Source organism: Polypterus senegalus, chromosome 4, assembly GCF_016835505.1.
Source record: "Polypterus senegalus isolate Bchr_013 chromosome 4, ASM1683550v1, whole genome shotgun sequence".
Taxonomy (NCBI): Eukaryota; Metazoa; Chordata; class Cladistia; order Polypteriformes; family Polypteridae; genus Polypterus; species Polypterus senegalus.
Window position 1 is genome coordinate 32,954,087 of NC_053157.1, and position 141,263 is coordinate 33,095,349.

Below are 141,263 nucleotides of genomic sequence, written 5' to 3' on the forward strand. Positions count from 1 at the left end.
CCTAATTTAATTATTTGCAAGGTAATATCTGTCCTGATACCTTGAACCACAAGTGTCAAACTCCAGGCCTGGACGGCCACAGTGGCTGCAGGTTTTCTTTCTAACCCTTTTCCTAATCAGTGACCAGTTTTCACTGCTAATTAACTTCTTTTTCCTCTATTTTAATAGCCCTGTTTTTAAGGATTAAGTCTTCTGAATTGATTCTTTTCTTCATTAAATGACAGCCAAACAGAAACGAGCCAACAGATGACCAGCTAAATTGTGGCTTCAAACAAACTTCAACCAGTTCCTTAATGAGAAGCTGATTCTTGCTGTTAATTAAGCCTGTTATTCAATTCCATGGCTTGTTGCTGCTCTCTTTCTGCCACAGCAGACATTTCCAGAACTGTTGATATTCTGTTTTTTCTAAGAACTCCTAAAATGTTTTGGTAACCTGAGGGATCAACCTTACTGAGACCTTCATCTTTATTTTCAGATTTTGTTTGATGGGTACAGGTGAGTTGGTCATGTCCTGCTTGTTTTATGTCTCATTGCTGTCCAGCTGCTAATTAAGGAATAAACAACCTTGGGGCCAGAGTCAAGCTAATTAAAACCAAAGCTAAAGAAGTTAATTAGCATTACAAACTGGTCCCTAATTAAGAAGATGGTTAGAATGAAAACCTGCAGCCACTGCGGCCCTCCAGGACTGGAGTTTGAAACCCCTGCGGGCTTGGACGAAACAGATAGCACATGAGTGGTAGGTATGGAAAACCATATCATCTGTTTGTTAAATGCTCTACTCAAAAGAGCACTGAATGGTTCAACTCTCTGTAATCAATTTACAAGCAGCGTAAATGTCCCTCTACTTCCACTGACCACATGTTTTGGTGATGTGTAATGCTGAAATCCTTATGGACTACAATTTTTATTGAAACATCCTTAGGACAGATTCCCCCATCATAAACATCAAATGGTGCTCCACAGCTTAAAGACCATTTATTATAACTTGTCATGTTTCCTTTCACAACAAAAGGAATCATAATCCTTCTAGTACAGTACAATTTAAAAATGATCTTCTGTACTACACCAAAATGACAGAATTTATCCTATTCCATTTTTGAGTACATGACATTAATGTTATTCACAGCTACTGTGATAATAAAGGTGACCTGACCTTTTTAATTTTCTCATGAAACTCAAATACTAAAATGTTCCTGTGCATTGATTTGTATTTACATAAGCAAATTAAATTACAAATTTTATTAGGTTAATTTTCTTAGAAAAGGGAGCCAGATAATTTTGAAGTCTATGTTTTTGAAAAAAAAAATCCACCCACTAATTCTGAAAGCTGTAAATGTAAAAAAAATATTTAGAAATAACTATTCTAATTAAAAAAACTGGAGTTTCTTACTTTTTGGTCATAAAGTATTGCACATTATCTTCGCTATTCTTTTTATGAAGTTGTTCATTTTTATCAAAAATGCCAGTCGTTTTTGAGCCCATATATATTACCACTCAAGTAGCTGTACATCACCTACGACATTAATAAATACAGTATTTTAAATATATAGTACCACATTTTCTGCACAAAATACTTAAATACATATAACATTGACTCTAATGATAGCATCTAGCATAAACTTACTTTTTTTTTTGAGAAAGGCCACAAATATGACCATGCAGACCTGCTTTTCTGATGGACTGCCACAGAGTGTGCAGGCCACATATTGACATTATTCTGATAGTTGGCAATTTTTGAAGGGTGTTTGGTGCACATGATTTTTTTTTTTAGTTTAAGAGCATCTGCTGTATATGGTATGTTACGCTACTGAATTTTAAAATATAGCTTTTTACTATTGCCAAGAGGCTTTACAACACTTTATTTCCCATTGGAAAGGTTTTTTTTTTTGCTGTTTTTCATTTGCACAGAAGTAATATGTGAGAAGTGGCTGTAACAGCTGAATAGTAGAATAGCGCCTACAGAAGAAAACACAGGAGGGAAACAGCACACATGGCCACTGAGGCCTTAAATTAATTACTGTATCTTCTGTCTTGGATGCAAAAGAACCTTCTTCTAAATGGAAGTGGGACAAAAGACCTAGGAGGTGTGGGAGCAGTCCTCCAAGATGCAACATTTCATAAAGATATCTTTAATGAAGGGCACAGAGTTCCCAATGATTTTTTTTCTGCAGTGTGCACTATTATCATTTAAATTATTTATTATAGATTTAATAATAATCTATTTACATTATTGTTGATCAGCAAACCCCACTAAATTCGGTTCATATCGATTTCAATGAAGTTTCAGAAATTTTCAGGATCTTCGCAACCCCAGCAAAATCCATTGAGTCAATGGGGAAAGAGAGAGTGGAACTGGCTTTGAGTGGATTATAATGGTGCTATTGTGTTTTAAGTGTCTCTGACAGCTACAGAAATGTTTGTCAACTATTCTGGATTGATTATTGTGGCCAAAACTATGACCTGATCTTTGAGGCAGCAGTGCTAACCACTGCACCACTGTACCTCCCTGAGGGAAAATTAATAGAATTAAATATCAGAACACAACAATTTCTTGCAGAGACTGGCAGACAGAAAGCCTGAATTCACTGTGGGTTGCCCTCCACAGATTCAATAGCAGAAACATCTCTTTTGAGCTGAAAAAAGAGTTTGGTTTTTTTTCCCCTGATGCTTTTGTGTGGATTCTTCACTCCTTTCTGTTTGCATTAACTGCACAGAACTCTGGGTGATACTGTTAAAGGTGAAGGTTCACATATTTTGAAAAGGTTACATACAGGTACACACAAAAAGACATTACCTTTAAGACACAAATGTACCAATACATTTTCAGTTTCCTTCTGCATGTGCATTTTGTGTTTAAATGTATTTGTAATTTTCCTCAAATTTTTAGCCCACTACTAGTAGTATGTACTTGAGGGGAAGGTCCCATCCAACACTGGCTGCTATATCTCTGTGATGTCATGCTGGTTTCACAAAGCATCATGGAACATAAGGAAAAACGTTTGTCTAAGCAGGATACACTATGAATTTTCAGGAAGATATTCAGCAAACAAAGCCACCAGTATGCTGATCAACACTGAGATGGTTGGCCTAAGCTGCAATAGGGTATTAGAAGGACTTATTCATTTTTATTGTTGAGTGTATGTAAATAAAGTGCATTTAAAGGAGGAAGAGCCAGGCTGGTGTAAAATGGTACAGTAAGTATAGAGAGATGCAAAAGACAAACATTGTTAAGATGGTATCATACCACAGGTACGTAGGGATATTTCTGTCACTTGCACAAAGCATAATGAAATTCTTACTTGCATGTGTTCATCAACATGCAATATGTCATCACTCTCCAGCAGCCATGATCAATGAGTATAAGAAGCTTAGGTCTTCCTTATCTGAAATAACCACCATATCTTAAAGTTATAATAGAATGTGAAGTTAAAGTGAAAATATTCACCCTTGTTAATTTTTTCCCACGTTTTACTATTACAGCATGGATGCATATTGTATTAATTAAACAATCCTATCGGGGTTTGTTTTGAGTAAAAATTTGGTTGTTGTTTGGATGGCTTGGATGGTTCTTATACAGTGTATCAATGGCTTACAACCTTTCACAAGCCTTGCTGGGCTGGATAGTGACACTGACTTGTCTAGCATGCCAGCCAGAACTAAGGAGTCAAGCAGGGCTCATCTCTATCTACCCACAGAAAGAGGGAAGTGGTGATTGTAAAGATCTCAGCAGTGATAGTTAAGAGCGCAGTGATTAGAAGTGAAGGCACACACATTTGCAGCAGAGACAGGGAGCCTCATGTGATGAAAAGTGAGGAGACTTTGCTGGACATATGGATTCGCTCTTGAAGAAAGCTGGGGCCTTGCCAGACTGCCAGTTTGGAAAAGCACATCTAAAAAAGTATTGTATTGTGTTAAAGACTGAGGGCATACTAGGCTAGTTTAATGTGTGGCTGGGGTTTTGGGGTAGCACAAATTTATGGAGAAGATAAGCCCTGAAATTCTGAGATTAAATATAAATTAACCAAAGTGAAACTTGTACTTTGGAAATGTAAGTGTGGCTAGTTAAGAATCATTAAAATTAGGAGGATATGTGTGTTATTGTTTAGGATAGGCCAGACTAGGTTTACCTGCTGGTCAAAAAGTATGCAGAGAGTTTTAATATTCTAGTTTGCAATTGGACACAAATAATTTATCACTTTCTACCTACAAAAACGTTTGTCTGTGTTTTTAACAAATTGATAGTGTGTGTGTTTAGAGGTCTGTTAGATCCTGCAAGCCAAATAGAGTTGACAGAGCAGTCCTTAGGAGTACAATTGGTGTTATATTCATCTGAATCTGTTAAGAAAAAGTGAGATTACTAAACATTAACCTAAATCACAATGTACACCATAGGGGATCCCAAATAACTAACATTTGCCTTGTCACCTTGATGGCTGGTAATTCAACAAAAAACTTCTGTAATTCTTTACAGTATAATTCTGTATGAATATAGGCTCAAGGGAGAGTATGTTGATGTCTACACTTGGCAGTTAGGAGATGAAAGCTAAAAAATGATCTGGAGTAATGTGTTTAATCGCACATCCATGACACATGGGGCCCACCATGACAAATCTATATATATAATTCACTAAGGCAAGACACCCATGGAAAGGCAAGACAACCATGGAAAGCACGCTGGAAGGGGCGTGGATTCACTAGGCCGCCGACATGTGAGACACCTATGGCGCACGCAGGAAGGAGCTACGCCCACCAACTCCAAGACCATTGGATACGACGACAACTCACACAGCCACGCCCACCAACTCGGACGCGACGACACAGAAAAACCGGCGTCATTTATATTCGTCTGTCGTAGAGGTCACATGCAGCTCCGACCCACGTTGACTGTTAATAGAGGCATGTTTCTTGCGGAGGTGAATCGCCATATGCAGCGTGTAAAACTGTTTGCGAGGGGTATCCCATGGGATCCTTAAAACATTCCTTTACAACTGAGGTTTAAACACAATGAAGTGAGCAGTCTTTAAAAAACGAGTTTTCAATGACGACGCATGACTGCATGCACCATAGCAAACTGTTGAACACGCTACATACAATGCGTCTTCTTAGATGCTCCTGCACTTTGTACACACCCACCTCGCTGCTACACACACCCACCTCGCTGCTACCGTGGTCGAGTGTCTTGGTGGATTATATATAGAAAGGCAGCCAAAACCGCACAGAGCAATGAAAAGTCTACGTGAGTCACAGCTGCATCTGGACTGTACAAAGACGACAACGACTCGAGTGACGAGTTGGAGGTGGGCACATGAGCAGGCAGTGCATACTGGATGAGAAATCAGCAGACTAGCATGACGGAGGGACCGAGTGGACGTCCTTATCTTCTCCTCACGTTCCACCCTCCGCACCTGAGTGCCGCACGGACGATTGTGTGTTGGTTCGTTCCGTGCATTGTTTCTTGCTGATTTATTACATTACCGATTTTTCAAATGTTCATTTTCTCCCTGTGCTTAAAAATTATTAAAAAACCGGCGCGATTATGCGGCATATGGTACGCCGTGGGTTGGCTAGTACAGAATAAAGCTTTAATATCTGGAGCAAGCAGGTGTTTCACGTTTAATAAGGCCACAATCAATGAGATCTATATGTCGTATCTAGCCAAATTGGGGCTACCAGCACTGGCCCTAGTATACCAAAATCTTACCTCTAGTGAATTGTTTTCAAGTAGATTGCATCATTTATTGTAACTTTTTTTAAGTATAAGTTTAAAACAGTAATTGAATAGCAATCTTTTCCCTCAACAGAGGCTAGTCAGCATAAGTAACTCTATGTTCTGTTTACATGTATAAGCAGAGCTGAAATCAGATTCTTGTGTTACAGAATGTATAGTACATGTGCATAGCATTATAAATGACCACAAAAAATCCAGTTTGAACTTTTTAGGTATAATTACATAATGTAACTTCAAACAGAATTAACAATGCAGAGAAAAGGAATGAATGACACTGGGCTTGTACATCTTGATGCAAAAATACCCCCCTCCCAAATTACAGTACAGCCCTAAAACACAAGCATACATTTCTGATGATTTTGTGTTTATTCCACTATACTCCATTGGTCCTCTTTTATTCTTGGTTAGGAGAAGTACATAATTACAAATAATATGATTGTGTTACAAAAACAGCAAAAACATATACAGTTATTGCACCATGTTAAGTATAATTTAGCCATTTTAATAAATTAAACTAATATGGACTAATAAGACTTTCTTGTCAACATTATTAACAGTATATTGCCACAATGGCAATTGTAAAAATTAAATAAAAAATCATTACCAGATTGGTCCACAAAATATACTGAAACTGCAATACTGAAATCCTAAAATAGGAAGAACCTGTATATAAATTTCTGACTTTCAGAGAACCTGATATTTTTTTTTAAACTTAAGATACATTTAATACTAAGTTTTATGATTTCATTGTAAAAGAAAAACAAATGAAAAGGCCACTGGAAATAAAAAAGAATAATAAACAGAGAAAACACTGCATCAGTCAATACACTTATGATCATCTAAACCTTCATTATAAAAGTCTGATCTAGAATAATTGTTTACAGATGCAATGTGTATTTGTATTTAGAGACGAATGCCTGTGCTTTTTACACTGATACCATAAAAACATTTTAATGATTAATGAACTAGCCTCTTTAGTACACACTGATTTTCTTCTACCTGTATATTTCACATTTAAAAATGAAACACTATTTTCAGCAAGACTTTTGTGCTAGTAAAGTGCTCAATTTTATTTTACCATCCATGGAAGCAGTCAAGCATGTCCCGCAATCCAGTGCAGTACACCAGTCAACAGTAACAACAGGGGCTTTGTGTCCTCCGAGTGCCATGATGTTTTCCAAACCCTTTTCCTCTTCACTGAACTGAGGAAAATACAAAAGAAACATAAGCGAGTGGTATACTATGTATATGCAAATATTAGCAGGTCACCAGAGTATAAAAAGTAAGTGCATGAAGGGTATATTTTATATTTAAATAAAAACCTTAACAAGTAATATTCAGTATTACATTAATGTCTCACATACAGGTATAAGAAAACTGTTTGAAAAAGTAATCTTGTAAAGTGTAACAAGCAAGTTTTCTTCTCAGAATTAGCATTGAGATATGGTTCAACATCCTGAACTAACCCTAAAGGTGTGTATATATATATATATATATATATATATATATATATATATATATATATATATATATATATATACATACATACACATTAGAGAATTTCTGTACCTTATAGATGACACCTCCATTTGAGGAACATGTGAGGACATAGTTTCCTTCTGAGTCAAAGGCAAATAGTCGACCACGTGGGACCTGAACTTGCTTATAGCCACTGTACCCCGACAAGATAAAAGGACCTGTCGCATCAGATGGTAGCACATACTCTGACTGCTTGACTCCACTGCGATGAATATTCCACTGGATAAACTAAAAAATGAACAGTAAGCAAAGTGAATTAATAATATTGTAGCTTTAGGTAAAGTTATTTCTAAAAGAAAATTAACAAATATAAGTTCAAATTTATTGTCATATATACATAGCAAAAAAGAATTCTTACTTGCATGTCACTTACAGACTAGTGATAATAATACAATTTATATATATAACAACTGAAGATGAATACAACACTATAAATTAATTGCAAATCAGATTATGAAATGAGATACATTAATGCAGTTGTCAGTACAAGTGGCTGCAAAACAGCTTTATGATTTAAGGATGAAAACTGTCCTCTGAATCTAGTGGTGTGATTAAAGTAAAAGCATTTACTTCAACAACAAGGCAATGTCATCAAAGACTTGGGTATTTTTTTAAAGGTTTGAATAGGGATTATCTTTTTTATAACCATAGCAGTCATACCTTTCCATCTTCTCCAATACTGAAAACTGTATTTTCATCATAACTAAACTCCACCGAGTATACCTCCCCTTCATGGGCCTTCCAGCTCATTACACTTTCATACCTCTGCATGTCTGTTGGATGACATAAGAAGAAAATGTGAAGAAGTCAGCTATTTTCAAATGCTCATTAGTTATCAGTTAACTTCACAGCTTTAACCCAAATCAAGAACACTAAATAATGAACAGAGAACATTATTTTTGATTTTGATATACTTTGATAAATAACAATAAGAAGATTCACTGAAACTAAAAAAGCAACTTAAATTATCACTGTAATGCTGCATTACCTAGCCTTGCATTGGTAAGTAATTTTAAGCTCTGGTCCATTTGTTTGCTATGGGGCTTCAGTTTGTTCAAAACTGCATTAAAAAGAGAAAAAAAAAACACCCACAGGTTCCCCCAAGTTCAAAATTTTGGGTCAGGACTACGGTCTTCCACTGATCATATTAATGATGTGTGCAGATTTTGCAGGGATTGGTCCAATGGTGTGGATTTGTATATTGAACACATTTTGAGCTTCATATATTAGACACTAACAGCAAATACTGTTCCCAACAAGATAACATTTGACATTTTATTTAATGCAAAAAAAAATATATATTCTGACAATTGAACTTGCATGTTTATTTTTTTTCCCAAATGTTGCAGAAGTTACTCAAATGAAAGAAAAATTAGTACAGTACACTGAAAGTCTGGATAAAGCATCATTAAAAACAGAACATATTAATTATTGACTGCAAATTTTGTAACATGATACAACAAAGTAAAGCTAATTTATCATTTCAATATCTAAATAATGAATGCTTTGGGGGTAACAAATTTACACCAAATTACCCAAAGGTTACCTGTTCAAGAGGCAATTTAATAAAAAAAAAAAAGAGAGATGATAAAGTTGTTTTCTTCTTAATGTTTACTCATATCTATACTTATAACATCAAGTACATGTGCTTTTAAAAGTGTATGTAAGCATACCAAAGGCAAAAAACATTTCAGCAATAGAGTATTTCATGTATTAAAATATTTTGAAAATTAGATTGTTATACATTTTCTATTTTAAGTAACCTATTAATGCACCAAAACACTCACTCCCTGTCTAAGTGTAGTACAGTAGCTCATATTTTTAATTAATAATAGAATATATCAAGAAGAATTTTTCCTCCCTGCTTTGTAGGTAACAACCCTTTTAAATTAAGAGCCAAATGTGTCTATTTTACATGCAAACTTTTTAAGCATATTCATCTTGTATTTTTCTGATAAACATCTTATGAACATTTTAATAGAATTATGGCTTGTAATTTTTAATAAGTATTTTGTTTTCTTTTATGACATATGTATTATGGATAAATATTTTGTGTATATGTTTTATTTAGTAAAAAATTATGTATTTTAAGGGGACTTATTTATTGTAGTACGTTTATATTATATATATATATATATATATATATATATATATATATATATATATATATATATACACATACACATAGTCCACTATATATACCACCAACCCCAATTCCAATGAAGTTGTGTAAAACGTAAATAAAAACAGAATCTAATGATTTGCAAATCCTTTTCAACCTATATTCAATTGATTACACTACAAAGACAAGATATTGAATGTTCAAACTGATAAACTTTATTGTTGTTTTGCAAATCTTCACTCATTTTGAATTTGATGCCTGCAACACGTTCCAAAAAAGCTGGGACAGGGGGCATGTTTACCACTGTGTTATATCACCTTTCCTTTTAACAACACTCAATAAGCATTTGGGAACCGAGGACACTAATTGTTGGAGCTGTGTAGGTGGAATTCTTTCCCATTCTTGCTTGATGTACAACTTCAGTTGCTCAACAGTCCGGGGTCTCCGTTGTCGTATTTTGTGCTTCATAATGCGCCACACATTTTCAATGGAAGACAGGTCTGGACTCCAGGCAGGCCAGTCTAGTACCCACACTCTTTTACTACGAAGCTACGCTGTTGTAACACATGCACAATGTGGCTTCGCATTGTCCTGCTGAAATAAGCAAGGACGTCCCTGAAAAAGATGTCGCTTGGATGGCAGCATATGTTGCTCCAAAGCCTGTATGTACCTTTCAGCATTAATATTGAATTCACAGATATGCAAGTTACCCATGCCATGGGCACTAACACACCCCCATACCATCACAGATGCTGGCTTTTGAATTTTCCGCTGATAACAATCCGGGTGGTCCTTTTCCGCTTTGGCCCGGAGGACACGACGTCCATTATTTCCAAAAACAATTTGAAATGTGGACTCGTTAGACCACAGCACACTTTTCCAGTTTACGTCAGTCCATCTCAGATGAGCTCGGGCCCAGAGAAGCCGGCGTTTCTGGGTGTTGTTGATATATGGCTTTCGCTTTGCATGGTAGAGTTTTAACTTGCACTTGTAGATGTAGCGACGAACTGTGTTAACTGACAATGGTTTTCTGAAGTATTCCTGAGTCCACGTGGTAATATCCTTTACAGAATGATGTCGGTTTTTAACGTAGTGCCGCCTGAGGGATCGAAGGTCACGAGCATCCAGTGTTGGTATTCGGCCTTGCTGCTTATGTGCAGAGATTTCTCCAGATTCTCTGAATCTTTTGATGATATTATGGACAGTAGATGATAAAATCCCTAGATTCCTTGCAATTGTACGGTGAGAAACGTTGTTCTTAAACTGCCGTGCTATTTGCCTGGTGAACCTCGCCCCATCCTTGCTTGTGCGGAGCCTTTTGGGAATGCTCCTTTTATACCCAATCATGACAAACACCTGTTTCCGATTAACCTGTTCACCTGTGGAATGTTCAAAACAGGTGTTTTTTGGACATTCCTCAACTTTTCCTGTCTTTTGCTGCCCCTGTCCCAGCTTTTTTGGAACGTGTTCCAGGCATCAAATTCAAAATGAGTGAAGATTTGCAAAACAACAATAAAGTTTATCAGTTTGAACATTAGATATCTTGTCTTCGTTGTGTATTCAATTGAGTATAGATTGAAAAGGATTTGCAAATCATTGTATTCTGTTTTTATTTATGTTTTACACAACGTCCTAACTTCATTGGAATTGGAGTTGGTGGTATATATAGTGGACTATGGCCTGCAGCTTATCCCGGCCAATATGCCCAAGCTACCAGGTGGAGCCCTTCCTGCAGTGTGGAGATCCCCAATTCCAGCAGGGCATCATGGAACTTGGAGTTTTCCTTCACACCCCTGCTGGATACCATGGGGTCCACCAGAAGACGCTGCAGGGAGGTTCAAGGACTTATATTGTCCGTATAGCCCGGAGGTACTTCCCTGTCACGAGTACGGAAGTAATAAAGTACTTCCGGGCTGAAGAAAAAAGAGGAGTTTTCACCTGACCCGAAAGTGCTGGGTAATCCCATGGACTGAGGGACCAGAAGCACTTCCGGGTCAAGGACTATAAAGGATTGTGGGAAACCCCAGAGCGTTGAGCGGAGTTGGGAGGAAGGGTGACAACGCGTCTGGGAGTGGAGGATTATTGTATTGAGTATTGATTGTTTATGAGTATTGTGGAGTGGAGGGCACTTTGTGCACTATATTATTGTCCAAATAAATTTAATTATTGGACTTTTATCTGGCGTCTGGTCTGAGGGTTCAAGGGGACGACAGCACCCCCTATCTGTCACAATATATATAGATAGATATAGATAGATAGATAAATAAATAAAATAATGTGTCGCTTACCAAACAGTCGAATAATTCCATCAGCAGCTCCAGTTACCAGCAAGTTCCCATTATGATTAAAAGCAGTGCAGTTTATAGCAACTGGCTCTGGTACTAGTGAAAACTGTAGCTAAGGAATAATAAGAATAACATTAAATCAGTATATCTGTTTACAATATTATTTGCATGTACAAACAAATAAAATTCTAACAGTGACATAACTATTTTGATATAAAAGCACACCAAGCAAAAATGTATTCAGCATTATTAGTATCTTTTTAATTAAGGGACAAAATGCCATAACCAAACACAATCCAATGAAAAGAAAAAGTTTATTAAGGATTATAATCTCTCAGACCAATTTCTATATCCAAAACTACCCTTTGCCAGTGTGTCACTGTTATTCAAGAATTTACTATTTTTATTGATAATAACTTACTACCCCTCTATTAAATCTTGAAAATAATAATATATTGTTATCTCTGACCACGCTCCTCTTATTTAGGAGTTTAAATCATTATGCCTCACAAATACAATTCACAATTGGTAACTTAATCCATTAATGCTGTCTGATGAGGACTTTATGAAATTTATCTCAACACAAATTGATACTTTCTTAGACACCAATGTCTCCCCAGAGACCTCTGCAGGGACACTCTGGAAAACACTTAAGGCAGTTTTAAGAAAACAAATTATATTGCAACTCTCACATAAAAACAAACTGCAGACAAGAAGGGCATCAGAAATGATTAACTGATCAGGAATATACAAAATCTCCAAATCAATTATTTTATAGGAAAACATTGAATCTACAATCAGAGTTTAATCTTTTGACTCAAAAAGGAATTGAGCAAGTGGTCTTTAAGCCAAGATAATACACAATGATAATACACAAAGAAAAAAGTTCAATAAGATATATACATAATAAATAATCAGGATGTTTAGAATGCATTTAAAGTTTAACAATGTAGCAGGAAATAAAACTATACTACAAGTCCTTATAAACATTGCAATGTAAAGAAAGCAGGGTCCAAGCCAAGGACTTAATTGATAAAATACAGCTTCATATTCTCTGCATAGAATTCTTTACTTTTCAGGTGATCTGAAATTTAAGATATTATAAACTTACTGCAAACTCCAGAAAGCTCAGCACTATTAATGCTAAAAATGTTTACTTAAAAATAGAGAAACTAAAATTCTACCATAAATACTTCATCAAGTGACCATTACTGTCTCTCCAAGAAAATATAAATACTTAATGGAATGTGAATCATATAGACCAATTATGTTTCTTAATAATTATGTTAAGATCCTGGCAAGTTATTTTATTTAAAAGAACAGAGAATGAACCATCCTCTATAATATTAGACCAAATTAGATTCATTATGTTTTTTTCAAAAAAACAGACAAATACTCAGTATCCAACCTTTGCTAAAGCTCTGTATGGATAGATAATGTGTTCTGGCAATGTTCTACACTTAAACTATTTTGGGGGGAACTTTTGTATATTGGACAACCTTAGATCACTCTTAATGCTTAATTGAAAATGATACCAGTCCAGATGGGATAACATTATGCTATGAAAAATCTGCTGTAATATTCTATATAGCATACTACGTGCACAAAAACATTTTTTACTCAGATTAGGCAATCCTAACCCACCCCTATAACTCAGTCATAAAGTGAAGGTGTACATCTTAAATTGGAAAAAAATAATCTTTATAAGGATTTGTTCACAATGTTTTCAGTATTTAGCAAGAACTGTAACTGTAAAGTAATCACATTGGTGCTGTGCTGAACGTTTCTATTTTGTTGTTACACTTGTCATGTTTTTCTTTTTTGGCATTTGCAGCATCACAGCTTATATTAACCTCAAAGTTGTACTCATGCTTGTGACTAGAATATTTTGAAAATTCTAGTATATGGTAAGCAACACAGATTGTTAAGAACGTTTCACTTTGCAAAAGAATATCTTGATTGGAAATAATATACAAGATGGAAGAAATGTGCCATTTACAAAATAAATATATTGGTGACAGCATTATCAACAATTTAGAACAGAACTGGTGGTGTCACACACGTGCGAGTAGGAGGCAGCTAAAGGGCCTGAGTAATTGTAATAAAACATCCGACCGGGGGCGGCGGAGTGCGCCGACTGTCTTTCTCAGTTCCCTACAGACCTTTCCAGGGAAATGGTGCAAGGTTTCGGCACCTCAGAAGACATCACTTCTGGTGCCGGTCCCTTAGCTGACATCACTTCTGGCACCGGCCCCTTTGCCGATGTCCCTTCTGGTCCAGACGACATCACTTCTGATCCCGGCCCTTTTGATGATGTCATTTCCTATATGGGCCTTTAAAGCCTCCATCTTTGTCTCTTATGATCAGTTCTGTTTTGGACTCTGTTCTATGCAAATCGTGCTACTTATTTTGACTTTTGCAGCCAGGAACAATAATATATAGGTGGCTGCCCTAAATCTTTATGATGTCTTGGACTCTTTATTGTCATAGTGGCATAGTCAGCAGGATGAAGTCCCAGAAGAAACCGGGACACAAACTAATAAGAAACCAGGTAGGAAAGTACCGGGGCCGAGTGCGTTTGGGGTCAGGAAGGGCTCAGTACAGGCTCCACTCCCAAAATACAAACCCGGGTTGGTAACTTACCAAGTGGAGAGTGTGAAAGGAACACACAGACGTAGGCTGGGTTTCTGGGGATGAAACGAAAAGGGCTTATTATGCTCTCTCGGAGGAGAGAGCTGAGCTGCCCATTGGGACTAAGGTCCCAGTAAAATATGAGCTATCCCAGGAAGCATGAAGAATAAAGAAATGGGAGTTTGATCTGGAAAGATCGATCCAGGAGCAGGCTATGCGCCTCTGGAAGCAGGTGGCCTTATGGCTAAGGCCATTTGAATTGACCACCTGTCAAATAGTGCAGCAGGTTGCCTGCTTTATTTTTCTACAGGGCCTTCCCAAAAACTTGCCAGACTGGGGAGATTTCCATTCTATGGAAGATAGCTTATACAGCTCATAAAACCACCCATGCCAGCCTTGAAATCTGGGAGAGCAGAACAGTCTTCTAGTGGATTTCCTAGAGATTATATCCTACAAAATAAATCTCTTCCACATAAATCAGAGCCTGTTTCTGAGTTCCCGGGTCGCCATGTGTGCAACCTACCCGGGAACAAGGCGGGAAGTAGGTGGAGGGCAGGAGATGGTTTGCACACTCTGGCCAACCCCCTGACGTTATTAAATATGGGACCTATAGTCATTAATGGTTATAAACTAGAAGCTCTGTTTGATTCTGGCAGCAACATTTCCATTGTTGATTGCCGATATATCTTACCGCGACAAAGAATTAAAGAAAAGACCAGTATAAAATGCGTATGCGGAGAAATCTGTATGTACGATTCCGCCCTATGTTTCATCAGTCAAGGAGGATTGGTAAAAAAAATTTCCCATGATCCACCCTAATCCTCCTTTTCCAGTGATTCTGTGGCGGGACTGGTCTGATAACAAATGCGGTAAAATATTGACTACTCCCAATAATAACTCGTCTCAAGCTGTCTCCATACCGTGTACAAAGCCAGTGGAGAGAGATTACGGAAGCCCAAGAGGAGGACGGGGAGACTCCTGGACCGTCGCAGGTGAATACGTCATCCACCCGTGCCTCAACAAGTCGGGAGGAATCCCCGCCCCTTGAGGTCAGGCCAGACCCTCTCTCAGAGATACATTTTCAATTTAGAAAAACGCCAGCTTCTTTCAAAAGGGAGCAGTGGAATGATGACTCCCTAAAATTTACAAAGAATGCAGTGGTCCTCGTCAATGGCCAACGCACACATCAGTCCATGCCCCAGGGACCTCACTTTGTAATAGAAAATGATCTATGATATCGGGTTGCGGAACATGGAGCGGAGGTCCAGAAACTGTTGCAGGTTTATGAATTAGTACACGGCCACCTCCTTGGAGGCCATTTAGGCTCCGAAAAAAACTTTAGAGCAGATCAAGTTCCAATTTTATTGACCGGGAATTAACGAGGAGGTTCGCCGTTTTTGTATTTCTTGTCCAGAATGTTAATTACGGCAAATTCCTAGGAGGGACCATGCTCCTCTCATTCCCCTTCCCTTAGTTGATGTCCCCTTTGAAAGAATCTGGGTCGATATTGTAGGACCCTTAGAGTCCTCAGGCTGAGGACATAAATACATATTAGTCCTCATGGATTATGCGACCCGATACCCGGAAGCTGTTCCCTTGCACTCAACTACATCTAAAGCAAACGCACAGGAAGTAGTAGGGGTCTTTGCGCGATGTGGCATCCCTAAAGAAGTCCTAACGGACCAAGGGACACCTTTTACCTCAGAGACGTTCAGGGAAACTGCCAAGCTACTGAAAATAAAGCACTTAAAGACTGTGGTGTATCATCCTCAAACCAATGGTCTTGTAGAGAGGTTTAATCAGACTCTCAAGCAGATTCTACACAAGGTGGTCAGTGGGGATGGGAGGAATTGGGATCAACTCCTCCCCTCATTCTCTTTGCCTATCGGGAAGTCCCACAAGCCTCTACGGGGTTCTCACCTTTTGAATTATTATACGGACGACAACCCAGAGGTATATTGGATATTTTGAAAGAAGGCTGGGAAGAAGAGGCTCTTCCCTCTACAAATATTTTGGAGTATATTGCACAATTACACGACAGATTTGGAAAAATCAGACCTATTTTAAAGAGTAATATGGAAGAGGCACAATCAGAAAAGGCTCGCTATTATAACCGTGGCACGACACTCCGAGAATTCCATCCGGGGTACTGTGTCATGGTGTTAGTTCCCACCTCCCATTCTAAATTACTCGCCCATTGGCAAGGCCCTTATGAAATTAAGGAGAGGAAAGGACTGGTCGACTATTTGGTGAAACAACCCAATAGTAGACCAAGCCAGCAGGTTTATCATGTTAACTTGCTGAAGCCGTGGAAGGAAAGGGAACCTGATCCCTCCTCTGCTCATTCTTTGTTCACAGAGACACCCTTAATTTCTGCAAGGAATTAACTGCCAGACAAAGGCAGGAGCTGGAATCAGCTATCATGTCCGTCTCAGAGGTGGCGAGTGAAAAACCAGGAAGGACCTCTCTGATAGCGCACAATATAGTGACTGAACCGGGGGTTATAGTCCGAGAGCACCCCTATTGACTTCCTGAGGCAAAGAAAGCAGACGTGGAACTGGAAATCAAGCGAATGCTGGAGCTAGGAGTGATAGAGGAAAGTTATAGTCCCTGGTCCAGTCCAATCATATCTATACTAATAAAAGGCAAAGCCCTCACTGACTGACTGACTGACTGACTCACTCATCACTAATTCTCCAACTTCCTGTGTAGGTGGAAGACTGAAATTTGGCAGGCTCATTCCTTACAGCTTACTTACAAAAGTTAGGCAGGTTTCATTTCGAAATTCTGCTCGTAACGGTCATAACTGGAACCTACTTTCGTCCATATACTGTATACGGCCATAGCCTGCAGCTCGGTCGCCGTGTGAGGCGAAGTTGCGTCTCGCATCATCACACCTCCCACGTAATTGAGTGCCTGTCCATGTAAGGTAAATATTCGCGGGTGAAGGACTGTGCTTAGCATATTCATAAGTGCAGCTACTGTGGAAACCCTCTGACGCTGAACAAGCCTTTGTACACATATCAATAGGAAAGCAAGGTGTAAATAGACAAGCTGCCGCTAAATAGTCGCAGGCAAATCCACAACTTAATACTGGGAATGCCAATTAAACATCTTAGATTCATGAGTACCGATTTGGGTAGTGATCACTTCGATGAATGAAACCTGTTATCTTTACAACGGTTGACAAACACGGAATATACCTTCAAAACAACATGTCCTCCAAATATGAACCCGATTGAAAGAAATAATGATAATCAAATCCTTGATGACAGCAACACTCATAACAGTGACAAAACAATTGCATTGACAATCAGGTTATGTTATTTTTAAAATGTTTCCTTTTCTTTTTCATAACTTTTTCATAACAATTGAGAAGGCAGCAAAACAATATGAAGCGAGTGACGCATACAAGCATATTCATAAGTGCAGCTACTGCGGAAACAAAGCACAGTGTAAACCTTAAGTTTAAATTAAGTTCATAGACACGCTGCCACTGGCGTTTATCATGCCTACGACGAATACGATATTCACGAGATACAAGTTTACTGAGAGGACGCAGAGTATAAATGAGACTTTTGATCACTTTCTAACGGAGTTAAAATTGCTGGTGAAGGGCTGTGCTTATGCAAACGAAGATGAGATGGTCAGGGATAGAATAGTGTTTGACACAAACTCAGCGAAAGTGCGAGTGAAACTTTTAAGTGCCGGGTCTGAGCTAAAGTTAAATAAAGCCGTGGACATCGCAAGATCACATGATATATTCACGAGATACAAGTTTAAGGAGAAGACGCCGGGTATAAAGCCTTGATGCTAAAGACCTGGCGAAGTCATGGAGAACATGGAAGGACGAGTTCACATTATACACAGAACTTGCAATGCCGGTGGCAGAGGAAAACACTAAGGTCAGATTATTCCGTTATCTTATTGGAGAGAGCGGCAGAGAATTGTGTCAGATGCTGACCGGTGATGTAAGACCTGATGAGTTAACCATGAGCTTGAGTGGTGGGCCGTCAGGGCCTGCAAGGCCTTCTCTGCTGGCCTAAAAAAATATCTGAATCACAAACTGATGTTAATTATATTTTGTCCATGAATACTTATTAAATAATTCCAAATAGTCTGTCTGCTTCCTTTCATAGTTTTTCCGATGGTTGTGCTGCTTCCAGACATGTATTTTCGTATTAAAGCATTTAACCAATCACATTTCAGCCATCATTTGTTGCCAGGCAGAGAGGCCTTCACAATCCGTTCTGCAGGCCCTCTAACACAAAATAAATGTCGATTAAACTGTTGCTTCAACCAATCAAATTTTGAGTTGGTGTCAGTAGGGCAACATCACCATATTCAGACCCATTGGTTGGATAGAAGCCAATATGAGGAACTCTATGAGGCCACTGAACGCACCGCAGGCGCTCCGAGCGCAAGATCCTCGCGCGCTACCGCCAACTCCATGGCAGGATTCTGGACAATATTATTTCCCAGACACAGACCAGATTTCAAGACCATGAAAAACTGATGTTTGTCACGCTCCTCGACCCCCAGAAGTTTCGGGAATACAAGAAAAATTTCCCGCATGCAGCCTTCTCTAGTTTAACACAGAGCCACGGAGCACTTTTTGATCTGTCTCGGCTAAAAACAGAACTGACTGTAATGTATGCCATGCATGATTTTGCAGGAAAATCTCCCACTGATCTCCTTGACTTCCTTCATCAGAAAAATCTGAATGAGAGCATGGGGCAGCTGTACACATTGGTATAGTTGGTGGTGACCATTCCCATGTCCACTGCTTCTGTCGAGTGGACATTTTCAGCCCTAAAGCGAATTAAAACTTATGCCAGAAATATGACAGGGCAGGTTCGACTTTCAGCATTAGTTTCAATGGCGATAGAAAGGGACTTTTTGATGGAGCTGAAGCACACGGATAATCTGTACGACAGAGTAATTGAACTGTTTTTGAGGAAAGAGAGGAGAATGGATTTTGTTTACAAATAATCCGAATTTTTGGTGAGTAAAATGTTGCGATTTTGCTAAATACTGCAAGTTTATGAGTTATTATTGATGTTTTTTATGTATGTCGCGGCTGTAGCTGCAGTAGAAAGGAACTCGTTCACCCCTGGTTTGTCTATTCAATAAAGGCATTTATTGTGGCTACAGGAGTTATCTATCTGCGATGCAGTGGCTCATTATACTGTATTTCTGCATATTAAGATGGTTTTTATAACCATAAATTAGTTTTTGAGGGGTGGGTTGATTCAGACGGAGCACTACTGAAGGCCTAGGTGTGAAATGCACGGTCCGCCACTGGCAGATTATACGTAAATTTGATGAACATTACAACCCGAAAATAAACAAAACTGTAGAGAGGTTCAGATTATACTTCTCCTAGTGTGTCTCTCTAAACCCTCCGTGCGGGAACATTACCGTAAGGCTTAACCATCTTATTGTTACACCTTCTACGTGCACCCAACCGTCCTTATTATGAAGTCTTCCTTGCTTTACCGCTGGCTGCTTCTTTCCATTCACCTTCCTAGCTCTTTATTTAAACAGTTTTCCTTCTCACTTTTCCGCTCCTTGGCTGTCTTCTCCCTTTTCGTTCAAAATACTCGCCTCCTTGCCTTTTTACAGTCAGCTCCCTTTATGTCACACCATGGTACGTTTAGCACAAGTTAATACCGGGAATGCCTGTTAAACATCTTACATTCACGAGTAGCGATTTGCGTAGTGAACACTTCGATGAATGAAACCTGTTATCTTTACAACGGTTGACAAACACGGAATGTACCTTCAAAACAACATGTCCTCCAAATATGAACCCGATTGAAAGAAATAATGATAATCAAATCCTTGATGACAGCAACACTCATAACAGTGACAAAACAATTGCATTGACAATCAGGTTATGTTATTTTTAAAATGTTTCCTTTTCTTTTTCATAACTTCTTTAACACACTACTTCTCCGCTGCGAAGCACGGATATTTTGCTAGTTGTTAATAAGCCTGACAGCAGTCGGAGGCTTTGCAATGACTCCTGTCGGCTTAACCAGGTCTCCCTATTTAATGCATACCCCATGCCTCTCGTGGATAATCTCCTTGAAAGGCTTGGCCAAGCAAAATTTTTGACCACACTTGACATGACAAAAGGGTACTGGCAGATTCCTTTAATGGACACCACGAAGGTCAAGACAGCGTTTAGTCTAGCGGACGCTGGCAGTATTGGGTCATTCCATTGGGGTTACATGGAGCTATTGAGACTTTCCAGCGTCTGGTGGACAAAGTGCTCCGCCCCCATAATGCGTACAGTGTTGCCTACCTCGATGACGTCGTCATCTATTCCAGCACGTGGAAGGAACACGTACAGCAGGTTACAGCGGTATTGCGGGCACTGGGAGAAGCCAGGCTTCATATCAATCCAAAGAAATGTTTCTTTGGACTAAAAGAGGCTAAATATTTGGGCTACTTGATGGGTTGGGGTACCATGAAACCACAGTGTTCAAAAATAGATGCCACTTTAAAATGGTCCCATCTGGAAACCAAGCAGCAAGTCAAGGCATTTCTTGGATTGGCCGGGTACTACTGCCAGTTCGTACCTAGGTTTTCAGAGAGAGGAGCGTCCTTGACTGATCTAACAAAGAAGAGGGCTCCTAATCATGTGGTATGGACTGACAAGATGGACGCTGCATCCTGTGAATAAAAACAGGCTCTTACTTCAGCACCAATGTTAAAAGTTCCATTGTAAAATTAATTCTTTGCAGAATGTCTAAGATTGAGGGCAGAAATATATGTATTTTGGGGTGTGCCATTCTTACCATTAGGTCACTCTGCATTATTGTCATTCATGGTATTTTTTCAGGACAGATAGTTTCTTGGCTGCTGTACTATGACCAAATAAAACTCTGCACAATTACTGACAGCAATTACTAAGAGGCCACTAACACTAATAACTTTTGTGAAAAGTTGCTTGCTCTAGCTAATTCTGTTTCTGAGCTACATGAATTAAAGAATGTGAATAAAATACCATTTTTTTTAACATAAAATGTCCACCCATTTGAACATTCTCCATTTATTTGCATGGATTTTACACTTAGAAAGTTTTCTTTACACATCTCCAAAGACCTGCATGCCAGCCTAATTGTCAATTGCAAATTAGCCCTGAGTGAGCGATACAATGAACTGGCACTTGTCCAAAGAAAATTTCAGGGTTTAAGGATGTTATATTATGTTACATGATGTACAGTTAAAAGTGCAGATATGACATTGTAATCTAAATCTCAATAACTCTGAAAATGTGATTATAATAATTAAAGATGCAGAAAGATATACATTGTTAACCAAAGCAATACAAAATGTCTTGTACTGTCCCATTTGGCTGTTCTTACTGTTCAAGGGGATATGATTTCAAGACAGTATCATGGCTTCCATTTGTCTGCTCCAGATTTACTAAAATCAGGATCTTCTTAGGGACAGCTCAAACATAATTAGGATCATTTTAGTCATTGCACAAACTTTTTTTTTTTAAATAAATTCAGTCCAAGACTCATCAGATCTGAATCAAAAGCTTTTATATTTATGCTTTGTATGTGTCTGAACAAAATAAAATGCAGCCTAAATGAGCTCATGAAAATAAATTATATAGTTTCAAGCTAAAAAAAACAAAAAAACTGTTGAATATTGTTTTAAGATTAATTTACCTAGCCAATGTTGTGCTAAAAGTCAAGAATGCTTATTTATAAGACGACACATTAAAATAAAAAGTTCACAGATTTTCAAACTGCAGAAACCCATATTACAATTCATTATTACCTGCTGTTTAACAGTTTTTGTGTCCCACAACAAAAGCCGTCCTTGGGCAGGACCTAACCCACTTATGTTGTCACTCGATCTAGGACTATGAGCAGCTGCAGAACAAACAAATGATGTTCCACTAGGACTCCAAGCCAATGACAAGATTCTAAACAAATGACAAAAACACACACACAAAAAAAGTTATGATCACTGTAATAAAGAAAACGTTATGCAGAGGTCAATGTATTATTAATAAAAAAACAGCATTTATAAGAATGAAAATATTTTTCTTTTGATATGGTTTTGGAGACAGACAAAATGATAAAATACGTACAGCACCTCCAAAATTGAAATAGGATTACATTTGTCAGTTCTAATTTACACCAGATTTTTTGCTCTCAGAGCAAAGGAGATACCGCTATATTGGTGATCATTCCTACTTGGCAATAATCTCCCGTCCTTAAAATTCATAATACTGTACAAATCTTCAGGTAATCTCCTACAAGAATTGTGACTTTGCCATTTTGGGTGGAGGAGTTTGTGTGCCTCTGTGATCCTTAGAAGTATGTTGTCTGGTGATATGTGATCCTCTTAAGGTGGTGTTATGTCTAAATTCTGGGGTAAAGGCACACCAACAAAAGCAGATACAGACTTTGCTGGAAGGAAAAAATATGTACTAACAAATAGGTTCACATTGAAGGTATCATCTTGCCTTTTCTACCAGCATGGGATCCTTCAACAGATCTGCAGGCCCTACTTATCTATAAGATTCGATTTCTACAGTTAAGGTCTTCCCATGTTGATGCTTCCCATCAGCAGCTTGTATGAAGAGTTTAAGGTGACTCATGCAAGGAAGGTCCTGCAATACCAGCAGTCTTAAGACCAATAATCACCTGGGTGGCATGGAGGACAGGAAGGAAGTGGAGAGTGAAAGAGGCAGTGGAGGATGCAGAGTCCTGGCTGAGACACAGAGTGCTCCCATAGTTTAATAACTGGTATATATTCAATGACTCAGAAGCACTACTATTAGGGGAAAAATGTAATGAATAAATTGATAAAACAAATTTGTTGAGACCTTTGCTGTTAACAGAGGTAAATGTGGCTAGCACATGAAATGAATGCATGTTTGTTTTTCAGACTTTCAAATTCAGAAATTTGAGTCATTACTCCTCCTTCCTGTGGCTTATTTTCAGCTTGCCATTGCACTTCATTTATAAGTTAAGCTAAAACCCTACAGATCTGTAAACTATATCAGTAAAGGCAAAGATCTTCACAATAAAAGTTTCAAATTTGCATTTACCACAGAGACTACTCTATGAAAGTCACAGTCATAATCAAAATCAAATAGATTATGTCAATGAAATAGTGTAATATTCTGATTATTTTTTTAAAGATTTAAAGATTAACATAATTAAAATTGTTCCTTCATAGACAACATTCATGATTAAGCCAAAGCATAGCACATAGCCATATACTGAACTTATGTGATATTTATGAAAAAATATCATAAATAATTGGAGGTTTAAATTATTAACAAAAATTGTGCAATTGACACAATATTTTTACAGTCCTCCCCTGTGTCCATTACATTATCCTGTTCCTTACATTTGTAAATCTTTTCCTCACAACTTAGCTTAACACCTAATGCCTAAAGCACAAATATACAGTGGTGTGAAAAACTATTTGCCCCCTTCCTGATTTCTTATTCTTTTGCATGTTTGTCACACAAAATGTTTCTGATCATCAAACACATTTAACCATTAGTCAAATATAACACAAGTAAACACAAAATGCAGTTTTTAAATGATGGTTTTTATTATTTAGGGAGAAAAAAAATCCAAACCTACATGGCCCTGTGTGAAAAAGCAATTGCCCCCTTGTTAAAAAATAACCTAACTGTGGTGTATCACACCTGAGTTCAATTTCTGTAGCCACCCCCAGGCCTGATTACTGCCACACCTGTTTCAATCAAGAAATCACTTAAATAGGAGCTGCCTGACACAGAGAAGTAGACCAAAAGCACCTCAAAAGCTAGACATCATGCCAAGATCCAAAGAAATTCAGGAACAAATGAGAACAGAAGTAATTGAGATCTATCAGTCTGGTAAAGGTTATAAAGCCATTTCTAAAGCTTTGGGACTCCAGCAAACCACAGTGAGAGCCATTATCCACAAATGGCAAAAACATGGAACAGTGGTGAACCTTTCCAGGAGTGGCCGGCCGACCAAAATTACCCCAAGAGCACAGAGCGACTCATCCAAGAGGTCACAAAAGACCCCAGGACAACGTCTAAAGAACTGCAGGCCTCACTTGCCTCAATTAAGGTCAGTGTTCACGACTCCACCATAAGAAAGAGACTGGGCAAAAACGGCCTGCATGGCAGATTTCCAAGACGCAAACCACTGTTAAGCAAAAGAACATTAGGGCTCGTCTCAATTTTGCTAAGAAACATCTCAATGATTGCCAAGACTTTTGGGAAAATACCTTGTGGACTGATGAGACAAAAGTTGAACTTTTGGAAGGCAAATGTCCGTTACATCTGGCGTAAAAGGAACACAGCATTTTAGAAAAGAACATCATACCAACAGTAAAATATGGTGGTGGTAGTGTGATGGTCTGGGGTTGTTTTGCTGCTTCAGGACCTGGAAGGCTTGCTGTGATAGATGGAACCATGAATTCTACTGTCTACCAAAAAATCCTGAAGGAGAATGTCCAGCCATCTGTTCGTCAACTCAAGCTGAAGCGATCTTGGGTGCTGCAACAGGACAATGACCCAAAACACACCAGCAAATCCACCTCTGAATGACTGAAGAAAAACAAAATGAAGACTTTGGAGTGGCCTAGTCAAAGTCCTGACCTGAATCCAATTGAGATGCTATGCCATGACCTTAAAAAGGCGGTTCATGCTAGAAAACCCTCAAATAAAGCTGAATTACAACAATTCTGCAAAGATGAGTGGGCCAAAATTCCTCCAGAGCGCTGTAAAAGACTCATTGCAAGTTATCGTTGGGTGGCCCAACCAGTTATTAGGTTCAGGGGGCAATTACTTTTTCACACAGGGTCATGTAGGTTTGGATTTTTTTTCTCCCAAAATAATAAAAACCATCATTTAAAAACTGCATTTTGTGTTTACTTGTGTTATATTTGACTAATGGTTAAATGTGTTTGATGATCAGAAACATTTTTGTGTGACAAACATGCAAAAGAATAAGAAATCAGGAAGGGGGCAAATAGTTTTTCACGCCACTGTACCACCAGAAAAAAATTCCCAAAAGCAGAAACTTAGACTCATTTGCCAAAATCATTCTTTGCATTTCGATCTGATACAGGAATAAAATGCATAATTGGGTAAGCCAGGAGCTTATTCTAGCTGAGTAAGCAAAGCACCAAGTTGGACTTCACACCAAAACATAACATGGCACACTCATTAATACAGAGTCAATTTAGAGTTGCCAATTTACCTAACATGCTTTCATGTGCCATATGCTAGGATAATGTATCTAACTGAAATAAGCTTCAAATGTTTCAGTCTCAAGAAGCCTTTCACAGAGTATGAATTTTGCCTACATCTTATTAAAGTAAATTTTGCCACTAAGAAAGAAAAAAAAAATAACTAGATCTTTTTTTATTTCAAATTTGAATTTCAGAGATTTCTATAAATTTCAGGTATTATTAGGGTTATGGGTAGGATTAGGGTTAGTGTTACATAACAGGTTTTTCTGTCTTCCCTCATTGTATTAAAACTATTTTAGGTATTAGTACAACTCAAAGTTACATCATCTGCTTGCATAAGCTACACATATACTGTGTACTGTACTAATTTCAAAAAAACTTCTAATATACAGCACATCTCTACACTGGTGGTACAGTATGCAAGGATAGCTTAAATGACATTAATCAAATTTACAAAAAAAAGAGAACTGTGAGAAACAGTTCAACTTTCATTTTTCCCCCCACTACTGAAATATTTAAGTTCTCAGTTCCTATATTAGGGAATGTATGTAAGTCTTCTGGCAAAACATAAAAACATGCTAATTGTTGATCAGCAAAACTCCTATGTGATTGGAGAGTTTATATAAACATACTCTTTTCAGAGGCAAATGTCACAAGTTTAATACTTTTTTACAGAAGTGAGAGTGTAACATTTGTATTGCATGATTTAGTTAATATTTTGAACTCTTAGCACTTTCTATTCTGAACAGGATTTCACAATTTAATAAATTTACTATAAATGTGGAATCTTCAGGGAATTACAACCTACAGCTTTCTCTTACGTACTAGGACTTTAAAAAGACAAATTTAAATTGCTAGATTTTGTTTTAAAGCGCTTTTCACAAAACACATCCTGACAAACTGACCTTCATCTCAGCATTATCAAATGGATGCCAATGTGAATGCATATGCACGTGCAGTGTTAGCATAGTGCTTCTTTGATTGCCAGAGGGGAAAAATTATCATTTCACAATAACAACAAACAAAAAATTACTAAAAGGAAATCATTTTGACTATCAAATTACCTATTAATAAAGTAAATATCCCACAGAAATGTCTACATGTTGTTAGTATGGTATTTTGTTCCATGTTTAAGAACATGCATTATTTCTTAAATAGATGCCTTTCCATTAAAGAAAAAAAAAAAAAAAAACACCAAAACAAATCACACAAAAACAGCGGTTACAATTTTTCTGTCTTATAATCATTTATTTACTCCAAGAATCTGCAAATATGAGGTAAGTAAATATTTATACCTGGGATGTATGTCATCTATTATCATTTCACACAGGTTCTTCTTGGCTTCAGTGTCATAAAGTCTAACAGTTCCAACTCCACTTCCAAGTAGCAACTAAAACAAAAGGCAAACACTGTTGCTGTTTTATTTTAATCTTTCTCTTCTGCCTCTAAACTGCACAAAAGGTCAACATGTTACTTGCATGGTGTATAATTGACTCTTTTTCATACTATATTTAAACAAAACTACCAAAAATTGCTTCTGAAACATAATGTAAATAGAAAAAGGCACATATTTGTGAAAAACCCTTTGTAATTTTTTTTTTTTTAAATACAATCGTACAAAGAATCCGAAAAAAGTTTGTTCAAAACTGACTTTACAAGAAAAAAAAAAATTACAGTTTTAAATGAAAACACTACACTATAAATGTTTATGGACTACGTGGTAGCACAATGAGTGGTGCTGCTGTCTCACAGCTCCAGAGTGCTGGTTTAAATTCCAGTCCAAGCACCATCTGCATATGGAGTTGGTATGTTCACCCAGTACATACGGTATGTGGCTATTTCTCTAGGTACTTAGGTTTTCCTTCACAGTCCAAGTATGTGTTAGGCTGGTTAATTAGCAGGTCTAAACTGGCATGTTGTGAGTGTATGCACTGTGATAGACAGCTTCCAAATTCAGTGCTTGTCACTGCCTTGAGCTTGATGCTGCCAGTATAACCTCAGGACCCCAAAGATCCTAGAACACATGCAGAAATAAAGGCTTTTACTGTGGATGATGTGTTAAAGTACAAAAGTATAAGCAGGAATTTCAAAACAAAAAATGAAAATCAATAAAAAAAAAACAGGTTTAGCTAAAATTACACAAACATTCATAATTGAATGGGCACATCTATTTATTATGTTTTTTGAACATTCATGCTTTAAAATGTTGCTGAAAAGACTTAAAGATTTATCTTTCCTAAACATTAACTTTTTCAGTTCTTTTTTTCAGTACATTTGGTGGGCATACAGTAAGCTTGAAGAAATTCAAGCATAACTTAAAAATATTACTGATACATAATTTTTGTAGCCTATGAATTAAAAAAAAAATTAGCCAGTCAAAGTGAGAGAAAAATCAACAACAATGTAGATGTGTGACTCTGATACCTACCAGTCTGTCTGGCTTAGAAGCCCACTCTAGAGATAGAAGAGGAGATTTAGACATGATTGTTGCCTTTGTCTGCATAAGAGGGTTAAATGACCAGACTTTGATTACTCCATCCACATCTAGACTAGCCACTCTTCTACCAGAGCAATCAACTCTGGGGATAAAAGAAAACAAATTAATACTAGCACATTCATAAATTAATACTATTAGGTGCAATGTGCTTATTTCTTTTTACATGATTTGTTTGTTCATTTAAGAAAAGTTGTCTTACTTATATTTAATAGAGTGGCTGTGAAATGTTGTTTTAGTGATTGACTCTTTGTTTAGTTAAATAGGTACTCAATAATTTCAACATGAAAAAGGTATAACTTGAACTGAGGTGGAGATAATCATACTTTACATGTTCCACTATGAGTTTGGCATGATTCACAGACATCTTCAGTTGTTCCATTTGTAAATAATGTGGTACTGAACATGTGTTGGAATTTGAAATAACATTTATACAGTATAATGTACTAGGCATGCAGCAGAAAAGTGTTTTAAAGCAAGTTTCACTGTCCTTTAATTTAAGATGAGAAATGACATTATGCTCAAGCAGCACACTCTTTCAAGCATAATTATTAAACCAAAGAATTATCAAATGTCAGTGCTGCTCAAAACGTTTGAGTTGACAGTGTGGCAGTAGGGGGCGCTAGTGCTCCCTTGAACCCTCAGGTATGACTCCAGACACCGGATAAAAGTCCAAGTCTTTTTATTTTCGTTTAACAACAATGTGCACAAAGCACCCTCCACACTACTCATAAATTACTACAATAACCAATACAGTACTCCTAATAAACTCTCCTCCTCGCCCAGACACTTGCTCCTCTACCTCCCAGCTCAGCTCAGTGTCTGGACTAACCCGTAATCCTTTTATAGCCCCTGAACCGGAGGTGTTCCTGCCAAATTAAGTCCACAGTTCTTTATTACTTCCAGGTCAGGGTAAACAGTCCTTTTCTTCAACCCGGGAGCATGTCGTTTCTTCCTGTCATGTGACTGTGACGTACTCCCAGCTAATAGGGCACACAAGAGCCCATGAGCCCCCCTACAGCGACTCCCGGTGGTCCCCAAGGTATCCAGCAGGGCTGTGTAAAAACACTACATAGTCCATGAGGCCCTGCTGGAACTCGGGCACGCGATCCTGCTGTCGGGAGAGCTCCTCCTGGCGGCCTGGGGGCGAGGACCGGAGCACGAAGCCGGCAGTCCTCCACAACAGATATAAAAAAGTATGCTGTGCTGTTACAACTCAAGAGTCAAAAAGACAACCAAATATTAGCCATGTATTAGAAAAGAGAAACAAAACAGCAACCGCTGTTAATCCACAGTGAAGCTGTTAACTGCCTATGCTGAAATCAGTAGAGACCTCGAATGTGAAATATTTGGTAAACATTCTAATTTTTTACAAAACTGCTAATAAAATAGAAACCCTTAGTGTAAATTGTATTTTACTACTACATTTCAAACATAGGTGTTCCTCAGTTTTGAATTAAAAAGTTTGGCGCATAACAACTTACAAACAAAATATGCAATAAAAACTACATAAAAATATGTTTTTAACCAGGGACCTTTTTCCCTTCTGAATGAAAGGATCAGACACTATTAAGCAGGTGCATATTAAAAAATCAGTGTTATTTTAATCTTTGTTCCCTTAGGCCCTTTGCAAAATGTAGAAAGGGTCAATGAATTCATGAAACTAAATCAAGCAATGCAGTCTGTACACATACCTGCAGTGCATTATGGATGAATGATGCTCTGCATACTCCTCTTGACTCAACTTTATGAATGGCTGCTCATTTGACCCAGTGCGGACACCTCCCTCACCAGAGCCTCGTGTTTGTTTGGACATCATGTCGACCTGCTCAGAGTTTCCATCCACATGAATTTCACCATCTATGCTATCCACTCGCTTATCAGTAGTCTGATGAAGAAAATACAATTATCTACTGAAATAGCTGATTTAAGGGTAGTCATTTTGAAGTTTCTAGGATACACTTGTAAAATAACATTGTTATATTGGAATAAACATCTGACTAATAAAATAAATGTATCTTGTTACAATTAATAATACACATAAGTGGCTGTGGAAAACTTCATAAGACAATGGGCATTAGAAGTACCATTTAACTAAATTCTTTTGGGTATGCAGCATGTGTATATTTTTAGTTAGTTTAGTTGTAGCATTTAAGGGTTTAGACTTAGAACTTCAATTGTTTTGAAATCTGGTTACTGACACTGTGTGATCATGAGCAAGTCAGTTCACTTGCCTGGGCTCCAATTAGAAAAAATAAATAAATGTAACCAATTGTACCTCAAAGGTTTTAAGTCACCTTGGATAATGTCATCAGTCAAACAAGTAATAATAATAATCATAATAATATTATTAGGTCACTGGAGCTGCTTACTCTTAAACATCCAATACACAACTGTCCATGAAGAAAACATTCCTGTATTAGATCAATTCCAGCGTTTTTTTGCTGTTCCCAGTGACTTGTATTTTATTGATGGTCATTGCAAAATGCAGTTTTACAGAAAAGTGTATTCTTTTGAAATGAAATGGGTAATCTTTTGGAATAATGTTAAATTTGAGTATATATTGTTATCATTATTAGATGTATATGATTTTAATTTGTGCCATTCACTCAAAACAGTATTTCTATTCATGTTTTTCATCAGCTGTATGTTCCTCTTCAAAATAATCCTCAGATGCGACTATAAAGCGGTGAAAAGCAGTTCTTAAAGTGTGTATACACAAGTACCAGTACTGATGTCTTAAGGTAAAGAGCTAGGAGCATGGAGCACTTTCCCATTATAAATTCAAGTGCCACTATCTAAGACAGATGTTTCTCCGTTGGAGGGGGTCAGTTTTCAGCACTACGACAAACTATTATGAGATTAACAGATTAATTATTTTTTGATTCTCTGTTTATTGATATTAGTATCAAATTAAATTCTGTTCCAAGGTTTTTTGGTCCAATGAATCTATTTCTCCTAACAAAATTATGTTTACATTTTTTATTTTTGAGCTGTTTTTCCACTATTTTGTCTTTTTTAAGGGTTGCTTTTCTGTGTGCCTGTCGTTGCTGTTACTGGGAGCTCACAACAACGTATCTGAGTTCACAAATAAACCCTGCCCCAGTACACATGGTTTTTAATGAATTATTTACTAAAAGAAAGGCAATGATATTTGCTCTGTAAATCAATATAAAAGAGTTCTCCCTATAAAAGAAAGATGCATTGACCGATTACCGTGCTATGCAATGTGTGGGAAATATTAAGGCCACTGTTTTAGCATTTCAGTTTTGGTGATAATTCATCTTCTTGTTAACAACTCTTGGGAATACATTTTTTGGCTTTGCTTATGGCTTAGCTCTTAGTTTTTGGCTGCAGCTTCTCCGAGTTTTAGATATTGACTCAATACAGTTTCTCAAATGGCTCAGTTAACACAGTTTTGGCAGTTGATTCACATTCCATTTTGCCTCAGAGCAATTCAGGGAGGTTAGCTATGTATTTTATAAATGACAAAATAGAAATCTAACCCTGGCCATTTTTACAATAAAAGTTATAAAACAGTTACAGTAAATATCAGGAACTAAAGCAGTATCATCTGATAGGTAATTATTAATCCTTGGAATATGGAATACATATAGGAATATGAACCAGAACATTCTTACGATAAATGCTTTCAGATACACAATGCAATGTTAAAACTATTTGATAGATTCAATACCTGATTAGAGGGCTTAGAAAGCAGTTCTTTCCTTTCCTTCTCATGGTCTTGGAGGCGTCTCTGTCGCAAAGGTGCTGCAATTGGTTCATTTGTACCTGGGCTGCTTAAAACACTTTTAGATTCTTTGCTTGATGGCACAGGATCTTTCAGCTTTGATGTCTAAACAAAACAAACAAAACTGTTTACGTATACATTAAAAAGGAAGTACTGCGGACTAGAATACCCTGCCTCATCATATAAAGATATCCAAGATCTCACTAAAGTCAGTCTTATTTCTAACGTAATTTAGAAATTTACCTGAACAAAAAATGATAGTGATTGACTAGAAATGCGGAGATATTCTTTAACTCCATCAATGTTTTAAAAGTAGAAATCTGTTTCTGCATTTATATATGATATATGATTTCATCCATTCATTTGCTTTCTGTATCAATTAACTCCAGCATCCAGTGCAAATCTGGAGATGGCACAGGCCAGGCCCACTGACTTCTCTCCCATAGACGACCAACTTGCAGAAACAAATTGACCTATCACAAATGTCTGAAATGTTGATGGAAAAACAGAGTATGCATAGAAAACTCCAGATAGGCAAAGTGAAAACCTATGTGAAGAAACAGTCGTTTGAAGCTATAGTTCAGCAGTACTTAGCACTACACAATCATGCCTGTGTCTTCAAACTATTTATAATTCAGAAACCACAGATTTAGGTCTATCATATTCTGCCGTGACTAAAGATGTGCAATCAGTCACAGACTATATACAGTATAAGGGCTAAAAACATTTGTTACCAAACAACCAAGGAGCATAATATACCAGGGCTGTGAACAAAATGAGCACCATAGATGAATTGGAATAAAGAACACTTAATCTTGAAAAGTGAAAGACATATACTGTAGTATGTGAAACAATAAATAAAAACACACTAACTTAATGGGCTTTGCCATGTTATATTCACACAATAGTAGTAGATGATATTCAATAAAAGTGAAGTGAAAAATGTAACTAACAGATAAGAGCCAAAGATTTCTTCTCATATCATATCATTCAGTTCACTTTTTACAGTCCATTCCAAGACATGCAGTAAAAATCCACCTTAAAGATCTACAGTAGAAAGTGTTTTTTTTTTTAACAAGACACTAGTGTATATGAAATTAAAATTCTGTAATATACAGAAATTCTTTAATATATTTTAAGTACTGTATAGCTACACACCAGAAAAAATAAATACTGCTGAATTTAGTTTATTTTCCAGTTGGTTTACTGCTGTAGGCAACATCCTGATTTAATCCTGTTAATCATGTAGGCAACAGGATTCTTTTAGTGGGTGCTTTAGAAAACATTGTATGAAAGCACAAAATAATACTCATAAATAATACACAAAAAGAAGTAGAACATATAAATACATTGCAGGTTAGAATAATGAGAATGTGAATATGCTCCAAGCACACACTACATAAATTTTGTACATTATTAACAATTTGATATCTATTTACCAAACTAATGTGATAAAGCAAAATTTGCATTGCAAATAACAATTTGTAATTGCAACACTGAAGACTAATTACAGATTGTGAACTGGATAAGTGTAGATATAAATATTTAAAACTGAACATCCCAAATCTTTTCCACTGGGGCAATAGAAATCAGAGATTGCTTAATTATTCTAAAATTTTGCACACCTGAGTAACATTTGCTTAACATAATTTATTAAAACAACTTTAAACTGTCAAAATATGTAGGATGGAGGCCCAAATACTCCCAGAATTGGTCAGTACCACAGGAGTGTAGATATCGACTATGCCGCTAGGCATTACATGCCTACAGTCTTGTTAATCAGTCTGCAGATTGGCATCATGCTGATTTGTTCGAGTGAGTATTTCTGACATTTATCCTACAATCATGTGTGTTACTTTGGTTATTTTTTTTCCCAAGCTAAAAATGTGGGCACGTCAGATCATACAAAACATTAAGATAACCATGGCCATGTTTTTTGATACTGACAAACTTACTAATAAAGAGTTGTTTTCTGTGGACAGACTGTTAGTCAGCAACATTACACTGAACTGCTGAGGTGTCTGCATGAAAGAATTGTGGAAAATATGCCTGGAGCATTTTGTACCATGACAGTGCCACTGCACACTCTCTATTATCAGTCCGAATTTGCCAAATTGCTCCTTGTGATTTCTTTTTGACTCTGGAATTAAAATTGAGACTGAATGGAAGATAATTTGCTACTGTATAAGAAATCCATGAAAAAAATAGCAGGAAGCTCCAGAGATGATAACAAAAAATGAAACGGGAAATGTTTCAAGGAATAGAAGTGCTGGGACAAGTGTATTGCATCGCAGTTGTATAATAATTTTGTTTTTATTTTTTTTTAAGAATTTTTAAGAAATTTTAACAACTTTTTAGTCCCCCTCATACAGTAAAATATACCCTGTTATGGAACAACACTTCAAAAAATGCTTCCAAGCTGACAGTACACAATACTAATCTTTCTATGTAAGTTTGCTTGTTAGCTAGAGTATGTGCATTTTAGCTACTATATAACATAGACAAAAACCAGGACAAAAAGTGACTTTGAAATTAAAATCATAAGAATGAAATTTAGAAACACTGCAGTGACTCTTTCATATTGTAGCACTACAAATTATGTAATGAGCAGTGGTGCTTCTCTGTTTATTGCAGTAAACGAGCAAAAACAAGTGCCATATACACTAGATAAAATACATACCTGAACACCAGGAGATTCAATACAGACCTAACTTATGGTGCTAGAGTCTATTGTAGATGATAGGAGAGCAGGTATGCTCAAGTCCCTCACAATCCACATCTCTATGAAATGTTCACTTGTGAAGACCACAAACAATTTTTTTAAAAATTGCCAAAGTAATCACTCTCCAGAACTTAAGAAGATACTTTGTAACAAGAGAGTCACTAGCTCAAAAGCAGCCTGATTCAGGTATATCAAAGATCAGTTTAATTAAGTCAGCAAAAGGACAGAATTAGGCTTCCATAATAATGCCTGCTGTCAAAGATGCTGTGCAAAATGAAAATTGATTTATGGACTAAGGGCCTAGCGGGAATTAGACTTTGATCTGCTATGTTGCACTTTATTCAACGATTTGTATCATAGATGGCATACTATGGTAATACAACAAGTTATTTTTTACAGCTTTATGTAGAACATAATCTTGAGATCAATTAAAGCTGCATTATGGGAAGGGGTAGGCTTGGACACTTTATGAAGAATTAAAATGGCACTCACATATGTGTAACAATGAATATTATACATGAACGTCTTTGTAAATACATTTTCATAACCTGCAGCATTGAAGACAAAATTTTGCAACAGGAACCACTGCATAAATACGTGACAGATGGACATAAACTATGTATCAAAGAGATAATTTTATGGGTCATAATATTACAGTTCCTATTTGATTTCCATCTGAAGGTTCACAGAAATTACTATGAAATTTCACTGCTGGCTTGGTGTTTGTTGAGTATTTGGAAAAATACCAACCTAGAAATAGCTTATATGAATCCAAAATTACACAAAATATACTGATATTTCTCAGTTCCTACTGTTATAGCTAATCTGGATGGCATTTTTAAATACTTAATATTATTATATTGATATTTTTTGGTGAAATACTTGCTTTTATGTGCAAAATGTTGTCACAGGTATAAATACAGATAAAGTGCAAATTTTTCCTGCAGTTTTGGGCTGATGACTCTATAAAATGCAAACTAATTATCCTATCCATTATCCATAAACTGAGTGATGGATGTGTAAAGGGTATATTGTAAAGCATGAATCAATACCAATAAAGAATAAAAAAAAAATAGTATAAAAAGGCAGAAAAAAAAATGAACACCACAGTAGCTTCCTCTACATCTCCCATGTGGCTAAGTGTGAAAATATTTACTGCAAATTATTAATGTATTAATTTTGCAAATAAAAACATGTTTTTACTCTTGCTTGTAATGGAAAAACTGTTAGGCTGTCAAACTGGCTCTAGTTTCTGAAGCTAGTGGAAAAATGTTATCCATTTTTTGTCACTCTCACTGTGCAAGCATCGCTGTCATCTTTATTTTCAATTCTGCAACTGAGTTGTCTCACAAAAATTCTAGTGTAATTATAAAGTAAAAGCAGCAGAGGTCTCATTGTGAATCACTAGAGGACTTGTGCACACGTGATGTGGACAGTTGAACAGCAAAAGCTGATGGATATTACATCCATTATAGTTTTGTAATGAAACCCTAAGTTTTACTGTAGAATCACCACAAGAATTGTTCCTATTTTTTCAGATCTACTGAATTCATAATAGTTTTTCATGTGGACTGAACCAAAAAGAGTAACTGATGGTACTGGTTTATCAGAGAGTGTCTTGTTCCTGTAGGCAATGGGCTTCCCCAGTGATGGCTTACAATATATGATATGAAAGTTTTTAGAATAAGCTACCTCTACAGGGTGTAAATGCAATCAAGGAAAAGATGCAATGGAAAAAAAAAGTGGTGGACAGGACTAGTAGCAAAATTTAAACACTAGCCTGGAATGAAAAAATTGTTTCAGTCAGTACTTGCATTCTGTACTCACATTCATGTGTTTGTGGTACCAGTATTGCTGTGAGTGGCACCTGCTGTCACACCTAATATCAGTACAAGTTGGTAATTATGCCAAGCCATCATATGTGATTTCTTTCTGCAGCAGTTTTCTACTTCAAGGATTTGGTGGGTAGCACTGCATTCACTTCTTTGCCAATTAAAATTACACATGGCCTCTTGTAATTACCAGTGGATTAGGAACAGACAGACATACCAAAACTTTAACATACTATATATTAACTACTAATGATATGCATGCTTTCAAAATCAGTCAGGTTTTTATGATATAGACTGTATGTAAGGAGAAAAGCACTTATGAATATATGTTCTATGGTCTGATCCAAAAGTTAATAAGACATTGTCAGAAAAATGTCTACTCACTTGGCTTACTGCAGGGTCTCTTCTCCCAAATGAAACACTTGCCTGTGTTGGTGAAGACCCAGCAACTACAGGGGTCTTGACTGTTGTCCGTTTATTTTGTGAGAGCAAAGAGAAGAATCCTCCTCGAGACTGAGTTGCCAAATTAGAGTTCCTCTGACTAGAAATCAGGTCCCTAAAAGGAAGAAAAAATTTTTTACACAGCCATTTTAGTTACTAAAAACCTACTCAAAAGAGAGAGAAAGGAGAAGTTAGGAGCACGCGTTGATACAGTGCATTGCCTCACCCACCACATGACAAACCAACTCAGGATCCCAGATTAGTACCTGAGTGCAGCTATGAAATGGGTGACACCTCAGCACCACATTAGTTCAGATGGAGTGGAACAGTGTGAGGTTTTTTATGGTGACTGGAGTGCCAATTCTGCCACCAACCACTAGGTTTTTCTCTGCAGGTTGGAGGGCCTACATGCAGGGCTGGATGCAAATTAACAACATACCCAGGAGAGAACAACTGAAGGTTAAGGGCCTTGTTCAAGGGTCCAAAAAAGCAGAGTCACTTTAGGCGTTTACAGGATTTGAACCTGCAACCTTCCAATTGCCAGTGCAAATCCTTAGCCTTAAAGCTACCACTCCACCAGAAAAGGCCATATATTAAAATAATTTTTATGTAAGGAGAACAATACCTCTCACCTAGTCCATAGGAATTCGCTTTTCAACATTTTTTTGTTAAGAGATCATATTATAAGCATCTAGTATTACACAACAAGAACACACAACCATTTTAATTTGCTCAATTAAAGATTTCTGTTTCTTTTCTACTAAATAGGAGCAGATATCTCTTAAATTAACATTTTGAGAGATGTAATGACATAATTGCATAGACTAATATTATTATTTGGCTTACTGTTTTAACATTATACAGCATTGTACATTGTTTATAATGAAAAGTTTCCCTGCTTGTTTAAAGATTTGTAGATCTCTGCTGCAATTTCACCCATTCTGACAGTAAAAACATATTTCTTTGGCTTTCAATTCGAGATATATATATATATATATATATATAGATATATATATATACATATAGATATATATATATATATAGATATATATATATATATTTATATATATATATATATATATAGATATATATATATATATATATATATATATATATATATATATATAGTGGTCCCCGGCCGGGACGCCCAGGAGGACGTGAGGAGGACCTGTGCCTCCTCCAGACCGTGAAGGGGTGTCCGTCCTGGTTCTGGTGGGAGCCACGGGTCGAGGGCATGGAAGCCCTACCCTGTAGGGGCCCGTGGTCACCGCCAGGCGCCCCGATGCCGGTTCATCCGTGTGGCCCTCAGCCGGGGATGGAGCCCGGCCGGGACGCCTTAGAGGACCAGAGGAGGGCGTGTGCCTCCTCCAGACTGAGTGGGGCGTCCGTCCTGGTTATGCAGGGGGCCTCGGGTACAGGGCTTGGAAGCCCAGCCCTGTAGGGACCCGTGGCCACTGCCAGGCGGCGCCCCAGTGCCTGTTTATCCCAGGAGCCCGGCACTTCCGCCACACCAGGAAGTGCCGGGGGGAAGACGACCGGGGAGACACAGATGGCTTCGGGTGCGGCCGGCACTTCCGCCACACAGGGGTGTGGCCGCTGTTAAGTGCCGGGAAGCAGCTGGAGCCCATCCGGCTCCCCATAAAAGGAGCCGCCTCCCTCCAGTCAGCGGTGGATGTCGGGAGGAAGCGGACAGAGCTGGAGAGAGAGGACAGGAGGCGGCCAGGAAGGCACAAGTGACTGTGGGCCCTGGACTTTGGGGGATTCAGTGCCAAGGGCTGGGGTTGTGAGTGCACGTGATTTGGACTTGATATTGTAAATAATTGTAAATAAACAGTGTGTGGTGCAAAATATGTCGTCCGTCTGTCTGTGCTGGGGCCAGCGTTCACAATATATATATATATTTTAATTTTAACTCTGTTTTGATCCATCCATCCATTTTCTAACCCGCTGAATCCGAATACAGGGTCACGGGGGTCTGCTGGAGCCAATCCCAGCCAACACAGGGCACAAGGCAGGAACCAATCCAGGGCAGAGTGCCAACCCACCACAGCTCTGTTTTGATTTTTCCTTAAATTGGTACTGTATTTTTTTGCCCCATTAAAGTACTTCAAATATCACTGTTTTATAATACCTCTTTTAATTAAATATTATCATAGTGTCCAATTTGCTGGCTTATATGGTGCAAGTATAATTATAAGTGCAGTGCACTTCACAAGAAAAAAAAAAACTAAGAACTTGCTACTTACAGCTCAGTGTCAGCCAGGCGATCCATATTTTGTACATAGGGTGGAAGCCTATGATGCAGATGTTCCTCCTCCTTTCGCAATCGGGTCTGATCTGCCTGCAGAGCGAACACCTGGAGTGGAATCAGCAATGTTTAAATACATAAGCAGTGAAACTCCAGCAAGAAGTCTCAAGCATCAGTTAAATGTACAGCTCAGAATATACAAAATACTGCATTTGCTTTAACATTGGAAAATACAAATGTGTTATTGGTCAAAAAAGCAATATTTTGTCATTTTTATCATGCATTTTAGCAGAATTTTCTTTTAGGCCATATGCTAAAGAAAGTTAATAAACAATTTATATAACTGGAAAAATGAAAAGTGTTTAATTGTGAACACTTAATGAATGTAAAGTGTGATAGCTGATCTTCTGATTGATTCCGATAATTATGTAAAGTGCCTAATAGTTTTAAAAAACCTGATCCTTGAAATTATATATTTAAAAACAATGTGTCAGTGGCAGAATTCGTTTTAGTTTTCTTTTTGTTTACATTTTCTTCCCTTTAGGTTGCCCATATTAGATTATCAATATTAATACAGTTATTTCACACAGCATACCATTCTCAAACCTTCTTAAACAATTCAGGCCTGCTGGAGCCAAGGTCTCTCCTGACCCTGACAGCAACTGGAGTGCTAGACAGGATGCCAATCCACTTTTACACACAAATACCCAAGACCAATCTAGAACCAATAGTTAAATTTAACACACACGTCTTTGGGAAGTTGTACCCAGAGGATTTCCCAATCAAGCACAGGGAAAATATACAAACTTCACATGAACAATGAGTGGGTGCTGGATCCGTGACATGGCACCAGTATATTTAATTGTGAGGTATACAATGCACATTCTGGTAAATGTGCTAATGAACTAAACGTATCAATTGAAATTGGGAAACCACTCATCTGTGTGGAGTTATTAAAACATTTTAAACCTGAAATCCCAAAAGCTTATTCAATTGTACTGATTTTATATGTGATCAAATATTAGCTCCTGTGCAGTAAAATATATGGATTTTAAGTTTTTGGCATTTGTGGATTACAGTGTATTTCTTGTTTCAGAAAACAATTTAAAGTGGTTGCTTGAAACCTTAAAGTCAACTGCTATATTATCACTGACTTTCTAATGCAAGAGATAAGTAAGCGTTGGGAGATTAATTCTTGCCTAGTCAACATGAACCAGGATCAGTGAGATGGGCTGCAGAATTCTGTAGTGTCATTACATCTCTCAAAACGTAAAGCAAAGGTTTTGCTGACGCAATAGGTGTTAGTTATGGGTCAGTTAAATCTGTTCTTTATGAGCAAGTAAACATGAGCAATGTATGGGCAGGTTGACTAGTGAAATAAAACATCACAATTTTTAATGTTTCAAGGAGAAACTTGAGCTAATGAATTCAGAATGGGAGAAATTTAAGAAGCAATTTGTGCTTAAGAATGAAGGTTGGACACTTGACTATGACTCAGAGACCAAATAATCAAATTGAGGGGAGACCATGGTGATTATCTAGTACCAAACAAGTTCAAGGTCTAGTTCACCAAGATTATACTGGCAATTTTTATGATACTAAGAGGGCTTTCCATATTGATTACTTGCCTCAATTGGTACATATTTAGCTTTAGAGAGATTTGTTTTATTTGTTTAATTATCTCTTGTTGCCGGTCATATAAAAAACTCATGGAAGAGCTGGTAAACATATGACATAGGTCGTTTATGCCTTTATACATCTGATTAATTCCCATCAAATTTTATGTTTCCAAGATAGCACCATGAAAGATTTTTTTAAACAGAGAATACTTTAATAAAAATACTGAACTACCATGTTTCTAAGCAACATACATCATAAAAAGTGTGCTATGCCTATTCATATCAAACGAGCTACAGTAACAGCTTATAATTTTTAAAATAAAACTTTACACTCATTATTTGACATAAGCATAAAATGTTATCTTATGCTTGTAAACCAAAATTAGGGATATGTTTACACGTTAATGATTATTTGCATATGCACAGTTTAAACATGAACATGGCGCAAGGCAGGAACAAACCCTGGACAGGGCTCCAGTCCACCGCAGGGCAGGGCAAGGCAGGGCAGGGTAGAGTAGAGTGAACACACACACACACACCCACCCACCATAGGGCCAGTTTAGCATTGCCAATTCACCTAACATTCAGGTCTTTGGAAACCCATGCAGATATGGGCAGAACATACAAACTCCATACAGGGAAGACCCAGGACACGAACCCTGGTCTCCTTACTGCAAGGCAGTAGTGCTAACACAGTATCAAATGGACAAAACTATTTTAACTAATTCTGAACAGAAAATGGCAGTATGCGGTACGAGAGTATCAGACATATGCAATACAGCTGTATTGAGAATGGACCACCTTTAAAAACATAGAAGTGCTTACAAGTTGAAAACTGGTCATAAAGGAAAGGGACAGATGGATGCTGACACTACATGAGAGTAAAAGACCAGATAACGTTGTTTACCTGGCATCCAAGTACTGTATTGCTGCTGAATGATGCACATAAGAATGCAAAACTTATCTAGTCAGAAGGCTGATGAACAATCAAAAGAATTTATATACTATGACATAACAGACTGTGTATAAGTATACAATACTTAAAAATCCATATTGTATATCAATATACAGTACTATATCTCTATACTAATAAAAGGCAAAGCCCTCACTGACTCACTCATCACTAATTCTCCAACTTCCCGTGTAGGTAGAAAGCTGAAATTTGGCAGGCTTATTGCTTACAGCTTACTTACAAAAGTTAAGCAGGTTTCATTTTGAAATTCTACACGTAACGGTCATAACGGTCGACAACATCCGCCATGTTGAACTTTCTTATTTATGGCCCCATCTTCATGAAATTTGGTAGGCGGCTTCCCTGCGCTAACCGAAACCAATGTACATACTTATTTCGGTGGTATGATGCCACTGTTGGCCGCCATATTGAACTTTTCAATGGTCTTTGTTACTTATGGGCCCATCTTCAAGAAATTTGGTATGCGGGTTCCCAACGCTAACTGAATCCTACTTACGTACATATATACGTCCATAGCTTGCAGCTCGGTCACCGGGTGAGGCGGCGTTGGGTCCCCCATCCCAACGCCTCCCACGTTGTTGGCTGCCTGCCTATATAAGGCCGTCCGTCGCTCCGGTCTCTACATTCCCTTCCTTGCTTCGCCACGGGATTCACGTCTCTCTGCTGATAACTACAGCCTTTTTATTTAATCCATGACTTCTCCGCTGTTTTATTGTTCATTTATTACGATTATAGTTATTGTTTAGGTATTTTAGACTTACTTTTACATTGTTCAGGTACCCATTTCCTTTATCATTCAAACCGTATACCCATTAACATGTCTATCGAGGTGATCACCATTGATCAAAGAACTGTCACTTACCGAGTGGTTTCCATGCCCGGAGATACCACCTACCTTTTCCATTCTCTGTGTTACATATTGCACGGCCATATCAGGCTCACTCTTGATATCTGGAGGAACATTGTGTCTTATGTATTGAATGACTGGGACAGGTTCAAGGTGTGGACTGCTGACAGTACAGGAGATAATTATACTACACAGGAGCACTATATGAGTGAAATGCTTAAGCCCTTCACCTATGGTTCTGTATGTGAGTTGATGGCTGCCACTGAATTGTTCGGTTGTCGCTTTCAAGTGTACTGAAATGGCCAAATATTTTACACCTTTCGACAACTGCCAGTGCCTCTTAAACATCTTAGACTCACAGGTGACGATTTCAGTAGTGGACACTTTGATGTTTATGAATGTTTAAACTGTCAAAAGCTGGATGTGAAGTTATCGATGAAACCGGTTGTATGCTTACAACGCTTAACAGATGCCGAATGTCACTTCAACACAAGTCCTACAAATACTGTCGTCATTGAAACAAACCATGAAACTCTAACCAATTATGACAGCAGCAATCCAAGCTGTGAGATTTGAAACAAGATTACTGTTCATATGGCCAACTGTACGTTGCATGCTCAAGAGTAAGCTCAGCACACAGCTTGGTCATATTACAGCCGGAGGGCCGAACTCAAAATGTGGTATACAAAGAGATCCTTAACAAATAATTATTGGTATATTTTGCCTCAGTTTAAAAAGGTTTAATTTTCTTCTTAATAAAAATTTTAAGTCAGTACTTTGCCGCTGCGAAGCGCGGGTATTTTGCTAGTATATATATAATAACATGTTGCATGCTTAGCATACTTTTTTGGTACTGAATTCTGGTCACTTGTTCTTAGGAGACATTAAACTATGAATTTTATTATACGATGTACAAAAGACAGTAAGCTTGACATGCCTTGATCATACCTTGCAACAGTTGGGTTAGTGTAGGCAAACATCAAGAAGCTGCAATTGCACTTGTCTAAGACATACAAACAAATGCTAATGGAGGACTCAAAAAAAATCCTCTAGTCAAATATAACACTGGTCACAACTAATTTATAGAAATGAAAGGACCAGGTATAATGAAAGCACACAAGGCCATTGATCCATAGTACCACATTTCAACAATGCAGGGTTTCAGTTGTAGAGAAATACTGTGGGTGTGAGGTGTGTTTTTAAGGCACATGTTGTCTCACTTCTTCTCCCTATATGCTTATGCCAAAAATATTCAACTCCTTCAGTCTTTCCTCAGAGCTCAAATGTGGCACTTCTGACATAAAGCTAGCAGCTGTTCTCTGGACATTTTCTACTGTCATTAGGTATTTTTGTAGTACAATAATAAAACTGCACACAGTATTCAAGATAAGCCTTTTCAAGTGCATTGTAAAACTTAATCATAACCTCCATTAAATTGTATTTCTCATAATATGTTACCCACTGCACACAAAGTTTTTCGCTCAAACCTGGATCAATGACATGCAAGTCCACATAGCATTGGACATCATCCTTGAAGACTTTACCCTAAAACTGCTAACATGTACCAAAATAAACATTATCTCTAAGCAACAGCCAAATTGCTTTCTCTTGCTTTATTGATACTGTGCATCAAACTCATGATTAACTGTGTCAGGTAAATTCTAGCTTTAACTTAAGTAATTTAGCAAAACCTTTGAATAGAAACACAGCAGTTAAGCCCTCCCTCACACATGGCTCTGCATTCAAGCATGGGTGAACTGACAGTGATATTACATTAAAATTCCAAAACTGAAACACTAAAAGAAAAAAATCAAGACATTCCAGAAAACATCTAAAGGAATAAAGAACAGCCTCTTCTGTGTTATACTGAGCGTTTGTCTGTCTTGCGTATTGTCTTTTAAAATCGATACAGAAATTGTTACGGTATTTCTACGAGGTCTGTCTATTAAATAACGAGACTGTGTTTCTATCCCTTAAACAAAGCACTGAGAACCAATTCTGAGCACCTGCCATTCAGGTTTAAACCTGTCCAAACCCGCACGACAAGCGACAGCACTCTCTGCCATTTAGTTGATGGTCAGCCACCATTTCATGCAGTTGTGTTTCCCCTTGTGTGCCAGAATCCTGCAAAGTTTAAAAGTGGAGCAACATGTCCATTTGAAATTTTTAGTAAAATCAAGCATAACACCAATGTAATCTTTTCAAATGCTTACTGAGTCTTACGGGAAAGACTGCATGTCTCGTGCACTTGTGTGTTTCTCCTAAAGTGAAATTGGTGTGTAAAGAGACTCCTTCCGAGTCAATGGATGCAGTAGAGAAATAAAGAAGAAAACGTCCGTGATCTTAAAACAGCTGACAGAAACTGGTCTGCTCCACGCCTTCGACCAGTGGAAGCCAAGACTGCATCGGTGCATAACTGCGAATGGGGACAAGCGTTAGAATTGTTATATAGATAAAAGGGAGTTATTGCATCAGTCTCGTTATTTAATAGACACACCTCTGTAACCATTTCTGTATCAATTTAAAAGACAATATGTAAGACAGACAAACACACAGCATAACAAAGAAGAAGCTGTTCATTGTAATGACAGGGAAGCCCATCTACAGAGAAAGGTAAGGAAACTGAAGCAAGAACCTTAACAAACGGTCTATTGTCACTGACAAAAACAAAACCAATTGACCGATCAATCAATCCATCCCTCCTTTCTCCCACATTTCCTATACATCTGAGCAGCTCATCTTACCACCCATTTATCCAATCTACTTATGAAGTTCACAGTCACAGAAAGCCAGCAACTTTACATAAATTATTGAGCAGCAACACTGGATGTGGCCCTGGAATGGAAAGCCATCCTATTACAGAGCACATTTACTCACACATTGACACTCACTATGTAGGATGAAAACCAGAATAGAAAAAAAAAAAACAAAAACAACACACCCATATTTGGGATAATGTGAAAACTCCACAGAGGACTGGATTCATACTTGAGACACCAGAGCTGTGCAGCTGACCCTTTTCTATTTCATTTGTTCCATTGCGGACAAAGACAACTGGATCTATGTCTAGAAATGTCTACCCACAAGTCCAAGGGGGTCTTACTTCTGTGCACTAATACAGCATGTAAATATTCCTTTTGCTGGCTTAGACTTGCATGTCTATACACCTAGTAACTGAAACTTATGACCATCACTACCTTCCATTTCCTTGGTTAGTTTAGAAGTGACCCACAGGGTGACCCTCACATTCAACAGTGAACCATATGACTCTGCCTTTAAGGAATTCAGACACAAAAATGTATCCAAAAACCCCTACACTCAATATTTCACATGTAAGGTAGAATTTTAAACTTTAAATTTATTATGCAATAATGAATATCAATTATACATTAATTACAACTATTACCCTCTATTCCCAATTTTCACCCCAAGATAGTAAGAAATTAATGATAGACTGCATGTGCTTTTCCAAAGTAACTGCAAAGTTCTCCTCTTGGTGATATTCAACCATTTAATCTTCCTGTCCTGTTGGATTATTAGCTGTCCTTGCCCTGATGAATGACTCAACTGAAGACCCACTTCCAAACCAGTTACATTTAGTTCACTTTAACAACTAAAATTAATGTTTAAATGACACCTAGACGATGCAAACCACCCCATGCTTTTTGATCCATCCAGTTATACACCCACTGTCAACTTTCCTATTTGAGTGTTCTTAGACTTCACTTATTTTACCAGGGTAAAGGATGTCTAAGTTAGCTTATATAACCTGTTCGGAAGCTTTCGATTCACCTAAAATGTCTTCAGCACATGCAGCTGATGAATTTAAGTCCCTGCATTGGAAGAGGATTAAGAATTTCTTTATGTAACAAACAAATGCCCTGAATACCAATTTACAGACTCACTTTCCAGATATGAAAACAGAAACTGGCAGTATGAATATTAAACAAAGATGTACATTCACTGCACTGAAGCATTTCCAGACACAGTTGTGACATTTCAGTCTTGTAATGTGAAATTTCAGCACTTAAACTGAAGCTGGACAATAAGATGACAAGGCTGCAAAAAATGTATGAATAATGTGACTTCATGAAGGCTTGGGAAAACATGAAGCATTTACTTTCTATTTAGACCATGGTCAAGGTGGTTTTCTACTCTGAATGGTTGTACTTTAGATGCTGAGTGGTCTCAAATAATACTCTCAATACAAACAGACTCATTTTTTTAATAAATGCTGACAGTTTGCTGGACAAAGAAGGTAAAATGCACAAAATTGTCCACAAGCTAGATTGTTTTTTCCTCCAGCTAGAATATGGTCTCACATGTCATGGAGTTACTCTGGATGTTAAATGGGCAACGAAAGCTGAAAACCACTGTTGCTTCACCTGGTGCCACCCCTAAAGCCTAGCCTAGCTTGGAGGTCTTCCACTGTTCATTCACCTCTCCAGAAGATAAGAGAAGCTTGGGGTGGTTATGGCATTTAATGTTACAGGGATCTTACAATTTAATGATTACTCTAGCTGCTTTGTCCAGGCATCACATGACTCTACATAAGAAACGTTTATAATAACTGCTTAGTAATTGAAACCTTCCACTCTCCTCCCTTATAATGGCATTGTGGATCGTTATAGTTAGTCAGGGTATTTACTATTTGATTCCTTTGTCAAATTCAGTTTCTGTTGTTTGTTCTTCATGTTTTCAGTGGATCTTTCCTTATGTTTACAAGACATTTTCAGTCCTAAATACCCCTCCCCCCAATCTCAACAACTGTAGCTAATTTGGGGGGTGTAAAAGAATGCACTGATGTACCTCCAATATGAAATTATCCTTCTGTTTTTTGCACTTATTTTAATATAAATTGTGGATGGTAGCTCTTTAGGTGTTCCCCATTGTTATTTAGTTTTTCCTCTGATGTTTTCTGTCCTTTGTGGGATATATGAGAGTGGTGAGAAGGGTCCAGACTCTGTGGTGTGATTCTGGGTGCAATGATGGTGGTGATCACTGCCAAACTGCTACTTCACAGTGGGTACCCTGTTTCTTTATAGTATTTTCCTGTTTATTATTAACTTGATTTCGCTACTACTACATGGACTATTTATTAATTTCAAAATTCACTATTCTTACTGCTTTAGCCCTCTTCATCATTACCAGACTGATGTTAAACTATTACAGAAAAGGCAAATGACATCAGATGCTATGAAATATATATATTACCATATCACTGCTTCTTTATAACATTTTACAAAGAAATTCAGAGTGCTTACTCATGTTAAGAAGAATTTGAAGGCAACTTTCATTGCCTTAGGTGGCAACAAGATGTTTCTGATATTTATGCACTGAACTGGAAGTACAGAAGACCTTATTTATACGTATTTACATATGTACCCTGAAACAAGGCCCTTTCTTAAATATCAATTGCTTAACTTAACATCAGAAGCTATGACCGGAGTATACATATTGATGCAAATGGTTATGCGTCTGCTTATTGTTAGGTTCCCCACCAGTTCTCTGCAATTATTTTTCTACTCCTGTCCTGTGAAAATTAAAGTTTAATCAATAGCCTTTCATCTTATAAATCCTTCAGCCAGGGAGTGCAGTGGATGTATTCAGAGCCGTTTACTTTCTGCACACTCGTGTTTTGTAGATTTAATTTTAAATGGATAAATTTGACATCTTTCCCCATCAGTCTACACTGAATAATGTACAGTAGAATGACAAAGTGAAAACATTTTTAGAAAGATTTGCAAATGTATTAAAAATCAAAAACTAAAATCCCTCATCCTTCCAAGTATTGAGACCCTTCATTCCATACTTTGTAGATGCCTCTTTGACAGCAATTACAGCTTCAGATCTTTTTGGGAAAGACTCAGCAAACTTAGCATAAATGGATTTGGGCAGTTTATCACATTCCTCCTCACACGTCCTCTCAAGCTTAGTTAAATTGGATGGAAATGTCTGTAAACTCTTATTTTCAGGTCTATCCGCAGATAATGTATGAAGTTTAAGTCTGGGACACTCAAGGACAGTCAGAGACTTGTCGCAAAGCCACACTGGTGTTGTCTTAGCTGTATGCTTTGTGTTACTGTTGTGTTGAAATGTGAATATTTGCCCCAGTCTGAAGTGGCAAGCACTCTCTGAATTTCTTCAAGGCCTTCTCTGTATTTGGCTGCCTTTATATTTATCTCAGGTCTGACCAGTCTCCCTGTCCCGGCCACTAAGAAGCAATCCAATAGAATAATGCTGCCATTGCCATGCTTTACCATAGAGATGGTATTAGACAAGTGATGGGCAGTGTCTGGTCTTCACCAAACAGTGTGCTTAGAGTTCTGCTCAAAAATTTCAATTTTTGTCTCATTCACCCAGACAATTCTTTTCCTTACACTCCAGAGTGTTTAAATGCAAACTCTGAGCATGCTCTAATATGGCTTTTTCTGAAGGGGGACATCCATTTAGCCACTCTCATAAACGCCCGACAGTTGGAGTGCTACTGAGATGGTCATACTTGCAACAGGTTCTCTCATCTCACCAGAACACTTTTGAAGCTCTTTTACAACCTCCATTTGGTTCTTGATCCCATCCCTGTCCAAGGCCCTTTTTACCCAGTTACCATACTGCCAACTCTAGAAGACCTTTCCAATTTACAGTTGTTGAAGTCACTGTGCTCCTGGGGACACTCAGCTTTAGAAATGGTTTGATACCCTTGCCCTGGCCTGTGACTCACCACAGTTTAATCACAGAGGTCTACAGACAGTTCCTTGGATGTCATGGCTTGGTTTTTGTCCTGACATGCACTGAGAATTTTGAGATCTTATATACACAGGTAGGTGCCTTTCTAAACAATGTCCAGTCAATTCAGATTGCCACAGGCGGATTCCAATCAACTTGTACACACAGCTCAAGGACAATTAAAGCAAACAGGATTCACCTGACCACAATTTGGAGTGCCACAGCAGAGGGTCTGGGTATTATATTAATGAAAGATTTCACCTTTTGATTTTTTAATAAATTTGCAAACCTTTCTGAAAATATGTTTCCACTTTGTCATTATGTATTTTTGAGTGGGCAGAAATGGCAAATTTATCCATTATAAATTAAATGTACAAGACAATATAGTGTGCAGAAAGTGGTGTCTAGATACCACTGTACATTATATTTTTATGCATGACATAAATCTCATTCAAGAATTGAACATATTTAAACACATTTTAAATGCTAAAATAGTATTTTTACAGGAGACCCACTTACTAAGCAAGGATCAGTTCCGGCTGCAAAAAGACTGGACTGGCCAAATGTTCCATTCTAGTTTTACAAAGAAAACTAGAGGTGTGGGAATTCTCATACATAGAACAGTACCATTTGTAGCATCAGATGTAGTATTGGATCCTGAAGGGAGATATGTAATGGTCATGGGAGACTTATCTAACTGTAAAATGATTTTGATAAATGTTTATGCACCTAATGTTGATGATAAGGAATTTATACAAAATTTATTTGCATCCATTCCCAATCTGAACACTCAAAGTTATAATGGCTGGGGACTTTGTGTTCTAAATCCACTTTTAGATAGGACTTCCTCCACAGGGGGAACGGCATCTAACACCGCAAAGATAATTACAAAGTTTATAACTGATCACAACTTATCAGACCCTGGAGGTTTTTAAACCCAAATTCAAGAACATATTCTTTCTACTCACCAGTACATCATTGCTACTCAAGGATTGATTACTTCTTTATAGACAATAACTTCTTGCCTATGATTAAATCTTGCAAATATGATGCTATTGTTATTTCTGACCATGCACCTATGATCTTGGAGCTAAAATTACTAAGCCCCATACACTCACCCCGCAGATGGCGCCTCAACCCGCTTCTATTAGCTGACGAGAATTGTATGAATTTATATCCAAACAAATCAAATTCTTTCTAGAGACAAATACATCCCCGAGATCTCTGCAGGAATACTCTGGGAAACTCTTAAGGCCTTCTTAAGAGGACAGATTATCTCATATCTTTCCCACAGAAATAAATCCGAAGCCAAGAAAGTAGCAGAGATAAAAGCGAAATTACTAAAATAGATGAAGAACATGCCAGACTACCAAGCGAGACTCTACATAGGAGGAGGCAGGCTCTACATTCGGAATTAAACCTCTTGACAACTAAAGAAACTGAACAACTAATCTACAAATCCAGACATCATTATTATGAACATGGAGAGAAAGCTAATAAGCTTTTAGCTCAACAAATTCACAAGCAAGAAGTGCAAGCGCAATCTGGTAATCACCAACACGAACGGAGATAAAATCATCGAACACAAAAATATAATGCACACTTTCAGAGACTACTATAAATCCCTATATACTACTGAGTTTAAAGAAGACAATACACAATCTAATGCATTTCTGGATACATTACAGATACCACAAATAGACGCTTTTAGTGCGGAGGAACTTGATAAACCTCTGGCGTTATCAGAATTACTAGATGCTATAAAGTCACTCCAAGGCGGGAAAGCAGCAGGCCCTGATGGCTACCCTGCAGAATTTTACAAGAAATTCTCCGCTCAGCTAGCTCCCCTCCTATTAGCAACATTTACAGAAGCCAGAGATAACCAATCTCTTCCTCAAACCTTTGGCCAAGCACTAATCACTATTTTTCCAAAACAAAATAAGGACTTATTACAATGTGCATCATACAGACCAATGTCACTTCTGAATAATGATGTTAAAATACTCTCTAAAATCATAGCTAGAAGGATGGAGAAAGTGCTCCCCTCGGTAATATCACAAGACCAAACTGGATTTATTAGGGGCGCACTTATCTTCAAATCTTCGACGCCTGTTTAATGTAATATACTCACCAACTAAATCAAACACCCCAGAAATATTATTATCATTGGATGCAGAAAAAGCATTTGATTGAATGGAAATACAAACCGGATTCCAAAAAAGTTGGGACACTATACAAATCGTGAATAAAAACTATAAGGCAATGATGTGGAGGTGCCAACTTCTAATATTTTATTCAGAATAGAACATAAATCACGGAACAAAAGTTTAAACTGAGAAAATGTATCATTTTAAGGGAAAAATATGTTGATTCATTGTCAACAAATCCCAAAAAAGTTGGGACAAGGCCATTTTCACCACTGTGTGGCATCTCCCCTTCTTCTTACAACACTCAACAGACGTCTGGGGACCGAGGAGACCAGTTTCTCAAGTTTAGAAATAGGAATGCTCTCCCATTCTTGTCTAATACAGGCCTCTAACTGTTCAATCGTCTTGGGCCTTCTTTGTCGCACCTTCCTCTTTATGATGCACCAAATGTTCTCTATAGGTGAAAGATCTGGACTGCAGACTGGCCATTTCAGTACCGGATCCTTCTCCACGCAGCCATGATGTTGTGATTGATGCAGAATGTGGTCTGGCATTATCTTGTTAAAAAATGCAGGGTCTTCCCTGAAAGAGATGACGTCTGGATGGGAGCATATGTTGTTCTAGAACCTGAATATATTTTTCTGCATTGATGGTGCCTTTCCAGACATGCAAGCTGACCATGCCACACGCACTCATGCAACCCCATACCATCAGAGATGCAGGCTTCTGAACTGAGCGTTGATAACAACTTGGGTTGTCCTTGTCCTCTTTGGTCCGGATGACATGGCGTCCCAGATTTCCAAAAGAACTTGAATCGTGACTCGTCTGACCACAGAACAGTCTTCCATTTTGCCACACTCCATTTTAAATGATCCCTGGCCCAGTGACAACGCCTGAGCTTGTGGATCTTGCTTAGAAATGGCTTCTTCTTTGCACTGTAGAGTTTCAGCTGGCAACGGCGGATGGCACGGTGGATTGTGTTCACTGACAATGGTTTCTGGAAGTATTCCTGAGCCCATTCTGTGATTTCCTTTACAGTAGCATTCCTGTTTGTGGTGCAGTGTCGTTTAAGGGCCGGAGATCACGGGCATCCAGTATGGTTTTACGGCCTTGACCCTTACGCACAGAGATTGTTCCAGATTCTCTGAATCTTGGATGATGTTATGCACAGTTGATGATGATAGATGCAAAGTCTTTGCAATTTTTTCGCTGGGTAACACCTTTCTGATATTGCTCCACTATCTTTCTGCGCAACATTGTGGGAATTGGTGATCCTCTACCCATCTTGGCTTCTTAGAGACACTGCCACTCTGAGAAGCTCTTTTTATACCCAATCATGTTGCCAATTGACCTAATTAGTGTTAATTGGTCTTCCAGCTCTTCGTTATGCTCAAATTTACTTTTTCCAGCCTCTTATTGCTACTTGTCCCAACTTTTTTGGGATTTGTTGACACCGTGAAATTTTGAATCAACATATTTTTCCTTTAAAATGATACATTTACTCGGATTAAACGTTTGATCTGTCATCTACGTTCTATTACAAATAAAATATTGACATTTGCCATCTCCACATCATTGCATTCAGTTTTTATTCACAATTTGTTTAGTGTCCCAACTTTTTTGGAATCCGGTTTGTACCTTTTTACTACATTGGAGAAGTTTGGGTTTGGCCCGAACATTTGTGCATGGATTAAATTACTGTACACTAACCCAGAAGCTTCAGTTTGCATCAACAACATTTGCTAAGACTACATTAAACTAGAACGTGGCACTAGACAAGGATGCCCCTTGTCACCGCTGCTGTTTGCGATTGCCATTGAACCACTGGCAATACATTTTTGAAATACTGATCAGATAAAGGGGATTAGCAGAGAAGAACTGGAACAGAAAATCTCATTATATGCAGAAGATAGATATATATATATATATATAGATATATATATATATATATATATAGAGATATATATATATATAGAGATATATATATATATATAGAGATATATATATATATAGAGATATATATATATATATATATATAGATATATATATATATATATATATATATATATATATATATATATATATATATATATATATATATATATATATATATATATATATATAGATATATATATATATATATATATATATATATATATATATATATATATATATATATATATACAGTGGTGTGAAAAACTATTTGCCCCCTTCCTGATTTCTTATTCTTTAGCATGTTTGTCACACAAAATGTTTCTGATCATCAAACACATTTAACCATTAGTCAAATATAACACAAGTAAACACAAAATGCAGTTTTTAAATGATGGTTTTATTATTTAGGGAGAAAAAATCCAAACCTACATGGCCCTGTGTGAAAAGTAATTGCCCCTTGTTTAAAAAATAACCTAACTGTGGTGTATCACACCTGAGTTCAATTTCCGTAGCCACCCCAGGCCTGATTACTGCCACACCTGTTTCAATCAAGAAATCACTTAAATAGGAGCTGCCTGACACAGAGAAGTAGACCAAAAGCACCTCAAAAGCTAGACATCATGCCAAGATCCAAAGAAATTCAGGAACAAATGAGAACAGAAGTAATTGAGATCTATCAGTCTGGTAAAGGTTATAAAGCCATTTCTAAAGCTTTGGGACTCCAGTGAACCACAGTGAGAGCCATTATCCACAAATGGCAAAAACATGGAACAGTGGTGAACCTTCCCAGGAGTGGCCAGCTGACCAAAATTACCCCAAGAGCACAGAGACGACTCATCCGAGTGGTCACAAAAGACCCCAGGACAACGTCTAAACAACTGCAGGCCTCACTTGCCTCAATTAAGGTCAGTGCTCACGACTCCACTATAAGAAAGAGACTGGGCAAAAACGGCCTGCATGGCAGATTTCCAAGACATAAACCACTGTTAAGCAAAAGAACATTAGGGCTCGTCTCAATTTTGCTAAGAAACATCTCAATGATTGCCAAGACTTTTGGGAAAATACCTTGTGGACTGATGAGACAAAAGTTAAACTTTTTGGAAGGCAAATGTCCGTTACATCTGGCGTAAAAGGAACACAGCATTTCAGAAAAGAACATCATACCAACAGTAAAATATGGTGGTGGTAGTGTGATGGTCTGGGGTTGTTTTGCTGCTTCAGGACCTGGAAGGCTTGCTGTGATAGATGGAACCATGAATTCTACTGTCTACCAAAAAATCCTGAAGGAGAATGTCCGGCCATCTGTTAGTCAATTCAAGCTGAAGCGATCTTGGGTGCTGCAACAGGACAATGACCCAAAACACACCAGCAAATCCACCTCTGAATGGCTGAAGAAAAACAAAATGAAGACTTTGGAGTGGCCTAGTCAAAGTCCTGACCTGAATCCAATTGAGATGCTATGGCATGACCTTAAAAGGCGGTTCATTCTAGAAAACCCTCAAATAAAGCTGAATTACAACAATTCTGCAAAGATGAGTGGGCCAAAATTCCTCCAGAGCGCTGCAAAAGACTCATTGCAAGTTATCGCAAACACTTGATTGCAGTTATTGCTGCTAAGGGTGGCCCAACCAGTTATTAGGTTCAGGGGGCAATTACTTTTTCACACAGGTTTGTAGGTTTGGATTTTTTTTTCTCCCTAAATAATAAAAACCATCATTTAAAAACTGCATTTTGTGTTTACTTGTTTTATATTTGACTAATGGTTAAATGTGTTTGATAATCAGAAACATTTTGTGTGACAAACATGCAAAAGAATAAGAAATCAGGAAGGGGCAAATAGTTTTCACACCACTGTATATATATATATATATATATATATATATATATAGAGATATAGAGATATAGATATATATATATATAGAGATATAGATATATATAGATATAGATAGATATAGATAGATATAGATAGATATAGATAGATATATATATAGATATATATATATATAGAGATATAGATATATATAGATATAGATAGATATAGATATAGATATATGACCCAGAAAATTCTGTGCCTGCAGTCTTAACAGCGCTCACAGAATTTCAAAAGATCTCTGGTCTCAGAATTAATCTGAATAAAAGTGTACTCTTTCCAGTGAATTCTCAAGCATATAATATTAGATACCCTACCTTTTATCATTGCAGAACAGTTTAAATACCTAGGGGTAAACATCACAAGCTCCATATCAATAAAATTTCACCGTCTGCATGGAAAAAATTAAACAAGACTTGCATAGATAGTCAACCCTTCATCTCACACTAGCTGGAAGAATTAACACTGTTAAGATGAATATTCTTCCTAAGCTCCTTTTTTATTTCAAAACATTCCAATATACATTAATAAATCATTCTTTAGGCAATTAGATTCAACAATAACCTCATTTATTTGGAATTCAAAACATCCACGCATCAAAAGAGCAACCCTACAAAGACAAAAGGCAGAAGGCGGCATGGCTCTACCTAACTTCCAGTTTTATTACTGGGCAGCAAATATACAGGCGATAAGAACCTGGACACAAATAGAAGAACATACACAGGCTTGGACCGCAATAGAAGTAAAATCCTGCAGTACTTTTTTGTATTCCTTGCTCTGTGCTCCAATAAATACACGTTATCTGCAATATACAAATAACCCAATTGTGCTCCACTCACTTAGAATCTGGAACCAATGTAGAAAGCATTTTAAGACGGAGAAGCTTCTATCTGTGGCACCTCTGCAAGAGAACCATCTCTTTCAACCTTCACAAACATATGCAGTTTTAATATCTGGAAAAATTTGGAATTAACTTGCTTAGAGATCTTTATATAGACAACGTCTTTGCATCCTATGAACAATTACATTCCAAATTTAACATTCCAGCTACACATTTCTTTCACTATCTTCAAATCAGGAACTTTGTTAAACAGAACCTTCCAGATTTTCCTCATCTTGCACCCTCATCCATGCTGGAAAAATATTGCTCAATCTCAAGGACTTAGACTCCATCTCTACAATATATAAAATCATTTTACAATCCCATCCTTTCAAAGATCCAAGAGGACACTGGGAAAAAGATCTCTCAATTAATATATCAGAAAAGGAGTGGAAAGTAGCAATGCAGAGAATTCACTCGAGCTCCATATGCGCAAAGCATACAATTATACAACTTAAAATTATATATCGAGCACATTTGTCTCGACTAAAACTCTCCAAAATGTTTCCCAGGGCATGATCCAACCTGTGAACGTTGCAGCCAAGTCCCAGCCTCACTGGGTCACATGTTCTGGGCCTGCACCAAATTAACATTATTCTGGACAAAATTTTTTAATTACCTCTCAGACAGCCTTGGACTCACAATCCCTCCTAACCCATTAACAGCTGTGTTTGGGGTTCTTCCAGATGGGTTTAAAGTGGAGAAAGACAAACAAATTGTGATTGCATTCACTACACTTTTGGCACGCAGACTTATTCTGATAAACTGGAAGAACCCAAACTCTCCTCTTTAAGTCAGTGGGAAACCGATGTGTTATATTATTTGAAATTGGAAAAATCAAATACTCAGTTAGAGGATCCGTACAGACTTTTTCAAAACATGGCAGGATCTAATCAGTAATATTTTAAAATAAGTTCATGAATCACAGAGAACTTATTAATTAAGGTATGTTTACAAGCCTTAAATTTTACGCCGTTTGGCTTGCTCTCTCTCTCAGGGTGGGGATCGATCTGTTCTTTAACTCAATTATTTTTTTTGTAAAAACTTGATTGCTTTGTATGGATTGCAATAAAATTAATAAAATAATTAAAAAAAAAAAAGAATTGAACATATTTATTTCCTGAGTACTGGTTCCACTTATTGTACTTTATTCTCTTTCATTCTTTTCCCATCTACCTTAAGATAATTGTTTCTAACATCGTTTAACTTCATCTGCAAAGTTGTACCAGTAGAGGGAGATTCAGGTTGTTAAACAGGAAACAATTTTGTGGTCAAAGACCTGGGGCCTCATGTATAAACAGTACGTACGCACAAAAATGTTGCGTACCAACATTTCCATGCTCAAATCACGATGTATAAAACCTAAACTTGGCATAAAGCCACGCACATTTTCACGGTAGCTACAACCCTGGCGTATGCAAGTTCTCCGCTCGGTTTTGCAAACTGGTGGCACCCAGCATCAAAGCAGTGCTACTATTCCTGTGTGGTTACCCCTTTTTTTTTTTTAGATCCACATCCCTGACGGGGCTTTATCATATACACTGAAACTAACTGCATATTGTTTATTAGTTTAAGGTATCTGATTGTAATTTAACCTGTAACAATATAATGGTCCAGGGAATAGCCAAAGAATTCCAAATACCATAGCTGCTTTGGCGTGGTTACTCTCACTGCACCTTCTTTTTCTTCTTTAAGCTGCTCCTGTTAGGGGTTGCCACAGCAGATCATCTTTTTCCATATTACTCTCACTGCACCACTCAGAGTATTTATATCACTGTATCTGAATGGGGAATCACAGCTTAGCAGTTGATTATTAGTATACAGCATCTCGCACACGCTGCCTCAGCCATGCTGCCTACTTGAACTGCTCTCATATGGCAAACACTTCAGAGCCTCTCCTCGCGGTTCAGAAACAGTTTCATCCCAAGAACTATAAACGCACTCAATCAGTCCCTCAAGTGCTGTTTGTAGAACTGTTTGTACTTATTAGTACAATCACCTCACTGTAAACTTGCAATACAGTTATATTATTGCACAACCTGAGCCACTTTATAAAGCGCGTATTTACATATGATGACAATACCATTTTTAAGATGAAATCCAGCAAAATATGTTTATTATACAGATAAAATTTTAACTTCATTTAAATAATCTATATTGTTAATAATTAAACATGTGAGGACACTGTGCCGCAGTGCTAGCGAGGAGCTGGCACTCCGTTCACGGATTGTTCCTGCCTCGCGCTGTATACTTCTAAATATATACTATGAAGATATTTCAATGTTCCTTAAACATTTTGAAGAATCGGCATTCTAAGCTTACAGATGGCTTAATGTCTATTACAGAGCTGATTGCGTGGCGATTGGGTATTTGGAGAAAGAAAAGTAAGGACAGGAATTCGAGGTTAGTACGTTTGAAAGAGACAGTACTGCTGCAATAAATTATTTCATCAAAGGTTGCGCACAGCTAAGCAAGCATCTTGCGTGAGGCAGGAAAAAATCACTACGCCACCGTGTTCCCATGCTTTAAATCCTATCGTTTCTTTTCACGCTGACTGGGATTTACATAGCGGAAGAATGTGGAAGTTGGCGTTTGCACAGATTTGTGCATCTGGATTTTTTTGTGCATACGAACATTTCTGCTTTTGTGCTTACGCCATGTTATAGTGTGAATTCTACACACGGCGTTATGCATGAGGCCCCTGGTCTTGATGGCATTCTGCAGAAACTCATACTGTATATTTGAAAATAACTTTCTTTTCCTCTCTTTCAAATGCTAAACTTTGATATTTTGTGTCACTATTCAAACACCAGAATTTTAAACTAATTATCACTTTTCTGTTAAAAAAAAAGGTAAAGACCCTGTTCTGTTTACAGTCTGATTAGCTGCAAAAACCTCTTCATGACATCGATGCAGCCTCCTACTTTACATACCTGGCAGCATTGCTTTTACTGGATGCTGAAATTTTGCACCGAATTTTCTTAAACTGTCCATTTCTTTAGAAGGCTTTGGATAGGGTATGCTTTGGTGTAGAGTTTGTAGGCATAATAAAATATTTAACTTTACTCCCATAGCAGTACTGCGCAGGATTTCAGACATTTATCTCAATCTCTCCCCCCTTTCTCATTAAGTAGGGGTACAGTTAGAGTATAAAGGAGTTTCAACGGATTGAAGTATAACTGCACCTATATCTGTGAGGTCTAACTTGTGCACTGAATGTCCAGTTAAATAAATCAATAAAAATAAAAAGCACATGGCTGAGCTCAAAATCTGCTTATAGCAGACCATCCACAAAAAATGAGCGATCATGCAAGAAGACTAGTGAAGGAGATCACCAATGAGCACTCTGGAGGAGCTACCAGCTGTAGTGACTGAGATAGTGGAGGCTGTGCAGACAACATCTGCTGCCTGAGTACTTCAACTGTCACAGCTTTATGGGAAAGTGGCAAAGAGAAAGTCATTCTGAGGTCAGCTGGAAAAGGGTCTGTGGTTTGCAAAGATAAATGGGGAAAAACTGAAGAGACTTGTGCAAACAGACTCATGGCTAGAATTGTTGGCAAAGCTGTATTCAGTAAATACTGATTTGAATGGGTGAATACTTAAGAGATCAATTATTTTGTTTTTATATTTGTAATACATTTAGGTCACTTTTTAGAGATCTGTTTTAACTTTGACATTAAAGAGTCTCTTTTTTTGATCAGTGTAAAAAAAGCCAAAATAAATTCACTGTGATTCAATGTTATATAACAATAATAAAGGAAAACATCTAGTCTGGGACACTAGTTTGTATTTGTACTGTAGGTACTAACTCCTATGAATTTCCCACAATTTAGATTTTTCAACTACCTAAAAACAATGTTAGACTTTAAAATTAATGAGATGAAATATTCCCTACTACCACTCAATCCCAGTGCTAGTTCTGATACTTTTTTAACTTCTATCCCAATTACTGAATGACTCCAGTTTTGGGGCAATGACAGCCTACCTGAGAATATGAGGTTTCCACTTCAATTGTCTTGTGCCTTTAAAGACATCAAGTCATTGATCAAATCATGGTAGAATATTCCTGTCTTTTAGCCACTGTCAAGAATAATGCTGTTCCCAGACTCACCTTCTTTAACTTCCGGATTTCCCCTACCCCCTCCTCCTTCATATTTATCAGATTTTTGGTCCAGATTTATCTGGAATGGAAAGAGACCTAGGTTGAAATAGTCTGTTCTAATCCATGACAACTGTCATACAGATTCTCTTCTAGATTTGAAATTGTATCACTAGGCCTATGTGTTGCATCCTGTCTGGAACTAGGTAAGATCTAATATTTCTTCACCCTGGTTTCTTATTGTGTCTGCAATTTCCCTCACCTTTAAATTAAATTCTGTAGTCCTGGTGTCCATGACTTTGCCAGGCATAACATGTTCTGGAATTCACAAGAGGGTGGGAATGTTCATGAATAAAGGTAAGTAGCTGTCGTATTCTAGTAAACTGTGTGACATATGTTTGCGAGTCTGGCATCACACCCTCCACAACAGGGCTAGAATGTCAGAGAAAGAAAGGCAATAAAAAATACAAAAAAGAGGGATGTAAGGGTTGGCATATCCAGTAAACAAAGAGCAAGATGCAAACAAAACAAATGGACTCACCATTTTAATAAACAGGCTGTTTTCTATGCTAGTAAGTAATAATCTGCCTTATTCATAGTGGTTAGTATTTGTCTGGGTACAATCTGCCATCACAATAGTGGGGCATGTGTTTGATAGTTTTAGGGCTTGAATCATTCCAAAATCGTAAATTATACTAAGGTCCTAGAGGGTCTCACTCACATCTCTTCTACCCGTCATTATCTTTTCTCCCTTGAAAGCTCCTTCTTCCTTATAAAGTCAGTTTCAATTTACTACTCTATGATGTGCAAGTCATCCTACAAATCACTTCTGCACCTTTTTTCTGTGGTCTCAGGATCTCACCTTATCTCAGCACTTTGGGATTCCTTTTTTAGAAATACTAAATATTAGCCAACCCGCGGCATACCATACGCTGCATAATCAGGCCGGTTTTTTAATGATTTTTAAGCACAGGGAGAAAATTAACATTTGAAAAATCGGTAATGTAATAAATCAGCAAGAAAAGCAACATTGTAACAATGCATGGAATGAACCAACACACAATCGTCCGTGACTGAAAACTGGCGGACCGCCATCGCTCATGTGCCCACCTCCAACTCGTCACTTGAGTCGTTGTCGTCTTTGCACAGTCCAGATGCACCTGTGACTCACGTAGACTTTCCGTGTTCCTGCAGGAGCATTTTAGACGACGCACGTTTGTCACGGATGCGAATTGCTGTATGCAGTGTGTAAAAGAGTTTGCTATGGTGCACGTGGTCATGCATCGTAACCGAAAACTTGGCTTTTAAAGACTACTTACTTCATTGTGTTTTAACCTCAGTTGTAAAGGATTTTTTTAAGGATCCCATGGGATACCCCTCGCAAACCGCTTTACACACTGCATATGTCGATTCATCTCCGGTGTGGCTCCTTCCTGCGTGCGCCATAGGTGTCTTACTTGTCGGCGGCTTAGTGAATCCATGCCCCTTCCGGCGTGCTTTCCATGGGTGTCTTGCCTTAGTGAAATATATATATAGCTTACTAAACTAACCCTAACCATCAGTTTACTCAGTTTAAATATGTGCATAGATATACTTCCTGCAAGCTTCACTTAACATCCTTTGCCCAGATCTATTTTGACATTTTTATCCATGTGGTGTTCCTGGCATGTATAAACTGCACATAAACTGACTTTGTCTTCCCATTCTAGCATTCTGGTCTATAATTTTTGTTTGCATTTTTGATGCTGCCAGTAATGGTTCCTTCTTTACCACAAATTCCTATTTTCTTAGACCTCTACTGCCTTGTGCTCTTCTGTGAGAAAAACAAAACAAGGAGAATAAAAAGTAACAAGTAACAAATACTACTACAAGGGGTCTATTGTATATGCAGTCAGCAATATTTCAAAGTTCACTATAAGAAAATACCGGAAAATTCAAATTTGTAAATGTGAAATATGCAGAATGATCAAAGAAAAAGAAGCATAGCTAACCATCCCTTCATCCAACCATTTCTCATTATTTCAATGACTATTTAGGTTTAGAGGTGTACTCTACAAATAATTTTGTGTTGTGTGGAAAGGCAACTCACTAGGTAAAGTTATGCTTATTAATTTATGTAAATCAGAAAATGTTGAAAGAGATTAACTTATTGATTCTCATAAAGGCTTTCATGAAAACTGTAGAAAAAGAAACACCTCAACTTGCCTACTATACATTTTCAATCAACTGCTCAGTGCTTTTGCAGTGGATATTTATAGTAAATAGCTTCTGGTCATCCAGAGCTTGGTTCAGAAGCATAATGCAGCCAAGGAGTGAAAAAATGCATTTTTTCAATCCAGTCCACTCTGCATTAAGCATTTCATACATTCTCATAAATGAATACATAAGCCGAGCACAGTAAATTACACAAAAACAAAGTGGAATTAAGTATACAAATAATAGCAATGTGGCTGTGCTACATGCTTAAAGCTGCTGCTAACTGGGGAATCACGAAAGCCCCTTCCACAGATGTGCACTGTACACTACCTACTAGGAAAAAAACAAGTGGAAGGCCTAGAACAGGGGTGCCCAATGCGTCAATCGCAATCGACCGGTAGATCGCATTGCATTAAAAAAATTATTATTTTTTTTTAAACGTTAGTCTATCATATATTCTTCCTATGACATCTGCCACTTGATTGATATACAGGGTGGCCAGTCTGAGATCTCTTCTCTTCTAACACACTGGTCATCCCGCATGCACAATCAAACACGCAAGCCACTGCAAAACTCCGGCTGTGATCTAGTTAGCCTTCCAATGTATATCGACAAAAGGAGGGATTTTAAAAAAAAATTGTTTAGGGAGGGTATGGGCTGGATGTGGAATTGGAAGAGGAATTTTTTCTCACAATGTCACAATCGAAGTGCGTTTATCTGATTTGTCAATCTATCATTGCTATTCCAAAGAAGGAAAATGTGGAAAGGCACTTTCGAACTGTTCATAAAAACTACGAAACTGACATCCTTCCAAAAAGCGATCTGAGAAAGAGAAAGGAGAGGGAACTAAAATCACAGTTAATCGGACAGCCGTCATTTTTGACTTGGCTGAATTCAAAAGCTCCTTGACTGCATTATTCGGCTCTACTAATTTATGCAAGTCAGCCTTTTACCATATGACGATTATTAAATCCAAATAGAGTTGTGACCATAAATGTATTGAATTGTTATTGTGCCATAAAGGTTATTCAGTTATGCAAGGTACGACAACATACATTTTATGTATAAAGTATACTCCGTGTATATATATATATATATATATATATATATATATATATACACACACACACATACACACTCACCTAAAGGATTATTAGGAACACCATACTAATACGGTGTTTGACCCCCTTTCGCCTTCAGAACTGCCTTAATTCTACGTGGCATTGATTCAACAAGGTGCTGAAAGCATTCTTTACAAATGTTGGCCCATATTGATAGGATAGCATCTTGCAGTTGATGGAGATTTGTGGGATGCACATCCAGGGCACGAAGCTCCCGTTCCACCACATCCCAAAGATGCTCTATTGGGTTGAGATCTGGTGACTGTGGGGGCCATTTTAGTACAGTGAACTCATTGTCATGTTCAAGAAACCAATTTGAAATGATTTGAGCTTTGTGACATAGTGCATTATCCTGCTGGAAGTAGCCATCAGAGGATGGCTACATGGTGGTCATGAAGGGATGGACATGGTCAGAAACAATGCTCAGGTAGCCCGTGGCATTTAAACGATGCCCAATTGGCACTAAGGGGCCTAAAGTGTGCCAAGAAAACATCCCCACACCATTACACCACCACCACCAGCCTGCACAGTGGTAACAAGGCATGATGGATCCATGTTCTCATTCTGTTTACGCCAAATTCTGACTCTACCATTTGAATGTCTCAACAGAAATCGAGACTCATCAGACCAGGCAACATTTTTCCAGTCTTCAACTGTCCAATTTTGGTGAGCTCGTGCAAATTGTAGCCTCTTTTTCCTTTTTGTAGTGGAGATGAGTGGTACCCGGTGGGGTCTTCTGCTGTTGTAGCCCATCTGCCTCAAGGTTGTGCGTGTTGTGGCTTCACAAATGCTTTGCTGCATACCCCGGTTGTAACGAGTGGTTATTTCAGTCAAAGTTGCTATTCTATCAGCTTGAATCAGTCGGCCCATTCTCCTCTGACCTCTAGCATCAACAAGGCATTTTCGCCCACAGGACTGCCGCATACTAGATGTTTTTCCCTTTTCACACCATTCTTTGTAAACCCTAGAAATGGGTGTGCATGAAAATCCCAGTAACTGAGCAGATTGTGAAATAATCAGACCGGCCCGTCTGGCACCAACAACCATGCCACGCTCAAAATTGCTTAAATCACCTTTCTTTCCCATTCTGACATTCAGTTTGGAATTCAGGAGATTGTCTTGACCGGGACCACACCCCTAAATGCATTGAAGCAACTGCCATGTGATTGGTTGATTAGATAATTGCATTAATGAGAAATTGAACAGGTGTTCCTAATAATCCTTTAGGTGAGTGTATATATATAATTTTTAATGTAGGTAGATCATTTCGACCTGGTCATTTTAGAAGTAGCTCGCAAGCAGAAAAAGTGTGGGCATCCCTGGCTTAGAACATGTAAGGGGATTCCTTCTCTCTCTCAATGATAGCCTGGTAGCTCCCTGTAAAAGAAAGACTGTTTCAAAGGATTAGGAAACTTACTCTTAACTTCTTCAGCATGATGTGGATAACAAGTGAGTTAGTTATGGCAGATTATGTTCTTACTGAATCAACAGATTTCGATTCAATATCAGAATTTAAATATGTAATGCTATTTTTTCTGTTAAAAATCTTTAAACTAAATTCTACAGTACCAATTACTTAAAACTGTAGCTGCTTTATGTTATTACATATTTATCATTTCCTTCCTCCCAAAAAGCAAATAGCTGTTTCATGAGCAATTCTCACCATTTGTCGAAGCATTTCATTTTCTTCAAAAATGGCAACACTCCGTTGTACTTCTCTGTCAAAACTCAGCAAAACTGGAATAGGTGGTCAAGTCAAAGAATATAAGTTTAAAGAAAAATTTCTGTCACTGGTTCCTCCGAATAATTAGCAGCAGAATACTTCAGCTAGTACATCCCAATAATACCACAAATAACTAACTGGTTCCATTACATAAATTATCTATCCATCCATCCATTATCCAACCCGCTATATCCTAACTACACGGTCACGGGGTCTGCTGGAGCCAATCCCAGCCAACACAGGGCGCAAGGCAGGAAACAAACCCCGGGCAGGGTGCCAGCCCACCGTAGCCCATAAATTATAAAAACATAAAATGAAATTACAAAATAATTAAGAAGGCTATGAAGAAGTATATAATCAAATATATTAATAGTTAATATATTAAATATATGAATAAAGGTGTGTTGAAAAGGATATGCATACACTGGAAGAGAACACTAAGAAAATTGTGAAGTGAAACAAGGAAGGTATCTGCCCATTGACGGGTGAAATAACTTGAAAAAGTCTGATTCTGTTCAGGGTCCTTGATGAAAGGTAAAACAAACCAGTCCCTCCACTCAGATTGTCCCTGGAGTTCCACAGCTTGCTTCTGAAAGAACTCTTGCGTTTTTTCAGTCCGATTTGACTATGAGAAGGAAAAATACATATTTTAATTTGCACATTCCACAAGCTAAAACTGTTTGCAATCGATTTTATTATAATTAGAACACAGACGTTTGTATTAATGGATAAGTTTGACATTTTACTATAGTTAAATGTTTGTTTCACATTTGGACTGATGGCTCTGTAAGCCACAACTGTAAGCCAGTTAGGCATGGAATTTTTTTAATTACTAGATAAAATTTCACTTAACTTTCCTGGGGCAAATGACATTGAAAAATAAACTTTTAACTTCAAAAATACAGCACTTCTCTTTACATGTTATTTAACATGCTGTATTACCAGTTATAACTCTATTAGCTCACATCTACACAATTGATCAAGGCAGCCCAGAAAAGTGGCATACTACATTGCAAAACAACATGTTATCAGAGATCCATTGCCACATGAGCAATTACATTTAAACACTAAACAATGTATTAAAAAGTACCAAGCTATTAAAACAACAGTATCTAAGAAGGCATGCCAAATCAAAGTCACGGTCACATCAACATCATGGCCACTATTCAGAATATATTGTGGCTAAATTCAATATCTTCTTGTTCAGTATGTTACACCCATATTTTTAAAAAATGTAAGTGTATCTAAGAAAAATATACCTGAAGCTTCTTCCTCTCATTTAAACTACTGATAAAAAGTATTTTCATGAATGTATTTACAACAATGTTTTCAATATAAGCAAAACTAACACAGATCTTGCATTCCAAGAATACAGACAACAACCCAATTTGCATTTTACAAATATGCTTTTTCCTTCAATTTTCAAATATATCTCACTCTGAATAACTTCATTCTTATTTTATTAAAACACACTGTCATTTTCAACTAAAAGTACTGAATACAAATCATCTTAAGAATTCAAATGTTTACAATTGCAATTTCCAGACCTGATAAGAGTTTATGACGTAATAAATCTTTGTGAGAAAAAAAAAAGTACCGTTCTTTGTGTACCTGTACAGTATACACAAGGTAATAGCGAAATAGACTGGTTCTTAGTTTGTTTACAGTGGGTCTGTAGACATCCTCCAGCCTGCTAAAGAAGCGTTTATCCAGATAGCTCCAGTAATCTCGGAGGCCAGTAAGATCAAAACTCTGTACAAAGTGCTGCAATTGTTCAATGATTTTATCCACCTGCAACAAGAAGGAACACAAGCTGCCAGTAATGAACTTGTAACATACTCAAAATCTTTCTCACAGAAAACATTTATTAGTTACCATTAAATATACACAGTGTTCTCAAGAGGAAAAAAACATATAGGACCTTAAAAGCAAATTTTATTCACAATAAGCATCTTTGTTGCTAAGTTTATCACTGAAACTTGTTAACACAGTAAATTAAAAATGTATCTGTCGCTGTTTATCTGCAAAATAATTTGGTTACATCTGATGATTCTTACTTATTAAATTACACTACAAAAATAAAAAAAATAAAATTGAATCAATGCAGTTTGCAATACTAATCAATAAACTGTATTGTAACAAAGTATAGGTTTAGAAAATATTAAGTATTACATATACTATTGCTTAATAGCACCTCAACAATTAGTTTTCAATTTTTAAACCAACAGAAATCAAATATTTTACATAAAAAACAAATATAAAATGTATGTAAGGGTTTAAATTGCTCTTGAAGTGTGAATTACAACAGCTAAAGAAAAAAAATTAAATATGATGCATCAGAAAAAAAACACCCATCTATCTCACCAAGTACTGATTAATTAGAAATGTTTACCCTCAATCAGCGGCATTTGTGGGAGGACTTTACAGCATGATAATATAGACAAAAGCTATTACATAGAAAGGCTTTAAATACAAATATACTCTGAAAATGCTTCATCCATTTACAAGGTTGAAGGCACAAAGCAATCATGGATAGGACAGTTGTCCATCATGGGGCACACTAACTTACAGTGAGAGAAGTTAAAGCTACCAATCAATCTAACATGCTTCAAAGACAGCAGAGAAATACCAAACATACCCTAAAACCTTTGTCCTTATCTGCTTTGATCTCCATGTCCATTTGTCTGAGGGCACTAGTGAATCCTCGGTACATGAGGTATTCTCTAACAAGTTCATCTGTTCTCTCCACTGCTGAAGTCATGACCTATTAAAACTTAATGAAGACAATCAAACATTATTCATTATTATGCCACTCTCGCACAATGGTAGACTTTTAACGTTTGCATTTTAACAAACATTACTCCAAATAGCTACACTTACAAGTGTATATATTAAAATTTAGATTAAATAATCTTATAAGATTTTGGTAAGACTTCTTACCAAATAACAAGTCAGTGGTGCAATTGCACATATGAAATACAGTAACTGCAGTGTGATGAATATACCTGTTGACACTACTGGATACATCATCAGTTATGTTCCTAGAATTATTGGTTGTTTTGGATATTTCGACATCCTACACCCTCATCCAGGTAACCCAGTCCAAGCTGATCAGACCTCTCTTAAACCATAGCACCGAGAGGCTCTCTCCACCACATTAGTGGTCTTGCGGATGGCTCTCCTTCTCTCACTCCCTTTTATACCCAGGTGAATGAGGGCCTTAGTTAGGGAGTGGGCTGCAAAGCCCCTGTACCCAACCTTGGTCTACACCCTGCTTGCTGGCATTGCCTGACTAATCAAGGGCATTTGGTGATCTTCCTTTCAGAGGCCTCCTCCAGACATTCTTCCCATTAGACTTGTCAGCTCCAACATAACCACTTGCTGTGTGGCCTCAGACAAGATGACTTTGTCTAGTTGCAGGTTAGTGACAGCGATGAGGCTGGGGAACTTCAGCTGTCGTTTGAGGTTTTCCAGCAGCCAATCTCTTGCTGTGCCCAAAATGTCTGCTGATGTTTACCATGTGGCTTTTGGCTGCTCGCATGCTCTTCCAAAAACGACTGTCTGCTTAGAGGGGTGGGAACACTTGGCTGCAGCGATTCCTGCACTGATAGTTCCAGCGATAACCTTCAGGACTTGGCCATGCCACCATCTGCAATGTCCCTCCCCAAGTGTTTTGGAGCAACCACTGAGAATGTGTTCCGATGTTCCTCGCTTGGAGCACAGTGGGCAGACAGACGACTCAGCTCTGCCCCTTATTTACAGGTTTGATGGGGTAAAGCTGTACTGGCAGTACACCATACACTGCCTGGATGAGGAATTTGATTCAGATTTCTGCCCAGGTCACCTTCCTTTTGATCCCAATCTGCCATCTAACCCACATTCCTTGTTGTCTCATTGTGATTGCCCTTCATGATCTTTCCTCCTTAACTACTGCTCCTCCCTCGCCTTGATGGTTCTGATGTGTTGAGTATGGCTCATCCTCATGTCACTACCCCCAATAGCCTCTTGTGTCACAGACTTCTCTTAGTCTGTTGAACTGTCTCCTGCGTCCTCCACTTTCTTCCTGTTTTTCCACTTACTTCAGCTCTGGCTACCTTCAAATTGGAATCCCAGTACCACACCACCTCTCTGGTCTGAATGTGAAGATGGGCACTTTGTAGTCAGTAAGTGGCCAGAGGATGCTGATGTAGCCAAGCCTTAAGCTTCCCTGGTAATCCGGACTGGTGTATTGCTTTCAGGTAGGTATCCAACACTGTACAGGTTGCATGCACAGATGCAGCATCCTTCAATGAGCTGTCAGACACCTTCCCTAAACTCTAGACAGGCTTCTCTGAGATAGCTGGAATATTTGTTCCTGCAATGCTGAATATGTACTTCTCTGACATATTTCCCTTCCTCATTATGAAAGATTTTGACTTGGCTAGCTTGAACTGTACCCGTGCCAACAGCATTGACTCTTCCAGGCCCTGCAGGTTCCATCGGCAGCCTGGGACAGACTCTGTGGGGACAGTCAGATCATCAACAAATGCCCTTATTGGTGGTCGTTACAGGTGGCTGACGTTGAACAACACTTCATCTTGGATCCTAATTGACAGTTATCCTTGATGCCACACCAGAATGACTAGGAGTATGAAAAATGTATTCAATTTTCTTTGGGTTACTTAATTTAAGAGTAGGTTAAGGGGACAGGGTCATGTTTGGTGGTTGTACTGCTTAATTCCAGCTCTTCAACTTTCAAGATTTGAATAAGATTTTAGCCTTTAAATGCATTTTACTACAAGGCTAACGAAGAAGAGAAACTCATATTAATATACATCCGTTCAGATACATAATAATTGTTAATAAAACAAAACCGTCCACCCATGTCTGGTTTTCCAACCATATTAGACTTATCTGCATCTTCAGCCCTTCAAAGTTTTTCGGCTTAAAAGCCATCATGTGGGCTCAGGTGCAGTGCCAGTCGAATGACAGACAAGTGTGATGGACCTAGACATAACAGACAAAAGCAATATAAACTGGTTCTTGAGATGTGGAAGGCTATTTCTCTGCTGGAGAAAACAGCCACAGCTTGTGTGGAAGGCAGGCAAATACCAGCTAGATAGAGGTCCAGAGTGGGCTAATATTAACACTTGCTTTACAATTTGGCAAATATTATCCTCTCTTGTTCATTACCATCCTTGAATTAAAATAAACTCCTGGCTTGCTAAGAAGTTCTCTATAGTCTGGTTCTCATTTTATAAACTCTCTGAAAAAGTTCATTGAGCAGAGGGTGATGTTGTATTCTCTACATATGACAATGTAGACAAGAATTACGGTCAGTAATTAAAGATCATTATTATATTTACAATGCATCACTTTTTTTTATTATATTGAATTAGTTCATTTTAAAGAGCCCAAATTAAATTTATAACTATCTATGGTTTACTGGGCTACTTTCATAAGATTATAATTTTGCTGAAACTACTTAAACAAGCCAACATGTTAGGATTATAGGGTTAAGTACAGATCCGGCTGTAGCAATGTATAGACTCAGTAGACCATAAACCCCCATCACAGACAGCACCTATTGTACACGTTGTATTTTAGCATCTTTCTCATTTGTTCTGGAGTTAGAATATGTCACTTTTTTACTTATCAGTTACCCCTGCTATAATTGAAACTCTATCAAATCAGCTCTATCACTTTATTAAGAATTACATTTATCCTAATACACTAGTAGTATACTAAAAGATAAATTTACTGGGCTGAGCATCAGATAACTGGCTTCATTTAAAAAAATTAAAAAGGTTCAACATATTTATTTAATGCTTAAATTTGTGCTGCTCAAGTTCTCACTGAGAATCTCTTTGCACATGTGGTCTATGACAATTTAGGCAGTGTAGCTATATACATAAGCTTGTGTATGGACTGTTAAGTATGATCTCTTCTAGAATTGTTCATTTATTTATTTGTATAATGTTATTTTTACTATTTTAATTGGAAATGTGAAGAGGCAAAATTATTGTTACATGATTGTTACACTTTTTTAACAGTTATTGCAGGAATACTTGGTGAACTTTTCGAATTGTCAATTGTGTGGTGAATGAGCAACATCTGATCAGCCAACTGAGTGAGACTGTTATCACATGCAGGATCCTCAACAGCAGGGCAGTAAGACTGTGACGTAATATGCTACATTTTAAAGATGTAATTTACTTCAACAAAACAAATTGTGTTTATTAAGCACAGATATACAATAGTACTGCCAGTGTTTGCCATGTGTAAGTGGACAAGTAGGAGAGAAAAATAAATATCAACTTCTTAAGGCACCAAAAAGCAGAGGACTTTATATCTGTACTTATACACAGAGAAATTGCAGGCACCGAACTCCAACCCTTGGCTGACTACTTTTCTGACTTGAGGAGCTCTGTGCTGTGAAGTAATTTGTTGTATCAATTCACAATGTCCTATATTCTAGAAAATACAGTGATACCTGTAAAATATACTGACACTGGAATACAATGAAAAAATTGTTTTGTTTATTTCATGTGGGTTTTACATATTATGGAGCACGGAAAATTAAAAATGAAAACTGTATTTCTTCAATGTGTGCCATTTTTTAACAAAACACACTTTTTACCTGACAATATTTTTTCTCACTGTAATTAATTAAAAATTATCGATACTTTATTTTAATGATAGAAAATAGTGCAATTCAAGCAAACTAATATTAGAAATTGTTTAAAACAGAAGAGTTATTTTATTTAATAAAAAGTTTAGAATGAAATTGAAACATAATGATGAGTCATAGCAGCAGTCAAGGCATACTAAATTCCTATTTTATCTCTGCGAGTAGAACAGCAGAACCAAGAACTGACATTGGGTTCAGAAGGAATGGCCAGCTAGAAAAATGCTACAGCTTGGTGCCAAAAACATAATCAGACGTAGCTTTGGCTTACAATGAGGCAGTTTGTCAAAGCCCAGTTGAAAGATGGAGCCTGATTCATGTATTTGCACCAAGCATTTCCAGGTCTATCTGAGGCAGAATTGAAAGAGGGCATTTTTGCAAGACATTATACGGATTTCTAAATGATGGGGTAATAAACAATGTGGAATGGGAGGCTTTGGTATCATTTAAAGTAAATTCTAAATTTTTAGGCAACAATAAACAACCAAATTATAAATAATTTGTGAAAACGTCATTAGGTTTAAGTAATTGCGTTGCATCATCTCAAAATTCACTTTTTGGATGCAGATTTGGAATTTTTCCCTGAAAATCTTGAGCTTGACGAGTGAAGAGCATGGTGACAGATTTCACAGATTTATCAAAGACATGGAGGTACAAGAGACGCTCGGATGTCAGTATAATGGCGGGTCACTGCATGAAGATTCATAGGAATGCACAAGAAAAAATGTACAAACAATGGGACACCAAAGGAGGTTTTGAATAAAAATTTAAACAAAAACTAAGAAGTGACAAAAACGAATGTATTTATATGTAATCGGTTAATATGTATTGTTGTTTACTTTACATATATGTATAAAAGTATTAGGTTGTTTAAATATGTTCATGTTAAATTCATTTAAAACTACTGTATGCATAAATAAATTGAGTAATCCATCCATCCATTTTCCAACCCGCTGAATCCGAACACAGGGTCACGGGGGTCTGCTGGAGCCAATCCCAGCCAACACAGGGCACAAGGCAGGAACCAATCCCAGGCAGGGTGCCAACCCACCGCAGAATTGAGTAATCTGATCAATTTTAATTACATTTCTTTTCCATTTTTAGCTGAATATGACATGATAGAAACACTCTACTTTTTGTATTGTCATTTTTTTCTGCTGTGTTCATGAATGCAGCTAAAATAACTTCACAATTAAACCCATTTTTATGAGTTTAACGTTCCACACCAGTAACTAATGCGATCAAAATTAGAAGGACCGCTATGTGAGTGTTCGTGCTAATGTGTCAATGCAAGTGATGTCAGAAATAACCGTTTTTTTTTTAAAATAAAAAAAAAAGCACAAGTGCATTAATCGCCATACCTTCCAAATTAAGAACACTTGTCAATTTTATAATGGAACCACGATTTGAATGGAACTGGGGCGAAATATATACCAAATGAAAGGCATCGAGTGATACAATACAAACAGGATTAAAGCATTTTAAGGGACACATCAAATATTTGAATGGACTGACCACAAGGCTAACAACTAACATGATGCTTAGCGGAATTGACATTAAAATCTGAGCAATAAAAATGAAAAAAAAAAATACGTGGTGTCGCCCATGCGGTACCATACAGATAATACCGTATGCAGCTTACAAACATAGGGCAGTAACTTTTTTTTTTTTTTACTTGAACAGCGTTCACAGATATGACAATAGGATTCGCTACAGTTAGCATCATGCAACTTTTCAAATGCAGAAAAGACAACAGCTAATTAAAATATAACTCAGATCGCGCTTGTAACTGTTTCAACGTGGTACGAGCCAAACCACTGAAAACTTGCTGTTTCTAATAATTCTGCATAATAAAAGTCTACTTACAATTCAATTGTTATGAAGCTACTTTCCACCCACATCAAAACTTCCTCTATGCAAGACGTCACGTGATACGTCACGTCGAGAAGCATATGACTAGCTTGGTTACCGGAAAGGAGCGCGCCGCCGCCATGTTTGTGCGAAAGTGCTGTACAGTTGAAACAAAATGTGGGCGGTGCCAGAAGAATCATTTCTAAATATCAAATCATCCTCTAAAGGCGTTCTGAGATCTTAAGCAATTGGTAGACTTTACTGTCGATCCAAACCTTTACACCTCGTTGTTCCAATCGGGCTTCCATTTCGCTTGCTTAAACAGCTGGTGGAGCGTATTTAAATTGTCGTTGATAAAAGTGCAGAGTTTGTACAGCCAAAACTGTCATGAGAAAAGTTAACAAGAATCTCACAGATTAAAAACACAGAGATGAAGGAGTGCGAGAGGCATTGCCTCGGTCCTACATGAGAGAAGAAACATTCCAGTCAGCAGAGTTTGTGTTCTGCAGAAGTAATGCTTTAATTAATTGGAGTTGAAACGGCTTTATGAACTTCAAACTAATAACAGGTGTTTGTGTGGCCTTTTACGCTGCGTTTTAATTATGTGTCCGCTGTGCGTTTCACGGAATGTAGATAAGTTTTTTTTTGGTTAGTATTTATTGACATTATAAAACTAACATTACAATGCACATCTTTCAGTATAACTAACATTCTTAATAATATATACAGTAATAATAAAGAATCGGGCGTAGCGTACATAAAATAAGATAAAACAAAAGAATTGTAAGTCATAAATACAGTAAATTATATAGGTAAAATAATTAAATATCCACTAAACCGTATTATCTAAGTAAATGTACCAATCTGTCAGCAGTTTTCTTCACATACTTCAAGGAAGAGAAATAATTACTCATTCACAAAAATTTAGGAAGATCAAGTAATTTTGAGATGCTTTCATTAGAAAATAATGTTATCTAAAGCTAATCATCTTGTTAGGTCTTTCTCTAAAATAAAAGTAAAAGTAATACAGTCCTTAAAGAAACTATCAAGTTAGGAATGTTTTTGTTATCACAATTTATGTAAACCATACCAGAACATTTTGGAATATGTACAAAGAGTTGTTTCAATATCATTTCAAAAGTCATAGTAATTACAATCAAAACCAAATTGCTGACTTAAATGTTCCTTAGAAGTGTATATTTAGTTTAAAATATTTAAATAAATGAATAGGAAACTTGAAATACTTAGTTTTTCAGTTATGTGTTCTCTGGATAACACTGTGATATTAATAACAACACATTTAATTTCTATATATGAAATTCTTATATGAGTAAGTTGGATATAATAGGTTGCTAAAAGAATAACGAGTTTGACTGAAAAAACACTACTGTTAAAATCAAGGTCTTGAATTAATAATGAAGGAATATGGGACTCCATGCAACAGACTTTGAAGAAGTACTCTGTGCTATTCTTAGAACTGTAGTTGGAATAGTCTTAATGATAACGTTTTATTCTTTTTGACTAATTTTAAATTTATATTTTGCACAGAACTCTTGCAATGAGAAGTCAAGCACAATGACATCTTTTATTGGCTAACTGAACAGACTTCAATATGAAAGTTTTTAGACAGCTTAGGTCCCTTGTTCAGGCAGGCTGAAGGGTCCTGAGTTGCCTTAAAAGCTTGCATATTGTAATCTATTCAGTTAGCCAATGAAAGGTGTCATTTTGCTGGACTTCTCACTGCATCCATAACGGCTAACACAGTACAACACCCTACTACTATGCACAGAAATCTTGAAAAAGCATAACATTTCCTTTGTTATTCAACATGTGCACTATACACCAAATTCTCCGTTCCATCCCGATATTGTTGTACAGTGATTTGTTTCAGATTAAAATATATGTATTACTCAAAATTGAAGTATTGTGCGTTGTATAATTGTGAACATGCAACAGTTTTGGAATATAGGAAAGCAGTTGTGCTTAACCCTGGTTTGGATTATTGACTGCAACTCTATGCAGGCAAATTTGCATAGTATCAGGGTTACACTGCCCAATGTTTTCTTACAGTCTTTTTGCTTGTCATCTTCATCAATTATTCAAACCACATTACTTTTTGTTATTCATAAAATCCTTCTTCAGTTTATGTATGAAGTTGGCTATGTTTTAAAGTCTGTGCAATGTGTTCTTATGGCTTAGTACTGTCTGCCATAGCCGGGTTTTCCATTGCAACAGATTTGACAAGACCAGTTATTGAAATGCTAGAGAGATTGCAGTTTTCATTTAAGTCATTTTATTAATTAGAAACCAGTAGTTGTTCTAGATTTTATTCCAGGTCGGTATTTAATTGGATTCCAGTCCCTGATATTAAAGTAGCCTGTTTGTGAAGATGGGTGTCTCAGTGGTTTAGTAGGTAGTGCTGCTGCATTACTGCTTAAAAGTCCTGGTTTTTCTTTCAGGCCATGGCACCAACTGGTTTTCATCTCATATCTCAAAAATTTATATGCTAGATTTATTTTCAGCTGCAAAGTGGCCGAGAGTTTGTACAAATATGCCTTGTGATTAGCTGGCCACCCGTTCTTCAGTTGGTCCCACCATGCACACAGTGCCGTGGAAGGATGGTTGTCAGCCTCAACAACTTTGAACTAGTTAAGTGTATTAGAAAGTGGATGTACAGTATCTCACAGAAGTGAGTACACCCCTCACATTTTTGTAAATATTTTATTATAACTTTTCATGGGACAACACTGAAGATATGACACTTTGATACAATGTAATCAGTGTACAGCTTGTATAACAGTGTAAAATTTCTGTCCCCTCAAAATAACTCAACACACAGCCATTAATGTCTAAACCGCTGGCAACAAAAGTGAGTACACTCCTAAGTGAAAAATGTCCAAATTGTGCCCAATTAGCCATTTTCCCTCTCCGGTGTCATGTGACTCGTTATTGTTACAAGGTCCCAGGTGTGAATGTGGAGCAGGTGTGTTAGATTTGGTGTTATCGCTCACACACTCTCTCATACTGGTCACTGGAAGTTCAACATGGCACCTCATGGCAAAGAACTCTCTGAGGTTCTGAAAAAAAGAATTGTTGCTCTACATAAAGATATCCTAGGCTATAAGAAGATTGCCAACACCATTAAACTGAGCTGCAGCACGGTGGCCAAGACCATACAGTGGTTTATCAGGACAGGTTCCACTCAGAACAGGCCTCGCCAGAAGTTGAGTGCACGTGCTCAGCGACATATCCAGAGGTTGTCTTTTAAAAATAGACGTATGAGTTCTGCCAGCATTGCTGCAGAGGTTGAAGGGGTGGGGGGCCAGCCTGTCAGTGCTCAGACCATATGCCGCACACTGCATCAAATTGGTCTGCATGGCTGTCGTTTCAGAAGGAAGCCTCCTCTAAAGATGATGCACAAGAAAGCCCGCAAACAGTTTGCTGAAGACAAGCAGACTAAGGACATGGATTACTGAAACCATGTCCTGTGGTCTGATGAGACCAAGATAAACTTATTTGGTTCAGATGATGTCAAGTGTGTGTGGTGGCAACCAGGTGAGGAGTACAAAGACAAGTGTGTCTTGCCTACAGTCAAGCATGGTGGTGGGAGTGTCATGGTTTGGGACTGCATGAGTACTGCCGGCACTGGGGAGCTACAGTTCATTGAGGGAACCATGAATGCCAACATGTACTGTGACATACTGAAGCAGAGCATGATCCCCTCCCTTCGGAACTGGGCTGCAGGGCAGTATTCTAATATGATAACAGCCCCAAACACACCTCCAAGACGACCACTGCCTTACTAAAGAAACTGAGGGTAAAGGTGCTGGACTGGCCAAGCATGTCTCGAGAGCTAAACCCTATTGAGCATCTGTGGGGCATCCTCAAATGGAAGGTGGAGGAGCACAAGGTCTCTAACATTCACCAGCTCCATGATGTCATCATGGAGGAGTGGAAGAGGATTCCAGTGGCAACCTGTGAAGCTCTAGTGAACTCCATGCCCAAGAGAGTTAAGGCAGTACTGGAAAATAATGGTGGCCACACAAAATATTGACACTTTGGGAACAATTTGGACATTTTTCACTTGGCGATGTACTCACTTTTGTTGCCAGCGGTTTAGACATTAATGGCTGTGTGTTGAGTTATTTTGAGGGGACAGCAAATTTACACTGTTATACAAGCTGTACACTGACTACTTTACATTGTATCAAAGTGTCATATCTTCAGTGTTGTCCCATGAAAAGATATAGTAAAATATTTACAAAAATGTGAGGGGTGTACTCACTTTTGTGAGATACTTATATGGGTTATGTAGATGGATTGTAATAGTTCTCAGTGTGTAGTTTTACAAATCGGTAAACACCTTTTACTGCTCATGAAGGTGCTTATTACTGCAACAACAGTTTAGTGCACTGGAGACAGTTTATTTTGTTTTTTTTTTAGTATTTAATTTGTTTGTTAAAACCCAGCCAAAGGGTATGCACAAACCAGTGTGTTTGTCCGTGCCGGCCCCAAGCCCGGATAAATGGGGACTTTTACGTCAGGAAGGGCATCTGGTGTAAAATTTTGCCAATTCAATATGCGGACAACAATACAAATTTCCATACCGGATCAGTCGAGCCCCAGGTTAACAACGACCGCCACCAGTACTGTTATACAACAGGGTGCTGGCGGAAATAGGGCTACTGCTGGCTGAAGAAGAAGAAGGAGAAGAAGGGGGGGAAACATGTCCAGAGGCAGGAGGAAAGGAGGAAAGTAAAGAGAGTGGAACTGAGGGTAGGAACTTTGAAAGTTGGCAGTATGACTGGTAAGGGGAGAGAATTAGCAGATATAATGGAGCGAAGGAAGGTTGATATATTGTGCATGCCAGAGACTAAATGGAAGGGGAGTAAGGTCAGGTGGATTGAAGGTGGATTCAGATTGTTCTATCATGGTGTGGATGGGAGGAGAAATTGGGTGTGAGTTATTCTAAAGGAACAGTAAGAGTGTTTTGGAGGTGAAAAGAGTGTCAGGCAGAGTAATGATTATGAAGCTGGAAATTGGAGGAGTGATGATGAATGTTGTTAGTGCATATGCACCGCAAGTTGGGTGTGCAATGGGTGAGAAAGAAGATTTTTGGAGTGAGTTGGATGAAATGATGAACAGTGTACCCAAGGGACAGAAAGTGGTGATTGGAGCGGATTTCAATGGGCATGTTGGTGAAGGGAACAGTGGAGATGAGGAGGTGATGGGTAGGTATGGTGTCAAGGAGAGGAATGAAGAGGGTCAGAGGATAGTGGATTTTGTGAAAATGAAAGAACATGGCTCTGGTGAATATGTATTTTAAGAAGAGGGATGAACATAGGGTTACATACAAGAGTGGAGGAAGATGCACACAGGTAGATTACATCCTATGCAGAAGAGTTGATCTGAAGGAGATTGAAGACTGCAAAGTGGTGGCATGGGAAAGTGTAGTTAAGCAGCATAGGATGGTGGTCTGTAGGATGACATTGGAGATCAAGAAGAGAAAGAGAGTGGGGGCAGAGCCAAGGATGAAATGGTGGAAGTTGAAAAAGGAAGACTGCAAGGCTGAGTTTATGGATGAGGTGAAACAGGCACTGGGTGGCAATGAAGAGTTACCAGACAGCTGGGAAACTACAGCAGATGTAGTAAGGATGACAGCAAGAAGGATGCTTGATGTGACATCTGGAAAGAGGAAGGAGGAAAAGGAAACCTGGTGGTGGAATGAGGAAATACAGGAGAGTATACAGAGGAAGAGAATGGCAAAGAAGAAGTGGATAGTCAGAGAGATGCAGAAAGTAGACAAGAGTACAAGGAGATAAGGCGCAAGGTGAAGAGAGAGGTGGTGAAGGCTAAAGAAAAGGCGTATGATGAGTTGTATGAGAGGTTGGACACTAAGGAGGGAGAAAAGGACCTGTACCGATTGGCTAGACGGAGGGACCGAGCTGGGAATAATAAAGTAATAAAGGTTAAAGATGGAACCATCCAAGCGAGGAGAGTGTGTTGAGCAGATGGAAGAAATACTTTGAGAGGCTAATGAATGAAAAGAACAAGAGAGAGAAGAGGTTAGATGATGTGGAGATAGTGAATCAGGAAGTGCAACAGATTAGCAAGGAGGAAGTAAGGACAGCTTTAAAGAGGATGAAAAATGGAAAGGCCGTTGGTCCAGATGACATACTTGTGGAAGCATGGAGGTGTTTAGGACAGATGGCAGTGGAGTTTTTAACCAGATTGTTTAATGGAATTTTGGAAAGTGAGAGGATGCCTGACAAGTGGAGAAGTGTACTGGTGCAGATATTTAAGAATAAGGGGAATGTGCAGGACTGCAGTAACTACAGGGGAATAAAATTGATGAGCCACAGCATGAAGTTATGAGAAAGAGTAGTGGAAGCTAGGTTAAGAAGTGAAGTGGTGATTAATGAGCAGCAGTATGGTTTCATGCCAAGAAAGAGCACCACAGATGCAATGTTTGCTCTGAGGATGTTGATGGCGAAATTTAGCGAAGGCCAGAAGGAGTTGCATTGCGTCTTTGTGGACCTGGAGAAAGCATATGACAGGGTGCCTCGAGAGGAGCTGTGGTATTGTATGAGGAAGTCGGAAGTGGCAGAGAAGTACGTAAGAGTTGTACAGGATATGTACGAGGGAAGTGTGACAGTGGTGAGGTCTGCGGTAGGAGGTGGGATTACATCAGGGATCGGCTCTGAGCCCTTTCTTATTTGCAATGGTGATGGACATGTTGACAGATTAGATTAAACAGGAGTCCCCGTGGACTATAATGTTTGCTGAGGACATTGTGATCTGTAGCGATAGTAGGGAGCAGGTTGAGGAGACCCTGGATAGGTGGAGATATGCTCTAGAGAGGAGAGGAATGAAGTTCAGTAGGAACAAGGCAGAATACATGTGTGTAAATGAGAGGGAGGTCAGTGGAATGGTGAGGATGCAGGGAGTAGATTTGGCGAAGGTGGATGAGATTGAATACTTGGGATCAACAGTACAGAGTAATGGGGATTGTGGAAGAGAGGTGGAAAAGAGAGTGCAGGCAGGGTGGAATGGGTGGAGAAGAGTGACAGGGAAGGTCTACAGGACGGTAGTGAGACCAGCTATGTTATATGGGTTGGAGACGGTGGCACTGACCAGAAAGCAGGAGACAGAGCTGGAGATAGCAGTGTTAAAAATGCTAAGATTTACACAGGGTGTGACGAGGATGGATAGGAGTAGAAATGAGTACATTAGAGAGTCAGCTCAAGTTGGACGGTTGGGAGACAAAGTCAGAGAGGCAAGATTGCGTTGGTTTGGACATGTGCAGAGGAGAGATGCTGGGTATATTGGGAGAAGGATGCTAAGGATGGAGCTGCCAGGGAAGAGGAAAAGAGGAAGGCCTAAGCAAAAGTTTGTGGATGTGGTGAGAGAAGACATGCAGGTGATGGGTGTAACAGAACAAGATGCAGAGTACAGAAAGATATGGAAGAAGGTGATCCGCTGTGGCAACCCCTAACGGGAGAAGCCGAATAAAGAAGAAGAATGTGTTTGTTAAGTGGTTCAATATCTGTTTTCTTTTCAACCAGCCAGCCGTTACCATCTGCTAAACTTCTGATAACTTAGATTAGATTAGATAAACTTTTTTATTCCCAAGGGGATATTCAGATGTATAAAAACAAGGACAAATAATAGCCAATCCATCAATAATCAAGCAATATGCAAATAAAAATAACTATAATTAAAGAAATACATGTATATTGTTCAGATATGTTAAAATGGAATTTCAAAATAAAATTAACGAATGTCCCGGGAGGAAGTATTGAAATGCCTGACAGCAGTGGCCAGAAAAGACCCCCCAGAGGTGCTACTTAGGACACCATAGTGGAATGAGCCTCTGGCTAAGTGTGTTCCAAGAAAGCACCTCCTGAAAGAGATGGAAGGTATTTTTTATTATGGCATCCAATTTTGTCACTATCCTTTTTTCTTTAACAGCTTCCAGTGTGTCCAGGGTTCACCCTTTGATGGAGCAGGCTTTCCTGATAAGTTTATTCAGTCATTGTGCTTATTTGTAGCTCAAGTTTATTCCCTAGGAGACCACAGTGTAGAACACCACACTGGTAACTATGGACTGCTAGAATATTTCCAGTAGTTTGCTGCACACATAAAAAGACATGAGTCTCCTTAGCAAGAACAGTCTTCTGTGACGCTTCATATACCGAGCCACTGTGTTATCAGACCAGTCCAATTTGTTGTTTATGTGGACCCCTAATTACTTGTAGCTGTGCATCACTTTCACATTTTCCCCCTGGATGGTGACAGGCCTCAGAGTCTCCTTGGTACACCTAAAGTAACTTAAGATAATGTAGGACTATCAGAGATATTTTAAAGTTTAAGTCCAATTGCAGTGACCAACTGAAAATAATCAGGACTATTTTTAAGCAGTATGTAAGTCCTATCATTTTTGTTGTCTATGTGGCCAGGTGAGTATTCTTGTCTTATTGTTTTTTAACATCTGATTTTAGATGATACTTGTCTGATAAACAAAGAAGCCTATTCCCATCACTCAAAAATAATAATTGCATTATTTCACAAATGTTTTGCATTATTTTTAAAAAGTATTGCATTATTTCTCAAAGATATTGCCTGGTGTGGTCAGTATCATTGCACATGTGCTTGCTCTGGACATCCTTTGATGGCTAGTTAAGGACAGATTAAGGATGTGCATACCATGCAATGAAGTGTCAAGAACTGAACAGAAATCATTGGTATAAATTTAATCCACCCAGTTTTAAGGTCACAACACCTGTTGATTGCAGGGCTCAAAATCAGAGCCAGTCACAAAACAGTGTGCCACATGCAATCCACTAACAGAAACATATGAATAAAGTATGTGTTTAGTTTTATTCTAGTTATTTACTAAAGATATTTGGAAACAGTGTGATGTGGTGGCATAGCGGCTAGTGTTCATAACTCAAATAACGGGCTCAAGTTGGGGATTGAAAAAGGGGCTAGATGCTATTTATTTCATAGCACAAAGGACAATTTTTTTGGCAATTGAGAAGAGTTCCTGATACCTTTCCTATATTCAAAGATTTTGCCTCCTGCTGCTGGTAACATCTGGCACATGCATGCAGGGGCAGGGCATGTGCGCATGCAATAAACTTTTTATTTTTGAGTTGCTTAAATAAGTCTCTGAAGATGAGCACATCACAACGGGCCCACTTGTTCCAGAAAAAATCAGACACAGGAAAGAAACTAGGAATGTGGGTTATATTTTTGTTACTTATCTACTCTCTCTCTATATATATATAAAATCCTAAGTCTAAAAGTGCAATGGTGATGTTTTTAATGTCACGTTTTTATCACACTTTAAATCAGGCTTATTATAAAACATACATATATATGTTTGGTATCATTCCTTTCAGAATGCATCAAAATTTAATGTGATGTTATTTTTTCAGATTCTTATTCTGTTTTTAAATTATAAACTAAAAAATATCAAGAACTCATGTCTCGCAAGACGGAACTTTGTGCCAAAAGATTTAACCATGCCCAGGGCTGAAATAAAACACAAGCAGTAGGACAGCTGCTGTACAAGCTTTTAAATGTTCGAAGCACCGCACAAGATGCAGATCATGCGGCACGACAGCAGCAACAGCAAGCCGGAAGCTGATTGAGCAAAGAGGAGGTAAAAAAAAACTGTATTTGCTTCCCATTGTATCACCTTTTAAAAGGGGGTTTCAGAGGAGCAACCGCGTCTCCTTGGGGTGCTTTCAGCCCTCTTCAAGGTAACATTGGTCTGCTTGTAATCTATGCAGCAATAAAATTATTTTTTATAAAGCTAATTCCTTACAAAGATCTAATACTAAGCAAAATACTCTCTAAAGAAAATTGTTTCTTTCTATATTGCTTTTGCAAAACTGACATTTGGTAGTTTTTAAATTAAAATATTTTGATCAAGAATTTTAAAGTGAAGATGATGGAATGAGAGATGGGATTTTATTACTTATTTTACTTAATTTCTGCAAATAAAACATTCTTGTTGGAATATTGGGGTGTATTATTGTGGAATTTGTGAGACTTACTGGGTGAGTTTATTAGGTTTGTCTACTCCACACTTTAAGATTAACACACATAGATACACACATACAGTAGATGGCGCTACCCAGACAGAATCTCTGTCAATTGTTAGGCACCCAACAATATTCCACATAGGACATACAAACACACACACATACACACAGAGATCCTATCTAGACAAAGTCTCTTGTGATGCCAATTGCCAGTCTCAGAAAGGCTTACTGAAAATCAGCATTGTCAAGAGTAGACATCCTGGGCAGCTTTTTCATTTAGCAATCGGCTTTATGCATAGGTGACATTCTCTGACTTACAAACCAAATGGTCTTGGTCTGTGACGTTGCTTCTTATGATATTCCACTTTTGCCGCCTCCTCTTGTCCCTCAGACAAGCCATATTTATGTTAAAATTTCACATGCGACTTTGGGACACATGAAATCGCACACATTTGATTGGCTGGCTATGTTTATGATGGATGACTCAGCTCTAAGTCTTTGATCGTTTTATGAACCTGTGTACTGCTTTCCTTTCCCAAGCTATACACTAATTTAAACAGCTTCTAATCCTTTTGTGTCCGTACCTAATTTTTGTTCTCCGGTTATAAAATGGGGGAGTTGGTGCATCAAAGGCATCCCCCCCCCCAGTACGCTAAAAAGCAGTGCTCCACTGGTGTGGACCCAGTAAGGATGCCCGCAGGGATGTATGGGAGTTGTAGTTCTGAGGGACAATCCTGTCGGAGTCCTTGGGAGCCACCAGGGGGTGCTGCAGGGAGATGTCAGGTTATGCCCTGCTAACTGGAGCACTCCAGGGTGTGACATAAAAGTGAGCAGTCCAGCCTCCTCCAGTGAGTCAGTGTCTGGAAGCAGAATGCAAAGCTCACCTGGATGAGTATAAGAGGGATCGTGTGTTGAAAGGCTGTGGATTCATCTGTAAAAGGAAGGTATTTTGTGAAAATAAAGCCTTTATTTTGCACCTGGGACCGTTTTGTGAGGCGTGTCTGGGGTTTTGGGGCTTAATGGCACCCCCTGTCTTTTATAATGTATGACTATAGTGTGCTGTTTGAGTGTTCTCCACCTACAAATGAGCTAGTATGACTTGATATTTATAATCGTAAGGGTTTGAGTATACAAAATTGCTTATATATAGAGGAGACAAAAAGAAAGATGCTTGAAATATCACCAGACCCTTGTGACCTCCTTCTCTCTGTCTCTCTCCCCATTTTATTCCCAATTCAAACCTCTTGTGCCTTTCCAACACAATGTCCTTACCTCACCTCCTTTCTAGAGCTCCCTCTGGCAGCCACTGGTTTCCTTGCATCCCTGGACTTCAATACACATTTATATATTCTGGCGTCCCTTGTTCCTACCATATCTCCTCTTATATATAACAGGACAAAAGATATCATAATCCTCTGTTAACCAGAGGATTAGGTGATCCAAAAGTCTGGGCTATTTGCCCATTACCATCCTTGTAAAATCATTACACTCTACACCTGACAAGCATTTTTTTCAGCAGCCCTGCCAAATGGCAAAAATTTCTGCTGCATCTGTTTGCAGACCTCCTCTTAAATTTTAGTTAAAATGTATAGGTGTTCCTATTACACTTCTATTTATATACAAGTATTTGGCACCTCCCCATTTGGAATATTTTCCATTCCCCACCAATACACTTTAACAGGATTTTAATTGTGGGCATTTACGTACCTCTGCACCAGAGCTGACTTTAAATTGTTCAAACTTGCTTGCCTGACTGCTACAACAAAGGTTGCCAAGGTTCTTATCTTTGAGATGCTGTTTGCTGATGAAGCTGTTTGGGCATCTCACACCGAAGGTGATCTGTAACAACTTGTGGACTTTCTGTCTCATGCCTGTGAAGAGTTTGGATTGACCATCAGCTGTGAAAAAGACCAAAAGTTTTACCTTGTGATAAACCACATTATGGGGTCTGTAGAAGTGTGATTTTTCAAATAAAAAAATCATACAATTCAGGCTCTGTGGGTGCAGGTGCCGCTATAGAGCTGGGTGGCCACGGAGTATTTGGTGTAAAGGTGATCTGATTGCTTGATTAGCTTATTTCCATTTTGGCACTCCACAGATAGTACTAAGAACATTATACCCACAGGAGTATAAAGCGAGCCTGACTAGAATAATAATGATAATTCTTTTCGATATACAATTTTTTGCACTAGGAATTAGTCATTTTTCACATAGAAGGGAGGAAAATGAAAGGAAGGTAGAGAAAAGAAGAGTCAGGACTGTAGCTGAGCTGGTGCTGTGGGGAGAAGGAAAGCATACAGTGACAGTGCCCTGTGTGGAGCAGTGACCCTCCAGGGCAGAGTCACTGTTCCTCCCAGGGTGCTGAACAGGAGTGACCAACCCCTCTGAAAAATCCCATGGATGCCAAGGGACAGGGTTTGACAGAAGAGAGCAGGGCTTGTGGGTCACTGCGGATGCCAAGGTATGGCAGCGGAGACATGAGCCAGATGATGGTTATTGCACTTGCTGGAGCCCATTTCCTCTTCCCAAATAGACCATAAAGGGTGAGCATATTATTTCTAATGGAATGCAACCTGGCTGTGTTTTAACCTAGGATTGTAACCTGTTTATAGGAGCATTTATTATTCATTTGGATTTCTAACCTACACTGAGACACTGTTTTTTACATATTATTTATTTACATCTTCCACCTACATTGCCTCAAGTGCATCCTACACATTACTTGGCAGGACAGAGTGAGCAACACTAAGGTCCTCCAACACATTGGCATCCCAGGCATATTCATTTTACTGAACCATCAATGCCACAGATGGCTTAGCTATGTCCACTGAATGGAGAATGGTCACAAACCCAAAGACATGTTGTATGGGTGACCACACCTCCACTTCAAAGATATTTGTAAGTAAGACATGAAACTGTCTGGCATTAACTTCAACGATTGGGAGTGCACAGCAGACTACTGCACATTACTGAGAACCACTGTTAATAGTGGAGACCTAAAAGAATCCTGCTTATTGTCAAGAGAGCTAGGAGGAAAGAGAGAGCCGCCTCATTCTAAACACCAGCCTCTTTCATTTGTAGTTGCTCCACAAGAGACTGCTCACTACGTTGGGACTATCAAATCACTCAAGGTAAGATCCCAGCAACTGACCTCCTTTTTGTTTTTGCTATAATTTCATCTCACATGACGCATGGATGATGATGAAATGTTACACAGATGTGTACTTTTTTTTCCACTGGTTGCGTAAGCACCATAGGTCTGTCTTTGGTGAAGAGCGCTACGTAAGAATAAATGGAATTAAACTGAATTACAGCAGTGTCAATATTTTTGCTGACTTTACTATTTGCATTATGCCTTATTTCCAGCTTTATGCCAAACTTTGTTGCATTGATAGAAAGTATATTTGTTGCACGAAAGAGTAAATTTCAAAGCAAATGTCGCAGCAGTGTTTTCAAAAATAAAATTAGATTATTTTAATTTGTTGCATTTTGATAGCATTTAGTGCTGCTGCCTGACAGATATACTGTAGCTTTATTGGTTTCAATCACATGGTCTTCGTTTGTCTAGATTTTTTATATTCTCCTTATTTCTATGTGGTTTTACAAAGACATGCAGGTTACGGTTCAAATTGTCCAAATGTTTGTGTGTGCACAGGCCGGCTCTGATGTGGACCAACGTCTGATCCAGTGATGCTTTCTGCCTAGAGCCTACTAAGCTGAACAGATGAAAATGGTAAAGGGGGCCATATGTGGCATAGTGGGTCTGCTGCTAGGAAATCAGTGGCCAGTTTTTAATAAATTGCACCCCAAGAAGGTGCATTGGGGTTAATTATGGAGCTGGCTGGCCACCCTGCATACAGTCAAGCACCTCACCTCAATGATGCTCCTCGCACCTGGACCTAATTAGGGATTAGAGGATTAAGGAGCCTGCATGAGACAAAAGGGGAACAATTGGAGAGACAAACAGAGAGGCAATAGAAGGAAAAGAGAGAACAAGGCCGTGAGAACAGCATCAGGAGGAGAGGCAGGACAAGCCAGCCATTGTGTTAGAGGTAGCATGGTCATGTGCCCTGCTACAGAGTGAAAGAACAGTGCTCAAGTGGTGGAACATCCCCATTGATGGTCTGGAGGAGTGGGTGTGATCGAGGAGAAATCATCTCCAGGGATCCAAGGTACGCCAGGGTAGCAAGAAGGATGACGAGAGGACAACCAACCCCGAGTGATCTGGCTGACGCTGTTTGAGACAGCCAGGACTGGTGAGGACTGTGGTTGCTGGTGTCAGCACCTGCTGAGTGAGAAAATGGGTGAGCTTGGGAGATGAAGATGGAGATGTGCTAGGTTCGTCCAGGAGTAAAAGGAACACTGCCCTGGTGACTGTGTTGGTGGTTTTCTTTAAACACTTTGTTTTTGGATTGTTTTAATAAAAGCACTGATGCACTTTATTCACCTACCCCTTTCTATGTGAGTGTCCTCATTGGCCGGGCTCACCCCTCAGGTACTTTATTGGCGGTATCAGGTTCAAGAGGCTTCTGGGCTGCAAACAGAAGATCAAGTCCCAAAAGATTTATCAAGTACAGAAATCCCTCGCTATATCGCGCTTCGACTTTCGCGGCTTCACTCTATCGCGGATTTTATATGAAAGCATAACTAAATATATAACGCAGATTTTTCGCTGCTTCGCGGGTTCTGCGGACAATGTGTCTTTTTACTTCCTGTACATGCTTCCTCAGTTGGTTTGCCCAGTTGATTTCATACAAGGGATGCTATTGGCGGATGACTGAGAAGCTAAACAGTCAGAGCACGCAGTTAAGTTCTCGCTCATTCAGCATCAACGTGTTTCTCTGTGTAAAGAGTTGTGCTCTTTTGTGTTTATCTTTGTGCATAGTCAAGCCCTTCATTATGGCTCCAAAACGATCTGCTACTGCTTCAGGGGCCGTGCCCAAGCGCAAACGGAAGATGTTAACGATTGCCAAAAAGGTAAACGTTTTGGATTTGTTGAAGGCTACGATTCTTTTTATTTAAAAAGTAGGAAAGGAATATAAGATCTACGGTCGCAGTGTCCTTTTAACCAGGGTGCAAAACGAGTTGTAAGTGGATGTAATAAGGCAGTTGTCTGGATGGAATCTACTTTAGGGATTTGGATTGAAGGCTGCCAGAAGAACAACAACAGCAGTGCTACACAATCGCCAGAAGTGGCTCCTTTGGAAGAACTGTAACGCTCTCCTTTGTTGTGCAGTAAAATTAAATTCATTGTTATCGGACAAGTCATCGTGTCATTGTTGGTGAGTAACCATAATTAATTTTCTACTTACAGTACTTAGTACATGTACGTATGTTTAGTGTCACTGTACACACATTTACTGTATACTATTTTTCTTGCATTGTACGTATTTATTGCTGGTGGCCTGTCTATTGTAATGGCTGTAACATATGTGATATTGGAGACACTCAATATCTTTAAAATAATATTTAGGTTTTACTGTATATAAACAGTGTGTTTATATACATAATTTCAATGAATCTTACCTAATATCTAAGAGAATACAAAGGGATTATGCTGTATAACTCTGCAGGGAATATTTATAAACAGTTTGGGAGAGTTTATAAGGGCTTAAAATATATAAAAATAACCATACAAACATATGGTTTCTACTTCGCGGATTTTCACCTATCGCGGGGGGTCTGGAACGCAACCCCCGCGATCGAGGAGGGATTACTGTATACCCAACAGTGTGGTTGGGGGAGCTTAACATATTTTGGGGGGCTTAGCCTTTCTAAATTACTGCTTGGAGTCAGGTATGAGCCTAGTGAGATGGGATTATATGTGTTTTAGAATGTTGTTTTATTTTATTTATTTTTAGTATGTATGGGAAGAAAATTTTCTCCAGTGCGTACGTGATGTAAGACCTAAACCGCAGCTGTTCTTCTATCCAGAAATGGATTAAGCAGATTTAAGAATATGTATGCAATGAAACATGGTTTTATTTGTACAAAGTGTACTCAATCGGCCCTTAAGAGACAAATGTTGCAGTTATGATAAATAGGTATGGTGATGCCTTTGGAACTGAGGAAAAAACAGACAGATATGATAGCTCCATGGTATCTTTTACGTCATTCTCCTGTGATCCCTTTTACTTAGTCCCTGGAGTGTTGAAAATCATGTTATTTCGTTCTCCTGAAAAATGTTCCTGCATAATTTGGTACAAAATTTTTGTTTTACAAGAATGAATTATTGTTATAAATATTTTGATGACGCCATCACACTTCCATTTTTGTTAGTGTGTTTCTTGGTTTGACAGAGTCATCATTGTGCTGTGTTTTCTTGTGCCTATGTCCATACTGTTTATTGGTAACTATGGTGACTAAGCCCATTGGTATGATGTGATATCATCAGTGATCACATATAAAAGATGGCATTACAGTCATTTATATGTCCTAGCTTTGGGAGCATATTCTAAACCTGTACTTAAAGCTTGTGTGTGTGATTGGTTAGTGAATTTTCGATCTGTTTGGCTTTAACTTTCCTCTGCTTGTTTACACTGTGATTTTTCTTTCAAGTCCTTTTAAATTAGTTCGCTAGGCCTCTGTCCTTTTAGCTGAGACACTTGCTTTTTTTTTCTTTGTTTGTCTATCTTTATGAGAAACGAAGTTAAAATACTGTACTATGAACTGAACCCTTTAGTCAGCATATGATCCTGAAATGTGATATTGCCAGTGACACGGCCCAGCAATGTTATCACCAACTGCAGTCGGGTAATCTAACATACCTCACGACTGGAAGTCCAGTATATGTCTTCAGTCTTAGGTATTTTGTACTTGCTTAATTAAGGTGAGGGTTGAGAAAACAGATTAGATTATTACATCACGCTATAGCACTTGAGGGCTATACACATTTGTCTGACACTCAGACTCTTCTCTCTTTTTGTTTACATTTTGGAGATATTATTTCAGTCCTTTTTTTATTCCTTTTTTGTGATCCTTTTGTTTTCTTGAAAGTTTTTTCAGTTTGGGATTTTTCACTGACTTATTTCTTGATACTTGACTGGAATGTTTGTATTTTTCGACTATTGAATTTAGCATTTTTTTTTTTATTTTGGTTCATTCTTGAAATCTATTATTAGTTTTGTATTTTCTTTAAATCTTTGTAAGCATTCCTTTTTGATTCTTTTTAGCATTGAAAGGGTTGAATATTTCTTTGTGTGGTTATTTATGGTTTCTCCAATCTTTTTGTGGGAGCTCATAACATTAGAACAAAAAAACTGTGAAAAACAAGAGGGGAACTTTCAGTTCATCAGGCTTGTTTGTTTACCTAATAGCTAAGATAGCCAAACATCTCATCCAGGTAAAAATTTTTCAGGTTTTCTGCTTCAACTGCTTGACTGGGTAGTTTGTTGTAGTTCACGCTTTTGTTTTCAGTCATCTAGATTACTGTAACGCACTCCTCTCAGGACTTCCCAAAAAAGACACAAATCATTTGCAACAAGTTCAGAATTCAGCTGCTAGAATCCTAACTAGGAAAAGAAAATCCAAGCACATAGGAATTCGCCAGGCGAATACAGTGCAGCACTTTAAAAAAACTGCTTAAAACACATTACTTTAACATGGCCTTCTCATAACTTCACTTTAATTTAATCCTGATACTCTGTATATTCAATTCATTATCATAACTATTCATGGTGGCTCTAAAATCCGTACTAACCCCTACTCTCTCTTCTGCTTCTTTTCCCGGTTTTTCTGTGGTGGCGACCTGCACCATCACCACCTAATCAAAGCATCATGATATTCCTACATTGATGGATTAAAGCCAGAAGCCTACATGACCATCATCATCAAGTCCTTCCATGAGAACCCTAATTACAAAGATGACTGTTTCATTTATGTTAGGTAGAATGCCCAGAGGGGACTGGGTGGTCCCGTGGCCTGGAACCCCTGCAGATTTTATTTTTTCTCTCCAGTCATCTGGAGTTTTTTTTGTTTTTTCTGTCCTCCCTGGCCATCAGACCTTACTCTTATTTTATGTTAATTAGTGTTCTCTGATTTTAATTCATACTCTGTCTTTTATTTCTCTTTTCTTCATCATGTAAAGCACTTTGAGCTACATTATTTGTATGAAGATGTGCTATATAAATAAATTTTGTTGTGTGACAATGCGGGTTCTGGCTCCACACTCCCATTGCTATTCGGGAAGCCTTCAACCCAACACCGTCGGTAATGTCACCAATGAGCTAGTCAGTGTAGGCAATAACAACTAAGCAAGGGGATGGTTGAAAAAAGTGCGTAGTGCTTTTATTAAAAAGAGTCAACAAAACAGGTGTTCAAAATAAATAAAGTGCAGTGCTTCAAAGTTCTTCGATAAATAAATAATCCATTAGAAATTGGAGGTAAAATCAATAAATAGAAAATCTTCTTAAAACAACGAGGTTAAAACGATCAGGAAGCAGTCTTTAAAAACAAATGTAAAACCCGGTGCCTTCGTTTAAATCTAGCGTCTCTCCTGCTTCACCCATCAGGGCCCAGCAACAAGGGAGACGCTCTCTCTCTGCAGCTGACCTTCTTTACACCTGCTACTGCTGTCAGTTGCCTCACCGATCCTTGGCTCCGGTCGGCTCCTCCGTACAGCGACTTGGGAATCCCTTAACGGCCAAGGTTCTCACGTTAGGGACGCTGGGAGTCCTGCACCTTCCCGGTCACTTCCGTCCTGCAAAACAAACCTTTGTGGGGCGACCACAACCACTTCTCCCAGGTGTTGGCCAAACACCCAGGCTGCCTTCAGCTGCCTGCGAGCACTCATCCGCTTCCTGCTCCCAACCTCCGTTTACTTCTTTTTCTTTTTCGATCTTCCTTCTTTTTTTTCCCCCCTTCCAACGACTCGCACTTCTATTTAAGCAACGAAGGACCATAGCAGCTGTAGCAAATTAGCCACGGGAGCAATCATGGATGTGGGCAATCCCTCACCTGTGCACTCGGTGAGAAATGCCCACACCACTGATCGTCCCGCCCAAAGCCCCCTTGCTAAGCCGCCGCGAGAGCAGTGATTATTTATTTAAAATAGGCCCTTACTGAGAACGCTGTGGACCCTCTATACCACATGTTGTTGTTGTTGTTGTAGATTCCCACAACATCTTACATAAAGAAGTGCTTCCTGGCTTCAGCCCTAATAGCACTTCCCCTTAATTTCCACTGGTGTCATTGGTTCACTCTTAAATTGAAAGAATGCTGCTAGATCTACTTTATGAACACCCTTGAGAATTTTAAAGACCTGGATTAGGTCCCTATGCAGTTTTCTCTGCTTGAGACTAAACAGGTTTAATTCTCTGAGTCTGTGAGAATACTATATGTCCTTAAGTCCTAGGATGCACTTGGATCCTCTGCTCTGCACATCTTCAAGTGCTGATATGTCTTTCTTGTAGCGTAAACTGCACACAGCACTCTAGATGGGGTCTTCCTACTAAATTATATAGTCTGAGCATAACACCTCTTAAATTATATTCAACAGTGTTTGGAATTTAATTTAAAATTTTATTTGCCTTTTTAATAACTTCTGCGTGTTGCTTAGATGATGAAACTGTTGTGTCAACACAAACCAATAAATGCTTTCCAGATGTTATTTCCTTTAGGACAGTGTCTTCCATCTTTTAATTTAATTGACTTTCTTTTTGCCAAGGTGTAGCACTTTGCACTTTTCTTCATTAAACTGTATTTTGCAAATGTTTGCCCAGTTCTAAAGGTTGTGCAAATTAATGTGATCTGTTTTTGCTGCCTTCTCAGTTTCTGACATTCCTCCAAGTGCATAACCTGCAAATTTCATCTTCTCATAACATGAACTTTAAAGGAAGTAATTGGTTGCCAAGCAATAAGGTGCTCCTTCTCATCACGTATGGGTGAGTTGTGCACTTTCAATTCAGCTTTAATTTATTTATTTGGGAATCCACATAATGTAGAATTATAGATGTTAATTAAGACTTAGGGGTTAGGGTTAATTATCATCCATGTAGTCAATTACTATCTCAGAAGCATTGGAGCACAATGTAGGAATCAAGCCAGGAAGGTGTGCCAGCCCATTGCAGGGCGCAACCACATATCTATACTAATAAAAGTCAAAGTCCTCACTGACTCACTCACTCACTCACTCACTCACTCACTAATTCTCCAACTTCCTGTGTAGGTAGAAGGCTGAAATTTGGCAGAGTTATTCCTTACAGCTTACTTACAAAAGTTAAGCAGGTTTCATTTCGAAATTCTACACGTAGCGGTCATAACAGTCGATAACGGTCGACAATGTCCGCCATGTTAAACTTTCTTATTTATGGCCCCATCTTCACGAAATTTGGTAAGCGGCTTCCCTGCGCTAACCGAAACCGATGTACGTTCTTATTTCGAAGGTATGATGCCACTGTCGGCCGCCATATTGAACTTTCCAACGTCGCTAATTTTCCAACTTCCCATGTAGGTAGAAGGCTGACCCCATCTTCACAAAATTTGGTACTGGCTTCCCTGCACTAACCGAAACCAATGTACGTACTTACAAAAGTTAAGCAGGTTTCATTTCGAAATTCTATGCGCAACGGTCATAAAGGTCAACAACATCCACCATGTTGAACTTTCTTATTCATGGCCCCATCTTCACGAAATTTGGTAGGCGGCTTCCCTGGGCTAACCGAAACCAATGTACGTACTTATTTCGGTGGTATGACGCCACTGTCAGCCGCCATATTGAACTTTCCAACGTCACTAATTCTCCAACTTCCCGTGTAGGTAGAAGGCTGAAATTTGGCAGGCTCATTCCTTACAGCTTACTTAAAAAATGTTAAGCAGATTTCATTTCGAAATTCTATGCGTAACGGTCATAACGGTTGACAACGTTTACCATGTTGAACTTTCTTATTTATGGCTCCATCTTCACGAAATTTGGTAGGTGGCTTCCCTGCGCTAACCAAAACCAATGTACGTACTTATTTCAGTGGTATGATGCCACTGTCGGCCACCATATTGAAGTTTCCAATGTAACTAATTCTCCAACTTCCCGTGTAGGTAGAAGGCTGAAATTTGGCAGGCTCATTCCTTACAGATTACTTACAAAAGGTAAGCAGGTTTCATTTCGAAATGCTACGCGTGAGGGTCATAATGGTCGACAACGTCCGCCATGTTGAACTTTCTTATTTATGGCCCCATCTTCATGAAATTTGGTAGGCGGCTTCCCTGCGCTAACCGAAACCAATGTACGTACTTATTTCGGTGGTATGATGCCACTGTCGGCCGCCATATTGAACTTTTCAACGGTCTTTGTTACTTATGGGCCCATCTTCAAGAAATTTGGTACGCGGGTTCCCAAAGTTAACTGAATCCTACTTACGTACATATATACGTCCATAGCCTGCAGCTCGGTCACCGTGTTGTTGATCTCCCACATTGTTGGCTGTCTGCCTATATAAGGCCGTCCGTCGCTCCAGTCTCTACATTCCCTTCCTTGCTTCGCCACGGGATTCACGTCTCCCTGCTGATAACTACAGCCTTTTTATTTAATGCACGACTTCTCCGCTGTTTTATTGTTCATTTATTACGATTATAGTTATTGTGTAGGTATTTTAAACTTACTTTACATTGTTCAGGTACCCATTTCCTTTATCATTCAAACCGTACCCCCATTAACATGTCTATCGAGGTGATCACCATCGATCAAAGAACTGTCACTTACCGAGTGGTTTCCATGCCCGGAGATGTCACCTACCTTTTCCATTCTCTGTGTTATATATTGCACGACCATATCAGGCTCACTCTTGATATCCGGAGGAACATTGTGTCTTATGTATTGAATGACTGGGACAGGTTCAAGGTGTGGACTGCTGACAGTACAGGAGATAATTAGACTACACAGGAGCACTATATGAGTGAAATGCTTAAGCCCTTCACCTATGGTTCTGCATGTGAGTTGATGGCTGCCGCTGAATTGTTCGGTTGTCGCTTTCAAGTGTACTGAAATGGCCAAATATTTTACACCTTTCGACAACCGCCAGATCCTCTTAAACAGCTTAGATTGACAGGTGACGATTTTAGTAGTGGACACTTTGATGTTTATAAATGTTTAAACTCTCAAAAGCTGGATGTGAAGTTATCGATGAAACCGGTTGCATACTTACAACGCTTGACAGATGCCGAATGTCTCTTCAACACAAGTCCTATAAATACTAACGTAATTGAAACAAACCATGAAACTCAAACCGATTATGAGAGCAGCAATCCAAGCTGTGAGATTTGAAACAAGATTACTGTTCACATGGCCAACTGTACGTTGCATGCTCAAGGGTAAGCTCAGCACACAGCTTGGTCACATTACAACCGGAGGGCCGAACTCACAATGTGGTATACAAAGAGATCCTTAACAAATAATTATTGGTATATTTTCCCTCAGTTTAAAAAGGTTTAATTTTCTTCTTACTAAAAATTTTAAGGCAGTACTTCGCTGCTGCGAAGCGCGGGTATTTTGCTAGTTCATATATATTATAACATTATATAACATTAGTTTCTCAAATCTGCTTAATCCAATTCACACAATTCACACAAGATCACAGCCTATCCTGGCAGCACTGAGCAGTATGCTGGCTCATTGCAAGGACCACTCATGCACATGGTCACATTCACACTCAGGCCAATTTAGAATCACTGATTGATCTAAAATGCATGTCTTTAGGGATGATGTTGCAAGCCCTGAGTGCTTAAAGGATAACTCAGGTGGGCACAGATTCAACTCCACATAGACAATGAAAAGGCAATCAGGTTTAAATCCAGCATTCTGAATCCTTGAGGTTACAGCACTTCTTGCTGTGCCAACAAGCCATTTGTTTATGGCTTCTGAGGGTACCTAGGAAAAAGATAAATAAGTAATAAATAGGAACTAAAACAATAAATTATACAACAATAAAAGACAAATATAGAAATGTATTCCTCCACCATAGCCAAGAAGGTTTCTTTTCTTTTTTAAAGTTGGGATCATTCAGACTCTTTTACAGCAGGTACTGTACTAACATGAAGTCCTAAAATCTGGGGCTAATGGTAAGAATAGCCTCCTAAAAACAGTGGCCTGATCCAATGAAATAGAGTCTAGAATTTGTATTTTATAATTCCCGCACGATGAGCACTGCAGTAAAAAATAAGTCTTACCATGGCAAAGGGGCAATGTTTAGACAGAAGGACATGAAACTTGCTTGACTGCTGGTCACCACAGCAACAAGCATCTTCTCCTGAATGAAGAGCACAGAGTCAAAACATCACAGTAGTGGGAGTCTGGAACAAACAGCTCTGTCATATTTCTGATAGGGAGACAAGTGGGTTGGCATGGATTTGGTGTGGAGTTGCTGTGGTTAGGGCTGCTGCCTCAACGGTTTAGTGTTATATTTGGTCTGGCTGCTGTTTTGTGAAATGTGCATGTTCTCCCAGTGTCAATTTGGTCTAATTTTAGGGTACTTCAGTTTTACTTACTCTCAGACTTGTGTGTGTTAGGTTAAGTGGTGACTCTGGTTATGGACTCATATTTGTGAGTCTGGATATTTATGAAAGGAATATTGTTATGAACTTTTTTTCTCTCCATTCTGCATTAAAATATTAGATAAACATTTTTTCTTAGCTGTCGCTACCAACTACATGGTGTAAAGAACATATAAAAAATCATTTTGGATGGAGCATTCCTTTAAAGTAAACCTTTAATAAATCTACTGTAATGTTCAGTACCGCTGGGATAGGTTCTGTTATACAAGCAAAGTTGTACGAAACCAGATGAGAAGGCAAAAAAAGAGGTCTAAACCAAGAGATCAGCCAACAATCAAGGTCAAAAATACAGGCATGAGTCAAAAGCCAGAATGAACTTAGTAATGAGATTTTTTTTAAAGATAATGAACAGCAAAAATAGTTTTGAATCCACAAACTTGGATAGGGAAATGATTCCAAGGATAACATTTTAATCCAGGTTCAGCATTAGTAAAAGGTCACAACCTCTCAGGGCGCACTCCAACAGTGGGAAGACAAAATGGTGGCCATTGTGAATAAGCAAAATGTCAGAGAAAATGGCACAAAATATTTTACAACAAGAAAAGTAAGCATTAAATGAAAAAAATGTTTGAATCAAATCAAAAAAGAAGGTAAATGTGCAAAAATTAAATGAAGGCCTTAATCATATCAGTAGCGCCTAGTGTCCCTGAAATAGATTCAGTGTGCTTAAGGGTCTGAGGCTGGCTGTTATACGAGGAGGGATCCAAAACTTCTGGACTTATTAAAAGAAACCTTTACTATCAAACTTACAGCAATCTCAAATGATGCAAGTTGCCTTAGATAATGGCATAGGCCTAATAATGAGTAAATAAAAGAAGTCACAGAGAGCAAGATCTGGTGAATAAAGGGAAGTGCAATGTTTTTGTTCAAAAACTTTCTTTTACTGACAATGTGGTGTGTGTGGGTGCACCATCATGGTGCAAAATCCTGTTTGGCACGCGTCATTTCACTGGACATTTTTTCGTGATGCTCACATGTAGATGCTTCAGCACTTCAGTGTAATGTCACTGATTAAGAGGAATAGACTCTTTAAGTCTGTCAAGGACGAAATGACATCATCATTGTCTCCTGAATCTCTGCCATTGTGGCCTGGAGGAAAAAAATCTCAAAAGTCACATGCACTGTTCTAGAATAAACACCGGAAATACACACTTGGTCAACTCAGCATGATGTTGCTCAATGGAATGATTAACCAGTATTGAAGGCACAAGATACCTAGCGGTATCTACACCCTAATCCCATGCTATTGACCTTTCCAGAAATGTTTGGGTTCTCTCTTGTATCTGTTTGTCTTAAATTGGTACAAAATGTATTCATATCCTGATTTTGACATTGTGTTAAATTTGAAAGTCCGTCATAATGCATGTTTTTTCTCTAACCTATACAATTAGAGTATTTTGAAGAAGTACTGTATTTTCCCAAATCCAAATTTCTGAATTGCTACATTTACAAATGAATGATATATAGTACTAGGGTGTTGTACTGTGTTAGCTATTATGGATGTAGTGAGAAGTCAAGCAAAATGACACTTTACTGGCTAACTAAAAAAATTACAATATGCAAGCTTTCGAGGCAACTCAGGCCCCTTCTTCAGGCAAGATATAATCACATTTTTTAATGTCAGAAGGTTATATAGAACCCAATACCCCATTTGTAAAATAAGCTACCCCTTGGACTCAATAACTGGTTGCAACAAATGTATGAGTAGTACCTTCAACCAGTAATTTTCTGAAGTTGTTGATGTGTCTTTCACAGTGCCAGGGAGGAATTGTGACCCTCTCATCGTTGTAGGTTGTAGGGATGTTTGTGAGTAATGCAACATAAGCTTGCTAATTTCTTGGCCTGTCACTAGGGACTTTGGTGGGGCCATTCTAAAACTCTAAAGTTCCAAATCCTGGGAAATTCAGATGTACACATGCTTGTAAGCCCATGCAATAAGATGGTTAAGCAGTTCACTGAGGTAACACACACCTCATTCATGTAAAATCTGACTTACAGGCTTTTTTTTTCCCCAGCAAATTTTGAACAGTGAATTCAAGTACACAGCATTGCTGAAATAGTATAAAAAAGCAGCAATTAAATCATTAATTTCAAACATTATCAAGTGCATAAATATATACATGAACACTACGACATAAACACCAATGCTACCGGGATGGATCTATTATTGCGCTCGCTCTCTGCAAGCTTCCCAAAGCTCTGAAAAATGTTTTAATTGGACAACACTCTTTCAAGTGATAATTGGACAGTTTCTGCCCTTACAGTTACAGTTCTTTTGGCACAACAATCTTAAAAAATGCTGCCCTATTACTGACACTGAACATGGATATTATTTCAAAGCCAAATGTAAGATTTAGTTTGGAAGCATTTTGGTTGTAAACTGAGCAATAAAGGAAAGCCAGTCTTTAATAGAAGACATTTGCCAGCATTGCTTCGAAACAGTAGTCATTAAAGTGTCAAGTGCAAGCGATACTGTATATGGACACACTTAAAACACAATGACTCTGATGCTTTGTTCCATTGATGCCATTCGCTCTTTTGGTAATTACCTCACCATCCACATGTCCAGTTACTGTAAGTTTTTTAAAATGTCTGATTGTATTTATACTGTGATTTATTTAAAAGCAGTTACAACTTGCTGATATTTATTTTTTTGTTATTTATTGACTACCATTTCCAGTGAAGTGTTTGTTTAAATAGAAAAATCACACTGTTTAAAGCATTTTAAGTAAAAAATTTCCTTAAAAACACATTTTAAAACCAACTGCAAAGGAACATAAACCCACCTTTCCTCTGAACAGCACAGGTATTACCATTTTCTGTTATTTTTATGTTAGTTATTTGAATAAAATAAATGGCCTACTTGCTTACTGAGACTGAGTGATGGGTTTGAGTGTCTGGGCTTGTGATTGTCCTGGAAAAAAACCAAGATCCAGGCCTTTAATGACCTCTTGGGCACAGCCATCAGCAATGTGTCTGTTTGCGGAGAGAGTGTCAACCTTGTTGAGAGGTTTACTTACCTTGGCAGTGTCATTCATGTCTGTGGTGACTCTTCCTGTGAAGTCAGTAGACGGATTGGGAGAGCATGGGGGGTCATGAGGTCGCTGGAAAGGGCTGTGTGGCACTCCTGGTATCTATGCAAAAGGACGAAGGTCTAAGTCTTTAAAGTCCTGGTGCTTCCTATCTTACTATATGGTTGTGAGACATAGATGCTATCCAATGACCTGAGATGAAGACTGGACTCCTTTGGTACTGTGTCTCTCTGGAAAATCCTTGGGTACTGTTGGTTTGACTTTGTGTTGAATGAGCGGTTGTTCATGGAGTCAAAAATGAGGCACATTACCTGCATTTTGAGGGAGCGTCAGTTATGGCACTACAGCCATGTGGCGCTTTTCCCCTAGGGTGATCCAGCTCATAAGATCCTCATTGTTGGGGACCCGAGTGGCTGGACCAGGCCAAGGGGTCGCCCATGTAACACCTGGCTGTGGAAGATAGAGGGTCATTTCTGGAGGGTGGGACAGTACTGCGTGTCTGCCTGGAGGGTTTGCCAACCAGGATCCTGAGCTGTTTCGACTTGTAATGGGTGTGGCAACGTACTGTACCAGTGCATGCTCCCCAACTTGACTTGATTTGACTACTTGCTTATGTGTTTCTCTGTATTGCCTAAAAGAACTGTGAAGCCCTGTTTCCATCACGTACATTGCAACAGCTTGACCGTGGGACATCTAGTAGTCATTGTAAGGATAAACAAGGGTGAGTAAGAGAAACACAGAAAAGCTTATACAAAAACGTGCAATTCTTTTTTAAAAACAGGATATAAAAAATATATCCATTGTGTCACCAGTTGATGTCAAGTGAAAAATATCACAAGTCCATAAAATCACACTTCAAGTGTGAATAAAAATTATAAAATAAAGAGAAAAAATTCAAAACAGACAAAAAAAAAACTTTTCCTTTTCCCTTCTCCCTTTTCCCAGTTTGGTCAAGGGTTAGGGTTAGATAAGCAATTCCGAAAAGAAAAAAAATTACTCAAATAAAAATAATGTGTAGTTCACCACATTATTCCTGCTTTTCTAAGCTCTGGGGAATAATCAAAGAGAATCTGGAAATTGGAGGTGTGATGATAAATGTTGTTAGTGCATATAATCCGCAATTTGGGTGTGCAATGGATGAGAAAGAAGATTTTTGGAGTGAGTTGGATGAAGTGATGAGCAGAGTACCCAAGGCAGAGAAAGTGATGATTGGAGCAGATTTCAATGGACATATTGGTGAAGGAACTAGTGGAGATGAGGAGGTGATGGGTAGGTATGGTGTCAAGGAGAGGAATGAAGAAGGTCAGATGATAGTGGATTTTGCCAAAAGGATGGACATGGCTGTAGTGAATACATAATTTAAGAAGAGGGAGGAACATAGGGTGACATACAAGAGTGGAGGAAGATGCACACAGGTAGATTACATCCTATGCAGAAGAGTTGATCTGAAGGAGATTGAAGACTGCAAAGTGGTGGCAGAGAAAAGTGTACTTAAGCAGCATAGGATGGTGGTCTGTAGGATGACATTCGAGATCAAGAAGAGAAAGAGAGTGGGGGCAGAGCCAAGGATCAATTGGTGGAAGTTGAAAAAGGAAGACTGCAAGGTTGAGTTTAGGGAGGAGGTGAGACAGGCACTGGGTGGCAGTGAAGAGTTGCCAGACCAACTACAGCAGATGTAGTAAGGGTGACAGCAAGAAGGGTGCTTGGCATGACATCTGGACAGAGGAAGGAGGAAAAGGAAACCTGGTGGTGGAATGGGGAAGTACAGAAAAGTATACAGAGGAAGAGGATGACGAAGAAGAAGTGGGATAGTCAGAGAGATGCAGAAAATAGACAAGAGTAAAAGGAGATAAGGTGCAAAGTGAAGAAAGAGCTGGCGAAAGCTAAAGAAAAGGCATATGATGAGTTCTATGAGAGGTTGGACACTAAGGAGGGAAAAAAGCACCTGTACCGATTGGCTAGACAGAGGAACCGAGCTGGGAAAAATGTGCAGCAGGTTAGGGTGATAAAGGATAAAGATGGAAACGTACTCACAAGCGAGGAGAGTGTGTTGAGCAGATGGAAAGAGTACTTTGAGAGGCTGATGATGAATGAAGAGAATGAGAGAGAGAGAAGGTTGGGTGATGTGGAGATAGTCAAACATGAAGTGCAACAGATTAGCAAGGAGGAAGTAAGGACAGCTATGAAGAGGATGAAAAATTGAAAGGCGGTTGGTCCAGATAACATACCTGTGGAAGCATGGAGGTGTTTAGGACAGATGGCATCTGAGTTTATCACCAGATTGTTTAATGGAATCTTGGAGTGGATGCCTGAGGAGTGGAGAAGAAGTGCACTGGTGCCGATATTTAAGAATAAGGGGGATGTGCAAAACTGTAGCGACTACAGGGGGATAAAATTGATGAGCCACAGCATAAAGTTATGGGAAAGAGTAGTTGAAGCTAGGTTAAGAAGTGAGGTGATGATTAGTGAGCAGCAGTATGGTTTCATGACAAGAAAGAGCACCATGGATGTGATGTTTTTTCTGAAGATGTTGATGGAGAAGTATAGAGAAGGCCAGAAGAGTTACATTGCGTCTTTTTGGACCTGGAGAAAGCATATGACAGGGTGCCTCGAGAGGAGCTGTGGTATTGTATGAGGAAGTCGGGAGTGGCAGAGAAGTATGTAAGAGTTTCACAGGATATGTATGAGGGAAGTGTGACAATTGTTCGGTCTGAGGTAGGAGTGATGGATACATTCAAGGTGGAGGTGGGATTATATCAGGGATTGGCTCTGAGCCCTTTCTTATTTGCAATAGTGATGGACAGGTTGACAGACGAGATTAGATAGGAGTCCCCGTGGACTATGATGTTTGCTGATGACATTGTGATCTGTAGCGATAGTAGGGAGCAGGTTGAGGAGACCCTGGAGAGGTGGAGATATGCTCTAGAGAGGAGAGGAATGAAGGTCAGTAGGAATAAAATAGAATACATGTGTGTGAATGAGAGGGAGGTCAGTGGAATGGTAAGGATGCAAGGACTAGAGTTGGTGAAGGTGGATGAGTTTAAGTACTTGGGATCAGCAATACAGAGTAATGGGGATTGTGGAAGAGAGGTGAAAAAGAGAGTGCAAGCGGGGTGGAATGGGTGGAGAAGAGTGTCAGGAGTAATTTGTGACAGACGGGTATCAGCAAGAGTGAAAGGGAAGGTCTACAGGATGGTACTGAGACCAGCTATGTTATATGGGTTGGAGACGGTGGCACTGACCAGAAAGCAGGAGACAGAGCTGGAGGTAAAAGATGCTAAGATTTGCATTGGGTGTGACAAGGATGGACAGGATTAGAAATGAGTACATTACAGGATCAGCTCGAGTTGGGCGGTTGGGAGACAAAGTCAGAGAGGCGAGATTGCGTTGTTTTGGACATATGCAGAGGAGAGAGGAGGGCCTAAGAGAAGGTTTATGGATATGGTGAGAGAGGACATGTAGGTGATGAGTGTAACAGAACAAGGTGTAGAGGACAGGAAGATATTTAAAAAGATGATCCGCTGTGGCAACCCCTAACAGGAGCAGCTGAAAGAAGAAGAAGAAGAAAGAAGAAGAACGTGTATCCCCTACTAAACTTACTTAGGTTGCTCATGAGGACTCAAATGCATACTCCACTAATGAACGACTTCACTGCAGAAAAATCGAAGATGATCTCTAACATCTGTGTTCCTGTTTTATATGCCCACAGGATCCCTCCCTACTCCCTCCTCCTGTAGGATGCCTCACCCATCCCATTCCAATTACCTAGCATGCTTTCATGCACTTTGTTCTACACACTGTAATCCAGAAGGAACTAGTTAAATCTGTACCCATGCATTGCGTACATGTGCGACCACAGGCTACCCACTTTTACTACCCTTTGATAAGTTATCTCTTCTCTCTGTCTAGTCCTTTTACTCATACTGAAGAGGCTTCGCTAACTTTTCCTCTATTCCTTTCATTTCGATACCTCATGCTGGGCTGCCTCCTCCCATTCAGGCCCAGATGAGTTTTGTAGGGCTTTCTCACTCGCATACACACCCATGCACTTGCCCTGCTGTTTCCTTCACTGGAGCTCTCATTGGCTTCAACTCCTTATGGTAAGCACCCCTTATACTATTTTAACAACAATGAAACATCTAAAAGCAGTTACATTCGAAAATAAAACCAAAGCCATAGTGTGACTCGCCACAAGCATGACTTCCACTTCAGCTATATGTCATATGCAGATGGCCTAACTTTCTCCTGAAAAATCCTCTTTTATAATTAATTACATAAAAAGTTTTTCAAATCCCAGTGCAAAAAAACATCAATTAACCTGTAGTGACTTCAAAATGAAAGTCAAAAATTTTCTATGAGGAAGTAGCAGAAGAAAAGACAAGGCCAAAAAAATGTTGCAAAGGTCAAAACCCGAGAAGAAGGAGAAAGACGACAAGACCAGGAACGCTAACAGAACAATCAAAGTCAAAGTACAGAGCAAAAGTCCTAAAAATTCACAAAAGAAAGCACATAACTCACAAATAAATTCAATTGCGGATAAACAAACCCCATTGATGATAGCACTGTACTAGTGGATTGTGGGATGTGTTACCATGGTAACTAAGAATGCAAAATCCTCAAAACGTCAGGTCCTTTTGGAAAAACAAAATCGCATTGAGAATAACATTCAAAAATGATAAACTTTCAAATAAGATTTCCAAATGAAAAAAGACACCAGAAATATATTTCCTGGTTAGAAAATCTCAAAATAAATGTATAGCTTATTTTTAAGGCTTTAGGAAATCCTAAGAAAGGTAAATATTAATGTTAATTACAACAAAACTATGACATTACCAACACCATGCTTGAGCACTCCTAAAGTAATCTTAAAGTGCAAAGCATTGTTAGCTTTTCACTAAAATGACTCTTATCAGTCCTAAAGCTCCATTTCTATATTGTCTATCTACAGAAAATTGTGGCAGGACTTTTGAGAATCATTTATTACTGTCCTGTAAACAGAATAAGATATGAAGGACTAAAAAGAGAAGACAAGAGGATGTAGCTCAAAGTGCTTTATAAAAGGAAGTTAATATAAAACATAAACAAACAAGATTAGGCAATAATATTATACAGTATATAACAAAGAAAAAGGTATGGTCAAATGGCCAGGAGGTCAGAAAAAACAAAACAAAACAAAACAAAAAAAACTCCAGTTAGGATAGAGAAAAATAACAAAATCTGCAGATGTTACAAGGCCAAAAGACTGTCCACCCCGGCTGGTCATTCTGCCAAACACATTTGTTCTCAATAAGTCCTTATGGTTTTCAGGCTTCACATGGAAGAAACTGATGATGATGGTCATGTGAACATCTGGGACACCCACCATTCAATCCATAAACACAGGGGGGCAGCATGGTACCTTGATCAGGTGGTAATGGTGCAGATCACCACCACAGGAGAACTGGAAAAGACAGCAGAGAATAGTATAGTTTAGTGGGGAATTGCAGAACCCAGAAGAAAATCTTAATTCAGTTCCCCTATAGTGTAATAGGAACACAACTAAAATGTAGCTATGGAAAAGCTATTTTAAAATAATGTACTTCAGCAGTTTTTTAAATTGTTCTACAGTATTAGCATAGCAAATTTCTATTGGTAAAGTACCCCACTACCAAACTGAGTGTAAGGGAAAAGCCACATGTAGTTTTATGAGAATATTTATGGATACAGAATAGAAACTGGCTTGGTATGGAGAAAAATGGAAGTCAAAAAGAGGATGGGGAGGGAAGAGGTTATGAAAGAAGAAGTCCACATGCCTTAAAGACTGAAACAAATAGAAGAGTGTGGAACACAGAACTTGGGTTTTAATGAGTTAAACATTTCATTGAGTAATGAAAAATATCTCTAAGCCTTCTGACACACTGATAAGTGCAAGAGAGAAGAGATGGGTCTTTCACCAGTCCAAAGGCTGTCATTAGGAAAGATTAGAAATGTGGGAGTACCAGCTGAACAAGATTCCTTCATGCCTCTCAGCTCATTGCCAGCATAAGGAATAAAAGGACCAAAATATGATTATAATTTTAGGATAATGACAAAAAAAAAAACAGTAGGGAGCAGGGAAACTAAAATAAGTTCAATGGGGAGCTAGGGTGGGTGATTAGTGGCAGAGTCAATCCAACTTCAGATCCAACAGTGCCTGTTCGCACAAAGAAATAATTTGAAATATGTAAAGCACACATCACCTTCTGACCTAAGGTAGTAGTATTCTGGTAGTATATTGGTAGCATTCAGTGTATAGTCTTTTTCAGTTAGAGTGGAAAATAGTATATTTCAGACCTAAGACCAGTATCTAACAGAATTGGAGATGAGGGGCATGATGCTGAGGAATTTAAAATGGGGAATGGTATTTCTTTTAACAATAGCCATAGACAAGGGAAGAGAGGACCAATCTTTACCCCCTTTAAATATCAATGCCAAAAAATCTAAATAAGATTTCCAATAGGGCAAATGAACACAAGAGGGCTATGGAGTAAGTCAGGGTTAGGGTAAAAGGACAAATGTAGGCCAATTCATGTCATTTCAGATATATCAATTAAGCAGATTAGAGTATTAGGAAAATCAGAGGGTTACAAAAAGCCAGTTTTCATGGGATATCATGTATAGCTGTGATGGCGACCAATTGATATATTAAGAGGCAATGGCAAGAGATGCAATATAAAAATGAAAAAGATGTGAGTTAAGAGGACAGGATCCTGTATCGTCTGGGAAAAATGTAAATGTAAAAAGACTGTGAGATATCCAAATTATGAAATGTAACTACCTGGGGTTTAATAAGGCCCTTGGTCATAAAAATAAGCTCTACACCAAACCCCATCACACTTAAAACCTGCAAGAGAAAGGAAAACCAAATTAATAACAAGAAAGAAAAATCACTAAGGGAGATGAAGAACACAGCAATTTTCGACAGTTAATGTTACAATAAATGGTGTTATATAGTCCTCTTAGATAATTGTGACCTTAATGACCATAGCTTCTGAAAGTCTAATTGCAGATTAGTCCTTAATCTGACAAACACACAAGTAAGGTTAAGGGGCTGAATAAAATTATAATAAAATTATAATAAAATGAAAAATGACAATAGAAGAAAGTGGAAAGTTACAAACAGAGAGAAAAACAAAAGCAGGGGAGACACTGCTGCAGTTCTTATAATGGGTAAGCAGACAGGGCTAGGGGTCTTTCCTTGATCCGCAGAGTCCAGAATATCATTAAATTCAATAAAGGAGAGAGTGTAGTTAAACAAGGAATCTTGGGGACAACCAGGCCTACTAGAAATTAATTAAAATGAGCAAAAAAACTAATTTTTCATGAAGTAAATAAATGAGTAATTTCAAAAAGTTAATTGGTAAGATATATTAATTTTGCATGTGTAATTATTCAGCGGTATTGCAAAAATTTATTTTTGTACTAATATCCTGTTTGTATTTCAATTTTTGATTTTAATATTATTTTTATTTTCATTTTTGAAAAATGATCACACCACCATTTGTTTATTGATTTTGAACACAAGAGCTGTCATTTTGTATGTTTTTTGATTGTTATAGCTGTATTGTTATTAATGAAAGCTGTAATTACTGCTACTTGCTAACTGGAAGTCGTGGAATGTGCCATCGGGACACTGCTAATTCAGATGGTGGTTTGCTGTGGTGATTCAAATCTTTTTAAATATTTAGGTATTTTGACTATTTATTTGACCAATATTTTGTTTGTTAGAAATTTGCTTTTTTTTTATTGATCTTTTGGCTTTTAAATCGTGCTTGTATCTTTCATTTACTATTTCTGTTCTTCATTTACTGGTCTTGGTGTTATTCGTGCCTTATTCTGACATTCATTCATTGTGGCAGTACACTAAGTGGCAACAATTTACTTTGTCTAGTGCCAGACATATACTGTAGTATAGCTGTAAACTATTTAAGGTCCAGCATGCAGTAGATCTCAAACAGCCCTCTGGAGAAGAAGAAAATTTGATTCAGATGCAGGGTCCACACCAGGATGCATGCTGACTGAAGATGACAAAAACTATTTAACTTTGGTAAATTTTTTTGCCATTAGAATGAAAAACCACTGGAAAAATTAATCGCCAACTTACATAATGCACTATTAACATCTAAATGGTGTCTGGTCTTGCTATCTATTACTCCAGACTCTTTTTATGTATAGCTTCTGGCTGGTGGAACAAGCTGCCCACCTCCATTCAAAATTCTGACTCCATTGATGCCATAAAGAAGCATTTGAAGCTGTGAAACCAATTTCAATTGTTAGATATCTTTAATCTAGGAATTGCAACTACCTTGTAGTTTTTCCAAAATAGTCAATTTTTTACTTTTCCAGTAACACTTGTTCCAAAGCAATCCCTCAGACTGATGTTTACTTGATTATGTTGACTTTTTTTGTAACTCACTATGGATAAAACAGTCTGCAAGTAAATGTGATTATTCATTGAGATTAAAAGGATTCTAAAGGGGCGCAAAAACAAGTGAAGCATTTGTAATTGATGGGGCAAGTGATTGTGAAATAAAAATGTAAAAATGCTAACTCTGGATTGGGGATGACAGTAAAGGAGAAAAAAACTTTAATGGAGGCATTCATTAAAATACAAAGGTTAACCAGATTTAAATTAAAGGTGATTTTATGAAATGCTTCAAAAAGGCAAAAAAGACTGTGACAGCTCCAAACAAAAGCTAAGAATTGATCCAACGCCCTGTCTAACCTGCCCAGAATAGGCTCACCTAAACTCAGCCAGGACCCAATATCTCTTACATGGTTCAGCTGGAACAAGCCCCAAAATGTAGAGCTGGCAAAAAAACAAAACAAAATGTCAAAACCATAAGCCTCCATCTTTTGAAGAAAATGGGCAAAAGGAGGAATCTTTAGAAATTAAAGATTTATTTATTAAAAACAGAAGAACACAAGAACATGTTCAACAGTGCAAACTGGATAAAATGAGTTTCCTAAAAGGCAGTCTTACAGCAAACAAATCCAAAAAGATAAGAATGCTTGCCCAGAATGAAGAAATTTACAAAAAATAGTAAATCCAACAAAAATAGTAATACTCTGAATATTCCATAATAAATTTAAAAGATCTCCTGCTGCTGATCATTCTCAGCTAACTTAACTAACCAGAGGGAGGGCTCAGGAGTGAGGAAGTCAATATGGCCCCGCCTCCTGAGGCTCTACACACAAATAATAAGGAACAGAAGTATATTTTAAAGGACAGCACATAATTATAGACATAATAGAAAATATGTGACACATCTCAAAAACAACAAAATAATATAAATATAACATATAAACACTCACTCCTAGTCCCCATGTTTCAGTCACCCTTGAGGGCCTAACTTACAAGACTAAATTAAAGCACAAAAGGCTGCATAAGATCATTGTTTCATTTATTACTATAATTAAAGTTCAGCATTTTGCTGTTAAAATCCTGTTTTGCATGCTCCTTTACAATGTTGCAATGTTTTTGTTCCTTCAAAGTGACTGAATTGTCATATCCCAGTCAGCCCCCCACCTCCCAAAAGACCTGGTGTAGTTATGTTAAATATGGCAGACCTGGCATTACCTATTAAGAAAGCGTGGTGTTTCAGCTTTGAAACGACACCCCTTTCAACTTTCTATATCTTGTTGATCACTGGATAGGTCAATCTGAAATCAATAACAGAGTGTCCTCTTTCACTTGTCAAATATTGGATCACTTGTTTGTAAATCAAAATGACAGTCAGCTAATCCAGTAATCAGCTATCAGAATTTCTCAGGTTCTGTCAAGCAGGGGAGTGTGTGCCATTCTACTGCTTACAAATCTTGAGATAAATTGATTGATAAAGAAGCTGAAACATTTTTTAGAAGGCTACAGAAAGTAACTGAGAGAGAAATTAAGTTAACTGTTTGTAATTTCGATGATGCAATAGCCTACTTGTAATAATAAGAAAATTAGTATTATTACTAATAATAATTAGTACTTTATTATTATTCGTAACATAAGGATACTAGTATATGAATATATCATGTACATACAGGTGTAGGACTTTAATCTAACATCCAAAACCTACTTTTAAAATAATTTAGCTTTTTTCTAGTAAAGATGGTTCAAGCCTCTTATAGTGTTGCCCTTTTTGATTCTTGTCTGAAAAATTACACAGGAAAACTGGTTTCTCAATACTTCTAAGATTTCTGGTATATTAGCCTGTTAAATGGGTAATATTTTGTCTGGCTAACAAGTTTCTCATTGCATGCTTACCAATGCAGCAGGCATTGATTCTCTTCACAGATCATTAGGGAGGGTGCGGATGTGCGTGGGTGTCGCACTGCTTGAAGCTGTCACTTGGCTGGGCACTGGCAGCCGTGGGCCTAATGGAAAGAAGTTACTGTAATGAGTTTAGCTTTTCTGTTGCATTTAGAAGGAGATAGAGAAAGAGAAACATATAACAGATAATCATATACCAGACAAACCTGCTATTGCTTTCAGTTTAATTTATGCCATCTACCAGAAACGCATCCTTCAACACATTTGTTAGTTTTCCCCAATCTTTGTGGTTACAAGTTATGTTAGCCTCAGAATTCAGTTGCTCTGCTGTCTGTTAGAGGTGTGCATGTGGAGATCATTCAGGTCTACAAGTATCTGGAGGTGTATATGAACAGTAAGCTAGACTGGTCTAAGAACTCACTGCCATATACTGTATAAGAAGGGCTAAAGTAGGCTGTAGTTCCTATGCAGACTCAGATTTTTAAGGGTCTGCAAAACTAAACTGCAAATGTTCCATGACTGAGTAGTTGCCACTGCCATTTTTTTCACTGTGGTGTGTAGAGGGCAGCATAAAGGTGGCAGACATTAAGAGGCTTAGCAAACTGATTTAGAGGGGTAGCTCTGTGTAGGAGAGAAACCGAACAGCTAAGAAACTGTGGCAGATTGGTCTAGACTTCAGTTTATTATTAAAAATGTCAATCACCCACTTCATAGTGTTGTGGTTGGACAGAGGAGCGTTTTCAGTAGTAGACCGACTAGCATAAAGTGCTCCACTGCACATCACAGGAAATCCTTTCCCTACACCCATCAGACTCTCCAACTCTTCTTTTGAACACTCATCCACACAATAAGCTGTTCACTCTTTCCTTAATCGATCACCCAGAACCAGTGGCGTAGCTCGAGTTCGTGCCACTCGGGGAGGGGCGGGGCGGGGCTTCAATTTGCCGCCCTCCAACATATCTGAATATGTTAAACTATTTAAATAGAAAATGAAAATGATGTATAGAGAAAAATTAAGATACATTTTGCATAGATTTATTCATATATAAAGAAACAGCAATCATTTTTTATATATATTTATAAGCATCAACTAGACAAGAATATAGTATAGACACACTGATAAGCCGTGTTCTAATTATTAGTTTAATATAATTATGCTACGAAAAACAGAACCAAAGTAGGGTACAGGTGATTGGTGGGGATGTTTTCTGCGCAGATTGATAACGAAACGAAATTATAAATTGTAAATTAGTTGTTTATCTTCCGAGAAATTATTATTGGTGTAATTTTTTTTATTTTTGTTATTGCCTCATAAATTTCAACTGCTGTGTCTGATGCTGTCACAGGAGAACAGTCTTAACATTACTTTTCAAGCGTTTGTGGTTAAAAATCAGAGAATTTGACTATTTTCATTCATGAGTGTTATTTTTCTGAACCCTGCTGCTTGCACACGAATTGTACTGAGCCTTTTGGCCAATAATGCCGCCCCCAAATATGTGCCGCCTGGGGCGGACCGCCCCCTCCGCCCCTAGCTACGCCACTGCCCAGAACATTTTTCAACTACATAGATGTACAATAACTTGTAATAAATAATAATAATAATACATTTTATTTATTTGTAGGCACCTTTCTAAACACTCAAGGACAATAGACAAAACACAGATTATAAACAAAAGTAAAATACAAAAGTTAAAATCAGACAGAGCAATTGTAATCAAAGAGAAAAAGCAGTCTTAAACAAATGAGTTTTAAGTTTAGATTTGAAAAGTGAAAATGATTCAATATTTCTAAGCACAGATGGTAGTGAGTTCCAGAGCTGGGGAGCAGAGCAACTGAATGCTCTGCTCCCCATGGTGGTAAGACGGATGAAGGGGACAGTGAAGTGGATGGAGGAAGAGGATTTAAGGGTATGGGAGGGAATGGCAACATGGAGGAGGTCAGACAGATATGGAGGGGCAAAGCTGTGGATAGCCTTAAAAGTTAGTAGGAGAATTTTGAATTCAGAACTGAACTGGAAGCCAGTGAAGCTGCTGCAAAACGGGAGTGATATGGTGAATAGAGGAGGTTCTAGCAATGATGCGGGCAGCTGAATTCTGGACCAGTTGAAGCTTATAAAGAGATTTGCAAGAAAGACCAAAGAAAAGGGAATTGCAATAATCCAGAAAAGAAGTGCTTCTCATGTGAATAACTTTTTTGGTTGTCAGAATGTGCAATATTTTACTTATATGTGCAATATTATTATGTGAAATACCTCCAGCTCAGTGTGCTATTGCTGTTTAGTAAATTAGGGATTTAGTAAGAGACTCAGATGTATAGTATTTATTATATTTAATTCACTGCATACCTGTAGAACATAGTGAAAGAGGATTTATTATAGTGTATTATGATATTTACATATATCCTTCTTATATATTTATTTTACATGCTTATTTCTTGCTCTTGCTCTTTGTGTTACTCATGTCTGTCTGTTTGAACAGTTATAACATAAGTGATTTCCTTTGGGATTAATACAGTTTTTCTGATTCTGATTCTGATTTTGAAGTGTAAAGCAGTAATGTTACTAATTAATTTGACCAGTTCTTGTCTTTCAGCTCCTAGTGGAGCACAGCCTCTACTATTGTCTTCAACTTCCTTCGATCCTTAGCAATTTGTTTGTCCCCCTCCCAGGTTAGTTCTGCCTCTTTCAGTTCTTGGATATTTCTGCATTTCCAGGGGCCTCATGTATAAACGGTGCATACGCACAGAAATGTTGCGTAAGAACTTTTCCACGTTCAAATCGCGATGTATAAAACCTACACTTGGCGTAAAGCAACGCACTTTTCCACGGTACCTCATGCCTTGTCGTACGCAAGTTCTCCGCTCGGTTTTGCAAACTGGCGGCACCCAGCGTCAAAGCAGTGCTACTGTTCTTGTGTGGTTACTCATTATTTTCATGACACGGCTTTATAAATACACAGAAACTAACCGCATATTGTTTATTAGTGTAATGCATCTGATCGTAATTAACTCGTAACAATATAATGGTCCAGGTAACAGCCATAGTATTCCAAATACCATAACTGCTCTCACTTCTTCTTCTTCTTCTTTCAGCTCCTCCCGTTAGGAGTTGCCACAGCGGATCATCTTTTTCCATATCTCTCTCACTGCACCACTCGGAGTATTTATATCACTGTATCTGAGTGTGAATCACAGCAGCAGCTGATCGGAAAGAGAATTATCGGTATACAGCTTTAAGGACACGCTGTCTCAGCCACTGCAAAATGTTTTAAAGCCTTTCCTGTACGGACCTCGTGGTTCAGAAACAGTTTAATCCCAAGAACTTTAAATGCACTCAATCAATTGCTCCTTGTAGAACGGTTTGTACTTATAAGTACAATCACCCCACTGTAAACTTGCACTACAGTTATAATATCTCACAACCTGGGCCACTTTATAAAGCGTATTTACATATGATGACGATATCATTTTTAAGGTGAAATGCAGCAAAATATGTTTGTTAAATTATACACATAAAACTTTAACTTCATTTAAATAATCTATATTCTTCACTGGGAGTGTCGTGAAGGATAGAATAATTAAACATGTACTACGAAGATATTTCAATGTTCTTTAAACGTTTTGAAGAATCGCGCTAAGCTTACAGATGGCTTAACGTCTATTACAGAGCTGATTGTATGGCGATCGGTTACTTGGGGAAAGAAAAGCACTGACTGCAGTGGCGGCTATGCCAATATATATTGAATATAAAACAGAAAGAGAAAATAATAACACAGCTAAAAACGCAGCGACAAATTTCGACAAAAGATAAATGCTTGTCATGAGCACGAGGCTCATGAAACACATGTTTAATAATGTGCTTTAGCTCCTATCATCATGAAAATGACATCACGTAAACATCTCAGTATTTTAGTTATTCAGAGAGCTGTAATATCACAAATGTAATGGACTCTGTGTCCAGTTGGAGGAAGAGAGCCAGTTTAAGAAGCAAGTAGTGATTCACACACATAGATCACATACGATTAGAAGATCAAATACAAAACAAAGCATTTAACGTGCTACTTTAATTACGATGTAATTTTGAGAAACTGGTTAATTAAACGATTTTAAGATGAAGTTTATAATGTTCTACTAAATGACAAAATAAACTACGTGATTAAAGTGGAAAATTCGAGATTAAAGTTGACATTTCGTGCTTTTTCCCCACCGTGTGCCTTTTTCTCTGTACCCTAATAAACTTTCATATGACACTCAGACAGTGGGCTTACAACTCTTCTTTTCACGGCAACTTTGATATGTGACTTCTTTTTATTTCCGGCACTGTGCGATTTTGTGAATGTGAGCTTTCAAGTTTCTCCAACACGCTATGTCACTCGATCAACTTCATTTTGTTGATTATACCACGGTTTATTTGAACAAATAGTATGTTTTTCCTTTGCCTCCACTTGGTATTCGCTGAAATTCTTATATTTTCACAGTGGTTTTCCCATTGTCTTTTCACAGAAGGCTGCGCTTAAGGGCGATTTATATTGATTTGCATATTCAAATAGGCGTAATTCTGGGAGGATTTGGGGCGTTACATAATGTGCGTGCACGAGCGTTAGTTTTCACGCTGATCGGGATTTATGTAGCGGAAGAACGTGGAAGTTGGAGTATGCACAGATTCCTGCATCTGGATTTTTCTGTGCGTAAACACATTTCAGCTTTTGTGCTTACGCCATGTTATAGTGCGAGTTCTATGCACTGTGTTATACATGAGGCCCCAGGTCTGTTCTGGGGCATCCTCTCATCCTTTGTCCCTAGGAGTTCCATTCAAGTGCCCGCGTAGTTATTCTTAAGTGATCTTTTCTCAGTGTACTGTATTCAAATGGGTTTCATTTGGGATATTATCAAACCACTTCAGGTACAAAATCTGTTTAACTCATTTGTTCACAAAGGTTTGAGTTTTGTGGTAACTAGAAAGAGATGATTTCAGTGTCTCCGAGTAATATGATAGGACAGATTTTATGACCAATTTGTATGTCATACTTTTAGCACTGGTGGGTATATTGGTTGATTTCCAGACTGGTTGAAGTGCAGCAAAGGACTGCTGGGATTTGTCTTCATTTTAGATATCCACTTCAGTGCCCCATGTTTTACTAACAACACTTCCAAAATAAACAAATTCATTTACATACTTAATCATCTTTTCTTCCAATTTTGCTTTTGCTTGTATTATCTTTAAGTTTCTAAGGAGATTCAACTTTTCCTGCATGCACAGTAGTTGGCTAATAAGGCCAGATCATCTTCAAATTCCATTTCTTCCCACTTTTTCAGCAGAGGTCATTGGATACCTTTTCCTCTATCACTGTAAGCTGTGTGACAGGCGCTTAGCGTCCTTACCCAGCCGGGATGCCCCTGCACACTATATTCAGGGGGAGCAGCCATGGACACTGCAATACCTCCCCCGGACGCTAGATGGCCGCCTTCCTGGGGTGGAGCAGTGCCTCGGGTTCCCGCAGAGCATCTTGGGAATTGGAGTTGGGTGCAGCCCTGTTGTTTCCCGCAGGCACCACCGGGGGCACTGTGTTTGGGACTCCTGAGCCCGTATGGGCAACTAATTCATCACACCTGGAAGTGCAGCTGGAAATCAGGGATCAAACACCTGGAGCACTTCCGGGTGAACTATAAATGGAGCCAGCGACCACCACTCAGTGGGCCAGAGTCGGGTGGGAGGAGGACGAAGCTTGGTGAGGAGTAGTGGAGAAGGAAGAAGAGAGTGTGTTGTCTATACTAAGTGCTTGTGGGACTGTGTTGTGGCTTGGGGGTTCACGGGGAAGATGTGCCCTCCTGTTGAATAAAAATAAAAGTTTATTTATTTTACATGTGCTTCCTGTGTCCAATTGGTGTTGGGTCAGGCACTATATAGCGTCAATCTTACAGCTGTTTGAGTAATCCAGTCAAAGACAACTAGGAAGAGCAGAGGAGGCAGCAGACAACCTTGCTTGACACCTGTTATTTGGATCCCTTCTAACAGTTTCTCTTTATGGATAACCTGACTTGTAAAACCCTTATGTAGTTCTTGAATAATATCTACCATCTTTTCCAGCATACCGTAGTGGTGCAGTTAGTTCCATATCAACTGCCAGTCTACACTATTAAATGCTTCTTCAAAGTCTATAAAGGTCACATAACGTGTGGACTCTCATTCTATAGACTGTTGAACAAATATCCTATGTGTGGCAGTCTGACAAAGGTGATGATTTGGGCCAAAGCCTTCAGGGACCCAGAGAGAGATTTTAACTGGCACACATTGAGAACAAAGAAGTGATCTCTTAAAACGTCAAAAAAAGGAAAAAGCAAAATTCACAAATGGTTGTCTCCAGACTTAAATATTATATGTCTGGCTTGTGAGGCTAGTCTCAGGGGAGACCCTTTTTTCCCCTTTTTATTTTTTATTATGTAGGCCTTATCAAAGTGTCCCCAAATTCCTGCTGTAGCCCACATATATTACATTACCTTTTATATCTATGGCCTCAGGTGGCAAGACAGAGCACCAGAACAAGCAGGAAAAAAAGTTAAACATTGCTTTGTGTATTATAGATGATAATACCCGAAATAGCAGAGTATATTGAGTGTTGGTTAAAGTAATATAACCTGATAATAGGCTGCCAGGAGTATTGCTGTCTTATTGATTAGTCTCTGGTCCTGCATGACCCCTAATTCAGTATGTCCTTTGAATGGACTGCCAAAAACAGGCAGAATGGCATGCCTGAATATATAGAGTAAGAATGGTCTCCTCCTTCTATATGGAAAGAAAAATGTTATGAGACTTTCTTTTTTACCCTGCTTTTATGTTCATCCAACATCCTGTATGTATCTCCCAGACCAACGGGATAAGCCAACTTCCTTTTTCAATCTGGTAGATTCACTCCAATCAGGTCAATTCATGCCCCATTTCACCCCTGGAGGAACAAGGGGCATCATAAATTTTACTTATTCTTTCTATTCTAGGCTATGCTGGCCTGTTAATGGCCTTTCATCTAAGACCACCTGTATTCCCTCAGGCCAGCTGACCAGTCAGTTTCTGAGATTGTATCACTACTAGTTTTAACCTGCATTAAGTTCTAAAGCATATTTTTATTATATTATTATTATTACACCGTTGTCATGACATCTTGCAAAAAATATTTAGAGTTTATACAGGATTGCATTTACCACAGGTGGTTGCTTCTTTTTGTTTGAATGATTGTAATAAAATAAAAATACTACTTAAACATACAAAAAGAAAAAGCTAAGACGCTTGGCATATAGTTTTTTTTTGTTCTCAGGACTCAGTATGGTTTTATCTTTTGCATGGTTAATAGAAATTATTTATTTCTATCCCCTTAGGACCCAGGCTAATGCATAATCTCTTTATATGGAATACTGTTCCTGTGTTGCTATGGATTATACTGCAATCTGCTGCTTACAGCTATTCTTTTTAGCTAATCTTTTTCTCCTTTCACAAGAGTCATATCTGTCTTTTCTCAGCTAACACAGTATATTACTACTGTCAGGTTGCCTGAGATTATAATGTAGCTCACATGCATGGCATTCATCCAGAGTGACTTCTTCTTGTTGTCACAAAAGGTTTCTGATCCTTCATGGACCAGAATAGAATAAATCAGAGTTAAAAATGGCTTTTTCGTTGGGGTTGTTGGGGTCAAACAAAACACTATTAAATTGTGAAATATAGCTTTACACCCATCCATTAATGTTAGAGACCTGCTTAATTCATATTTTGGGTTATGAGGAGACTGGATCCTGGAATCATGCAATGCAACGGAGGAAACTATTATGGCAGGTGAGCCAATCGAACATACAGTAGGTCACACTCGAGTACACATGACCACATCTGTTGGTAATCAGGCAAATATACACAGAGAATATAAAAAATGCAGACTTGTTAATGACATGGCACACACACACCAATGGCCAGGGTGACATAGAAAATCTTCTCAGGTATGACTTAAGTGACACTACATGACACAGTGAGACCTTTTTCATTTATTATTATTTGCTGTAGAGGAGCTTTAGATTTAATATCCTTTCGCCTTAATTAAGCCTACATCACACTCCTCAAAATTACGTACATTAACATGAAATTTAAATAGACATTACCCAGAAATGAGAATTTACTGTATTCAATAGAAAATGCTCCTTAATAAACATTTTGCTAAAACATCAGACTTTTAATAAGAATACTACTCATTGAATATAATATGTTGGAATTCTGTTGCTATGCATGTCTGATAGCAATGGCTGTAGAGGACCTCAGAACCCTGCCACAAGCTCAATGTTATAATGCAATTTCAAACTTTACAAATAATTATATATATAAGCTCAATGTTATAATGCAATTTCAAACTTTACAAATAATTATATATATATATATATATATATATATATATATATATATATATATATATATATATATATATATATATATATATATATATATGCACATCTTCTGATTAAGGCACCAATAAGGCAAGCAGTACCATCCTGAAGGGTTGCTGTCAATATTCACCTCACCTTTTCCATCTTCAGTTCTGAAGTACACTGGCCCAGATGTATGACCCAGTACCACCCCGAGCAGAGAGTTGGTGCTGTCACTAATCACCTCTTCTTTTCCATCTGCAGTTCTGAAGCTTACTGCATGGAAGATGTATGACCCAGTTTTTGCTTCTGCCCTGAAGACCCACTCTTCTGGTTTGTCAGTATAAGCATCCAGAAGGCACTAGAAGATGGGGTTCATTTGTGGACCATCACTTGAAGAGGATAAATGTTCCCTCAGCATTGAATTATATTTTGAATTTTTTCAGTTTTGCACGCATGTGTGCACCTCATTTTGAATCTTTTGATCACCATCTGTAAACAGGATTTGCTGACTGGTACCCCAACTCTTTTTTTTTGCCTAAAGTCTTCTTGAATCCTTTATCATACGCATAAACACATCTATTTAAAAAAAAAACACAGTGAAGCATATCTGATTAACATTAGAACATTATAAAAATTTATGGTGAGAACAGGCTATTCAACCCCACAATCTCATATGTGCTATTCACCTAGATTGTCTAAAATAACATCAACTTGAGATTTGAAGGTTCCCAAAGTCTCCACCGTAATTACTAATTCCTCTCATGATTTTAAACACTTCAATCATGTCCCCTATCTGAATTCCGTTTGCTTAAATTGAAAAGATTCAACTCTTTCAATCTCTCCTCATAGCTCAAACCCTCCAGTTCTGGATTTAGCCTAGTCACTCTTCTCTGGACTTTCTCTACCACTGCTGTGTCTTTTTTGTACAGAACACAGTACTCCAGGAGAGCCCTCACTAGTGTGTTATATAATTTAGGCAAATCCATGTTAATTTGTAATGCAGTACATGGTATGTAACCTAACATCCAATTAGCTATGCACATCTGTGCACTATCTGGATTTTGATAGTGATGAGTCCACTATGATGCCCTCTCATAAAACCTGCGTTGAACTTTCTAATCTCCTACTTTGTATTCAAATCTAACAGTTTTACTTCCTGCATGTAATACCTTTAATTTTCTTACGTTAAATTTCATCTGTCACAAATCTGACCAAGCCTGTCTACTGTCCAAGTCTATCTGCAATGATTTTTCTGACTCTTCATCATCAACACTTCCACTTAGTTTGGTATCAGCTGAAAACTTAACCAGCTTATTGATTATATACTTGTCTAGATAATTCATGTATATTAAAAAAGCAGCGGCCCCAGCACTGATCCCTGAGGGACAATACTTTTAACATCATCTACTTCTGAAAACGTTCTCCTCACCATAACACTTTTCCTCCTGTGTTTGAGCCTATTTTGTTCCCGCCTACAAACTGTTCTCTGAATTCCAACTTTGTTAAGTTTGATAACTAACCTTTCATGGGGTACCTTATCAAAAGTCTCCGGAAAATCAAGACAAACAGTATAGGCACCTCTCTGACTGTATGTTTTTGTTGCTTCTTCATAGAATGCTATCATAGTGAAATATGAACTTCCTTATACATAAGTGGAACCTAACAATATCTGTTGATTTGCATTATCAATGAATTATGGCCAGTTGACAAAGGAAGAGAGAAAAACAAAAACTCCAGTAAGAAGCATCCAAAAAAAGACCGCAAAGGCATTTCTGGGTTTTCTAATCTGACTACAGGATCTTTCTGTCTGTTGGTTCAAAGGCTTCCAGTATCTCAGGTGTTTTACAAGGGCTAGAAAACAGCTTGACAGTTGATCAGTTTCACAAAGTGTAACAGAAGGACACTGAGAAGGCAAACAGAATACAGAAGAATTGATATGCTTCATAATTAGTATATTACTTTAAATGACTAACAAACAGAGAATCAATCTGCACAGCTAATTAGCAGCTCTAGTCAGGGTATGGTAATAAATTAGTGGTGTCTGCAGTGTGTATTGAAAAGCTAGAACTAACGGAGCATATCTTATACAGGCACAATTTTGGGGTCATTTAGCTAAAAACTACAGTTTACAAAGATCCTTAGGGCCTAATGGTTAATGGACTGTGGCTGCCTGACAAATCTAACATGGATAGGTGCTACTGCATTCTCAGTTTATGACCATTTTGTCGTTGTTTTGCTCCTTTTCTTCCTTAAAGAAGCCTGTCTCCACTCTTATTCTTTACACTGTAAGCCTCTGCTTTTAATCTCACAATAGTCCTGTGATCTTGCTCCACCGGCTTCTCCTCTCTTTTGCAAAAATATTTTTAAGAATGTCAGATTGTGTTTTAGAAGCCCTAACTACCAAATCACCCATCTCAAAAAAGTCAGTTTCTCTCCTCATCTCTGTCTGTAAATACCAGTCCAAACTTTAAGCCAGCGTTTCTCAACCTTTAAGTATTTGCGACCTGAGTTTTCATAACAATTTTAATCGCGACCCCCCCAACATTTTTTTGAAATGTAGATGCATATTTTATTATACATTCTTAACTTTTATCGACATTTATCTAACTCTATATTTATTGTTCTAGTATCAGAATGTAGTTTAAGTTAATTTGTTTTGGTTTCAACAGATGTTTTGTTCATATTTTTGATTCTTCTTTTCTTTTTTTCACATCTTCGCGCCCCCCTCGGGGGCCCGCGCCACAGGTTGAGAACCACTGCTTGAAGCTTTTCTTCTGTTGGACCTTTCAAAGTTTCTCCAACCTTTTACCAGTGAAAACTGCTATGTCTCTATAACAGCTATATTATTTCTTGTCTCTCAATGGAAATCTCTAAGCTTGTTTCTCCCTTTTTTAATCTAATTCTTTTAGGACTGTTTACCTCTCTGATTAATGGAGCAACCTTAGAATCCATTGAGAACTGCAAGGAACAGTTTTTTTTAATGCCTATTGACATCACAGTTACAGCACACTTAAAGGTTCAATTGGTGGTGTTTATGATGCTTTTGTTACCTAATCATTTTCATCCTCTTTATCTATGCATTTTGTTGATTTTAATTCTTCTACTAGGCTGTATTGGGGGTTAGAGTGGTTTAATGGTGGAGGGTGCTGGTGTTGTTTGGGATACATAGTTTTTCCCTTTTTTAAATGACCTTCTTTAGGTGTGTGTTAAGTTTCCTGAATCAATACAAATTGATCACAAAAAATTGAGTGTTAATTATTTGATGATTTTTTATCATCAATATTGTCATCCTTAGCACAGTCCTAGCTTATATCAGCAACAGCATCCTCCAATTCAACTGACCTCAGTAATGATGAATATTTTTAATTATGTTATTCATTATTTTTATGCATTTTACTGAAACTTAAAATGTGTTCATTATAATGCTGTCTTATGTGTAATCCACATTTTTTGTACTGTATTTTCCAGGAAACCACAGTGCGGAAGCAAACAATTTAAAAAACCTAGAGAAAGGTTTATATTGTTTGGAAGATCATTATGTTATAAAAGGCTGTAACAAAAGAGGCTTTCAAACCAAATGCATTTTTTCACACAGAGCTTTTATTTTAAAACCCACATTTTATTAATTGTTCTATATATATATTGGTTTCTTTTGTCTTTTGGTTAAACGTTTTAACCAGACACATAGATAGATACTTTATTAATCCCAAGGGGAAATTCACATACTCCAGCAGCAGCATACTGATAAAAAACAATATTAAATTAAAGAGAGATAAAAATGCAGGTATAACAGACAATAACTTTGTATAATGTTAATGTTTACCCTCCCGGGTGGAACTGAAGAGTCGCATAGTGTGATGGAGGAACGATCTCCTCAGTCTGTCAGTGGAGCAGGACGGTGACAGCAGTCTGTCGCTAAAGCTGCTCCTCTGTCTGGAGATGATCCTGTTCAGTGGATGCAGTGGATTCTCCATGATTGACAGGAGCCTTCTCAGCGCTCATTGCCCTGCCACGGATATCAAACTGTCCAGCTCCATGTCTACAATAGAGCCTGCCTTCCTCAACAGTTTGTCCAGGCGTGAGGCGTCCCTCTTCTTTATGCTGCCTCCCCAGCACACCACCGTGTAGAAAAGGGCACTCGCCACAACCGTCTGGTAATACATCTGCAGCATCTTATTGCAGAGGTTGAAGGACGCCAGTCTTATAAGGAAGTATAGCTGGCTCTGTCCTCTCTTGCACAAAGCATCAGTATTGGCAGTCCAGTCCAATTTATCATCCAGCTGCACTCCCAGGTATTTATAGGTCTGTACCCTCTGCACACAGTCACCTCTGATAATCACGGGGTCCAGGAGGGTCCTGGGTCTCCTAAAATCCACAACCAGCTCCTTGGTTTTGCTGGTGTTCAGGTGTAAGTAGTTTGAGTCGCACCATAAACAGATGTTGAGAAAGGTAATCCAGGAAGATGGAAGAGACTGGGACCAACTACTGCCTTTCTTCTTGTTTGCCTTCTGGGAAGTACCACAATCCTCAATCAGGTTATCCCCTTTGTGTTGTTATATGACCAGGAGTCCAGAGGTTTGTTCAATCCAATCCATGAAAACTGGGAGGAACAGGTGGCTCATGGATTGCATTGGCGGCCTGCATGAACTGCTTGAGTGGCTCCTCCCCTTGGTGAAGGAACACCTCAAGGGTGCACAACAGACACAAGCCCAGCTCTATGACAGAGGCTACCATTTTTTAGAGTTCTGTCTGGGTGACAGGGTGATGGTCCTAATCCCCACATCCCACTCCAAGCTTCTGGCACACTGGCAGGGGCCTTACAAGAACACAAGGGGCTTGTGGACTACCTGATCTACCAGCCCAACTGACGTCGAAGGGAGCACATGTATCATGTCAACCTCCGGAAATCGTGGGTTGATTGTAATCTCAGTGCCGGACAGCTAAATTTTGGGGATACCCTTAGCCCCCAGCATAGGAAGGAATTGGAAGCCACTATTGCCTCCATCACTGGGGTTGTGGCCAGCCACAGCCCATGGTCCATTCTGATTGTGTTATTTCCAAAGCCTGAAAGTAGTTTTTGCTTTTGTAATGACTTCCAAGTCTCTTGTTTCAATGCCTATTCCATGCCCATAGTGGATGATCTCCTGAGGTGTCTGAATAATGCCCTGTATCTGTCCACCCTCAAATGACAAAGGACTACTGGCAAATTCCACTGATGGATGCATTGAAGGAAGAGACCGTGTTTAGCATTCCTAGCAGTCACTGGGCAGTATCTTGTCTTACCCTTCGGGCTACGAGCTCCAGCATCCTTCCAACATCTGGTGGACAGACTACTATTGCCCTATATGCCTGTAGTGCTGCTTATTTTGATGACATAGTCATCTATTCCAGCACCTGGAATGAACACGTTCTCCATCTTTTCTATTTCCCCTGAACCATCCACCATTCTGGCCTATGGATCAACCCCCAGAAATCTTATTTCGGGTTGACTGAGGCTAAATACCTAGGCTATATGATGGGTGATGGACGTATCAAACCCAAATGTGCCAAATGTACACAACACAAAACAAAAGACAGGTACATTCTTTAATTGGACTAGCGGGCTACTACTGACAGTTTGTTCCCTGCATCTCAGAGATAGTCATGGCTCTCACAAAATTGATGAAGAAAAAGGCCCCCAACAGGATTATATGGACTCCCTTGGCAGAAGCCACATTTTGTAATGTAAATACAGTCCTTATGTCAGCTTTTCACCCAACTGTTCTCTACCTTTCCTCCCCCAGACCAGATGCCCCAGACACTGACCTTGATGCTGTACTGAGCCAGGTCGTTAACAGAGTCAAACACCCTGTCATGAATCTCAGTCAGAAACTGCTGGACCAGGAAATGAGGAATGTGGTGATTGAATATGAAGTGCTCACTATTAAGTGGGTGATCATGCAGCTTTGGTAGTACCTCCTGGGCAAGAGAGTTCACTCTGGTCACAGACCACGCACCCCTGTTTCCATCATGACTCAAATCCCAGGATCATGCAGTGGTTCCTGAGCCCACAACTCTACAAATATAAAGTGCTATACTGACAGGGGTTGCTCCACGCCAACGCCAACACCCTCTCCTGAGCCCATGCTCTCTCGGCCAGATCCACTCAACCCCCCAGAGCTGAGCTGAAGGAGTTTGCATCTTGCACACGTATTGGAGGACCTCCTCAAGTGCTCAAACAAGGTATGTGATAACATGCCAGGGTTAAAGGGGGCACTGCTGCTAACATCCTCTTCTTCTCTCCCTGCAGCTCAGAAAAAACACCCAGTGAGGGCACTTTGCACTATAAAAAAGTTCAGCTGCCCAGAAGGGGTTGTCATTCTCTCCTAAGAGATAACAGCTGGATGGAGCTCCCAAGAAACGACCCATTTATGTTGTTGTTTTTGAATCCAAGTGGCCGTTTTTGCTATCACTTTATGGCACAATTTTGTGTAGAACTCATTGTATTAAATGGGATGACCCCGTTGGTGCCCCAGCTTTTCGCTGTTGCACATTCTGTCATTCCTGCATCCAGCCACACAAGCCATATTTTGGCACCGCCACTGCCAAAAGGGCCAATAGAGAGTCAAAAGCTATCCTAACTGTAATGGAGAATAAATTCTAAAATATAAGTTAATAGTGCTTTTTTATTAATGTCTAAATTGTTGATTTTAAAATGCAGGGAAGGTGCATGAGCCAATCCTTCAACAGGTACATTTTACAATTTAACAGATCAGATAAGACCTTTTGTTAGTGAGAGCATCAACCAGAGACAGCCAGTTTACAACGTAATTAACTGCATACTTTTTTTCCTTGTTTGTCTGAAACTACATCTGTGCATCCTTCAAAAGTGGCCAGCTAATCTGGGGGAATACAGGTGGCTAGGACATGAACAGGCCACAGAAGGACTGTGATTCAACAGGAGTGCCAAGAAACCAGAGGATTCCTTTAAATTAAGGTTGATACAAAGGTTGAATGTATGTCATTTTCTATCTTGTGAAGAACAAGTCGCTATCGGCAGCCTTATTCAGATAGGACATACTATCTGGCCCAATACAGATGGCATGCTGGATCAAGGGCCATGATAAACCACATCAGACCACCTATTAACAGGTTGTATTGTTTTAAACAAATCTCATTTTAATTTGTTCATTATTTCATGCATTTTATCAACAATACATGAATAAATGTGTCACCTTTTCTCCTGCCTGTTCTGGTACTCTGTCTAGCTGCCAGGGGTTACAGATGTAAAAGGAAGGGGAAATACTGAACTACAGTACCAGTCAATCCCGACAGTGTTGTAGGATTTGGGGCATTCTGTTAAGGCTTACATAATAGAGAGTATAAAGGGAAAATAGGGTCACCCTAGGATACTACTATGACAAAACTCTCGCATACACATCGATGGGATATGAAAAGAAGCCCTGAGTATCTGGAGAGGAAATCACAGAAGCACATGCAGAATATGCAGACTCCACAATGGTCAGAATTTGAATCAAGCCTTCAGGATCTGTGAGGCAACATTGCTAACTGAGCACATCACCAACATCTCCAAGCAAATCAAATAAAAGTACCTTATGAAGCAACTCAGAGTCCTCTCAATGTTTCAAACTGGAAGAGAAATAAAAGACTCAATAAAACCTTATTGAGTGCAGTCTGGATCATTGCCTTTTTGTTTGTCTACATGCTGCTGCTTGTAGTCCGTAAATTAGAATAATGAAACAATGGAGTCATTTGATGTGCTCATTTGGTGAGTTGCTTTCAACATAAAACAAATATTCTGTCTTGAAAAACAAGACAGCATTAAAAGGCTCATTATTACAAGTGCAAACTCGAGGATAATGTAACATTGACATCTTCTCATGCTGCTACTTGCACCTCACATTTTGAAAAATGAGTCATTTTATTCCTAACGATCAGTTTTATTTTCTGCCGTGTTTTGTACATTTCTTCATGTGAATGTTTTTCTCTCTTGTTAACATGCAAAGTGCTTAGAAGGCTTAATTTGGCAGGCGTGCCTTTTGTTTTTTATTTTTATTTTTTTTTAAATCACATTGTTCTTCTTGAAACAGGAAAAATGAATTGTCAATGCAGTTCTTTTACAAATAATAATAAATGGTAATTGATAAAATAGTCCCAAAGTGAAAAAGATATTTGAGCTTGCCGAAAGGGCAGCCACTCAATCCTGAATAAATATTGCAGCAGATAACAGAAATGTACAAAACAAAGGTTTTAATTTTAATAAATAAAAGGGTTAATTAGGGAGGAGTAGTACATGAACTGAAGCTGCCTGCATGAATTAGGCTTTAATTACATGTTTATATTGGTGGCTCCGTCACTTAAACTAACTCGTGTGGCTTCAAGGGGCGTATCAGCACTCCCAAACCCCAGACACAATTGCACCACAATACCAATGCAATACCTTCTGTACAGCACTTTCTTTTCTCTGTTCTACTCCCTCCTCCACATCTGACTCCATCTGACTGAGTCTTGACTCTGACTGCTGAGTCGAGTGGATGGCTTGCATTTCACTCCAGACCCAGGAGTACTTCACGAGTGCTCAATGTATTATCCCTAGGAAGCACGTCTGGGTATGGGAGGACCCCAATGGTCCTTGTGCCTTTAGTATTCCACAGGTGGCCCCCACAGAACTCAGCAGGACAGGTACCTGGGACCACAACTCCCATACTATGAAACCCCAGACGGGATGCTGCCACTCTGTATACAGGGGAATCATAGCAAGCAGTCACCCACTCTCCATGTGTTCTCAGTACATTAACAAAATCCGTGTGTTCTGCTGTGGTTGCTGGGATGCCAACCCCAGTATAGCTGCTGCATCTTCCTGTGCCTCTGTCCTGGTACAGCTGGGGGATATCATTGCTCCTCAGTTGTTCTTCTATTCCTATGGCATTCTGCCCAGGTAAGGGAACAGGACCCATCACACTCACAAGAGACAGTAAAAGAGAAAATGAAAAATAACCAGAACAATCACTGTCAGTAAATGGGCAAAGACTAAAATTGGAAGACAACAAAACTGAGTGTCAAAACCAAAACGAAAACCCAAAATCAGACTCAAAAAATATATGCAGAAAATCAGTAAAATTAGTATTGTTTACTGCAATGAAACAAGGGTTTATCCATCAAAATTGGACACCTCAGCACTGCCGAGGATGAGGACCTTTAAACCGTTGCTCTGATGACATCTCAAATGTTGCAGTGTATTCAAGGGAATATTGCTAATGAAGCAGCAAATACTAAAGTCTCTAAAATTATGGTGAACTTAGGAAAAACAAAATGGTGTAGTGGCAAAATGTAAGCAAAATATATGCTTCTAAAATAAGCCAGATACACCAATTTCTGGTCAAGATTCCATATAGCGATTGCCAGGAGTATAATCAGAAAAGATAATGATTACATTGTAGTTTACACGTTTTTGGGTTTTTATTCAATGGATTACATTTCTATTATTATTTATTATCTTCCTTTGTTATTTAATAATTGATTTTTAACATCTTAGTTTTATTTTATTTATTTACACAAAACCAGTTTGGAGGTCATGTGACAATGGTTGTCGTATTGTTGACTTAATGAATGCTGCCATGTAAATATGGTGTGGTTGGCACATTACGTTATGTTTAGGATGATGAAAAACCTTCTGATCTTCACAGTAGTTGTTACTTTAATTTCATGTACACCCTGGCATTAACATTTTGTGTGTGGTTATGATACTGTTCTGAATCTGACTTTTCAATGTTGTGTTCTGACCTTTGATTCTGGTCTCACGTTCTCATTTTGGCTTCTCTGGTATTCTGACCCTTGCTTTGTCTTTTTGACTCTAACTTTTCTCTTCTCAATTATCTCCCGGTTGTTTTATGCTAGCAATAATCTTATTTGACATAGCATAACAACCACAAAGGATCTGTTTACATGATTCCTCTTCATTCTGCTCTCATTCTCTGGCTGCTCTTCTTCTGGACCCAAACTGCAACTGAGCTGCTTCCATTCCGATTCTGTCAGGATCACCAACTACTCTACAAGACCTTTTTTGACTTAGTGGTCCATAGATATAGTAGACTGATGACTGCAAAATTTGTACTGACACCCAAAAGAACTGCAAACCATTCTGAACCTCTTGTACAAGGCCTATAAACATCTAGAAATGTCCCTGGACTTCAAGGAAAACAAGATCTGTTACTAGACTAGTTACTACAATGAAAATGTTCCTGGCCCTAGTAACTCAGCCCCAGCATTACCACATCTAGGGAAAGTCTCAAAGCAGTTGACCACTTTCCATGTGTCGGCAGTTAATTGTTCCAAAAGATAGTCATTAAGGAAAAACTTTAACACCACACTGGCTGTGCTAGAAGCTAGCTGTCAGGTCTTGATAACCATCAGTATAAGAAGTAACCAAAGTAATAATATAGAAGTATGTTTGGGCTACTAATCTTCTACAGGTACACTTTGGTAATTTACCATCAAGGACTGGCTATCAGGACTACCAGGGCAATTCTCTGCACCATGCTGTCAGGCCACAGACTGAGACTCACTGTGTGAAAGAAAGAGAGAATATAAAATTAGAGCACCTTACTGCATCCTCAGTGCACCCCTCCAATCATGCAATACTAGTAACTCTGGTGCTGCTTCCACAACCAGAATCTAACTACCTAACAGAAGTGAAGAAGTGTAAGGTATACATGAAAAAAGAGATAAAGAAAAATTCTTTAAAAAAGGAAAAGGAACAGGGCTGAAAAATAAAGGGAAGAAGAATATAAATTACTCCCAGATGAGACAGCAACATGTAAAAAAGTAACAATTTGTGAGCAAGGGACTGCAGCAAGATCAGAATATAAATGTGGTCAGCTAAGTACTGTAGTCTGATTCTTATAACTACTTATAATGCTGAATAAGTTCACCAGAGGACTCAAATTAATAAAAGTTTTAAATGGTATATTAAGTAATGAAAGCTGGTGGTGAAGGCTATATTGAAACATTAGGAACCTGAACTTAACTTCTGAGTTAAACGGTACTGTCCCAGATAGTGTAAGTAGTGCTTATTTTCATAAAAGACCAGATGAAGAGACATGAACCATAAGGCAAGCAAAGATTTGTAAGCAGAAAATCAAATGAATACTCAGTGTTGTGCAAGTTCACACTGCACAAGAACTAGCTCAAAGGTCAGTTCACACAGATTAAAATGAATAAATTCATGTTCATAGTTCATCATTTCACTTTATTGAGTTACTAGCAAAATACCCGCGCTCTGCAGCGGAAAAGTAGTGTGTTAAAGAAGTAATGATAAAGAAAAGGAAACATTTTGAAAATAACGTAACATGATTGTCCATTTAATTGTTTTGTCATTGTTAGGAGTGTTGCTGTTATATATATACATATATATACATACATACATACACACACATACATCCACATATACATATACATATATATTGTGGAACGGGACCCGGACACAGACAGACGGACAATGGTTTATCACCCAGCACACCCATTTATTCACCCAACTATATACAATATTTACAAACAGTTCAGTGCACGTCCCAGTGCCTCCAGCACCAATTCCCCCAAAGTCCAGGCCTCTCACAGTCTTTTAAGCCTTCCTTCTTCTGGCCGCCTCCAGTTCTCTCTCCAGCTCCGTCCTCTTCCACCCGACTTCCGCTCTCGAATGCAGTGTGGCGGCCCCTTTTATACCACTCTGGATGGGCTCCAGCTGCTTCAAATTTTAAATATAAGTAATTTTTTTTTAGTCGACAGAAGTATCTTTGGTAGGAATGCAAGTTAAATTTAGTCATCATTGCATAAATTTTTCTTCACCATAGAAATTTAAAGACTAAATTCAACTTACATTCCTACCAAAGATACTTCTGTCGACTAAATAGAACCTACTTATATCCAAATAGAACCTGAAAAGATATATTTTTTCGAATCTTATTGCGCATTTTAGATCGACTTGACATGCACTACATCAAGCCTGTCTGCCTCAATAAGTCACCGTCGCTTTGCTCTTACTTTTTTACTGTTCATTTAATCATGGCTAATCGCGAAAAAATTAGAAAATGGAAGGACTATTACACTGAGTATGGCTTTACCAAAACAATTATTGATGTCGAATAAAGTATCCATTATTCATAAAGTTTCAATTGGTGATCTGTTTTTCTGCGTTAACCTCATATTTTTTCATACTTCTTCTCAAACCAAAGGAGCGTAAAATGAATCGGGAAGCGCTTATATATATGTATGTGTGTGTGTGTATATATATTATATATACTGTATATGTATATATTGAAATAGTTTTACTGTCAAATAATGCAAAGAGTACGCGGCGTGTGTTTCGCCCTAATTCTGGGCTCATCAGGCGCACATACTCACTGCACCCCCATTGGGAATCGAACCTCGGACATCAGTGCTAGAGGCGAAGCCCCTTGTGTTGCGCCATGGTGTGTGGTTCGTTTATTTGACAGTATGTAGATCGGGGAATATATATAAGATAACGCCTGTATCCACAATAAATGCCTTTATTGAATAGACAAACCAGGGGTGAGCAAGTTCCTTTCTACTGCAGCCACAGCCGCGACACACATAAAAAACATCAATAATAACTCATAAACTTGCAATATTATTTAGGAAAATCGCAACATTTCACTCACCAAAAATTCGGATTATTTGTAAACAAAATCTGTCCTCCTCTCTTTCCTCAAAAACAGTTCAATCACTCTGTCAAACGGATTATCCGTGCGTTTCAGTTCCATCAAAAAGTCCCTTTCTATCGCCATCGAAGCTAATGCTGCAAGTCGAACCTGCCCTGTCGCATTTCTGGCATAAGTTTTAATTCGCTTTAGGGCTGAAAATGTCCGCTCGACAGAAGCTATGTACATGGGAATGGTCACCACCATATATACCAATGTGAACAGCTGCCCCATGCTCTCATTCAGATTTTTCTGATGAAGGAAGTCAAGGAGATCAGTGGGAGATTTTCCTGCAAAATCATCCATGGCATACATTACAGTCAGTTCTGCTTTTAGCCGAGACAGATCAAAAAGCTCTCCGTGGCTCTTGTGTTAAACTGGAGAAGGCTGCATGCGTGAAATTTTTCTTGTATTCACGAATCTGCCGGGGCTCGAGGAGCGTGACAAACATCAGGTTTTCGTGGTCTTGAAATCTGGTCTGTGTCTGGTAAATAATATTGTCCAGAATCCTGCCATCGGAGCGCTTGCGGTGCGTTCCGTGGCCTCTTAAAGTTCCTCATATCGGCTTCTATCCAATCAAAGGGTGTGAATACGGTGACGTCGCCGTACGCCTGCTAGAGGGCCGTACTGACACCAACTCAAAATCTGATTGGTTGAAGCAACACGTTAATTAACATTTATTCTGTGTTAGAGTGCCTGCACAACGGATTGTAAAGTCGTCTCTGCCTGGCAACAAATGATGGCTGAAATGTGATTGGTTAAATGCTTTAATACGAAAATACATGCCTGGAAGCAGCACAACCATCGGAAAAGCTATGAAAGGAAGCAGACAGACTATTTGGAATTATTTAATAAGTATTCATAGACAAAATATAACTAACATCAGTTTGTGATTCAGATATTTTTACTTATGAATATGTTAAGCACAGTCCTTCACCCGTGAATATTTACCTTATATGGGCAGGCACTCAATTACGTGGAAGGCGTGATGTCGCGAGACACAACTCCGCCTCCCAAGGCCATCAAACTGCAGTCTATTATGAAAAAATAGGTTCCAGTTATGACCATTACGCGTAGAATTTCGAAATGAAACCTGCCCAACTTTTGTAAGTAAGCTGTAAGGAATGAGACTGCAAAATTTCAGCCTTCTACCTACACAGGAAGTTGGAGAATTAGTGATGAGTGAGTGAGTGAGTGAGTGAGTCAGTCAGACAGTCAGTCAGTTAGTCAGTCAGTAAGGGCTTTGCCTTTTATTAGTATAGATATCCAGCAATAAGCACGTATAACCATATATGCTAATATCCTCCCAGTTAAAAAAGAAATTACATAGATGCAAACAAACTTAAATTATCACTCTATTTCTAAGCATGTGACACAAATGGTGACTGTTAAACCAGTGTGTAGTTGAACTAACCTATTACGCTGCCGGTCAAATTGCACTGCTGGTCAAAATTTGCTTCATATATTGCATGTCCAGTGGGAAAAAATATAAAGTGGCCTTGCATAGTACAACGTTTTCCTAAAAGCGAAAGCGGAGCTTCGCCATGTGCTCGTGTCAGCGGGGGTGCAGCTTAAGCACAAGCAGGCAGACACAGACAGTGCCTATTTGATTTTATGTTATTTTTTCCGAATACAAAAAAATGGCAAAAAATTCGTAACAAATAAATATTTGTAAAAATCCACTATTTGTGCTTATCTGAATACCATATTCAGATTCGGCTCCACCCCTACATTACAGGGTAAGGCAAAACGTTTAATCTGGACCTAAACCAGATCCAGAATGTCACATAAAACTGAACTAGCTCACGTTCAAGTTTTTCACTTCCAAATACGTTACATTATGTTCACCGTTCTTAAAAAAATTAGCTTGTTCAATGAATGGACTCTTTTGAACTAGTTCATGCACAACACGTTGAACACTGTCATCAAATCAGAAAATAGTCCCTAAATCATTGTCAAGATATATTGCATGACACTCATTTACGTAAACACACAATAAACATTTTGTTCTTTTCTCCGTAACTTGGATGATAATGAAGTACACAATGTGGCCTTTATACCATCTTTCTACCAATGTCACCTCCAGGTCATTACTTTAGCAACACAATTACAAGCACTCCTTAAAATTATGGTACCCATGAAAACAAATATGTCATCAAAAAGTATACAAAATACTTGAGTGAATCTAAATAAACTTCAATTAAGAAAACTGTTAAGAAAATCAAAGTCTACATAGTCCAAAATTTAAAATGAACATGATCTAAACCTTTTTATGCTTTATTTTACAGTGACACGTGTAGAGTTTAATTAACATTACATAGCAAGCAGTGAACAGATGATAACACAGAATAAGTTACCAAATAGTGTGGTAGACAATAGGGATTTAGTGACATTCAAAACTCGACTTAATGTTATTTTGGAAGAATGTAAGTGGATAGGACTGTGGAGCTTTGTTTTGCTAAATGGCCTCTTCTCATCTAGTTTGCTCTAATGTTGTAATGTTTGATTAAGACTAATGCATACAATTGCCACAGGAATTGAAGACCATTGTGCATCTTACATGGACAGAAGAGTAATATAGAAAATCCTGAGGCACTACAGTACTATAAAAAATTGTAAATATCAACCAGAGCCAGTGAAGATATACTACCTGCAGTTATTCACAGTGCGGAACTGTCAGTGCCATTTATCACTGCCAGTGGTGTCAGACAGGTGATGAAAATGGCTATGGACCGGCCATTGCGTATGCAGTGGATCCTCACCTAGAAGGTGAAAGACCTGGGGCCTCATGTTTAAATGGTGCGTATGCACAAAAATGTTGCATACACCCATTTCCACGCTCACATCGCGATGTATAAAACCTAATCTTGGCGTAAAGCCAACCACATTTTCACGGGAGCTCAGACCCTGGCATATGCAAGTTCTCCATTTGGTTTTGCAAAGTAGCAGCACCCAGCCTCATAGCAGTGCTTTTGTTCCAGTGTGGTTTCCCTTTCTTTTTTAGATCCACATCCCTCACGTGGTTTTATTATTTACACTGAAATTAACCGCATATTGTTTATTAGTTTAAGGCATCTGATTGTAATTAACCTGTAACAATATAATGCTCCACAGAATGGCCAAACTTTTCCAAATACGTTAGCGTTGTTACTCTCACTGCACCTTCTTCTTCTTCTTCTTCTTTCAGCTGCTTCTGTTAGGGGTTGCCACAACGGATCATCTTTTTACATATTACTCTCACTGCACCACTCAGAGTATTTATATCACTGTATCTGAGTGGGGAATCACAGCTCTACAGCAGCTGATCGGAAAGAGAATTATCGGTATACAGCATCAAGCAGACGCTGCCTCATGCTGCCCATTGAACTGCTCTCATATGACAACTGCTTCAAAGCCTTTCCTATATGGACCTCGCGGTTCAGAACCAGTTTCATCCCAAGAACTATAAAAGCACTCAATCAGTCCATCAACTGCTCCTTGTAGAACACTTTGTACTTATAAGTACAATCACCTCACTGTAAACTTGTGATACAGTTATAATTTTGCACAACCTGAGCCACTTTAGTGTGTATTTACATATGATGACGATATAATTTTAAGATGAAATGCAGCAAAATACATTTATTACATTATACAGATAAAATGTTAATATAATTTGTCACAGACGGCTGGGGTTCTTACCAGGCCGGGATGCCTAGAAGGTCCGGAAGGTGGCAGTAAAAGCTTCCGGGTCAGGAGGACACAACCGTCCTGGAGCAGGAGAGGACCACGGGAGAGGAGGAGAAACTTTCCTACTCGTTGGGACCCGTGGCCACTGCCAGGGGACGCTTTAAGCCTCCTGGGACCCGGGAGAACATTACTTCCGCCACACTTGGCAAGATGGCGGAGGAACCTGCCAGGGACGCCTGGAGTGCTTCCGGGGCAAAGGGCAGCACTTCCGCCACACCAGGAAGTGCTGCCGGAAGATCGTCATCAGCCACCTGGAGCACATCCGGGCAGGAATAAAAGGCGCCGCCTCCCAGCAATCTGGGAGCTAGAGTCGGGAGAGGGAGCAGGACGAAGCTCCCAGGAGGAGATTGGCAGCCAAGGACTGAGAGAAAGAAAGATTATTGGGTGATTATTGCTTTATGCATTGTGTGGTGTTTTGGGACTGTGTTTATTTAATGAATAATAAACGTGTGACTTTTATAAAGATGTGGTCTCCGACTGGTGGTGTCCGGGCAAGTCTCACAAATTTAAATAATCTACATTGTTAATAATTAAACATGCAAGGACACAATGTCGCAGCTCTAGCAAGGAGCTGGCGCTCCGTTCAGTGATTGTTCCTGCCTCCCGCTGTATTCTTGCTGGGGCTGGCACAACACTAGAAGGATAGTTGGATAGAATAATTAAACATGTACTACGAAGATATTTCAATGCTCCTTAAAAGTTTTGAAGAATCGGCGTTCTGAGCTTACATATGGTTTAACTTCTATTACAGAGCTGATTGTGTGGCGAAAGAAAGAAGGAAGGACAGGAATTGGGGGTTAGCACGTTTGAAAGAGACAGTACTGCTGCAATAAATTATTTAATCGAAGGTCGCGCACAGCGCAGCTAGCATCTTGCGTGAGGCAGGCACAATCACTGGACGGGGCACCACTTCATCACTATCACTGCTCCACTGTGTTCCCATGTTTAATAACATGCTTTAATTCCTATCATCATGAAAATGATATCATGAAAATGATATACATCTCAGTATTTTAATTATTCAGAGAGCTGTAATATCACAAATGCAATGGATTCTGTGTTCTGTCTGAGGAAGAGAAAGCCTGTTTAAGAAGCACTGCGTGATTCACAAATAGAGCACATAGAAGATCAAATACAAAACAAAGCATTTAACATGCTACCTCAGTTACAATGGTATTTGAGAAACTAGTAAATGGTATTTGAGAAACTATTAAACGATTTTAAGATGAAGTTTATGATGTTCTACTTTAATGACAAAATAAACTATGTGAATAAAGTGGAAATTTCAAGATTAAAGTTGACATTTCAAGCTTTTTTCCCACTGTATACTTATTTTTTTTTCTTTTCTCTGTACCCTAATAAGCTTCCATATGACTCTTAGATGGTGGGCTATGACTCGCCTTTTCACAGTGACTTTGATATCTGACAATTTTGCCATTGTCTTTTCACAGAACGCTGAGCTTAAGGGCTATTTATATTGACTTGCATATTCAAAGAGGTGTAATTCTGGGAGGAGTTAGAAAGTGGCGGCAGGTGCAGCACATGCATAACTTTTCACGCTGAACGGGATTTATGTAGCGGAAAAACGTGGAAGATGACGTACGCACAGATTAATGCATCTGAAAATTTTTGTGCATATGCACATTTACACTTTTGTCCATACGTCATGTTTTAATGTGAATTCTACGCACAGCGTTATGCATGAGGCCCCTGGACTTTTCAGATGATACCAACCTGAGCTCACACTTTTAACAAACATGCCCAAATGAAGACATACTCCACAGCATTGTCAGAACCACAGGGTTGGAGAGCAGCATCATTAAGAAAAAGAGCTTATGCATCAATGCCACTCAGCAAATTCCTGTTACTATAGCTGAACAGACCATAGTAGATACTGAACGCTTTACCTACCTTGGCAGAACAGTGAGTAAGATAGGGCACACAAAGATTATTGTATTGGGCATAATAACAAAGCAGAGTAAACTTTTGAACCCCTGGAATCAGTTTGGTCTCAGCTACCACACTTAACTGTTCAGCACCATTATAATGTCTGTGCTGCTGTAGGTAAGTGAGATGTGGAGATGGACCAAAAAATGGACCATAAGCTGCAAACCTTTATTAACAGCTGTTTTTGAGGGTTCACTGACAAAAGTGCGATAGACATATGCGCCCCGACAAAACCTTGACCGACAAATGAGTGCCGACAAACCTGCTAACTGGCTTTCGACAAATGCGCGCCGACAAAATCGCCATGACAAAATCGCAAGAGAGGCCAAGAGAGTGGGACACCCTTGCTGCAATTCTTCCTACATATGCAGGGCGTGATCTTAAGGACTATGTGCGTGCCGTGCTGATGGCATGCCGCATCTCATAATATTGACTTCTAAAATAAACATTATCATATATGCTTTAAACTAGTAATTCATATTTAATGAAACTTTCGCGATTTTGTCGGGGAGATTTTGTTGGCGCGATTTTGACGGTGCGTTTTAATCGGCGCTATTTTGTTGGCGCGCATATGTCTATCGCGCAAATGTCAGGTCACAGTTTTTGAGAGATCCTACACCTTTGGGGTCCAGAATAGATATTTTAAACCAAAAAATCTGGCAGCAAACCAGGCATCAATCCATCACAAGTGCCATTCAGAACAAAAATTTGAGGTGGATCAGGTGCACCCTTTGTAGGGCTTGGCCAGCATGACGCATCATGCCTTGGACTAGAACACCCAAAGAAAACAAAAGAGAGGATGACCAATCCTGATGTGGAAAAGAGCCCTAGAGTCAGAGTTGAGAGCCTTTAAGATGTCCTGGAGAGTGGCAAAATGGTCAGATCAAAACAGACAACAATGGAGACTTGTACCTCCTATGCTCCGACTGGAAAGAAAAGGAATGTAGAAGATGAAGAAGGCATTACTCTCTATGTCTTAAACCGTAAGACATTTATAATTTTTGTCAAAGTACCACAACATAGTTGCTGATAGGCTGTAGGATATCTGTTCATTTTGGTGAAACTGTTTATCTTTTTATTTCTAGTATTCACTTTAGGTGCATTCAGAGGACACAAAGAAGTGGGCAATTAATTTAACATGATTGTCTCGTGAACTATGTGCCATACTAACACGAGCCATCCTTGAATCATGGACCAGTTACTCTCACTCCCCACACACAGGACCAGTTTAATATGGCCACTGCTCCTGTCACCTGCATGTCTTTGGGATATGGGAGGAAACTGAAGTGCCAGGAGAAAACCCACACAAACTCAGGGAACACATGCAGACTGAAAGAAATGGAAGGTTCTGAAATGGCCAAGTCAAATCGCAGATCTGAATCCTATCGTGACGCTAGAGGAGGAATTGAAACAGACTGTGCATGCAAGACACCCTTCAAGCATGGCACAGCTGAAAAAGTTCTGCATGGAAGAGTGGGAAAAACTTTCTCTCACTTGATGTCAGAGCCTTGTAGACAGTTATATTTAAACATATTCCCTGGGGACAAATTTAGTCTATCTATCTATCTATCTATCTATCTATCTATCTATCTATCTATCTATCTATCTATCTATATTTAAGGGGGCAATATCCACTATTAGAGGGTTGACTTACTTTTTTCACTGACGGAAATGGCATTTCTGTTCTTTTTTTCTTGAATAAATTATTGCAAAGTCAAATGATCTTTTTTTCTTAATTACAACACTTTTTTCTATAGATACTGTTAAAATCAAGATCAAATCTTTTTATGTCCACATTTGTTAAGAAAAAGAAAACATTTCATGGGGTGAACTTATTTTTTCACGTGACTGTATACTGAGAAAAAAATAGATCTGATCTCACTTAAAAAACACAAAGAATTTCAAGAAGCGTATTCATCATTTCAGAATCTGAATGTCCTGGTTAGGGAGCATGGATTATCCTTGGCGGTCAGGTACGGTCAATGCATCAAAAGAAATTGTAAGTGGAGAAGCATTAAAAACTTATAATGGAATCGCATTGGTGCTATGAAATGAAGGTCGTGACAAAAAATGTAAATTTTGAGCCTCTGATGCCACACAAAACACAATCCTTTATCACTGAATAGCCAGAATATTCTGTCTTTAATTCAGTGTGGAATTGTCTTTGCTTCATTGTCATTTTTTGAGCACCTTGTCTGAGTCATTTTCTGTCAGCGAGAGTGACAGTGACATTTAATGCAAATCAGTGCAGTAATTGTAGCTGCTTTATTTTATCACCCTAGGGGCTAAATTCAATAGAAAAAATATTTTTATGGTAATATAAATACATGCAATGGATAAACTGTGTGGAGTGACTTCACTTGAAGCTATTAATATGTCATTTATTAGGTAGAAAAATTATCCCCTCCACGCTGTATGCTGTGACAGTTCATCAGGAAAGGACAGAGAATTAAGTGATCTCTTATTAAAGGGACTGTGAAATCAACAAGGGTATAATTGTATCATTATGTGGTCTGTCTGTCTTGACAATAAAAAGAGAAACTTGTTTCTGAATATAATTTCTGAATCTGAAGCCGTCGCAGCAGCAACCCTGTCCCAGAAGAAATGGGTTCAAAATATGAATGGATGGGTGTTTTTTAAAATGGTAATGAATTGCAATAATTAATTACCATTTTAGAAAAATGAAGCATCATCTGTAGTTAATTGTATCACCAGTTTGTTTAATTCCTTTAATTTTTTTGCATAGCATTCTTCACAGAGTACACGCTCAGTGGCATAAATAATTTACATGCATAAACACACAAGCCAAGTTAAATGTACAGTGAAAGGGAAGATCCTCAGATAAAGAGGATAAGAGCAGTCACCAGCTCTGGACAGGATTACAGTTTTACTCAGTGACACCCAATCACACACCCAGTTTGGGATGATTTTATAAAATCGCCTTTTTAATTCTCTTAGAAGGCCGCACAAGTGTGTGTCCTCTGAGTGGCAAATAGAGAAAGTCCCACTAATGGGATTGCTTTTAATATCCAGCATCTGTGGACCAAAGACCACTTGCCCTTCAGTAATGGGGACTTGTTCTTGGGCTAGTCACCCACATCATCCTCATCATCATCATGTGTTTAGAGGCTTCTATTTACAGTCCAGTGGATTGAGCCTTTACCAGAAATCCATCTTCCCCAGTCATTTTTATCTTGTGCATCTCTCTTCGTCATGCCTTTCAGTTGTAGGTCAGCATTTACGACTTCCTTTCCAGATTTTCGTAAGCCAACCTTAAGGCCTTCCTCTGCTAACTTGCAAGGTTATGATTTTATTGATCTACGTGTCTTCATCTTTCCTTTGCACTTGTGCATACTAACGTAAATGACTTTTCCTCATTTCTTCTGCAGCATCTTCCACACCAGACAAACTGCGAATTTCAGGACTCATTTTCATCTCCTTTCACTGTATAGCTGCGACTTCCTTGCAATTTCCTAATCCATGTTTCACAAACATTTTTTAAAGAAACTCCTTTGGTTAGAAGCACAACAGAGAGGTCTCTAAAGTTGGAACTTTTACTTACAGGGTCCCGAACCTACTATAAGATGTGGCCTTTCAGTCTCAGCTTTTAAACCCAGTCTGAAAATTCACTACAGTGATCCCTCCTTGATCACGGAGGTTGCGTTCCAGAACCCCCTACAAAAGGTTAAAATCCGCGAAGTAAAAACCATATGTTTATATGGTTATTTTTTATATATTTTAAGCCCTTATAAACTCTCCCACCCTCTTATAAACATTTTCCGCACAGTTATACAGCATAAACCCTTTATATTCTCTTAAGATATTAGGTAAGATTCGTTGAAATTATGTATGTAAACACACTGTTTATATACGGTAAAACCTAT

The 141,263-nt window shown here is 38.5% G+C and overlaps 1 protein-coding gene across 2 annotated transcripts; it reads right to left on the bottom strand.

Moving 5' to 3' along the window:
- Positions 1–6,075: 6,075 nt before the first annotated feature.
- On the bottom strand, positions 6,076–74,172 carry wdr91 (WD repeat domain 91). 2 transcript variants are annotated; one of them, XM_039750421.1, is made up of 16 exons: positions 73,698–74,172; positions 67,803–67,937; positions 66,776–66,955; positions 65,582–65,789; positions 65,105–65,187; positions 39,027–39,136; positions 36,766–36,895; positions 31,732–31,890; positions 29,729–29,922; positions 27,969–28,119; positions 26,836–26,930; positions 22,106–22,253; positions 11,678–11,786; positions 7,928–8,040; positions 7,298–7,495; positions 6,076–6,930 (listed from the first exon to the last, which is right to left on the bottom strand). In XM_039750421.1, the coding sequence occupies exons 2-16, from the start codon at positions 67,923–67,925 to the stop codon at positions 6,763–6,765; spliced, it is 2,169 nt and encodes a 722-aa protein (XP_039606355.1). In that variant the 5' UTR covers positions 67,926–67,937; positions 73,698–74,172; the 3' UTR covers positions 6,076–6,762. The 2 variants fall into 2 exon arrangements, with proteins under 2 accessions (XP_039606355.1, XP_039606354.1); XM_039750420.1 differs by having other exon boundaries at positions 36,724–36,895; positions 73,698–74,171.
- Positions 74,173–141,263: the final 67,091 nt, after the last annotated feature.

What these genes read in the sequence shown, in the direction of transcription:
- wdr91 (XM_039750420.1), bottom strand. Translation starts at nt 67,925, where the DNA reads ATGACTTCAGCAGTGGAGAGAACAGATGAACTTGTTAGAGAATACCTC. An exon ending in ACCTTGTGTATACTGTACAG is followed by an intron (nt 65,790 to 66,775) that starts GTACACAAAGAA and finishes TCCTTCTCATAG; the next exon opens with TCAAATCGGACTGAAAAAAC. An exon ending in ATGAAATGCTTCGACAAATG is followed by an intron (nt 39,137 to 65,104) that starts GTGAGAATTGCT and finishes ATTCCACTCCAG; the next exon opens with GTGTTCGCTCTGCAGGCAGA.